Raw genomic sequence first — 144179 nt, forward strand, 5'->3', positions numbered from 1 at the left:
TAAGACTTTTCCTTTTAAAGTGACCCTGTCACCAAACTGATAATAACCATAAGACGTGCTGGTAAAGAAGACCTCTTCTGGTGCCCATGAAAAGCCATGCATTTGAAAAGAAATTGCCAGCTGAGATCTTCATCCGAAACGGACACTTTCCGGTGTGTCCATCTCCGGACCCCTCAGATGTGTCTACACTCACTCCAGCACTATATCTATGGAGTAGCAACATAGCCTCCCTTGGACAGCAGTTTTCTCAACCCATGGAGAGGGCAGTGTTACATAGACTAGTAGATTTAAGCGACCTACAAATTAAAGCCTAAATCCAACTAATACTTTTTAAGCAGTTACAGAAACCAATTTTTTGCTCTTTTTGGGATAAAGAGTTTACATAAATAAAAGCTGCTTTTGCTGCAGATCATAGTCTGTTGAAAGACGATAAAAAAATAACAGACTTACTGGCAGAATCACCAGGTGAAAATAAAGAAAAAAAGTCTAAAGAAAAAGAAAAAAAAAATGAATGCAGCCACCACATTTAAGAATTGATAAACCCCGAAATATTAAACTTTTGTTTTTAGGTTTAGATACATGTTAAGCCAGATCCTGCTTCAGGTTTATCCTCTTTATCAGACTGTTAAGGGCGGTCAGACACCCAATCTCTTAACTTTGGGCTTGCATCCTCACAGCTTCAATAACATCTCTAGGAAACTTACATACGAGAAGCTTCTCTTTTCCTGGTAGATTCAGGCCACCACCCAAGAGTAACTCTGAAATACCAAGGCCATTGAGATGTCAAACCCCAAGGCTGGCGGTACATTTCATAAGGAGAGAAACTCAATCATTCCATAGTATAGCAGAATGTACTGCCTAGCAGACCAAATATCCCTTTTCCAAAAAGAGCCAGTTCAACTCACATGATCCAGTGCCTGTCACTTTAAGGGTAAGACAGTCCCGGGTAGCAGCTAATCCAGTTTCTCACCAGAGCGCTCCTTCCCCTTACTGGCCTGGGGGTGTAGGTCTACTCAGTCCTTCTCCTATGAGCTGCTGGGTTCGTGGCTGCTCTCAGACCTTCTGCTGAGCCGCTCCTTCCCTGCTGCATAGGTGGTCCTCGCTCTGGGGGCTGATGAGGTCATTTGCCTTCCTTCTTTCCAGCTACTCTGCCTGTAGGTGGGCTCCCTCCCAGGATCCTGCTCTACATCCTCTCACTTCTCCATCTTCCACCCAAACTCCCCATGCTGAGCAGTCTTCAATCACTCTTAAGGACTGTCCTGGCCCCATGTCAAGCCTTCTGTTAGGGATTGGCCAGGATCCCTTGAGAGTGCAGACCAGCCACTCCTCACTCCCTCCCACTAGTTTAAGAATTTAATCCAAAATTCTAGAGCAGGGGGAGTCCCAGAGAGCTGGTCTGCAGAGGGTCTCAGCCCCTGACCAAAAGGTAACCCCTCTCTGACTGTTAAACCTGGGCTGCTACTCAGCCCCTATCTACAAATTAGAATCTAACTCCCCCTAGCTGCCTAGGAGGGAGCTACATATATCACTCTTGTGTCAAAAATTGGCCACCCATATCTCACAGTAGTTCCATGTCCAAATGTAACACCAACCATCCCAAAATAGAGCCCAGAGTCAGCAGGAGAGGACACATGAGTCTCTATGCTATGTTCCCCCTTCAGTATTAGAGGAGGAAGGTCCCCTATTAACAATTCCATACAATATGATGGTGCAGAAGTGAGAAATGCACAGGAATCTCACTATGGAAATATCAATGGAAGCCTAACACCCCATTACACAGACAGGCCCATGACACCCTGATTTGTGGATCCATGACATCATGCCTCCATTTGTAGCATACCTGGAAACCATTGGTCCAGGGGCGGACTGACAACTCATGGGACCCCCGGGCAATAGGGGATCATGGGGCCCCTGTGTCCTTGCCCAAACTCAAAAAAGCCTATGAAAAAGGTACCAGGGGCATCTCATGGGGCCCCCTACTGACACCAGGCCCTCGGGCAGTGCCCGAGTTTTCAAATGGTCAGTCCGCCCCTGCATTGGTCTCAGACCTTTAGCATGTGGGGCAGACAAAATACCTTGAAAACCATGCATAGAGAAATGATGCCGCATGCACTGTGGTGGGTGGGGGACGGTGGGTGTGGCCAAATTGTGGTAACAGTGGGAGGGGCCTAAGGGGAAACGGTTAAATAAATCTAAACCTACTCTGCCTCGGATCAGGAGTAGGGTCAGAGTTTAATCCAACACTGCATGTGAGTTGCACTGTGAAAAAACACATACATACTGCATTTTTACACGCAGCACACACCACCGCACATGTATGGTTTGAGCATGGCATTTACAAAAGAACTGTTGCATTGAATCAATGTGAAGGAGCCCAAACGAATCAGAAACTAACACTTCTGGGGGTTTCACATTTTCTTCTGTACCGCCCTCCCCCCACAGCACTCAGTGGTTCCTTCCATTGACTCAGCACACAGTAGTGAAGTAGTGGTGAATGGGAGTTACCATTGAAAGTAGCAGGGGAGCCGGGTGATGGTTGCTGTTGGTTTCTGAAGCTTCCTCATCAGGTGTATCACTTTAGAAGTGATTAGAGCCACAGGCAGCAGATGAGGCGACTAAGTTCTACTTCACATAGACACCTTTATTCATTAGTTTTGGCCTCACAAGTGACTGAACTCTGCCCTGTATTATGTACAAATGGATCCTGAGCCAGAAAATAGGAGTCACAGCAGGTGAAGAGTTAACGGCCCACAGTTCTTTATTATATTACAAGCAATCCCCATAGTAAACATCGCGGTTGCCCCCGGAAACCGCGCACACTTAGCAGCTGTGCTGTAAAAGCCTTTTTATTGGCTGCAAGCACGGTCACGCGCTCTTAGGCATAATAAACTGAGGGAAGGACTGCCCGCAGCGCGCGTCCGCCTATCCCAGCGCGCTCCCGAGCACGCGACCCCGCTTCCTACCCTACTTTAGCATCAGAGGCTTCAAATCAGCGCGACTCCCACGTGACTCGCCGAAGCCGCCGCCGCTCCCCTCCGCTGATTGGCTCAATGTAGGTCAGTCACTCCCCTTCACGTGAAAGAACAATCCGACGGCCGCGCTTGGTGCAACGTGAGCTAGGAGGCCGGGTAAATCTTTTGGTTGTTGCTCGGCTGAGCCGCGGAAAGAAGGATGGGGCGGGCGGATTGTAAATGCAAACCAGCAGGTGTCTTGTGTTTTTAGTATTTCATTTGCTGTCATTTAAATTAATTATTTTTACTTAATATTTTACTTTATTTTATATTTTACTTGATTTATTTTTTATGTCATTTTATGATTTTTTTTTAATGATGTGAAGTAATAAAGTGCATACAAAAAAATAAAACAAATAGTGAATACAATGGATATATGACTTGCTGTTGATATAAACTCGATTACTTTTTTGCAGGACACTACCCTCCCCCCCCACATCACAATATGATGGGGACAGGAATCTCTCTATGGCATATCAATGGGTGCCTAATGCCGGCCATAGACGGTTCGAAAATCGGCCAATTTTTCGGCTGAATAAAAAATCGGTTCATTTTTGCACTGTTAGTGGGTTAATTGGTCGGCCGTTTTTTGGGTTTTTTGCACAGTTTTTTTATTGGTCATGTTGAAAATTGGCGGGCGATTTTGCCGATCAGACGATTTTCCCGGCAATGATGGTCAAATTGGCCGATTGTTTTACCGATAAAAAATCCGCGCATGAGCCGTGACCTGCAAGGGACAGACGTTATGGGGTGAACTTTATGATTTAGTCGGCCAATTTTTTTTTTATCGCTGGTGGTAACGTCGGCCGAACGAACGACCGATTTTTCAGGGTTTTTTTTCGAAAAATTGGCCGATGTTCGACCCATCTATGGCCTGCCTAACACCCTGTTACACAGGCTGGTCTATAACACCCCGCACTCACTATGGTGTGAGGTCACCAGATTTTCAAATTGAAACCCCAGGAGACCCTACTGACCACACTGATTTTTGATCATACCCACAAATTTACACCCCGATTTTTTATTTGATATTTTGCTTTATTGTTATTTTAGCTTTTATTTTTTATTTTATTTATTTATTTATTTTTTACTGATATGAAGTAATTATTAGAATGAAAAATAACGAATAAAATTATTATTATTATTATACAGTATTTATATAGCGCCAAAAAGTTTGCTCAGCGCTGTACATTATAGAAGGGATATATACTTTGCTGTTGATAAACCTCTTCCCCCCATCACAATAGAATGGGGACAGTACTGCACAGGAATCTCGCTATGGAATGACAATGGGAGCCTAACACTCCACTACACAGGCTGGCCTATAACACCCTGCGCTCACCCTGGGGTGAGATTACCAGATTTCCAAATTGAAACCCCAGGAGAGCCTCTTGACCTCACTGATTTTTGATCATACCCACAAAATTAAACCCCGATTTTTTATTTAATATTTTACTTTATTATTATTTTAGCTATTATTTTATTTATTTTTTTATTTTTAAATTTTTTTTTTACTGATGCGAAATAATTATTAGCATGAAAAATAATGAATAAAATGGATATATACCTTTCTGTTGATAAAACCTCTCCCCCACCCCCATCACAAAAAAATGGGGACAGTACTGCACAGGAATCTCCTTATGAAATAACAATGGGAGCCTAACAGGCCTGCACATCTCTATTTCTTTTTTGAAAAAAAAAAAGTGTCCACCTGGAACGTCTCCCCAGGCAGGCGGCAAGTGAACTGTCATTACTTTTTGTTCACATGGCAGCAGGGCAGACTGACCATTTGGAAAGGGTTGGGTTGGACTGACAACAGGGTTGGACTGACAACTCATGGGGCCCCCGGGCAATAGGGGATCATGGGGCCCCTGTGTCCTTTCCCAAACTTAAAAAAACCTATAAAAAAGGTACCAGTGGCATCTCATGGGGCCCCCTACTGACCCCGGGCCCTTGGGCAGTGCCCAAGTTTCCAAATGGTCAGTCTGCCCCTGGTAGGGGGCCCCATGAGATGCCCCTGGTACCTTTTTAGTATAGTATAGTATAGTATAGTTTAGTATAGTAAGTTTCATTTGGTGGCCAAATGCTGTATTTTATTTTCCATTTTAAATAAATGAAAACATTCGACCAGCACAGGAAATGGTATAATAACATTTGTATTTCTGTCCCATTAGCCTAATAACATTCTTTTTTTTTTTTTACGCATTGAACTCTGACTCAGCACATCTACCATGAGGGTCGGAAACATACATGTCCATTGCCGCCTGCTTCTAGGTTTTCGGGCGCGTGTGAGCGCGCCCCATGCTGTCCTGTGCTGTGACCAAATGCTGCATTTTTTTTTTCCATTTTATATAAATGAAAAACATAAAAACATTTTTTGACCCATCGCACACCAATTTAAAACAGAATATACCACATATAGCTACTAGATGGCGCTAAGTATCACAGGACATTTGTATGATACTTGGCACCATCTATTGGCCAAATACGGTATTTTTTTTCTGTTTTAAATAGATGAAAAACATTCGACCAGCACAGGAAATGGTATAACATTTGTTTTTCTGTCCCATTTGCACAGAATGTATACATAAATGTTCACTGGGCAATGTTTTATTTAAAATAACCCCATGTCTGTGTGCGCACGGTCGCTTGATCTCTGCACTTCAAATTTGCCACTTTGGTATCGCCATCTAATATATAAATGTATTCACTTTAACCACCGTAAACTTCCAGTAGGTGTTAATATGTTTATTGCTAACAACTATCTGGTTTTATTTTGCAGCACAAATTGTAACTAGGCCAATAATGAGTCTGTTTCCTCTCATTTATTATACAGTGCCAGTGAATCACAAATGCTTAATGAAGACTCTCAATTATCATCCCACTTTTGTCATAATCATTTACATACAAAGGCTCAGCCTAACCACAGTCAATAAGCCACCCACAGAAGTGTTAGTCTTTGATATATGAATGCGGGGGACAATTAGGTATACCTGGGAGGACGTATTTAACTCCCATCAGCCTTTACTAGGAAAAAACAAAATCTTTTGGTGCTCAATACTTTAACCACTTGGCACCTCCCGGCCCTTTAAGGGATTTCAGATGCTGGGAAGCGGGGTGGGGTTTCTGATCATGTGAACCCCATGATTGGCTGTCACATGATTGGAAAACTCCCAAGTGGTTATCCCGCCGGGAGCGCGCAGGGCGCACACTCTCGGTGCAGGTCTGTTTATCTTCTCGGTGTCAAGGTCCACCTGCCAAAAGGCCACATATATGCATTCAGCCGGCGCCAAGGAGTTAAAGTAGACGTAACATCAGGCATATTTTTTCATATTAAAGAGAAACTTAAGTCCCCTTACTGCTGCCCCACCTTACTGGCGCAGCCATCTTCGATGGTCCAGCTCATGTAATGAAGTGCCAAAGTGCTCTGCCCATCTTTTGGGACCTAGCAGAGTCCTGCAGCAGATCTGCATACGCACGGTCACAAGATTGTCTGCTTGGTCTGTGCACGCGCCCGAAAAATAAGGGCATGCACAGGCCAAACAGAAAGTCCTGTACCTTTCTAATTGTGCTACGTGGGCACACACGGGCATGTGCAGATGTGCCCAAGGTCTCTGCTGGTTACTAAAGGCTGGGCAGAGCCTTTCAGCACATCTGTGCACGGGTGGATTGGGCTCAATATAGTTCTCATCTGGGCAAGAAAGGAGGATGTGTTGTCCTGCAGTATGAAAAAAAAATCCAATTGCGGGAGAAGAAGGAGCTAGCATGGGAAGGTGCACTCCAAATGTTGGTCCGCAGGCCAATGGGGCTCTTTGCTTGGCTATATCCAATGCTTGGGGCACCATTCCATCCTTTGACATCAATAATGGGGCACCAATTCATCTACTGACATCAATGATGGAGCCCTATTCAATCCACTGACACCAATGATAGGGCACCATTCCATCCACTGATACCAATGATGGGGCACCATTCCATCCACTGACACCAATGATGGGGCACCATTCCATCCATTGACACCAATGATAGGGCACCATTCCATCCACTGACACCAATGATGAACCACCATTCCTCCCACTGGAACCAATAATAGGGCACCAACTAATAGAATGGGTCACCTCCCATTAAAACCAATGATGGGGCATTGTTTACTTCCAATGGCGCAGAGGCATTTTCTACTCCCACTGGACAAATACACACAGGTCCATAGCTCCATTTAAGACTGGCCTTTCTTATGCATAGATAATCTGGGTGCTGGCCACTATAGTCTGTCTCCACTCTCCATTGAAAATATGAAAGAATATCAGCCGCACCTTGCTTAGCTCCTCTTACAGAATTTTTTAACAGTTGATTAATTGACTGCATACAGCAATGTCTCCACCCAAGAAACAACCTTCCTTGACACGTTTCACCACTCCTTGCTTGCTCGCAAGGATAGAGGAACTTCCCCTATCCTCCCAAGAACCAACCCTACTTCACACATTTCACCACTCCTGGCTTGCTCACAAGGATAGAGGAACTTCCTCTGTCCACTCAAGAACCAACCTTCCTTGACAACTTTCACCACTCTTGGCTTGCTTACAAGGATAGAGAAACTTCCCTTATCCACCCAAGAACCAACCTTCCTTGACAACTTTCACCACTCCTGGCTTGCTTACAAGGAAAGAGGAACTTCGTCTGTCCACTGAAGAACTAACCTTCCTTGACACCTTTCACCACTCCTGGCTTGCTCTCAGGGATAGAGGAACTTCCTCTGTCCACTCAAGAACCAACCTTCCTTGACAACTTTCACCACTCCTGGCTTGCTCTCAAGGATAGAGGAACTTCCTCTGTCCACCCAAGAACCAACCTTCCTTGACACCTTTCACCACGTCTGGTTTGCTCACAAGGATAGAGAAACTTATCCTATCCACCCAAGAACCAACCTTCTTTGACACCTTTCACAACTCTTGGCTTGCTCACAAGGATAGAGGAACTTCCTCTGTCCACTCAAGAACCAACCTTCCTTGACAACTTTCACCACTCCTGGCTTGCTCACAAGGATAGAGGAACTTCCTCTGTCCACTCAAGAACCAACCTTCCTTGACAACTTTCACCACTCCTGGCTTGCTCTCAAGGATAGAGGAACTTCCTCTGTCCACTCAAGAACCAACCTTCCTTGACACCTTTCACAATTCTTGGCTTGCTCACAAGGATAGCGGAACTTCCTCTGTCCACTCAAGAACCAATCTTCCTTGACAACTTTCACCACTCCTGGCTTGCTCACAAGGATAGAGGAACTTCCTCTGTCCACTGAAGAACTAACCTTCCTTGACACCTTTCACCACTCCTGGCTTGCTCACAAGGATAGAGGAACTTCCCATAGCCTTGTGAACAAGCCAGGAGTGGTGAAAAGTGTTGAGAAGGGTTGGTTCTTGGGTGGTGACAGTGCTGTATTCTGTCAATTCATTAACTATTAAAAAAAAATGTTAAGTGGAATGCAGCTGATATTCTTTCATATTCTCAAAGGAAATTTCCTCTATTCATAGAAAGTGCCTAAAAACGTCTATGTGCCTGCACCCTAAAACCAGAGTAAAGGGGCTCTTTCAGACAGGCAGTAAGCTTACTGCCTTAGAGGGTGGTATAACAGTGGCTGGAGTGCATTCAGGGGGTGCTACTGTTGGTTCTTGATGCCCGTGTTTTTGCTTTTTTTTTTTTTTACTTTTTTGTGGTGGCTGCGGCATGTGTACAGCCATGTCAGAATTATGGTGGGCAAAAGGGGGGGGGGGAGGGGTTGGTAAAACCATTGCTTAGTCTCCTAATTTTACTGTCCCCAAGCCACCAGTGTGAAAGAGCCCAAACAGAGGCAAATTGATGCAAATTAGAAAAAAGTCCCTAAATATGATCAAAAATCTGAATTGGTTTTAAAACAAAGAAATAGCAAACAGACTGAACCTGATATTATTTGTGTTTACCGGCAATTTTGTCAAGACCAAGCCCCCCTTTTCAACCTTTCATGTGCTTTCTCCTGTCAAATCTTTTTAACATCTTATATCAACAGGAGAACCCTCCAACAAGCGAGATCGTTTCGCCTTTTCGCCTCCCTTTGTTTGTAACCGTCTTTATTTAGTGTTTTTGCAGCGCCTCGCCTCTCGCAAATCAAGTGCAGTTGATTAGGAAGTCAAGAATCACCCCAGGTCTTTGAGCCGTACCCGTTTGATTGGCTTTTAACAAAGTCAGATTAAATAAATGGCATAATCAGTTGAGATTTGCCTACAATTTTTTGACGACGCTGTACGCTTGCATTCAGCGACTCCAATTACTGGTTAATGTGTTTCTTTCTGAACCAACGAAGCTCCTTTTCTTTTCTCTCATTGAGCAAAAGAGAACTCAGCAGCCATCAGAAATTTCAAAAGCCTAATAATGACTCGTAATTACACTCAACCTAGGAATAATTTCAGCTTTCTTTTTTTTTTCTTTTTTCCTCGCACCTGTTCCAGAGCAAAACATGATGATGTCGTTTTTGGACTTTATCGGTAACTTTGCCGGGTTTTGATGCCCCCTGCTTCTCAACAAGGGGGCTGTGAGATACCAGGCAATTCACTTCGACCAAAATATACCTTTTATTTTATATTAATGTTAGTGGATGAATTTTGCAGGTAGGTAACCAACACACAAAGACCCCTTTCACACAGGCATTCCGTATGTCCGTTTTTTATCTGTCTGTTTACGGATGAAAAACAGACACCCATGTATTTCTATGGACTAGTGGATGTAAACGGATGATGACCGCATTCATTTTTATGAACGGAAGAAAACCCTATTGGTCCTTTCACACGGGCATTCTGTTTTTTTCATCAGTTCATATTTTTCCAAGAAAAAATTGATCAGTTGACATCTGTTTTTCATCAGTTTACATCCGTTTTTCATCAGTTTACATCAATTTTTTATCAGTTTATGTCAGTTTTTCATCAGTTTGAATCCGTTTTTCATCAGTTTACATCAATTTTTCATCAGTTTACATCAGTTTTTCATCAGTTTTAATCCGTTTTTCATCAGTTTACATCAGTTTTTCATCAGTTTTAATCCGTTTTTCATCAGTTTACATCAATTTTTCATCAGTTTACGTCAGTTTTTCATCAGTTTTAATCCGTTTTTCATCAGTTTACATAAATTTTTCATCAGTTTACATCAGTTTTTCATCAGTTTTAATCCGTTTTTCATCAGTGTACATCAGTTTTTCATCAGTTTTAATCCGCTTTACATCAGTTTACATCAATTTTTCATCAGTTTACGGCAGTTTTTCATCAGTTTTAATCTGTTTTTCATCAGTTTACATCAATTTTTCATCAGTTTACATCAGTTTTCCATCAGTTCACATCATTTTTTCATCAGTTTATTATTATTATTATTATTACTACGAGTTTATATAGCGCCAAAGGGTTTGCTCAGCGCTGTACAATAGGGGGGGACAATACATGGCACAGTACAACAAAGACAGACAGCGTACAGTTTTAATCCATTTTTCATCAGTTTACATCAATTTTTCATACGTTTTAATCCGTTTTACATCAATTTTTCATCAGTTTACGTCAGTTTTTCATCAGTTTACATCAATTTTTCATCAGTTTACATCAGTTTTTTATCAGTTCACATCATTTTTTCATCCGTTTACATCAGTTTTTCATCAGTTTACATCAGTTTTTCATCAGTTTACATCTGCTTTTTACATCCTTTACCAATGCAAAAGTGGACCATATGTCCGTCCGTTTACATCAATTTTTCATCCGTTTACCACCATTTACATCCATTTTTCATCCGTTCCATTTTTTTTACAGTAGAAAAATAGATCCTTTTCACACGGATGAAAACGGATGATCATCTGTTTACATTCATTAAGGTCCACATCTGTTTATTTTAATGGAAAAAAACCCCATGGGTCCTTTCACACGGACATTCCAGTTTTTTCATCAGTTCAGTCACGTTTTTTCCAAAAAAAAACTGATCAATTGACATCAGTTTTTCATCTATTTACGTCTGTTTTTCATCAATTTACGTCAGTTTTTCATCCAGTTTACATCCGTTTTTCATCTATTTTTCATCAGGTTACACCTATTTTTTTTACATCCTTTACCAATGCAAAAATGGACCATATGTCCATTTACATCCATTTACTTCCGTTTTTCATCCATTTACATCCAGTTTCCTTCTGTTCCATTTTTTTTACAGAAGAAAAATAGGCCCCTTTCACATGGGCGTTCCATATGTCCATTTTTTATCTGTCCATTTACAGATGAAAAAACGGACATCCATGTATTTCTATGGACTAGCGGATGTAAACGGATGATCATCTGTTTACATCCGTTAATGTCTGCAACCATTAACATCCGTTTTTTTTAATGGAAGATGGTCCCTTTCACATGGGCATTCTGCATGTCCGGTTTTCATCTGTCCATTTACAGATGAAAAACAGACACCCATGTATTTCTATGGACTAGTGGAAGCAAACGGACAATCATCTGTTTACATCTGTTAATGTCCGTATCCGTTTGTAATGTCCGTTTTTTGAACGGAAGAAACCCCTATTTTTGTTTTGTAAAAAAACTGGAATGGACAAAAAACGGATGTATATTTATGTAAACGGACAAAAAACAGATTTAAAAGGACAAAACAAAGTATGTAAATGGAACTGTGTCAATTTTACACATTACAATTGCTAATACCAGTGAATTTCACTGGTATAAACAACCATTTTTACTGAATGAAACTGATTCATTCAGTATGTATTGTTGAGATTAGCTATGATTGGCCACAGCTAATCACATGGTACAGATGGCCTATGATTAGCCCTCTCTATACTATATGATCATTGTGACCAATCACAGCAAGCAACACAATTGTAAGCAATAAATGGCATAAAAGGAAGTCATTAATTGTTTACAAATTTCATGTGATCTGCTGTGATTGGTCACAGCGATTGCATGGTAGCGGCAGCGGGCCGGCACAGTGAGCTGTCATCAGACAAGGCGTGTTTCGGGAGGATGTCATATGATGTCCACCCGGAACGACCGTTATGTTACAATAGGCTAGACAGGAACTGGGTAAAGTATATTTTAACCCCCTCTTGCTTGGGAGGGGGCTAGGAAAGACCAGTCTATTTCATGACCACTCTGATTGGCTGCCACAGTGGTCACATGAACAGGAGCTGGTGCTGACAAATACCCGCTTTTTCCAATGCATTGGACCAGACCAGGGGCGGACTGACCATTTGGAAAGTTGGGCACTGCCCGAGGGCCCGGGGTCAGTAGGGGGCCCCATGAGATTCCCCTGGTACCTTTTTCATAGACTTTTTTGAGTTTGGGCAAGGACACAGGGGCCCCATGATCCCCTATTGCCCGGGGGCCCCATGAGTTGTCAGTCCGCCCCTGGACCAGACTAATTTTTATGTCCCAGTCAGCTATTGATTTGTCAATTACTTTGTCATTATTTTTTTTGTAAAAATTCTTTTTTACTGACATTTTTGACACAGAAGTGATCAATATGTTGTTACTGGCAGAACGAATAGAGCTTTGTTTGGGTGGCATTCCTCTCTATGGAATCTTTTATTCCAACAGCAAACAGAAGTAAAAAAAAAAAAATCACTTTCATTCCAGCGTGGTGAAAACTTTTACTGCCAATGCAAAGTCCATATTTTATTTTGCAGCACAAAAATATTGCTGGTAAAGTTACATACAAGAGAAATAAAAATATTATTTTACATTTTGTGTATTTTTTACAGTATAAAGAAATCAATATAAACGTAGCGCAATCTGGTGTACATAGATGTTCAGTGTAGATAGAGGCTTGCTGGAAGCCTGGGTTTAGAGGATTACAGTATATCAAAAGCCATTTATTTCAGTTTGGATGGATCAGGTGCAGGGGTGGACTGACAACTCATGGGGCCCCCGGGCAATAGGGGATCATGGGGCCCCTGTGTCCTTGCCCAAACTCAGAAAAGCCTATGAAAAAGGTACCAGGGGCATCTTATGGGGCCCCCTACTGACCCCGGGCCCTCGGGCAGTGCCCAAGTTTCCAAATGGTCAGTCCCCCCCTGATCAGGTGACCAATTGTTATGTCTGTGTCCCACTAGGAAGATATCCCTATACTTCCTCTCTTGTATACACAACAGGAAATGATAGGAAATCTCTTCAATGTGGGGAAATGACCTCCTAGGCAAATTGTCAGCAAAACTAGTGTCCCCATTGGAAGATCTCCCTTTTATTCCTGTTCTGGTGGCAACTTAAAATTTTGGATTTTCTGTGTTGTTAATCACCATTAATAGTAAAAATGTAAAAAAGAACAAAAAATTCCAGTATCTATACCGCCATTTGTAAACCTTATACATTTCACGTAAACCAATTATTTACACGTTTTGGGATTTTTTTTTATAGCAAAGACATGGAGCAGAATACATTTTGGCCTAAATTTATGAGGAAATTTGATTTTTTACATTTTTTTACTGGACATGTTTAATAGCAAAAAGTCAAAAATATTGTTTTTTTCTCAAACTTGTCTGCCTTTTTTTTTTATAGTGCAAAAAATAAAAAACAAACAGACAATCAAATACCACCGAAAGAAAGCTCAATTCATGGGAAAAAAAGGACATACATTTAATTTGGGTGCAGGGTTGCATGACCGCACAATTGTCAAAGAAATGCAGCGCCGTAACGCAAAAATTGGCCTGCTCAGGAAGGATGGGGGGGGGGCTCTGGGTGTAACTCCTCAGGAGGGCAAGGGGTTAAAGGATATAGCCATTAAGTATGTTTCTTTTTCCACACAGCTCTTCCATCCACTTTAACTGTCAGATACATTTCCCCGGCTAAGAGAGCGTTTGGAAGCAGGTGAGAGGAAAATCGTGCTGAGGAGACGACTAGAAACCAAGAGATCTCTGTACAGTAAGAGGAACAGTATGGAAACCCTCCCAGCCTTCCCTATTTAGGAGGGGGCGTGTCCCTGATGTCACACCTGTCAGCTGCTGCACATGGAGTAGGGATGATCGCAGCCTGGCAGCGCACATTTGTACTGGCAGCCAGAGAGAGAGGAGCACAAGGGTGACAACGGGCCACCGGACTGCACACCCGCATACAGATCGGCGATACCCACAGCCCGGACACACTGCTCTTTCCTGGCGTTGTCGCCTCGAAGCCTCTGCACCGAGATGGAGAAGATGACCCGGGTCTTACCGCTCAATCCAACTTTTATACCTCCAACCTATGGAGTGCTGAAATCCCTGCTGGAGAATCCCCTGAAGCTGCCGCTACATCATGATGATGGTATGACCGACTTCTCGAATGGGTTATATATATAAATTGAGATATGTGTGTGTGTATATATATATATTGTATGTACTTAGGGTTAGGGTTGAATTAAGTAACGTCATATATATATATACAATGAGTGTGTGTACTTATATGCGTTAATGTTTTATACATATATATATTTATATATTTTTTTTTTATTGATTGGTAGATAGATTTGAGACATCTGAAACTGTTGTACTTATGGATATTGGAAGGTGAATAAATAATCGAAGTGCTGAAGACATGTATACATTATATAAATATCTATATATATAAAGAGAAAGAGATAGATATATACATATTACAATTCTAAAACATTTTGTGCAAGTAATGTAAGTAATCTTTCTTTCTTTCTTTCTTTCTTTCTTTCTTTCTTTCTCTTTCTCTCTCTCTTCCTCTCTTTTTCTTTCTTGCTCTCTTTCTTTTCTTTTCTTTCTTTCTTGCTCTCTTTCTTTTCTTTTCTTTTCTTTCTTTCTTTCTTTCTTTCTTTCTTTCTTTCTTTCTTTCTTTCTTTCTTTCTTTCTTTCTTCCTCTCTTTCTTTTCTTTCTTTCTTTTCTTTCTTTCTTTTTTTCTTTCTTTCTTTCTTTCTTCCTCTCTTTCTTTTCTTTCTTTCTTTTCTTTCTTTCTTTTTTTCTTTCTTTCTTTCTTTCTTTCTTTCTTTCTTTCTTTCTTTCTTTCTTTCTTTCTTTCTTTCTTTCTTTCTTTCTTTCTTTCTTTCTCCCTTGCTCTCTTTTTTTCTTTCCTCTCTCTCTCTCCCTCCCTCTCCCCCCCTCTTTCCTCTCTCTCTCTCTCTCCCTCCCTCCCCCCCTCTTTCTTTCTTTCTTTCTTTCTTTCTTTCTTTCTTTCTTTCTTTCTTTCTTTCTCCTCCGCTCTCTATCTTTTCTTTCTTTCTTTCTTTCTTTCTTTCTTTCTTTCTTTCTTTCTTTCTTTCTTTCTTTCTTTCTTTCTTTCTTTCTTTCTTTCCCTCTCTCTCCCTTTCTCCCTCCCCCCCTCTTTCTTTCCCTCTCTCTCCCTTTCTCCCTCCCCCCCTCTTTCTTTCCCTCTCTCTCCCTTTCTTCCTATCCCCGCCTCTCTCTCTCCAGTATATACATTATTATTGCATTCTGTTATATCTCATTCAATATCACATTATATTATTGTTATATTATATGTCATTATATTATATGTATATAGTCATTTACATAAGGGTACATATATAGAGCGAGATGTGTACATTTCATGTATTATAATCTTGTTTCCCTGTAGCAACAAAAAGTCAGCATATAGTACACGGCGGAAGTTAAGCTTTTTCTTAAAATCGTCTCCTCCATTTAGATCGATGGGTCAAAGGAGGAGATGTACTAAAACTGGAGGGTGCAGAATTTGGTGCAGCTCTACATAGAAACCAATCAGCTTCCAGGTTTCATTGCCAAAGCTTAACTGAACAAGCTGAAGTTAGAAGCTGATTGGCTACCCTTGCACCAAATTATGAGTGCTTCAGGTTTAGCAAATCTCCCTCAAAGACTCCTCTGGTCAGAGCAAGGTGCAATAACCTATAGCAAGCAGTCAAATGGTAATCCGCCAATCTGGCTGCAGCAAAAGGGAGATCAGGTTGGCTGCTATGGATTACTGTAATAGCATGCAGCTCTGTGCAGCAACTTGTGCAAAACTGATTGTGTAGGAGCTGATGAGTAGATTGTATAGCAAAGGATGACAGATCCCATCCAGCAGTCACTGCAAATCCGTCACGGTATGGAAGGTGAGATAGAGAGGTCCTTCTCAAATTATAAGCAAATGAATAAACACAATATTTATTATTTATTTATTTCAGGTACTTATATATTGCCATCAATTTACACAGCGCTTTACGTATATATATTGTACATTCACATCAGTCCCTAACCCTCAAGGGGTGTACAATCTAAGGTCCCTAACTCACATTCATACATACACATACTAGGGACAATTTAGGCAGGAGCCAGCGAAACTACCAGCATGTCTTTGGAGTGTGGGAGGAAACCGGAGTACCCAGAAGAAACTCACGCAGGCACACGGAGAACAGGCAAACTCCAGGCAGGTGGTGACATGAAGGGAGTTTTACTAAAATTGGGGCAGACAGGATCTGGCGAAGCTGTGCATGGTAGGCAATCAGCTTCTAACTTTGCTAATAAAATATAGAAGCTGATTGGTTACTATGCACAGCTCCATCAGATTCTGTGTGCGCCGGTTTTAGTAAATCTCTCTCTCCATTGGTACTCCTCTGAGAAGCACCAAGTTAGGCAATGTGTGAATGTAGGGGAAAAAAAAAAATTATATATATATATATATATATATATATATATATATGCGAAAAAAAAAATATATATATGTGTGTGTGTGAGGTCTTCAAAAAGCTCTTGCACTTTTACATATACAATAGAGTTTAAAAATGTGTGGAAACTTTTTGAAGAACACACACACATACATATATATATATATATATAGCATTTCTGCCTGGCAACACTAGGACTATCAGTTCAAATCGCAACCACAGCACTACCTGCATGGAGTTTGCACGTTCTCCCTGAGCCTGTGTGGGTTTCCTCCTGGTACTCCAGTTTCCTCCCAAACTCCAAAGACATGCTGATGTGAATGTACAATATATATGTAAAGCACTGTGTAAATTGACAGCGCTACCTGTAATAAATAAATAAAATATATCTATATATATAATTTTTTATTAGACCTGAACTATGGCTGCCTACCTTTAGTGTCATCCATGCTGTTGCACCCCTAGATAGTCTCATGCAGGGGCAGACTGACCATTTGGAAACTCGGGCACTGCCTGAGGGCCCGGGGTCAGTAGGGGGCCCCATGAGATGCCACTGGTACCTTTTTCAAAGGCTTTTTTAAGTTTGGGCAAGGACACAGGGGCCCCATGATCCCCTATTGCCCGGGGGCCCAATGACTTGTCAGTCCGCCCCTGGTCTCATGTATCCCTTTTTTCATGATGTCCTCAGAGTCTCGATGTCTACAGAACCTGTGTGTGTTTTTTTTTTTTTTTTGCTTTGAAGGAAAAAAGGATTGCTGCCTAATGCAGCGTTCAAACCCACAACTTATTTCTGCTTAATAGATCACTGATAAGATTGCAGTCCCTCTCCGTTGCACAGCTGTGTAGCCGTTGCTCCTCAAACTTTGCTGCCATAACTTTGGTAGGAGGCGTTCTCTCAGGGCTGGACAAACTGCAGAATCCAGAAGGAGAAACACAGCGCCTCTAAGTGTAGACTGTATGACAGCTTTAATGGTTAAAAAGGTAAGTTTAACAGCTCACATCTTCAAAATGACAAACAGGCTCATATAGGTTGGATGTGCAGAGCGCTTCGTCGCCAGGTGGTAAACCGCAGTGTTGATAAATGGTGGCTAGACAGTGGGGAGCGAAGGAGAGGAAGAGGAGCGCCAGATGGTGAAGCCTAGCTGGTTTACTGTAGAGTCCGGAGCGGCGGCGGTGGCGTTCGACATCATAGGAATTCAACGCGTTTCTGAGCATGCGTGGGGTCCAATGTAGATGAAGGAGCGCACCTGTCTACATCGGACCCCGTGCATGCTCAGAAATGCGTCACAATCTTATGACCAGCTAGGCTTCACCATCTGGCGCTCCTCTTCTGTGGATAAATGCCGGCTGGACAGTGGGGAGCTCTGAAGAGGAAGAGGAGCGCCAGATGGTGTAGCCTAGCTGGTTCACTGTAGAGTCTGGAACGATGGCGTCTGACATCATAGGAATGCGACACGTTTCTGAGCATGCGTGGGGTCTGATGTAGACCGGCGCGCTCCTTCATCTACATCGAACCCCGCACAAGCTCAGAAACGCGTCGCATTCCTATGACATCAAACGCCTTCGCCGCCACTCCAGACTCTACAGTGAACCAGCTAGGCTTCACCATCTGGCGCTCCTCTCCTCCTTCACTCCTCACTGTCCAACCGCCATTTATCCACACTGCGGTTTACCACCTGGCGATGAGGCGCTCTGCGCATCCAACCTATATGAGCCTGTTTGTTATTTTGAAGATGTGAGTCATTAAACTTACCTTTTTAACCATTAGCCCTCATGCACACGGGACGTTTTTACAGCGGCTGTTTTGGGCGTTTTACTTTTTTTTCTACAGTCAGTAAACCCCCCAGCATGTTATCCTATGTGTCCATGCACACATAGACTGTAATCAATGTTTTTTCGGCAGGGATGTTTCTTGGCAAGAAAAAAAAACCCAAACTAGTGGGTTTCTAGAGGAATGTTTCAGCTGTAAAAACGCTCTAACACTGAAAAATCCCGCTAAAAATGCAAACGCAAAAAAACGCTGCTAAGCGCGGCAAAACGCTGCTAAACGCTAATGCAAAAACGCTAAAAGAGCTTAAAAACTTGCGTTTTTAATGTGACTTTACACAGCTAACGTTACCATCGTTATCAAAATGTCCCGTGTGTATGAGGACTAAAGCTGTCATACAGTCTACACTCAGAGGCGCTGTGTTTCTCCTTCTGTTTTTTCTACTTTAGAGTTTGCTTCACTCTACTACAGCTTGCCCTGGTATTATTATTAGGATTTAGGTATTCAGACTGTCTGCCCTTCCCTCCGGTTTTGGATTCCATATCCATTTAATTTTAAAAAGACTATGTGGACTGCATATTCCTTTCTATTCTTTTGGTATAAAATCCAGGCAGCTGTTAAAGTAAAAACTTATGTATCAATATATTATTTTATTTTTATTTATTACAGGTACTTATATAGCGCCGTCAATTTACGCAGCACTTTACATATATATTGTACATTCACATCAGTCCCTAACCCTCGAGGAGCTCACAATCCAAGGTCCCTAACTTACATTCTTACATACACATACTAGGGCCAATTTAGAAAAGAGCCAATTAAACTACCAACATGTCTTTGCAGTGTGGGAGGAAATCGGAGTACCCGGAGGAAACCCACGCAGGCACAGGGAGAACCTGTATATAACCTATATCCACAGTTTCTGTATAGTGATGCAAGCTGGGGATTTGTAAAATGTAGTAGTATGACTTTCTCTTGATTGTTGTTATGTATTACTCATGTACAGCACCTGTCATCGGTGATGCGTGCCATGTGTTTTATTTTTTTATAGGACTGTTTTAGACATTAGATTGGAAGCTCTGCTGGCACTGCATGCTCTGTAAAACTTTGATCAACTGTAAATAAAGGGATCATGTTGTAGTGTTACATTTTTGAAAATGTTCTTTATTTTGACCATATTGTCCCTGTCTTCAGGCAGATTGTAGAATGTTTTTGGTGCTCATGTTGGTCTGTATGACTTAAGTCAAAAATTTCCAATGTTAAGGTGCATATCTATAAGCAAGTTCCTACTATAGGGCTATAAGTTAGTTCCTATTATACGGCCATAAGCAGCGTTTGCAGCAGCTGTTAAGTGTAGATACAGTTGCATGTGCCGTAGCTCCCAGCTGTTATTCTTTTAGAGGAACAATCCATGTTCTGGAACCCCCGTCTGTCATTCTTCCACAAGAGTCCTAGTCTTCATCCAACACAAAGCCCCGTATACATTTTACTCTCCAGCTACCAAAATGTTTATGATGCTCCAATTTGATACCCAATCTCTTACGTTTTTATTCACATTTTTGAATGTTATTATAAAGTAAAATAGTTTTGAAAGATTGGAAACAAAAAGTCTGGAATTTGCTGCACCCCTCTCTATTTAATATCAAAATCACATGACAGGTGTAGCAGGAACAATGAAAGGTAACGCATTACGTGCTAAATACGGCTCTTACCAGGGGTGGACTGACAACTCATGGGGCCCCCGGGCAATAGGAGATCATGGGGCCCTGTGTCCTTGCCCAAACTCAAAAAAGCCTATGAAAAAGGTACCAGGGGCATCTCATGGGGCCCCCTACTTACCCCGGGCCTCGGGCAGTGCCCGAGTTTCCAAATGGTCAGTCCGCCCCTGGCTCTTACTCAAATCTAGTTGTGAAAGTGGCACCAGTATGTTTAATTGGATTTTTATTTTTTGATACATTTTTTTTTTTACCTAAATGTGCACCAAAGTGTCCCCTTTCCTTTTTTAGAACATTGGGAGTTGCGAAGGTTAGATCCTACATTTATGTTTTAAAGAGCTGCAGCTAAAAACAATCACTTTAAAACATGGATTCTGTTTTATCTGTATAATTTAGAAATGTCAGCAAATTTATATTTAAAGCAAAATAATAGGAAGGCTTTATTATTCAATAGTATGCTACTAATACTACAATAGAGTTGAATATAATTCTGAAAATATTTTTGAATGTCCTTCCAACACAAATTCAGTTTCCTTGCTCCCGTGTTTCCAAACTTTGTTGAGCAGTTTAACCCCTGGTTCACATATACACGTTCCTGCGGTCCGCTTTTGCGTGGGCACGAGAGCCCATTCATTTGAATGGACTCCCGTGCCCCAGGACACACAGGGAAGAAGTCCCTGCACTTCTTCTGAAAATGCAGCCCGCATGGGTACCTCGATTCCCAGTATGGTTGCGATTTCCAGTGCAAGTGGCAGGCCATTAGAATCAATGGCACCCGCCCGTGGGTCCGCATTCCTCTGTGCGGGTGGCTGCACAGATTTTTGCACCACCCGCACGTATGTGAACCTAGCCTTAGAACGAATGCCACTTCAAGCACTTGTCTGTGATTTTTAAGATGCCATAGTAGTTCAGGTGTTTTATACGGTAGACATAGAATCTTCCTGTAATACTCTGAAAATGTGCTGTAGTTACTACATTGATGTCCCAATGCCCTGCAGTCTTTTTTTCTCCTTCTCCTAGGATTTAGCAGAAACATTAGACTAGGGACAATGGGGTTGATTTACTAAAGACAAATGGGCATGCACTTTGCAAGGGCATTTGCTCCAGGGCTTAGTAAATGAGGTGAAGCTTCACTTTATAAGGAATAGCCAATCACAAGAAAGTAAAAAAAACCCAGCATTTTTGGTTGATGGATGTCAGCAGAGCTCCCCCTCATTTACTAAGCTCTGGAGCAAATGTACTTGCAAAGTACACAGTCTGTTTGCCTTTATTAAATGAACCCCAATGTAAATAGCATGCTTTGGAACAATGCTAGAGAACTTAGATATTGATGCAAACAAAGGTAGACTATATGAAGTCTATGTTAGACCTACCCTCAGTGGTAGTCAAACCCAATTTCAAAGGGCATGCTCTCACTATTTGGTATAGATAAGTCCCCAGTGAAGTTCACATTTATTTATTTATTTATTTCAGGTACTTATATAGCACTGTCAATTTACGCAGCACTTTACATATATAAATTGTACATTCACATCAGTCCCCAAACCTCAAGGGGTGTACAATCTTAATGATTTATAAAATCCGTACATGTCTTTATATGGAAGAGTCCATTTATAGAGAAATAAGTCATGATACTCTATGCACATAGGGTGGGATTAGGACTTGGGACCTCAACTCTCCAAAGCAACTTTGCAGAACATGTATAATTTATACTCAATTGACTTCTACCTTCCAGTAAATAGTATGGCTAAAAGCGTCAAAGTACCATATTCGTAAAATAATATGTTAATTACAAAGCAATTAGTTTAATTTTTCTATATTATAGCATTGTTTTTATTGTTACTGCATATGGAAACAAATCCTTAAGTGTAATGTTCAGCTTTAGGCAGAGAAATGGGTTGAATCAAGTTCCTAAAACCTTTAAAATAAAGTATGATGTCTAGTAGGACCAAGTAGAATGTTAGGTCTTTAAAGAGAAGTAGTACCCTTTGTTGTTAATTTAATTCAGAAACCCAAAGTTAGCCAACAATCACAATCTTCTGAAATTTTGGAAATTGAAAAAATAAATGAAAATTTAGGTTAACAGACTGAGCTACAGGTTCAATTTTGAGGGGGAAACCCATACAGACATTGGAAGAACTTACAAATTTCATAGCATCCCTGATGGGGAGTGAACCCAGGATCCCAATACTTTAAAGCAGCCTTTCTCAGCGTTTTTACTCCAGAGGATCCCTTGAAATGATTTTCAGGTCTCATGTCTCAGGGAACTCCCGCTAAAACCAATTTATTGGAAGTCATTTAGAAAAAAAGCCCCTTAGATTGGAAGCCAATCAGAAAAATACCCCCTTACAGTAGTAAGTACAGCAATGCCACCCTACCAGCTAAAAAGATCGTGGTATAAAGCAGCAGCATGCACAAGTTTTATATATTTTTCTTTGACACATATAGATTGGCGCTTTTTTCTATTTTTGTTGTTGTAAAAGGATCGTGGGAGTTAAGCCACTGGCTCTTTCAAGTGGCATTGGCTCTGGAACTATGGAGCCACCATTAATTGGGAAGTCAATCAGACACAGATCAAAGTACCTTTAGGAAACTCTGGAGAAACCCTGGCTGAGAATGGCTGATTTAAAGCATTAAAGCCAACATCTAAAATTCAATGTTATAACCAGATGTTTAGCCTCCTTGGTCTATAAGATTATAGCGTCAGGGCATTGCCAGCTATTGATTTTATAACTTCATTTGTACAAGAGATTACCATGCAGTATAAATCAGCAATAACATTATACCACACTTGTTATTTTTTCAGCCTTTTGCAAGGAAAAAGATAAAGAGAAGAAGCTAGAAGATGATAGCACAGCCACAGCTGTCCCCCAGTCGGCTTTCCTGGGGCCGACTCTTTGGGATAAGACCTTGCCGTATGATGGAGACACCTTCCAGCTTGAGTACATGGACCTGGAAGAGTTTCTCTCTGAAAACGGGATCCCACCTACCCAATCCTCACATGAACTGAATTCTCATCAGCCTAGTCTACCACCACCACCACCCCCAGTGACCGCACCTTCTGTTATCGATCTCAGCAACCGAGCATCTACCTCCGTCCTACCAGGTTTGGTGCCCCAGAACTGCATGCACAGTCCAGTGAGACCCGGTAAGGACATCTTGTTTTTATAACTATTTACTAAATTTTAATAGAGTGGAGACCTTTTCTTCAGACCTTAGGTGCCCTTAGGCATTAGATAAATGTTGGCTGGTCCTTTCTAACTTAGACAGGATTGAATGATTGTCTTTGTGACAAAGGGCAACCTGTGACCTTTATAGATACCTCCAGCTTCAAGACTTAAGGTCTTTACCAATGGCTACTGTTAGAAACCACAGGGCCCCATACAGCCGACCTGACAGGGGCCCCCTCAAAAAAGAAAAAATGTTACGATGCTTCAGTTATGAATGAACACAGTGAGTGATTGGTACCGATCACTCATTGAGTTCATTCAGGAAAGAAAGGGGCTAGTAAATGTAACATTAACCGGAACCTTTCCCCCCCCCCGCTCTTCATTCTGAAGGATCCTATTGTGTGCTTGGAGCTGCTGGTGGGAAGCAAAGGAGGAAAACCAGTACCTCTGCAGGGGTGGGGACACACAGGGGGCCTGGGCAGCAGAGGGAAACGTATTGGTGTGCAGCGGGGGCTGGGGGTAATTATTGGAACCAATTCCCTTGGATGGCTATCTCTGCAGCAGTTGGGAGGGAGAGGAGAAGAATCCAGCTTTCAGCTGCTGCAGGAAGAGCCATACAGGGGATCAGTTGCAGCCCCCCCCCACACCGTGCTGATCACCTGCCCACATCCAATTCACCTAGCTACCTGGGCCCCCATACAGGAGGACTGCTGGTACCCCCTTGTCCACGGCCCTGGATTCTGTTAGTCCAAGCCAAGGCAGTCTATGCATTATAAATGACTTGGATTTTCTGATGCAAATTTGGTCAGAAAGACAGCGGAAGAAAATTTATGATAACTCCACTTGCAATTGATAATTTGTAGGTGGCTTCTCATTTCTCTCATTTCTCTCAGTCCAGCATTGAGATCTTTGGCAGGCTTCTTGTTGGGCTTGTCTTAAAGTAAGACGAGTGACACGTGGTTTACAAGTTACTAGTTGGGAACCATCAACTGACCAGTGATCAAAAGTTAGACCTTTGCAAATGTTTTGTAAGGGGTTAGTCTTCCCAAAAGCAGAATTCATCAAATATACGGAGTCCTTCAACTGTTGTTCATAGCACTAATCCCAAGCACTTTGGTCTCTTGGTCCTCCACCTACAATAGGAGTGTTCCAAGTATTTTAAAAAGGTTGGGAACAACCATGGGAGAGTGGTACCTGCTTCAGTTTGCCATATAATATGAGTAAGACACCAAAATATAGTGATGTCACCACAGGAGGTTCCAAGAGACAAACATTTAGAAAATGATTACCAAAAATTGATATATTGCTTAGTTTCCATTTAAATTGTACATTTCCCTTTTCAGTATTATTTATTGTAGAATTATATTACTCTAATAATTATGTACAACTAGGAAATGCAAGTGCATTTAAGTATAACCTAAAAAAAACTTTACTATTTTTATTCAGACTAGTACCATTTTAAGTTATTTTGTCCATCAAAATTAAATACATAGTTGAAGAAACACATTTGAATAGAAGAATCCCCATCAAGGCTGACCCTAACTGTAGATTTCTTGCCTACACTTATCTGTAGAAACAGCTAGCTTTTGTTTATGCACCTTGTCTTTATAAAGATATGGCTTCCAACAGCTGTGTTCCTCAAGGCAATTCAAGCACAAGCTCTGCTAGCTGGCTCTTTTTTTGTTGAACAGCAGTTTGCAAGGACGAAATAATGCTGCTTATACACTAGAAACATTTCTAGCAGCTTTAACCACTGTTGGTTGGCTTTCAATTCCGAAACCAATTGCAACCTATACTTTCAAAGCAGGATCATTGGAAGGTTGCCTTGACTTGGACCCATTCAATCACTCTTGTGATAGAAATCTGTCTAAAAGGGGTTGCAATTGTTCAAAATTGCCCATGTGCATTTAAAACCTAGAATCATTCTCACATCTTAATATTTAAATCTATGGCTTGACTCAAAAATCCTGTCATGGTAAAGCCTTGCTTGGGTCCACTTTGAGGCTAGTGTACATGGACTGGAACAAAGAAAACTGAAGAAGTTGGTCTTTGGAACCATTTGAGTTTCATCATTTAGCTGAAATTTGGAATGCTCTCACAATGGTAAATGCTTATTTTTTGCTCAATTTTTGTCAACATTTTGCATTCAAAAGGTCCTTTGTAGCAGGACACTCATTTCCCCAAATATTCTGTATTGCTAAGAAAATAGTAGCTTCATTCATTAGCAACTGCAAAAGAACATGTTTCATCCATTATAATTCACAGATTTTTATGTGACAACATCATAACTTCTAGGTATTATGCAACAGATGAGTCAGGAGATGCACATAAAATGTATCACACTATTCATATAGAGTGTATAAAAAGTGTGTCACCTACAAGACTGAGCACTTCTATAGAAAGGAAAATGCATTGCTGTGCTTACTCAAAGGAAATCATCACTTTTTCAATACATTTTTGGGCACTTTACCTTGGTAACAGAGTACTAGAGGAAGAAAGGGATTTTGTTTTAGCTTTTTCAAATATAAAGGGTATATGACTTGACTTGAATTGGTGGATGTGTCTGGGAAGAGAGCCTCAGACTACCCCTGACTAATCAGAAAGTTGCAAGTTAGGAAGAAGAACTGTTGCTAGTGAAAATCCCACTAGTTCTCTGGTGGAACCTGGGGAGCACCGTGTGAGTTCTTGGTGCTCCTTTACTAAAGTGCTGCCTGTAGGGCAGGGGACATAAACCACCACCTCTAGCACAGCCCTTATAGCCCGATCTTTTTCATTAATGATGTACAGTTGATAATTAAACTAATTTAAGTTCAAGTTTTCTTGAATTCCTATCTCTAAAAAGGTACCTGGGAGAATTTAGGGTAAACAAATGAGAGAATGAAGAAATATATGAGAGATTTGGACCTGATAGCCTGTAGAAGCTGGGCTCTGGATCTAATACAAGCTGCAAATAAGCAGGTTAAGTCTGTCTTCTGAAGATAACAGTCATGAGGGAAGATGAATTTGAAGGTACCCTCAACAGTAGAAAATTCAGTAGATAGCAGTAGCAAAGGAAAAGGTTTCAGAATATTTTATTATTAGAAGATCCACAAGATAAAAAAGCTAGCATGTTTTCAGTGTTCACAAAATGCTCCTTCATCAGGGCTTGTGTGTTATGTTCTTAAAGTGGAATTCCAGGCTAACCTAACTAATTATAAAAATGCTCCCCCACCCCTCCTAAGACCAATTCTGACTAATTTGTGTAAAAAATATGTATATACTTACACATTTTGAGCCAGCTTCGGTTCGGTCATGTCCAGGTTCCCTGTGTCAGCCAGGGAAGAAGAGGGAGCACCAACAATGGATGGACCATAGGTGCCTATGAGTGACATCATTGTTCACAGGCATTCCAGCCATTGTCTCTCCTTTCCTGTGCAGTCACCACTGGCCGACACAGATGCAGACATTTATTTAATTGTTTGTAATCTGTGCATTAGTTGCTGGTGCTAATATTGGATGTGAAATCTACAAATACTTTCAAACCTTTCTGTGTCCAAGCAATCCTAAAGGACATTGGTGTGGTGGCCTTTCTGCTATCTACTGGATGTCCCTGACACCTCTTCAACTAATAGGTACGCCATACACAATATTGGACATCAACAATAGGAGATCTCAGCACCTCTTATGTAAGTTTTAATTAGACTTATTCTCATCTGAGCCTCGTATTGGACATCAGGGCAGAATTGAGCCATATATACCTCACCTCTAAATAAAAACAGAAGACTCACCGCCAACTGACAGTGACTATTTTTTAGCAGATAGGGCAAAGTTGAAAAAGAAAATGACAACATAAACCAATTAAATTGGTAGAAAATTGAATGTGCGTACAAGGCATTTTTAACTAAAAGCTTCCTCAAGTGAAACAGTTCCATTGTTCTGCTTGCCATTGGATCCCAACAAGACAACTAGACAATTGGAATTTTTTTGAACGAGAGGCCAGCAGTAGCACAGCACAGGTTTCCATTAATAAATGGTTATACTGTGTAAAGAGATGAAAGGCGGATTTCGAAGTGCGTTATCCTTGTGATAAATCAAAGTTACTCTATGTGGGTAAAGAGAAAGCACAGGCTAGAGGCTGTATTTGTTGAAGCCAGTATAATTCACAAGGTCTTTATGTATTTATTTCCATCCTAACTAGTTGATAAATACATCATGTTATATATTTTTGGGGAGAGAAGTCAACATTCAGTTCTCCAGATCTGCATGCATACAAATCTTGAGAGTTGCAAGTGGTACATTTATGGTCGGGGGTGACGCAAGCCATGTAAGCTTTCGAAATTGTGTGTGTTGTTTGGTTTTAAAATCTATCACTTTGTTCTGTCTTGTGCATGTTAATGGTGTGTGTTTTGTGAATATATGGCCTTTATTTGTAAAATGTCCCCTTTTGTTTTATGCCCAAAGCACAAAATAAAAGATTTAATATGTTGTCAGATGCAACCTTTATATGGTTTACACAGCATAATGAAAAAATGTTATACCCCAGCATAAATGGAAGTAAACAGTAGTTAGTAGGAGTGTCAGTGGGAGGAATAGTGTGCCATCATTGGTGTCAGTGGAAGGAATAGTGCCCTGCCATTAGTGTCAGTTTGAAGAATAGTGCCCCATTAGGTGTAAGTGGAAGGATCCACATATATTTATATCACGAATAATGATCTGTTAATTATAACTTATTAATAATAATAATAAGAAGAATATTTATTATTTATTTCAACGTTTTATCATTTTTCAGCTCTGCACTGTTTTCTGTTTGTATAAAGTGGAAGGATTAGTGCCTTATCATTGGTGTCAGTGAAAGGTGTAGTGAACCATCATTAGAGTCAATGGGAAGAAAGGAGCCCCATCATTGGTGCCAGTCAAATAGTGTTCCACCATTATATCAGTTGGAGTATTCCCCATTATTGGTGTCAGTAGAAGGAATAGTGCCTAAATGTTAGTATCACTGGATAGAATAATACCCCAAGGGCCGGAAAAATGCAAGTAAAGAGCCGCATCTGGCCCATGGACCACAGTGTGGAAACCACTGATGTATAACATCCTCTGCCTGCAGATCAGTCTGCTTAGGAGTACTTTTGAGTCTATTTAGCATTCTGCCATTTGCCCCAGACCTGAATAAGGGGGATTGTGTGGCCTCTGCAATGCATTGGATGTCTATTGCCTTGCTTGTTGTAACCAGATGAACAATAAAGACTTTGGACTTGTAAGGGTCTTTAATTTATCGCTCTTTTAGCTACTACTTTCCTAACCATGACATGGGTACAGGAACTGGTAGGCTTGGTGCAAGAAGTGTTACAACCCTGCAGAGCAACCCCTACACTGTACTAAACATATCCTAAAGTGGGACAGTTCTGGGTCACACGACCTAAAGTTGCATTGGCAGCGCATTTCAGGGCTGAAGACGGGGGAGTCTTCAGTCAAAGTAGATGGGTCTCTGCTGATATCAACAGCAAACCACGTTGGTTAAATTTAACATTTACACAGAGTTCCCCCGTTTTTTTCCTGTGACTAGAGAATGGGTAATTTAAACCAAAAGTTTCATAGATTTTGTCCAATCACTGATCTATCTCCTCCTTCATGCTGAGAACTTGCACAGTGAAAAAAATAAACAAAACAAAACCATAAACTCATTAGTTACTGGTCTGTAAGTTCTCACTTGCCATTAGTGCATCAGTGGCAGTGATTTTTGTAGGTATAAAAGACTAAATGCTACCAAAGAAATTAAGAAATGAATTGGGATACATTTGGCCAGGCATTGAGCGAGATCAAAGGCTGCTGCTCCTGCTGTGTAAAACTCAGTTGTACTTTGCTTATTACATTGTAGGATCTCTTACACTTTTATCCAGTTTGAAAGCAATTTTGTATGAACTGTTATTCCCCTTTAAGGAACAAAATAACTACAACTCAAGATCAATTTGTCCGTACAGTACAAGGCTGAACGCAGCTGTGAGCCAAGACTCCACCTCTACTAATCGCCACTAAGTAAAGCTCCATGCATAGCTGAGAACGCCCGGATTATAGATAAATCTCTATTGAAATAGACTTTGGTGCCTGACAAGGCCAGTCAATTATCGACAGAGAAAAAAAAAATAGCCTGCTTCTTTATTTCTCCCTATCCCCTATTTTGTATGGCGGGATAATTAACAGGTCTCTGTGCGCACACTCAACACGCCCCTCCCGTGTTTACTTTCCCAGCTTGTAATTGAGACACGTGTGAGCACACGGTGCTGGAATACTTGTGCTCACATTTCATCTCATGTGAATGTGGATTACTACTCGTACATTTGTACACATGGTTCTGCCCTGTGCGGCCACACCATTCTGTGCTTGCGATGTGGACAGCCAAACAATCAGCTGCACATTATTAGTTGACTGATTTTATACTGTATATAGTATAGATAGATAGATAGATAGATAGATAGATAGATAGATAGATAGATAGATAGATTTGTACTTGAAAAGCACTGAATTTAACAATTAGTCTCCATTTTTCACATGGCAATAACCTGTGTTGTAAGTATTCAGTCCTCACACAGGAAAAGGTAACACCGCAATGTAATAAACCTTGTTGGACCTCCAAGGAGCCAAATGCATGTACAACTTGGTCCTGTTCAAATCTGCTCTGTGGTTAGAAAATAAAAGTATATAGCTTCAGTTTGTGTTGGCTGTCGGCTCCACCCCAGGCTGAAGCCCAATTTATGAACGTTCCTATAGGGGAGTTACAGCCAGCACTATAGCCACCAACCTCTCTTTCAGTTTCCCTTTTCAAAATATATTGGTAAAATGCAGAATCAGCTGACCAATGTGGGACAATTTCTCCCAATTTTCCCGACAGGAAATGTTCATAGTGCTGAGCCCCGCAAACCCCCAGAGAGCCATTTGGTGAGAGAACTCTGTAATCCCAGAGAGCAGAATCCTGCTGCTTATTTTGGTTGTTTGCAGGTGAAAGTAGAATTTTTTCACACACCTTTCCGACAAGAGGACTGCTGAGGGACAGGGGAGATGGGCACTTCCAGGTGACTCCACAGGCTATAATAATTGGGTTTGCTGCAGGCGGCTGGACCAAAGAAGTGCCTTTTGGCTGTGTGATTGATCTGCCTGCTGATAGTTTTCACAGTCAACAGGCAGATCATACAGCCATCAGATAGATCATGCAGCCACTCTATTGTGAGTGCTTGATTTGTCAGTGGAACTGGTCAAGCCACCTGCTGTGCTGAATGACAGCTCTGGTCTCCATCATTCTCCTGCTTCCAAAGACCTGAGCGAGACCTAATTTTTTATTAGTCTGCAGACTAGCCACATGGTTGGACTGCAGTTGGGAAGGGAGGTTGAGCTTTTCCACCATGCTGCTCAGTAACCACAGGACACATTGGAATCGGACCAAGTGCTACATACCTGTCCCCATGAGGATAAAATAAACATTTTGAAGATGAAGTTATACATACATTTTTTAAATTAATAAATGAAAAACATAGTGACTAATGATTGCTAGAATCCTGTACTGTAATCTGCCAGTTTTTCAGACACCCAATGCCCTTGGCATCAGATAAGGATGAAATTGTCTGAAAGAGGATGTATCCCATTGAAAAACACTTTCCTTTACAAAGCTCAGGAGCTCATATTTCAGTTTATGAGGCCAAGATCAGACACAGTGACAAACTGTGTTGTCTCTTCATAAAATCCATGGTGCTCTTGGAATCCTTTGTCACATGTTACATTTTTATTTGTACAGACAAAGATTTTGTGTGTGTGTATGTGTGTATATACAGTGGAGATCGAATGTTTGGGCACCCCAGCTAAAAATTTGTATTAATGTGCATAAAGAAGCCAAGGAAAGATGGAAAAATCTCCAAAAGGCATCAAATTACAGATTAGACGTTCTTATAATATGTCAACAAAAGTTAGATTTTATTTCCATCATTTACACTTTTAAAATAAAAAAAAATAAAAAAATGGCGTCTGCAAAAGTTTGGGCACCCTGCAGAGTTAATATCTTGTACTGCCCCCTTTGGCAAGTATCACAGCTTGTAAACGCTTTTTGTAGCCAGCCAAGAGTCTTTCAATTCTTATTTGAGGTATCTTTGCCCATTCTTCCTTACAAAAGTCTTCCAGTTCTTTGAGATTTCTGGGCTGTCTGTCACGCACTGCTCTTTTAAGGTCTATCCATAGATTTTCAATTATGTTGAGGTCAGGAGATTGTGAAGGCCATGGCAAAACCTTCAGTTTACGCCTCTTGATGTAATCCCCCGTGGATTTCGAGGTGTGTTTAGGATCATTATCCATTTGTAGAAGCCATCCTCTCTTTAACTTCAGCTTTTTCACAGATGGCATCAAGTTACCATCCAAAATTTGCTGAAATTTTATTGAATCCATTTTTCCTTCTACTCGTGAGATGTTCCCTGTGCCACTGGCTGCAACACAACCCCAAAGCATGATTGATCCAACCCCATGCTTAACAGTTGGACAGAGGTTCTTTTCATTAAATTCTCTGCCCCTTCTTCTCCAAACGTACCTTTGCTCATTCCGGCCAAAAAGTTCAATTTTAACCTCATCGGTCCATAGAACTTGTTTCCAAAATGCATCAGGTTTGTCTACATGTTCATTTGCAAAGTTCAAACAATGATTTTTGTGGTGAGGACGTAGAAGAGGTTTTCTTCTGATGACTCTTCCATGAAGACCATTTGTACAAGTATCTCTTTATAGTGGAATAGTGTACCACAACTCCAGTGTCTGCCAGATCTTTCTGGAGGGATCGTGCAGTCAAACGTGGGTTTTGAATTGTTTTTCTCACAATCCTGCGAGCTGTTCTGTCTGATATTTTTCTTGGTCTTCCAGATCTTGCTTTAACTTCCACTGTTCCCGATGAATGCCATTTCTTAATTACATTCTGAACAGAGGATATTGATATCTGAAAACGCTTTGCTATCTTCTTATAGCCTTCTCCAGCTTTGTGAGCGTCAACTATTTTCAGTTTCAGTTTTCTAGACAACTGCTTAGAAGAACCTATGGTGCTGATTGTTGGGGCAAGGTCAGATGAGTCTGGGCATTTAAAACCTTTGAGATTGACATCACCTGGTCTTCCCAGACGATGATCGAGAACAATCCATGACACTGGCAGGTCTCAGCTTGGCAAAGGGAGCAGTGCATGCTATAAATTCTGCAGGGTGCCCAAACTTTTGCAGTTGCCATTTTTTTGTTTTCTGTTATTTTGAAAGTGTAAATGATGGAAATAAAATCTAACTTTTGTTGACATATTATAAGAATGTCTAATCTGTAATTTTATGCCTTTTGGAGATTTTTCCATCTTTCCTTGGCTTCTTTATGCACATTAATACAAATTTTTAGCTGGGGTGCCCAAACTTTCGATCCCCACTGTATATATATATATATATATATATATACATAGATATATATATATATATATATATATATACACACACACACACATTTTAGAAAAGTAACCTAAAAAATGTTATTGTTTACCACATAGTTTTTTACAATATCTATTTACCAGCTTTTGGTCCATACTTCCTACAATTGTTTTTTCCCAGGTCGTCCGGGTAGACAACATTGTTAGAGGGGCGAGAAGTAAAGGGATATCTCCTCAGCAGCTACTGTATGGAGTCTTGATAGATAATATAACCCTTGGCTCTTACTCCAAAACTAAAATATATTATACTTTAAGGAGTCTACAGACAGAAAAGAATGTTTACCCAATTAGGCAGATTGTGGTCGGACTTGGCAACAATATTTGTAGGTAATCCTCTACCCTGACATATTTTAACTGAACAATCCCAAGACACAAAATGATCAACCTTCAATCAGAATTATATCTAAATGTGTCACGCTTCACAACATGTATTAAATCAATCATACACATATAACTCAAAATGATATAAACGTGAAAAAACCACGTTCTTCAAATAGTGCAATATCCTGTGCAAAAAAACATAAATATAAAAATATATATATGATCATAAATTATTATGTGCAACAAATATTTTTCACACAGATTATGAGTATGTGTTTAGCGTTGATGCATCACAAATTTATTTGATATCTGTTAAATTTCACAGTTTTATAAGATTGTTGCACAGAGAGAATATCACATTTTAGCTCACGAGTATCACTTTTATTAAATGATCAACCTTGTTGGATTTTCCTGGTTGATTGTTTAAGCCCATTGATAGTAATGATGTTATTGCTTTTTACGTGTTTATGCTCGGGAGCCAGTCTACTCATAAAGTTGGTGTTGTTTTAGTTGTATTATAGGCAAGAGACATTCCATTTAGAGATGCTTAATTTTTTTGTTCCTCAGACACTGGAAGTCTATTTCTGGAGCTATTGATGCAAAATAACTTCATAGCCTCAAAGGAATTGTGAAGTATTTCAGAAGATACCCTGTACTCACACATCAGTGGGATTCTCCTTCTGTAAAACCTAACAAGGATTGTTCAGCTAAATTTAGCTCTATTTAAACTGGAAAATTGTGAATTTAAGCTTTTTTTATGAGCACCCAGCTGCTGAATGGCTATAACTTTCCTTCTGAAAATAATCTCCTATTTCCCTAAGTTACAACCAAGTTATTTACTGGAGGACCAAAACTGAGTGGCTTCAGAACTTCAGGACAACTGTTCCACTCAGTATATCTTAATCTGATTTTAAGGCAATGTAATGCACATAGATTTCAAAAAGCTCCCACATATATATCTGTGTGGGTCTACCTTTCAGGTCACGTGATTATGTGCTGTGCAGTTTCCTCCTTCCCTATAGCAAACAGTGGGAGGATTTGGGACTACCCGCTCTACATAATAATATGTTTCAGAAGTTGGTGTCATGGAAGTATGAGTGAAGTTCATCATCAGTCCCAATAATTTTCAGTCTGTATACTTTCATGTTTTGAACCTTCAGTCTGTTCATATGGAAGAATGTAATGATTTGAAAAACAAACCATCAGGTCTTCAAACATCCCTCTACATCCACTATTCAATGTATAGCAGTTGATCACCTTTCTACAACTTATAAAGCTTCATGCCCACTGGGCCTTTTCACAGCTGCTGTTTTGGGTTTCAGGAGTTTTTTTTCTATAGCCAGTAAACTTCCCTGCATGTTATACTATGTGTTCATGCACACATTTATCAGAATTTTTTGGCAGTGGCATTTTCAGCCTGGAACACCCCCCCGCCCAGAACTACTACGTTTGAAGAGGAGTTTTTAGCTATAAAAACGTTCCAATGCTGCAAAACATTGAAAAACGTGGCTGTCCTGCATTTATGAGCGTTTTTGAGCCTCAAGCTTTTGTGGGAGTATAGTTTTCCTAAAAACCACAAAAAAATGCAAATGCAGAAAAACGCTAATGCAAAAATGTTTAAAAAAACACGTCAAAACTCGCATTTTTAATGCAGCATTCTACAGCTAATGCTACTGGTGTTTTTATAACGTCCAGTGTGCATGAGGCCTAAAGCTGTTATGACATAGTGTGACACATCTGTAAAGTATGAGCCAGTGTCCCCATTCCCATGTAAACCACTTCCAGTCCCATGTAAACCACTTCCTATGAGCCCAGGGTATCTAGGGCCAGCCCCCTGGGGGCAAGTAAGCAGATTGCCTAGAATCACAGAAGAATGCCAAAGAGTGTGGTTCCAGATCACTACATAATTTTGCTCTCTATAGCATTCAGGACCCACTCACCTCCAGAGGAAGAAAACCTATGACATCATGCGACTTGACTTCAGAAACCTGGCATGGCAAAACTAATTTAATAAAGATTTCTCTTTTTTTTTTTTTTTTAGCAGGGTGGGAAGGGCAATAGTTGGAATTAGGATTTAACATCTCTAACCCATATAATTTTCCCTGCACCAGACCTCTCTAACTTCTATAACCTTCCCAAATTGCAAAGTATATTCTCTTCCCTTCATAAGAAGCAACTAAGCCTCAAACTTTCTCAGGTAGGCCCTTTAGCACCCAGAATCATGCGCCCTGTTGCAGCTGCAACTTCTGCTACCTCTGTTCCTATGCCACTACACATTTTAAGATTTTATCTGAAGAGAAGAATAGATTGTCAGGAGATACTTCCAATCCACCAGAAACCTTGCGATGGTAAAGGTCCACCATGCATGATCAGATTGTCTTGTGCAGTATGTCTACATCTGGCTTCTGCCAATACGGATGCATGCTTTTCAGGACATTATCAGAATTTTGTTCAGTTCAGTAGACAAAATTCTGCTGAGCCCTTTGAAGGATGAAAAAGAAACAGTCTTTTTTATTGTAGTAGTGGATCAACAAACAGACTTATTTAAAGCAATAATCCAGTCCCTCAGGGCACTGCTGGTGCGTCACAGGCGTCTGACCCTGGTCACAAGGCCTTCACAGTAGAATCAGTTCAATCATTTCTTAGGGGAGGCAAAGTGAAGCTTTCCTGAAGCAAACAGGCTCATGGCCATGTACTTAAAGGAACAATAATCCTCTTTGTGTTACAGAAAATGATGGTTATTAATGTGCTTATGAAGAACAAGCTAGCTTTTTGGATGGGTATTTGCCTTTGAGGACATGGGTGAGTCCTTATGCATTCAGTAAATGAAACTCACCTGGACACCCTTCAGTTTTTGATCACTGTTGTAAGTGTTGGAAGTTTTAAACCAAAAAGTATATATCAGTTCTGGTTTATCAAAAATGGAACCCAGTTGGAGCTGTTGGCAATGGAGACCAGTTGATGTTCATCTTTCTCTTGCTAGGAAGGAAAAACAATTATTACTAAAGAATCAATTATATGAGAAGTGGGGTGAAGACAACCCTTGGATTCTGACATGGTCTGAGGACCCCATGGTTTGATTGTTTAGATTTGCTCCCATTCACACATGGGTGTTTCCACTTTTAATTCTCCTTAATATAACATAAATTAAAACTTCAGCAACAGACATCATCACCATGTTTATGTCAGGTGTTCCAACTTTTATACTCCAGCTCAGATTTTGCCACTGATTCTAAACAAGCAAAGAAAGTTTCAGATCAGGGGTCTCCAAACTTTCTACACAAAGGGCCAGTTTACTGTCCTTCAGACTTTAAGGGGACCGGGCTGTGGCCAGTGGGGGTACTAATGCCCCATCATCGGTATTAGTGGGGAGAATATTGCTCTGTTGCTGGTATTTGGGGAAGAAATAGTGCCCCCTCATTTGTGTCAGTGTAAGGAATAGCGCTTCGTTGTTAGTATCAATGATACTGCTGTTGGTGTCAGTGGGAGAAATAGTGCCCTGTCATTTGTGTCAATGGGAAGAATAGTGTCCCATTGTTTGGGACAGTGATAGTAATAGTGTCCTATTGTTTGGGACAGTGATAGTAATAGTGTCCTATTGTTGGTATCAGTGACAGGACTTATGCCCCATTGTTGTTGTCAGTAGAAGGAATAGTGCCTTGTATCAGTGAGAAAAATAGTGCCCCAAGGGCTTGATAAAGATAAGCAAAAGGGCCACATCAGGCCCCTGGGCCACACTTTGGAGACCACTGGTTTAGATGGTTAACAACATTAGCATCTATCAAACACACTGATGTAGTCAAATGAACAGAGTTGAAATTCATGACTGTACATGTTGTTATTTTCAAGCATTGGGGTTAACATAATCTCTTAAAGGAAACCTGCCATATCCAAACACTTTCTTAGCATGCTAAATCTCTTGAATAAGCATGCAGTCAGTGAAGTCAGTGTGAAATCAAAACTACTTGTTTTGGCACAGAAATTTCAAACTGGACTTGGAGTAAGGACATTTGGAACCATCCTTAGTGGCCCTGCTGTTTCTTGTCTTAGATTATGCAGTTTATTTGCAAAGCCAAAAGCCTTGCACTACAGGGAACCATGCTGAAGTTGGACTCAAAACCTCAACAGAAAGATTTCTGACACAGTGGGGTTTATTTACTAAAGCTGGAGAGTCCAAAATCAGACTCCCTTCTGCAAAGAAACCAATCAGCTTCTAACCTCAGCTTGTTCAATGAAGCTTTGGCAATGAAACCTGGAAGCTGATTGGTCTCTATGCAGAAGTGAGTCTGATTTTGCACTCTCCAGCTTTAGTAAATAAACCCCAGTGGGACTGCACCCCCTCAAAATACTATGATCTGTATACCTATATTGGATTCAACATGTCCTGTTTAACCCAAAGATAAACTGGGATTGTGAGCTTATTGCTCTACAGTTTTTTCTGGGGATCACTGCTATGCTTCTAGTGCAGGGCATAGCACCATCTGCTGTCGCCTGTACTTCCTAGTCAACGCTGGTTTGGGGTCAGACCATGAAAAGCTTGGTACTTCTTGTACAGTGTGTATAGTTTTGTGTTTACCGCATACAGTACATGTGCCAACCCTCCTGTGCTTGCAAAGACTTTGTTCGACATCTGGATGTACTAGCAGGAGATAGCTTACAGTAGGCTGGGACACATTGTGCCCTGGGAAGGAGGAGCGAACTTGGCAATCCTTCCTCACGTGGATTGACCTGTGCCAAGAAGAAAACGCTACTACCAGCAGGCTTTCCCTTCAACCCTTAATCATGAGAAGTCTGTACAGTAGACATAAAAGTACAGTACATTACGTTCAGTGATAACTGTTGTAACAAATTGTTGTTTCCTTATTAAGTAATCCAAAGTGTTTTTCTTTGTTTTTACCAAACTGGCCATGTGATGGGAATATCAGAATTTATATATGCAGGATGGCTATTAGGGAATCTGAAATAATCACAAAATCTTACCAGTTTCAAGGACAATCTGATGCTAACATGCTTTTTATTTAGTTTTTTTTTCAATTCTGCTATTTGTGTGCTTTTCTGAAAGATAGTCAATGTTTCCATTAGGGTCCATTTGCACTAATGTGCTATTAAAGCACTCTTTGGGTGTCCACTGACCTGCATTATGATAAAGCAGTCCATTCACATTGAATGGACCCTTAACAAGTTCTTGAACTTGTTTTGAGCGCATTGCTCTACAGTTAATTCTGGAGATCACTGCTGTTTTCTAGTTGATGGCATAGGACCGGCTGCTGTTCATTCTCTACAACTCTGGATTGAGACCAGATCCAAATTCTGAAGCATATAATTGAATTACCTGTGTATCTAATGCAGCCTTTCTCAACCTTTTTAACACAGGAACCCTTGAAATAACTTTTTCTAAGGGAGCCCCTGGCAAAAATGACTATATATACAACTCATGATACATTAGTATTAGGATCCCTATTTAGTATGTAGCATGGGACCCTGGTTGATAAACCTTGATTTATTCATACCAGCAAGATCACATAAAGGCCAATGGAAGTATCATTAATTAATATCCTTATGCAAAATATATTTTAAATATTTGATACAACCCAATCAAAATATGAATGTACTTGGTTTACAGTCTTATGGTATCAGAAAGTAATAAAATTTGTTTCTCGCTTTTGGTAACCACTTTGGATGTGGAATGACCAGAAGGTGGAACACTGGGACACTAGTGTGTGAGGACCAGTGGGACACAGAAAGTGACCAATGTTCCAGTGATCACTTTTGTTGGCCACTGGGACACTAGAAATACAAAGGGTTCACCAGCAACTGATGGAAGCTACTTAGGTGACCTCCTTATGAAGAAGAGCCAGCTGGTCCGTGTTAGAATTTTGCAGGAGCCTCTGTTGGCATGCACATGAATGAGGCAACAGTGGTGGTCATCAACAGAGACCCTGAACCATTTTTCTGCATCTAAAATTTCTGCAAGCCTTGCTAATAACGTTAGCCCCTTTCATATTAAAATGTTGATTATTCCTATTATAGCATTCTGCAAAATCTGTGTGGATATCAAAATAGACAAAATCCAGCAGGTTATTAATAATTGTAATTACCATGTTCACAAGCAACACGGAGGAAAGCTTGGGACTTCCTGTACAGTGTGTACAGTTTTATGTTTACCTCGGATGAGTGCCAAGCCTCCCGTGCTTGTAAAGACTTTGTTCCACATCTGGATGTACTAGTAAGAGACAACTTGCAATAGGCTGGGACACAGTGTGCCCTGGGAAGGAGTGAACTTGGCAATCCTTCCTCACGTGGATTGACTTGTGCCAAGCAGAAAACACTACTATCCTCTTACTTTCACTTCTATGGATGAATCACGGGAAGTCTTTTTACAGTAGACATAAAAGTACAGTACATTACGTATAGTAATTACAGTTTGTAATAAATAGTTGTTTCCTTATTAAGTAATCCAAAGTGTTTTATTATGCTGTCTCTGTGCATTATTTACATGTATGCGCACATTAACCACTTGCCCTCCAGAGGATTTACCCCCCTTCCTGACCAGGCCATTTTTTCAATACGGAGTTACTTCAACTGACAATTGCGCGGTCATGCAACTCTGCACCCAAATTAAATTGATGTCCTTTTTTCCCACAAATAGAGCTTTCTTTCGGTGGTATTTGATTGCCTCTGCAGAGACATACAAAGTAGTGTGCAGGAGCTGACAGGGGAGAGATCTGTATTGTTTACATACAGGTCTCTCCCCCCGTCAGTGATGCACGGCGATTGGTGGGTGTTGGCGGGGAATCACTGGCCGTGATTGATAGGTGAGGTCGCCAACGGCGGCGCGGGTAGGGTGCGCATGCTCACCCTACCCAGAAATACAGAATCAGGTATATATACATGATTTTACGCACCCCTGCCACCCTGTAGCAGTATTTCTGCTATAGGGTGGCGGGAACGTGGTTAATGCGCTTTTTTGGGCATGTATTGAGGTGCATTGCTTTAAGGCAGTCCATTCACTTTGGATGGACCCTTAACAAGTATCTGAATTTTCTTTTAAAATACAATAGAGACTGTCCTACCCACTGCCAAATTAAAATCATTTAAGAATATTTATAGCACCTAGAGCACACTGATTGAAATGGATCATATGAACACCATGTTACAAATGGATCAGAAAGACCAAATAATGGAGGCTTCTGAATGGGTTTCCAGGTGGCATCCAGAGGAAACCTTGAGATATTGGGACCATAAAAAGTTCAGATTAACAAAATCTACGAAAGGGAACCTATTGAATTCACAGGATCATACTGACAGCCAGGCAACTATCATTCTCAACAATGGCAGCCACCATAGTTCTCTCTTTACAGGGTTTCTTCCAATAGGAATTGTTACAGTTAGATTGTGAAGTGAAGAAGGGAAGGAACTTATCTGTTTCAACCACATGCCCACTCGCATGCAGAAAGCCTATACATTTCATTTAATAAAGCAACTGTCTAAAGGTTCTGGTGTCAGAACTGACCATATCTCTAAATATAACCCAACAAGGTTCAAGTCCAGCCCAATTTTTTTTTTTTTAATTTGAATAGCGTGGAGAAGCGTTAGCAACCCTGATCAAAATGATGTTGAAAAACACAAAGTTTTCAAAGTTGTAAAAAATTAAAACTGAGCAACAACCATTATAGTTTCTCTTTAAGACTCTTCCTGTTGCGCTGAAGGATGTCAAAGAATTCTCCATCAGATCTGGTGAAGGGATCGAGAGAGGAAAGGAGGGAGGCATTCATGCAAAAAAACACAGAGCAATCTAACTTGGCTGGGAGCACACTGGGGCTCGGTCCGGACTGATTGCTGCAGAACATCTAAATGAATGAATCCCGTACACTAGAAAATCTCAGGCTTTCTACGCGCATCGCTCCTTAAATGGTCCCAAAGCAGCAAAACCTCCTTTTACTGCCAAGCTAAAATTCTCTTCTGAACCTTTCTGTAACAAATTCGGAGTTTTGGCTGCACAAAGCAGAAACCAGCTGCGTAAACTCCAGACATACAAAAACAAGCTCTGCTGGAAAGGTGGTTAGGTTTCATGTTCTTTATATCTTGGAGCCGTGATATCAGGAACCTTAAGGTTTATCTAAAGCAAGTTTTTTTTAAGCTTTGGATAGAGTAGGGAATAGTTAAAGAAGAAGTCTTGCTTTATTTTTTAATAATGGGTTATGTGCCCCAGGGGATAAAATAATTGTAGTACCAACTTCATGTGTGATATCTAAAGCTAGCTGTGAGATCAAACCGGGCACCCCTCCGACCTCCATGTCTATGTAAGGCTAGCTGTGAGATCAAACTGGGCACCCCTCCGACTTCCATGTCTATCTAAGGCTAGCTGTGAGATCAAACCGAGCACCCCTCCGACCTCCATGTCTATCTAAGGCTAGCTGTGAGATCAAACCGGGCACCCATCCAACCTCCATGTCTATGTAAGGCTAGCTGTGAGATCAAACTGGGCACCTCTCCGACCTCCATGCCTATCTAAGGCTAGCCGTGAGATCAAACCAAGCACCCCTCCGACCTCCATGTCTTTCTAAGGCTAGCTGTGAGATCAAACCGAGCACCCATCCGACCTCCATGTCTATGTAAGGCTAGCTGTGAGATCAAACCGAGCACCCATCCGACCTCCATGCCTATCTTAGGCTAGCTGTGAGATCAAACCGAGCACCCATCCGACCTCCATGCCTATCTTAGGCTAGCTGTGAGATCAAACCGAGCACCCCATATCGACCTTCATGTCTATGTAAGGCTAGCTGTAAGATCAAACCTCCATGTCTATCGAAGACTAGCTGTGAGATCAAACCTAGCACCCCTCCGACCTCCATGTCTATCTAAGACTAGCTGTAAGATCAAACCAGGCACCCCTTCGACCTCCAAGTCTTTCTAAGGCTAGCTGTGAGATCAAACCGGGCACCCCTCCGACCTCCATGTTTGACAACGCAGCTAGCAAGGAGCTGGCTGCTTTGACAGATGGTTCTTTCTCAGTCTCTGACCACTTTCTTGAGACAAGTGTCTCACAAGGAATGTAAGGGAAGGGGGTCTTTTCAGCTACAATGTTCCAGGCTAGTGGCAAATGTGTGGAGATGAAGAAAAGTGCTGTCTATCAAAGCAGATGTCTCTTTGCTAGCTGCGTTGTTGGAGAGCCATGAAGGGAGGAGGAGAGTTCTGTCCAACCTCACGGCTAGACTTAGCACTTAGGAAGATGGGACAAAGTACACATTTGCTGTCCCCTAAGGAGCAGAACACAATAAAAATGAAAGTGAGACTTGGTTCGGCTGAACAAAAACTTTCCTTGAAATATATCTTTTAAAGCGGAACTAAACCTTCTATTTGTTTCAGCCAAGGAAACTGCCATCTTATCCTCTGTTTGATCTGCAACTGCCAATGTGCTGCACGTGTGATCAGTTATGAGACCAGCCATTTGATGGTCTGACAGGTTGGTTAAGAACACCAGCAAATGTGACAGTTATCATTACCATCATGCAGGTAATGTATTTTGAAACCATTAAATTGATGGGTTCAGTTCTGCTTTAACAGCGACAAAGAATGCAAACCTACTTTATGTGCATCAATACCCAGATATTGCAAAGCCTGTGAGTTCAACTGATACCATACATACGGATGTTGGTTAAGAAGAGCATGTCCTGAGGGTCTGGTATATGTTTCATATTGTGAATGTTTACTAAGATGAAAAAAATCTATTTACCATCCCGCTAAATAGTTCCGCATTCCATTTGTTAATCTTTGTACAGCATTCATGCAAAGTACTTGAATCAAATATAAAAAATATGCTACCTATGGTTAGAATTTAATTTTGCGTGTGTACATAATCATACCATACATTTTCACGTCTTATAGATGTTTTGTGCAGGTTGTCCTCTTGCTGTTTTTGCAGTCCCTGCTAGCACTGGGTTACAGATTTGAGTTGCTCATCTTTGGTGTATATTTCTATGCAGCCGCTAATGTACACCGTGTGGGCAAGTTTTGTGGTTGTACTTTGTCCAGAAAACTTGCATCTGTGCGGCCAAGGTGCACTGCTCTATTTCTATGCACTTTTAGCTAGGTCTGGAGCCTCTTGTTACATGATCCCGTGCTTTCTGCGTTGGGATGGTGCTGGAACCAGGGAATACAATCTGACTGTTTGATCCTGTTTTCTCTGTTCCTCCCCTTCTTCCAAAGTCTCCAATCCATCTGCTGATAGTACAGTGCCAAGGAGGCACTCTGCACATGCTAAGTTTGGTGTGTATTGCTAGAGAGGTTTTTTTTTTTAATTGGGAGGGTGTATGTTATCAGCATAGTGCAAATCAGCACTGTCCAGACAGAGGGTCAGGGGTCATGCAGCCTCATAGAACAGGCAGAGGAGAATGAAAATTCCTCCTACAAGCTTCAAAAAGTGCTCTGCTGGATACTGATAGAAGTCACAAGACTGCTCTAACTGCTGATGAGAAAAGGTATTTGGCAGTTCATATTTGCTAAAATAATTGCATTTCCATGTACTGTGTACTGTGGGAGACCAGATATAGTGAATGCAGGCTCCGGGGAGACCAGATATAGTGAATGCAGGGTCCGGGGAGACCAGATATGATGAATGCAGGGTCCGGGGAGACCAGATATGGTGAATGCAGGGTCCAGGGAGACCAGATATGGTGAATGCAGGGTCCATGGAGAGCAGATATAGTGAATGCAGGTTCCGGGGAGACCAGATATGGTGAATGCAGGGTCCGGGGAGACCAGATATAGTGAATGCAGGGTCCGGGGAGACCAGATATAGTGAATGCAGGGTCCGGGGAGACCAGATATAGTGAATGTAGGGTCCGGGGAGACCAGATATAGTGAATGCAGGGTCCTGGGAGACCAGATATAGTGAATGCAGGGTCCGGGGAGAGCGGATATAGTGAATGCAGGGTCCTGGGTTTAGTAACACTTTACGTGCAACTACTTCAGTATACAAACTGTTCACATTAACCAGTAGCATATACTGTATGTTCCTAATAATAAAAATGATGTAACAATAAATAGGAAATATTAAGGTCCCATTCACACTATTGCAATGTTCAAGAACATTATAATTTTGTTACAGTTCTGTCCCATGTTGTTATGTGCTTTCTAGCCATAGTTATGAGGACTGATTTGCCTTCCATCCCTCCTGCCACGGCTGGTCCAACAACAGCTATGAAGGAGACGGCTGATTCATTATTATTATACAGGAGTTATATACCGCCAACAGTTTGCTAAGCACTTTACAATATAAAGGGAGATAATACAGCAACAATACAGTTCAATACAAGAGGGTTAGGAGGGCCCTGGTCCTTGGAGCTTACAATCTAAGATTCATAAGGGCAGCTTGTCTTGGCTGTGAGCACTTTCCACAGTCCACAGTCAAGCAGCGGCAAAAAGATTGCAGCGGGAGTAGGGACATCTCAGGCTCTGCAGTCTTCTTTCCACAACTTGATGTTCACACCCGAGACAAGATGCCCTTATGAATCAGTCGTCTCCTTTAAAGCTGTAGTGGGATTGTCCATGACAGAAAGGGAGGCATGTGGCTTCTCATAACTCTGGCTATAACACTTATCAATGTCAGAACGAGTGCTACATGTACTTTGTCTCATAGGGGACAGAACTGTAACAAAAAGTATCATGATAGATCTTCTTTAGGCTTAATGTTGAATGTTACCCCAACCTTGCCAATGGACGTGCATTGCAGTGCACCACAATACATGGTATTGGTATAAAAAACAAGCGCACCTTTTTGATGCATTGGCAATTGAATGGGCTGCCTTAATGCATCACACATGAATGTATGCTAAAATGTGCGTTAATGCACGCGGGAACACATTGCCACAGTGTGAGCCCAGCCTTAAATTGAAAAAACTTGTTCTGTGTGGTTGTTGTTAAATGGTTCAGCATTGACAGTACTTGTCTTGCCCTGCACTAAAAACAGATTCAATTGAAACATAACAGCATGACCCTATGAAAGCTTTCCGCCAAAGTTGTTTTTACATTTGTGAATGTGCAGATGGCATTGATCAGACTGGTATAAAGCATATTTTTACTTATGAAAACATTTCATGTTTTTTTCAGTAATCACATTATTAGCAGCCAAAGGTCTTTTTTTTTCATGTAAGATTTTGTAGCCTAAAGGCCTTAGCCGGCTTACAGAAAGTACCATTTTGAAATTTTTGAAGATCATTTCCTTCAAGTTTGAAATTTCTTGATGCATTTGACACAATTGTTCTCAAAATAACTTCTTGGTCTCTGCTGGGGAAAAAAAACCCTGTATTCAATAAAATGCGATGTGTTGTGCCTCTTTCACTTCCTAGAAAGAAATTCCCTGTAATATACAATAGATATATTTCTATCATTATCAACTTTGACACTGTAAAGAAGCTATGTATCTTCTTCATCATTGCCCTTTAAACACTCCCGCATGTAGCTTTGATATTCTTTCAGTGCATGCCTCGTTTTTCAAAGGTTTTGCCAGCAGTTTGCACAACTTTTTTGGGAAATTCCCAGTGGTGTCGTGCAATAAAAGGACATGCAGTGTAGAGGTCAGCGGTCTTATATGCCTCCATAAAAAGCAGGGGGTATTTGAGGATTTTGCCCCCACATGGGACTACTGGCCATGTTTGATGTCATTTCCGGTTCAGCCAGGTATGACATTGACTTCCACACTATATCCTTCCAGCACTTTAGGTTGCATTGTCATGTGGCTTCCTGTCCAATATCTTTGGGGTAATCAATTATAAAAGAATCTGCTTGACATTGACAAGGTGCCATAGTAGTAAGAGTCAACTTTTTGCTTAAGAGTAAAATCTACATCACCAGGGTCTGCAGCCAGGAAATTGAAAATTAAAATTCATTAAACAGTTCATACAGTTTGCGTTGATGGTAGTTTGCAGTGCATGCTGGGTTTTTGCACAGGAAAGCCCAGTACTAGCATTGCATATGCTGACTGCTCCTGCAGAATGCGAATCCATATTCATGTTTTTGTGGCAGCCTGCGCAGATATCCTTAAAAGTCTATGGACAGGAACCTCAATTCTTTAGAGGCAGATGTCTTTTTTTTGCTTTGGTTACTCTATTGGGCTGTTGTAGATGTTCACAGAGAAGGGGGGTGCCAGAAAGCTGGATTCATAGAAGATATAGTTTGAAAAATTCATTTCTATAAGGACTTTTTTGGGGGAATGTTAAAAAGTATTAGCTTGAAAGCATACAAAGCTACACTGATGAATTATAAAGCAAAAAACACACAGGAAGCCTCAAACACGAGTTCATTACCACCAACATGTTTATTGGATGCAAAAATCAATTATATACTTACAAAAATAGTAGGAAACAAGCATATCAGAAGTCAACTCCAGTCTTGAGGTGATGGTGTCTGACCATGTACGACACAGTTGGAAGGTAATGTGTTTTGGGGGCCGCACCCCCTTACTTAGAGCTCTGAGGAAGGGGGTGTTTTTTGCAGTGTTGGAGATTACTTGCATCAGACGAAGCATTACAGTGACACCATTGGATGCACTATTGCCTGCAGACTGGAGTGTTTGAATTTTATTTTTTTATTAATGAATTATACCTCACATATTCGCTGGGCCATAGGAATTTTCCAAAAGCTTATGTATGCTAATAGACTTTGGTTTATGTTCTGTTTAATGTCTACATCATTAAGCTTTACGTCTATCTTGTCACATAACATTTGTTGACGAGGAGGCTGGGAAAAGTCCATACGTGAGCAGAAGTCTTGATTAGGCCATGAAATTCAAGGTTGCACCAATCATTTTGTATAAATATATACTTATCATATGTTTACCCTGGGGGTACGTGGGACTGTTATAATAGGAAATTTGTTAAACAATTGCTTTGCTTGTTGTAACAGAGTCTCTAGGCCAGAAAATCCAGGTGGACATTACTAGTTTATATAACATAACCGTGGCAATGCAGGGGTATGGCTTGGGAAACATTCAGTGGATGAAACTAGATCTTCTCAGCTACCTGAGCCTACAATCTCAAACATTTTTGGATGACAATTGGGTCACCCCTAGATCCTACACCTTTAGTTTAAGCTGTGACAAGTTAGAATATCAATACATATAGAATGGGAGTCTTATTTTGAGCCTATTGTCCATGTAAGAAAAAATCATGGGAACCTTAATTCTGACATTACCAGAAAAATTGATCTGGAGGACTAGATATTTTGGGCCGATTCCCATCATGAAAAAGCTTATATCAAAGTAATTTCTCCATCTTAATGAACAATTACACAGTCTTGACTTTTTCTGTAAAATTCTCACCTTCAGAATCATCTTGTTGGTCCTTAAATGTGATAGGAGGCTTCAATGAATAATAGTTAAGTTTCGGGAGTGGAAGAGAGGAAGCTTAGCTTTTGCAGAACAAGTCAAAAGATTAGAATATAACTTTAGATTGCTGTATCTCTGAATCTGCTGATGGTTTTGATTTCTGTTTTTTTTTTTACTGAAGGTTGTCCATTTTTCCATCATATGCTCATTTGGAATTGCCCAGATTTGTGATTGCTTTATTTTAAGGCACCTAAATACATGACATACAAGGTTCTCAAATGACTTCTGGGCTTGGCCAAGACCATGGGGGACCTGGGACCTTCTACAACATGGTAAACAAAGTCCCGTCAGCCTTGTCCTTGAACATGTGCATGGCTGTGTAAGCAAAAGAAGAAACTTGGGACTTAAAATATGAAATCATATATTAAAAGTAATGCAGGTTTAGAAAAATAGCATTCATTCACCCAGTTGAGTTTATCTTTAGGACGTCCAGCCCTGTTGGAAAGCAAGCAGTTAAGCAGCCTTTGCAAAGTTGATCAGCAAACTAATTTTACAAAAGAAGCTGAACATTTGTCTGGGAAATTTCCTACTTTCACAGTTGCCATGGAAACTGGAGAGTTTTGACTAGTGGCATAATAGCTGGTTTAGCTGTGAACTATTATAAGGTTCTGTATGACAATAATCTGAAGTATATAGCATCCAAAAACAAAGGAGAGAGAATACAGTGCGATGCCATGCGGTTGTTAGGACAAATCTTTTCAACTTTTTTGGGACTTGGAGACAGGTAGAACTGAGTCATTGTGTTTGTGATATCTCTGCTTTTCCATAGCGGGGAGGGGTGTGCTGCTGTTTTCACAAACTAACAGAGATGTATATCAGTGTAAAGTTTTTATTATAGCAGTTTTTATTGTTGAAGGTTCGGTCGCAACGGATGCATCGTCATACATTTTCCAGACTGTTGCATTGTGGAACATTGATTAAAAAGAAAAAAATCTGCTCATTGCATTTTTGTTGCAAAGATTTGCTTTTTTTACAAACAAATCAGCTGAACTAGACCTTTCAGATATGCAGTGTGCAATGCCACATGCATTCACACATCATGCACTTTTGATTATAATCAGCATTCGAAGATAAATCTAGACATGTTCATTACAACAATATTGACAATTTTTGTTGTTAACACTGAACTCTAATTTTCTGTTTAAAAAAAAAAAAGCAGCTTTTGCTGCAATACTCACCTTCAATCTGTCTCTGTCCCCTGCAGTAATTTTCTTTCTGCCACTGGATGGTGCTGTTCTTTCAGATTGAATGATGTCCAGCATCATTTTGCCCACTTTCTGTGAGCTCAGATTGTCATAAACACGCTCCCTGGGGGCAAGTCCCCATTCCGGCCTGTACTTACAGCCAGTGCCCGGACAAGGTCATCCAGTGCTAAGGGCAAAGATGCCAATGGGTCATGATGTGTGAGCTCAGAGGATCTGCTTAGGGGGTGCACAACCTGCACCTCTCTCCTCGCTGCTCCCAGGCCTCTATCACTACTCCTGTCAGCCTTGTAACAGAAGAAACTCAACACCGGATGCTCCAATCCCTGCAATAAACCATTGCCCCCCTTCCTGCCCACCCCTTGTTCTGGCCCTGCTGCACAGAACACAAAACTACATGAGGGCTCTTCACATTGAAGTGAGGACTGCCTACTGCTCCTGCTGGATAGCAAGAGGAAGAACCCATGATGTCACATGACTGGCCAGAAGACATCTGGATTAAGGGTACATATAAAGTTGCTTTAAAGACTTCTGGATTAAGGGCATTTATTAATTTTCTTTTTTTATTTGGTGATCTAAAAATCTAAGTGATCTTAAAAAGTTAATGTAGTGGAAGAAAAGGGACAAGAGATTTTTTCACTTTCAAAAGGGATTAAAGCCCATCTTCGGGCAAAAAAAAAGTGTTTTTGTCTAGGGGAGAGGAGAAAAGAGATATACTTACCTAATTTTCTGATCTTCTGATCCTTCCAGCACAAGACTGGGCCAGTTCTAGCAGTTTTGAGTTTTGGACTGGAAACAGTCCACCACTGGACCGAGGGAGAGCGCCGTTTTCTTGTGGAATGAAGGATAGGGTGAGTATAAGCCTTCTCCTCACCCCTAAAAAAAACAAGCACTTTGCCCATGCAGTGATGGCACAGCCCCACTGAGAACTTTTTTCTTTATTAGCACAAGACTGGCCTGGCTCCAGTGGTCTTGCGTTTTGGACTGTTCCTGATATCATCAAGCCCAGAACAGACTTCATGGACCAGGAACAAGCAGTTGGCACATGCAGTGCTGGCGCAGCCCCACTACTTGGGAAAACTTTAAACTGGGGAGCTGGAATCCTCCCAGCACAAGACTGGTCCAGCTCCAGCAGTCTTGAGTTTTGGACTGTTCCTGAAGTCATCAAGCCCAGAGCAGGCTTCATAGACTGAAAACAGTCCACCGCTGGACTGAGGGAGCTTTCTTCTCACCCCTAGACAAAACAAGCAGTTGGCACATGCAGTGCTGGCACAGCCCCACTACTTGGGAAAACTTTAAACTGGGGACCTGGAATCCTCCCAGCACAAGACTGGTCCAGCTCCAGCAGTCTTGAGTTTTGGACTGTTCCTGACGTCATCAAGCCCAGAGCAGGCTTCATAGACTGAAAACAGTGCACCGCTGGACTGAGGGAGCTTTCTTCTCACCCCTAGACAAAACAAGCAGTTGGCACATGCAGTGCTGGAACAGCCCCACTACTTGGGAAAACTTTAAACTGGGAACCTGTCAGCTGTTTTAATTGAAGTCTCGCACCTTTTCAACACTTTATAGTCCTGTGTGTTATGACTTGATACTGGTCATTGCATGGAGCGTGTCTTAAAATACCTTTCTGTCTCAGTAAATAAGGTTGCTACCTGTTCTCCTCCAGTGCTCTGTGCTAACATAGCTGAGTAGTGGTAACACCCCACATCACAAGTGTCATCACACAAACCTGTGTTGCAGAGGAGAAGCGGGGGCGTGTCCGACCACTTAGGTGTTTAACGGGCTGCAAAATCATATTTTCACAACTGCTGTAATAGGAAGATGGGGGCAAGCCTACAAAAGTAGAGCTTGTTAATATAATGTTTATATATTTCTGAGACTTCCAAAGGCCTTTAAAGTTCAGTTGTAGCCAGGAGCGTACTGACAACTCATGGGTCCCCGGGCAATAGGGGATCATGGGGCCCCTGTGTCCTCCCCCAACTCAAACCACACCCAAAAAAAGCCTTTGAAAGGTACTAGGGGCATCTCATGGGGCCCCCTACTGACCCTGGGCCCTCGGGCAGCGCCCAAGAGCCTGAATGGTCAATCCGCCCCTGGTTGTAGCATTTACTATGTAGCATTAGCACTCCATCATCTGTTTTATGAGTTGTCTGGTGAAGCAAATTTTCATCAGGTTTTCTAGACAGCATTATTTTCCAATATTACATCTGGAGAGGCGATGCCTGCACATCCCCAGCACAACAAGGAGAGGAAATTGAAAGTTTTAATGAAATCACATTTAGCTTATCAGATTGGATACAATGGTATGATTGAGCCTCAGTCATCTGCATCTGTTTGTGTCTCATTAGGTACCTTCTCTTGGTCTTGTAAAAGTCTGTTTCATAACAAGCTGTTTTTCAGAAGACTTAGCCCAAATTTTACAGCTTAGCGGATCAGACTTCCTGAACAGCACATTGCTGGCAGTTTATTGAAGTAAATGGAGCGTACACTGACCTACATTACAGTACATTTATTAACTCTGTACGGTTGGCGTGGATAAGTGGCATGCTACCTTAGCTGCCCTCCCGCTGTCAGCATTTTTAGTGTTACAATGCCGTACAGGTCTGGGAATTTCTGGGCAGGTTGGTGTATATCTGCTGCTCTGTGATCATTCTTAAAATGGGCCTTTGGTTGGTAGACAGGGCTATGTCATCATGGAGGAGCATACAAACTTTCAGCGTCTTTCCCCACGGTGGAGGTTTTGGTGTATTTTAGAAGGGTGAGGTTAAAGGGAATTTCTTATGAAGCATTATAGCAATGCTAGAAGGCTCTGGGCATTTCCCAAAATTCTCTACATCTACGGCAGGAAGGCTGATCTTGTTCAGTATGCATCTGAAGCTTCCAACACCAGTATTTTCTTCCCTTTTAAAGCATCACGTAACCAAAACTGATATTTCTCTGTTTGGTGGATGCTGGAGAGTTCAACCACCTCTTACAGTCTCCTTTATTTCTGGTGGTAGGTGAGATCTCACTAAGTTCTCATGTCTGCACACTTGCTGTGGCCATCATAATGAGTTCCCACTCTACCAGCTGGAATATTTTATTTGATGTTATGGTATGGAGAATGTACCAAGAGGCTCTGGAACACACAAAGTAGTTGGAACATCCAAATTCCTAAGTGGTCAGGAACACAGTGTGGAATTAGAGCAAAGATCTCACTGTTGTTGGATTTAAAGCAGAATTCCAGGCAAAGTTTTTTTAAGGGGGGGGGGGGGCCCTGTGCCTACTGCATGGGTTAACTTATTGTTTTGTCTAGGGGTGATCACAGAGCCTATACTCACCCGATCCTTCTATTCACAGCACTCCCCCATGTCCAGCGGTGGACTGTTCCTACCGCCCTCATGTCCAGAGCCATTCTGTGGATGTGGTGACAACAGGAACACTCCACTGTACAAGACTGCTAGTGTGGGGAAAAACAAAATTTACCCAGGGTTCAACTTTAAGACATATAGGAAGGCAGGGAATAACTCAGTCCAGAAGGTCCAACCTATAAACAAAATAGCACTTTTAGGAACTTTGGAAAGCATCTGCTTTGAACCTGGGTCACACTCATTGTGCAAATACAATCACACTGCATTACACAGGCCTCTGCAATGTATTGTGGGGGTGGTGTTGGTGATATACTTCAGCTCTGACTTACAGGATAGTTAGTATTTGCATTTACTTTGCGATTCTGGGCGCTCCTGATGTGTGCTGGAGAATATTTAAAGGGCCCATTCACACTAGAAACTGCACCTCTACTGCATGTTTTTTTTCTTTGATGCACGTTTTTATGCACATTTGCATGCAGTTGATGCACGTTTGCATGCAGTTATTATTATTATACAGTATTTATAAAGCGCCAATGGTTCGCTCAGCGCTGTACATTACAATGGGGGACAGAACGTGTGACAGAACAATACCAATACAATGCAAAACATGAGGGGATCGAGGGCCCTGCTCTTTCGAGCTTACAGTTGATGCACATTTGCATGCAGTTGATGCGTTTTATCTGCATTTGTCCTGTGACGTCAGTTCTTTCTTTCCTTTGGCTTCCATGTGCATTGCGAAGCGTTACAGTGTCTTTTACATGTGTTTGTATTCATTTTTGCATGTTTGCAGTGTGGAAAAATGAAGTGTGCTCTAATTTTTTGTATTGCACTGCACTGTGAACTATGCCCATAGGATAGCGTGGATTTTAGACTGTCTATGCAGTTGGAGTGCAGTAAAAAATGCATCCAACTGCACCTGGTTTGAAAGGGCCCTAAACCTCAATTGAACATTCAATTTAAATTATTCCGGTGCATCAAAATAAAAAAATGTTACAATTGTTTTTCTTTAGAAAACAACCACATCCTAATATATAAAAGCCCGTCCCCTCCCAGCATGCTGCAGAAAATAAAGACCATTCTCTCCACGTGGAACCAGAGGTCTCTCTGCGGACACCCAACATGCTTAGTCAAAGCTAGTTCACTCTAGAAACCGCACCTCAAAGCTAGTTTTTTCCAATCACCTGGGAGTGTGATCTTTTGCTGGTTGCACAGCTATAAGCCCAAGGCTGGCCATACATTATACAATTTTCCTTTACATTTACATTCTACATACATTATATAATTTTCCTTTACATTCTACATACATTATATAATTTTCCTTTACATTTACCAAAATAATGTACTATGAGGTCAAATCTAAACATTTTCAATTTGTATGCAGTCAGGCAGGCCCCTACTCTACATAGTTAAAAGGTAAATCCAAAGGAAATTGGATAGGAAAATTGTATAATGTATGGCCAGCTTAGCAGGAGGCAGCAGGGAGTATGTTGGACCCCTGCAGAGAGACCACTCCTTCCACACCAAGAACAAAGGTGCTTTTTTATAGCATGCTGGCAGAATGAGTTTTTGCCCTCAGGCTGTGACTGCTTTCAGAATAAAATGAACCATATGTCATTGAAAACGTTTTGCTTTAATTCACCTGTAATTTTTTTTAGCTGAAACACCGTAAGAGTTCAGTTGGATTTTAACATGCTAAACCATACCAAAAGACGTGTACGGTTATAGATACAGCTAATGACAGGCGTGCTTTCGATATAAATCCTTCTCTGTACACCACAAATTCTGCAATGCCTTTTTTTTGGCCGGCTATATATAAAAAAAACTGGACGTTTGCGTTGCACGTGCCTTTAATCGCACGAATACGATAAGTGCCCAGGTGGCAGCTGAGAAGGGTTTGAAAATCAAAGAACTTTTTTAAACCTATGTTATGTAATTCAGTCTTCCCGCTGTGATAAAGGCTATTTCTGGCTTCCCATATATATGATGAACACGCAGACATCGCCGCAGCCACCTAAGCATGGATTGGGTTATCCTGGGTGGATCTGATTATTCAGCGCACACTTTGTTGATGGCTCGGGATCAGGAGAGCGGTGACTCTGTGTTATCAATAAAGGGATATAGTACAGAATAGGACACGTGTCCATGGGGCCAAAATAGATACAAAAGCACTGAAGCTGGAATAGGATTCGAGTGAGTCAGGACACCGCGGTAAGCAATATTCTTATCTCTCGCAAGAGATGGAACTCATATTGAGATAGACGTCAGAAAGAGCAGCTGCGTTAAATCTAACCCCCTCACATTACAAATATCCTAATGTTTTTTTCCACTTTCTAAAGCTTCATATTACATAGTTAGTCTGGCTGAAAAAAGACAAAAGTCCATCCAGTTCAACCATTAAAAAAAAAGTTATAATCCTACACCCACAGTTGATCCAGAGGAAGGCAAAAAAAACCCCAGCAAAGCACAATCCAATTTGCTCATGCTGTAAAAAAAATTCCTTCCTGATCCCCCGAGAGGCAATTTAATATTCCCTTGATCAACTTTATATCCCAGTCTTCTCTAAGTGTATCAAATCTTCTTAAACCTCTTGAGAATCAAAACATGTAAGTGTAATGTATTGCGGGATGCATGCTCTTAGGGACTATAGTAGGGGCCTTATCCATTAAGATGGCCATACACGTGACAATTTTCAATTTTAATCACTTTCAAGCCAGTGAAAATTGCAAATGCATTCACAAGTCATTGCCAGAAACGATAGCGTCTACCACCCCTGAGTTTGTTGTGTCAGAATACAGTGTCCATGTATTGTGTGCAACAACTACATCAGTGTTATTATTACAGGTACTTATATAGCACCTTCAACTTAGATATACACTCTCCGGCCACTTTATTAGGTACACCTGTTTAACTACTTGGCAATGCAGATTGCTAATCAGCCAATTAAATGGCAGCAACTCAACGCATTTAGGCATCTAGATGTGGTGAATACCACTTGCTGAAGATCAAACCGAGCATCAGAATGGGGAAGAAAGGGGATTTAAGTGACTTTGAATGTGGCATCGTTGTTGATGCCAGACGGGCTGGTCTGAGTATTACAAAAACTGTGGATCTACTGGGATTTTCACTCATAACCATCTCTAGAGTTTACAGAGAATGGTCCAAAAAAGAGAAAATATCCAGTGAGCGGCAGTTGTGTGGACTTAAATCCCTTGTTGATGTCAGAGGTGATTGGGAAGACTGGTCGCTGCAACATTCAGATAGTAGGGTCAGAATTTGGCGTAAGCAACATGAAAGCATGGATCCATACTGCCTTGTATCAACAGTTCAGGCTGGTGGTGGTGTAATGGTGTGGGGGAGATTTTCTTGGCACTAAAATAGGTGTACCTAATAAAGTGGCCAGTGAGTGAATATATTTTGTACATACACATCAGTCCCTAACCCTCAAGGAGCATACAATACAAAGGTCCCTAACTCACATTCATACTTAAACATACTAAGGCCAATTTAGACAGGAGCCAGTTAACCTACCAGCATGTCTTTGGAGTGTGGGAGGAAACCAAAGTACCCGGAGGAAACCCACGCAGCCACAGGAAGAATATGCAAACTCCAGGCAGGTGGTGCCATGGTTGCAATTTGAACTAACGAACTTAGTACTGCCAGGTAGAAGTACTAACCATTTATCCACTGTGCTGCCCAGAGATATATTCCTCAACCAGTAGATGGCAGTGTTTATAAGTTTGTAGCTGCATCTATGGTATACTCTATGTCTTTCTCTGAATAAAGTTTCCTGTTTCCTTGTTGCAATAAAGCATAAAAACACATGTGGACTGTGCACTGTCTGTTTTGGGGGGCTATATACAGAATTTCTAACAGCTTGACCACTGGAATTTGTAGTAATTGTAATGTCAAAACCAGGCAATAGATTGATGGGTTCAATACAGTTTATTTAAAGGTAAAATGGAAACTGAATTGAAATGAGAAAACAAAAACAAAACTTTGCTAAGAGTGATTGGATTATTCTACCACATACCATTGAGGACATTTGGATTTGTCCTTGTTGCAGGCAATTGAAAACAATTTGTGATTTGGACACAAAATGGAATCGAGCGTTGATTGTATTAAATTGCCAAGTGTATGGCCAGCCTAAATGCTAACAGATTTTCGGATGTTTCTGAATAGGCAGCTCAAGTAGAACAGCGTGGCTTCAAAGATTATTTTTGAGCGTTCGGTCAAGTAGCATTACTGGCAGGGGCGGACTGACCATTTGGAAACTCGGGCACTGCCGAGGGCCTGGGGTCAGTAGGGGGCCCCATGAGATGCCCCTGGTACCTTTTTCATCGGCTTTTTTGAGTTTTGGCAAGGACACAAGGGTCCCATGATCCCCTATTGCCTGGGGGCCCCATGAGTTGTCAGTCCACCCTGATTACTGGTTATGATGGACTGCGTCAATATGGCAGATGACTCTTAATAGTCCCTAGTGTGTAATTCACCCTAAATTTCCTTTCATTTGCTTAACTTAAAGGGTCATTCCACTTAAATCTAATACTCATGTTTTTGGTAGATGCTTGGAGTTATACCACCTGACAGTTTCCTCTCTTAGAGACTCCATCAATGAGATCATTGCAGTGATTTGTTGCATCTGCTCACCTGCTGTGACTATTATGAGGGTTAACACTTTTCCTGCTGGAATCTTACATAACTTATATTATGTTGAAAGTAACAGAAGGAGCTGGAACATACAACACCCACAACTTTCAGATGGACGGAGAGATTTTGGAATTATAACATGGAGCTCTCACTGTTGAAGTATCCAAGACATATAAGAAGCAAGGAAAAGAGTGAGAGTGAGGTGCTGGTCACACACTTTTGGATGGTCACAGTGGTCAGTCTTCACGTCTAGTTACTTGGGTTAGACAAATCCACACCAATCTGGGAGGTCCTTGGAAAAACCAGCATCACCCAGACTAGGAAATCCAGGTGCATTCAAACCAATGAGAACACTAAACCAACATTTTATAAAGCTCAATGTTTTTGTGTTTCAACCAGTTACAGCACAAAAGCCAACAGCTGCCAGCCCATTTCAGGACTGAACACTCCCCTTGGTCAGGGCTTAGAACATTGTACTAGAGTGTTTGATGGACTCTATGGTGCTCCTGGGTGGACAAAGCAATAGCAGGAGTTAAGCAAGACATCAATCTGCCATTGCCTTTGCCAGAAGAAGAGTAATAGAAAAAAAATCCAGGGGATGACTCAGTCCATTAAGTTTTATCCATAATACCCATTTAACACCCTTATTATAAAGTTCCTTAATTTTCAGGGGAAGTCCGTCTTTTGGAACCAAATCCCTCTATCTCTCTATCTCTCTATCTATCTATCTATCTATCTATCTATCTATCTATCTATCTATCTATCTTCAATGATTCCCTCTTTTTGCACTGATATAAACCTCTATTGAAAAAAAAAAGTACTATTTAACTAGTGAAAGTGTCATACTACATCAACCTTTTATCCAACATTTTTGACTTATTAGGAAAAGCCAGCATTAAGGAAACGTCTTGCTGGGAAAAAATGCATCAGTGGGTTCAACTAATGATTTTTCGCATATTATTTCTTAGTGGTCCCTGTAACTTGGGGTGGGGCAGGAAAGTACCTTTTGCCTAAAAAGTGCTAAACAGCTTGCTCTTCCTTATCTTCCGTATCTCATAAAATTGGGCGGTATTGAGTGGCATAGCTTTTACATTCTCTCTTGTGTTCCTCCCATTTCTCCTGTAATTGGCTTCCTATTTTTTTCAGGGAGATTGAAATTATATGAAGCCATGTGCCCAGCTGATCAATCACAGCGCAGCTAAGGTTTGCATGAAAGTGTCTTGGCGGACGAGGCTTACAGGAGCATACTCTTGATAAGCTCGGTCTAATCTGCCTTGTCTGCTTGCTGCTGTTCCCTGAACGTATGAGAAGGGTTACTTTTAGAGAGGATTACAAGGTAAAATTAGGATCATGAACTGGTTTTAACAGCTCGACCCTGAGTGACTGTACCCGTTCCAGTAGATTCGATTGGAAAAAAAACGTGTTTGTACCATAGGTGGACATTTGTAGAGCACTTCTGCTGAGGAAAAACTTTCTATAGAAACTGATAGGGTGCTAAAGTATTCTCCCTGTGTTCAAGGTTGAAGGTGTCAGTTGTTGGTCAAATGAAGTCCACACACCTAGTACCACACCCGTTATTCCCTTCCTAAATGTATGTGTTACATTGTAATACTGGAGAGCATGGTAACCTCCTGGCCACTGAGTCATGTATAGCTGACGGCAACCTCAGTAGAGTAAACGGCAGGGAAGGACTGACAACTCATGGGGCCCCCGGGCAATAAGGGATCATGGGGCCCCTGTGTCCTCGCCCACACCCAAAAAAGCCTATGAAAAAGCCAATGAAAGGTACCAGGGTCATCTCATGGCGCCCCCTACTGACCCCGGGCCCTCGGGCAGTGCCTGAGTGTACGAATGGTAGACAGTAATTCTTCTGTCACCCATCCCGATGATTGTTGGCTTGTGTTTCATCCATGACACAGATATCACAGTTAGTGAATGTGAAAGTGCGTCACACCACCAGCATGTGCACTGGCTCAGTCCTTGTTCTTAAAACATGCCATAGATTATACACAGGTAGAAGGAAAGAAAAATGCTTGATTACCCAGTCAACGCAGTGTTGATGTGGGGATTAACCAGCAGAACACAATTATCACTGCTAGCAGCTAGAGCCATTGGCAATGATTGCATGCAAAAAATCTAATAGGCTGGTTGTACTGAACATGATTGATAGATACAACCAGCCTTCCCATAGCTGGATCAAATCTTGGTGGTTCCCTTCTGAACCATCTAAGATTCGATCCATCTATGGTCAGCTTAGGGCTGCTATCCAAGGCTTGCATTTCAACTGATTGAAGATGAATCAACCAAAATTAGAGTCGGGAGTACCTGTTGGCACCATCCCGCTCAACAAAAGTTGAGTGCCCAGTTGACTCTTTGCCTGTTTCACATGGGCTTCAGCTTGTATAAGAGCAATGTAATCAGCAAGGTTTTATCAAGCTTTCAGCCAGATTTTGCAAAGCTTTCGGCAAGCTTCAAGCAGCTTTCACTAAGCCTTTAAAGTGCCCTTCAGCTTCTGTTTGGAAATGTTATCCACAGATCCTAATGGGAGTGCTAACTGCCACTTTAAACAAGCTGCTAGCAGGCTTCAGCAGGCCTTCACCAAGCTTCACGTAGTCTTGAAGCCTGCTAGCAGCTTGTTTAAGGTGGCAATCAACACTCCCATTAGGATCTGTGTTCACCATTTACAAACTGAAGGGCGCTTTAAAAGCCTCAACAAAGCTTGCTGAAAGCTCTGCAAATGCTTTGTAAAAGCTTGCTGTTCATACTGTTCTTATACAAGCAGATGCCTGTGTGAAACAGACCTTTTGAAGGAGACTGGTGGAAAATTGTTGGCTGAATGGCATCTGCATTGGCTAATCTGATGGCTGTTGGTGCCGACTGTCTGAATGCAAATGGCTGGTAGGGCAAAAACGTCCACCGACGCTGTATAGCATGGATGGAGGAATTTGTTTCTTTTATTCAGCCCGCTGCCCTGAATGAAATACATCTATGCATGTATGGCCAACTGTAGACCTATCAGTACTGACACCTAATGAGAGTCCTTTTACTTTGAGTCTGGCCTCATCCTATCCTTTTATCACCAGACTGCGAGAGAACCTCAGCTGCTGAGTGGGGGTAGCTGAGAAAAGTCTAAAATCATTTAAAAATGTAAAACCATTAATAAAATGTGCATAAATTAGTATTAAGTGTATAAATAAAACTATGAACACATGGATTTTTTTGTAACGAAGAACCCCAATGAGCACTTCAATCAACATGATGTAATGCTGGCTTTGATATAAAGAAATAAATCCTTTCAGTGGAAGAAAAATCATTTTGAAAATGTATATATTCACGCATCTATTAGGAGGATGTGGGCTGCATTTATCTTCCTGTGTCCACGTCTCTTGTTCAACATGTCATCGGTGAGTAGATTTGTTGACCCCCCCTAGTAAAGTGACACAAGAGGAAACGTTGAAAGTGTGATGGGGACTGGACTACCAATTAGCTACAACTTGTGTATGTGTAGCAACGTTTTTATTTTTACTGTGACCCTATTAAGCTTCTTTGAGCACCACTCCAGGCACCCATCCAACCTGATCCGGTGATCCATCGGCACCTGAAATGACCATCCTTGCCTTCTGTGTAAAGTATGAATCGGAGATGCCACGGTCCTGAACAGCCCAACTCAGTGATTGGAAAGCAGCCGCAGCCTAGGTGCTTCCCAGGCAACATCCTGACGCGTTTCACCCAAGAACCACATCAACTGTTGAAAGTTCAAACAGATCATTTATTTCCTCAATAAAATCCAATGCATTTTGGTGGCTTCTAAATGCTCCTTCATCAGGGCTGAGTGTTTTTCTTAAAATGGCTTGCTATGATTTTACTGAACACTGGGAGCTGATCACAGTATACATTAGAAGCAGCAGCAAGTCATTTAGAGCTAGCCTCATTTCCTGGCTGAAGCGCTTTACAAATATATATTGGACATTCACATCAGTCCCTAACCCTCAAGGGGCTTACAATCTAAAGTCCCTAACTTTTATCCATACATACACATACTAGGGCCAATTCAGACAGGATCCAATTAACCTACCAGCATGTCTTTGGAGTGTGGGAGGAAACCGAAGTACCTGGAGGAAACCCACGCAGGCACAGGGAGAACATGCAAACTTCAGGCAGGTGGTGCTGTGGTTGGGATAGAATGGGTTTACTGCCCTATGTCCATCCTCAGTCCCCAGGGCAAATGCCCCTCCTGCCCACCCCTTGTCCCGGCCCTGTTAACGGCCTGCTGAAACCTAAAGCAGCCTACAAATCACAGACCAACTGGAACATACTGGGAAATATTTGAATTTGCAGCTGTGCTGTAGAGGCCTGTAGATATCGATACACACAGCAAGCATACACCCTGCAGGCTTTTACATTTTTGGGTTGGCTGTTGGGCGGTGGCTGGAATTTTCAGAATTATGGCACAGTGACGCAGAAAAAACATTTTTTAGAATGAAATAAACTACCTGCCGTCTCTCTGAAGAGATCATGTGATTGCATGAAAAGCTATTTCTGTTACCAGCAAATTTCAGAGTCATGCCAATCAAGCACTTGGACGACTCCTTAATCAGGCTGCTTTCTCTACCCGTTCGGGTTGATTGCTGCCTCCACAATAAAAAAAAAAAGGGATTTTAATCAGGATTTTCAGCTGTTTAATGACAGTTTAGGAGTGTGATGCGTCTGGGTGGGAAGATAATTGACGTCTGCCCTCTGCTAGGAGACAGTGGTATAGCTGCTCAGCAGAAGGTGCATAGAACTTTAGAAAGATGAATTTAATAAAGCAAAAATGTGTTTTATTTAATTTCTTTATTTATTTTTTGTAATAGCGGTAATGAGAGAATCCACACCAGAAAATCTGTACCTGCGATCTGCCTCATGGATCGCATTATCCGCTGAGAATCAGTATTAAAATATCTCTCCTAGATTGTAAGCTCCAAGGAGCAGGGCCCTCGAACCCTTCGTGTATTGTATTGTTATTGTACTGTCTCGTGTATTGTCTCCCATTGTAATGAACAGCGCTGAGCAAACTTTTGGCGCTATATAAATACTGTATAATAATAATAATAATCTAAAGGCAAAACTTTTTCAATTTATTTTGGATAGAATAAGGAAGGGGTAAAACGAATGTCTCTGTCTTAATAAACAGATTTTCGTTGGAAATTTGAAAATGTTCCGGCACTACTTGGATGCAACTTTATACTCTCTGGCACTCAAGTTGCATCAAAGTCACATCAAAGTAGTGCAGAAACCTTTTCAAAGTCGCAAACCTAAAAAAAGGTTTCCTTTAACTTTAGATACAGTTTAAGGTACCAGTTTGTAAATGTTATTCTGTATCACGTACACAAAGAATTTTTGGTGACTTAAAAAAAAAAATAAAGTTTCATGAAATTACTGAATTTTTTTTTGCAGGTCAAATTTTGCCTACAAGCCGAAACACACCAAGCCCAATTGACCCGGAATCCATCCAGGTTGCTGTGGGCTATGAACCAGACCCAGCAGATCTGGCCATTTCCACCATTCCAGGGCAGGAGATGTTTGACCCACGGAAGCGCAAATTTTCAGAGGAGGAGCTTAAGCCACAGCCAATGATCAAGAAGGCTCGTAAAGTTTTCATACCTGAAGATTTGAAGGTAATTTGGAAACGGTGTGAAGGATTTATTAGATGTTATGAATTTTGGTGAAGTGGCCTCTCCTAGGGTAAACGTTGGTAATAGTGAGCCCCCTCCCTATCACGCTTGAGCATTTTGTAGCTTGTAGCTCAGTGCTCAAAAACAGCAAGCAAAAACCTATTGTTTTCAATAGCCCTTGTTCACATCTGAGTGTTCTGTCACTTTTATCAAAATGCCTGTCACCCAAAAAAGTGTACAAGCTACTTTCCAGGCAGAATTGAGTGTTTTTGTCTCCATGGAAAATCCTGAAAAGCACGACATGAACCGTTTTTCAAGTGTTTTCAACTTGCAGCTCCCTGCCCTTTTTTCAGCTTTCCATTGGTCACATAAAAATGCCTGAAAAAAGCCTAACAAAAGCTGCAAAAACGTGCAATTCTGCTCCAAAACGCTCAAAAATGCTTGAAGTGTTACCAAACTCACAACAGTAAAATCAGAATGTATATGCAGTAAAGCATGCTTTTTATGCTCTCTGTGGAGCCGAAGGGGTTAAACATCCGCATTGTGTAAAAAAACAGTTTGATCCTGTCTTTTCTGATCCTCCTCTTTTTCTACTGTCCCTAATCCATCTGCTGATAGTACAGAGCCTTAGGAGGCACTTTGCACATGCTCAGTTTGGTGTTTATTGCTAGAGAGTTTTTTTTTGGGGTGGTGTGAGGTTCATGTGATCAGCACAGAGTAAATGAGCACTGTCCAGACAGAGGATCAGGGGTCATGCAGTCTCCTAGAAAAGTCGGAGGAGAATGAATCTCCTCCTCCAAGATTAACCAGCCGGATACTGACTACTATATACTGCTGATGAGAAAAGGTATTTAGCAGTTTATATTTACTAAAATAATTTCATTTCCATGTTCTGTGTACTGAGGGAGACCAGATATAATGAATGCAGGGTCCTGGGAGACCAGATATAGTGAATGCAGGGTCCGGGGAGAGTGGATATAGTGAATGCAGGGTCCGGGGAGACCAGATATAGTGAATGCAGGGTCCTGGGAGACCAGATATAGGAATGCAGGGTCCTGGGAGACCAGATATAGTTAATGCAGGGATCGGGGAGACCAGATATAGTAAATGCAGGGTCCGGGGAGAGCGGTTATAGTGAATGCAGGGTCCGGGGAGACCAGATATAGTGAATGCAGGGTCCTGGGAGACCAGATATAGGAATGCAGGGTCCTGGGAGACCAGATATAATGAATGCAGGGTCCGGGGAGACCGGATATAGTGAAAGCAGGGTCCTGGGAGATCAGATATAGTGAATGCAGGGTCCTGGGAGATCAGATATAGTGAATGCAGGGTCCGGGGAGATCAGATATAGTGAATGCAGGGTCCGTGGAGACCAGATATAGTGAATGCAGGGTCCGGGGAGACCAGATATAGTGAATGCAGGGTCCAGGGAGACCAGATATAGTGAATGCAGGGTCCTGGGAGACCAGATATAGTAATGCAGGGTCTGGGGAGACCGGATATAGTGAATGCAGGGTCAGGGGAGACCGGATATAGTGAATGCAGGGTCCGGGGAGACCGGATATAGTGAATGCAGGGTCCAGGGAGACCAGATATAGTGAATGCAGGGTCCTGGGAGACCAGATATAGTGAATGCAGGGTCTAGGGCAGCAATGGGCAAACTACGGCCCGCGGGCCGTATACGGCCCGGCGGACCTTTTAATCCGGCCTGCGGAGAACGTGAGGGGAGCTAGGCTCCTCTCACAGTCCGCCCTGAAGACTGGTGTAGCATGAAAATCTGTCTCCTATGAGGATCTGTCCCCCTCGACGTATCTGCGCATGTGCCGGAGATCGCCGATCGGCTGCTAATGCCTGAAACTGGCACATGCGCAGATACGTCGAGGGGGACAGATCCTCATAGGAGACAGATTTTCATGCTACACCGGAACGGCGCGGGAACACGGCGAGAGGAACGCGCGGAGCAAAGGTAAGTGAATTGACACAGGGGGGACTTGGGGACTTAATATGGGGGATGAATTAATATGGGGAATGAATTACTATAGGGGGGATGAATTACTATATGGGGGATGAATTACTATGGGGGATGAATTACTATAGGGGGGATGAATTACTATATGGGGGATAAATTACTATATGGGGGATGAATTACTATATGGGGGATGAATTACTATATGGGGGATGAATTACTATGGGGATGAATTACTATATGGGGGATGAATTACTATGGGGGATGAATTACTATGGGGGATGAATTACTATATGGGGGATGAATTACTATGGGGGATGAATTACTATGGGGGATGAATTACTATGGGGGATGAATTACAATGGGGGATGAATTACTATATGGGGGATTAATTACTATGCTTACTATGGGGGAATATTACTATACTTACTATGGATGACACATACACATCATTCATCTACTCTTGGTCCGGCCCCCGGGTCCAATATATGAACCCATTGCGGCCCTCAAGTCAAAAAGTTTGCCCACCCCTGGTCTAGGGAGACCGGATATAGTGAATGCAGGGTCTGGGGAGACGGAATATAGTGAATGCGGGGTCCGGGGTTTAGTAACACTTTAAGTGTGAATGTAGCCTCAGTCCAGGCCATATTTTATGTCTATGTTAGTGTTAGTATTATAAAGGATATACTGTAGGTGGGTAGCAGACATTATACACTTTATAGCCAAAAGTGTTTTGGAAACCCCTCTTGCAATTGTTATTAACTCCTTCCCGCCAGCCGCATACATATATATGCAACCTCTTAGTGGGAGGGCCTTAACGCAGAGAGGACACATATATGCCTACCCAAAAAAGCCAGAAATGTGTTGAGAGTGTGTACCGTGCACGCTCCCGACACAGTTACTGCCGACTAACGGAAAGCTCCCAATCTCTACTTGCAGTCAGGAGCTTTCCGATCATCTGACTGCAGTGACAGCCAATCATGGTAGTCACATGATCACAAACCTCACCTTCTGGCATCCAAAATCCCTTAGAGGGCTGGGAGGCGCTGGTGCCAAGAGATTAACCAAAAATATCCAGTAGGGATGTGCTCAAGCCTCTTCAGATTCCATTCAAAATATTCCTGAGTGAGCCCTCCAGGAAGTTCTCACTGTACCGAGGCAATCAAGAGCAGGCAAGACATTCCCCTTCCAGCAGCCACAGATATACACACCCTTTCGGAGAATGCCCAGCCACTTATGATTGGCCCAGTACATGTGACAGCTTCCTGGTAGGCAGGTTTGTTCAGGTGGGTTCGGACTAGGATCTGAACACACATAAACTCATCCCTAGTATTCAGTATGGTTGAGGTCAGGGCTCTCTGCAGGCCACTCAAGTTCCTCCATGCCATACTCATCAAACCTCAACCAATCATTTGTGTTCATTGCTAAAGAAGGTGAGTGTCTCAGGCAGATGATGTTGTCACCTGATATCTCGGGGGGGGACAAAAATGACTGAATCGGGTTTTGCTGTAGCAGTAGGGTTGAGCTTTGTAATGTAGAAATGGCAGTTCCAGAATGCATGTCTCTGGTGACCCTTGGAAGATATTAGAGACCAAGATTCAGCCCACTAGAACCCAACCATAACTAGGGAATCTTCACCCTCAATTTGATGTTGCCTCCTCTCAACCCCTCCTCCTGTCCGCTGTGCAAATCAGGCTTTTTTAATTTACCTTTTGTTTTTAAATAAAAACCTCTTGCCCGCCACCCAATGCACATTACTTGCCTAGGCGAATGACATGCATTTTGCCCACTGTGCCTCCTGGGATATGTACGTCACATATCCCACGAGACATAGTCCTTCATTGGGAAAGGAGGAGGGGGGGCAGCGTGTTATCAGGAGAGCTGGTGGCTAACTCTGGAAGAGCCAACAGCTTTGTGATGACGTCACACAAGATGGTGGAGCTGGACCAGTTAGGGGGCAGAATAGGAGTGGATCTCAGGAGGACAACACTGGACTTTACAGGCATGTGAGTATTTTAAAAGTGCGGGACCTGGAACCAGCTAAGCAGGGGTTAAAAAAATGCGTGGGAAGGGTGAATATCCACTTTAAATATGAGGACTGACCCTTTAATTAAATGACTTTGCTCCTGTTTTTAGCTGTGTCATCTGCTTGTCATGTGACACGCCACTATCGCGCTTCATGTGAGCTTATTGGGAAGAGTACAAAAATAAAAACCAATTTCATTATTTTTTTTTTGTAATCCGACACACCTGAAACAGCGAATCGCTCGAGCCAACAAGGCACAGTGTCTCCATTTCTCTTTAATCACATCAGCCACACCGGTCACTTATCGGCAAACTTAATCCCCGGGGCTCACTCTTCCCGTACAGCCGGCTGATTGGCTGTTTGATTCTACAGAGGGGGTAAGGAGATTTAAGCCTGTCAATCGCCTCTGGAGGGCACGTGACCTCCGCTCTCCAACCTTGGCCAGAATACAACAGGATTAAAAGATTTGCTTTTTTTTTTTTGCAATTTGTTAAAATAAGTACGGAGGGGAACTCATGTGCCTGCAGATTTAGTTGCATCAGATTTGATTTTCAGGTAGGTGAACTAGATGAAAGACTGAGGACTGCAGATGTGTTCTTCCCGTGTATTATAGCCGGGAGCAGGTAGTCATAGGTGGTGAGCTCGGGTTTTATAATGGCATGTCCTCTTGCTGGGATTTTCAGAGCGTGGGTGTTGACATGGTTCTTGATTTGCTGTTAAAAGACCGCTAAACCCCAAATGAAAAAGTTGCATTATGCGTAAGAACTGCTAATGCCTTTAATTTGCATTCGTAGAAGGACCTACACAATGATGAATTATTTGACTTTTATATGTTGCATGTGCAGCCCCTGGTTGAATAATCCATCTTTGCATGTCTAGGAAATAATGCCTATGAAATATACCTTGATCAACAGCAAGCTATAGAGTCAGAGGGTCATAATCTATGGTTCCCAGGCTCATTTAGGCGGTAACTGGACTCTTAAAGCCTACATGATGAAAAATGTACCTTCCTACTTGATCCAGAAATCTTCACTTTGCGGCCCTGCCTGTGACCGCATACCCTATTTCAAATATCTGCCACTTCACCCTCCAGCTGGGCTACACTCAGGGGGGTTGTGCCATGCCTTAACCCTTTGAGGACTGTAAGATTTTGGAACGCCAAAAATTTTTTTTCTGTTTTTAAAGTTCGTACACTTCAGTTGCTGTAACTAAGCCATTTCATGAAATAATTGGCAAAAAGCTAGATCCATTTGTTGTTTGTTGATAAGAACTAATATTTTGACTCAAACCAAAAAAAAAAGAGTTTTAAGTTCTTAATCAGATGATACACGCAATTACAAACATGGGACAAATATGTCCCTTGGTCCTCAAAGGGTTAAAGGACAATTTGTACCAATGGTCCTTGAACCACTTGAGCTCCAAAAGGTTTTACAACCCTTCATGACCATGCCACTTTCTGCTATTCAGCACTGCACTATTTGCTCCGTCATGCAACGTTGTACCCAAATTAAATTAATATCATTTTTTTTTCACTCAAATAGAGCTTTCTTTTGATGGTATTTGATCACTACTATTTTTTTTTTTTTTTATTATATAAACGAAAAAAACTTGCAACAATAAAAAAATAAAAAAATCAAATTTTTTTTTTATAAATTTAGGCCAAAATGTATCCTGCTACGTCTTTGGTAAAAAAAAAAGTGTATATTAATTGGTTTGTGCGAATGTAAAAGCGTCTACAAATGATGGTATATATTCTGGAATTTACACAGTTATAACGCTATACTGTAATGGTGATCAGTGACTTATAAAGGGACTGTGTTAGTGTGGCGGGCAATCAGTGCACCGGCTGACACTGGCTGGGAGTTATGACTAACGGACACTGACATCAATAGTGACACTAATACAGTGATCAGTGCTAATACTGTACACTCACTGTACTAATGACACTGGCTGGGAAGGGGTTAACATCTTGGGGCAATCAAAGGGTTAACTGTGGCTAACAATGTGTTATAAGTGCTGCTTTTACTTTACTGTAAGGCTATTTATTCTCCCTGCTTTGCAAGGAGAATTAACAGCCAGAATGTGATGTATGTGATTAGACACCACTGATCAGCTGACTTCAGACAAAATCATTGGCTGAAATCAGCTGGCAAACTTATGTTGTGTCCAATCACAGCACAGGCCGGCAGGGGGTGCATGCATGCACATCCCTAACTCGGACGTTTGGTCACAATGTACCAGTACGTTGCCTAGCCTGGCCGTGCCGCTGATGGGATGTGTCCAATCACAGCACAGGCCAGCAGGGGGTGCATGCATGCACATCCCAAATTCGGACGTTTGGTCACAATGTACCAGTACGTTGCCTGGCCTGGACGTGCCGCTGATGGGATGTGTCCAGTCACAGCATAGGCCAGCAGGGGAAGCATGCATGCACATCCCAAACTCAGATGTTCGGTCACGATGTACCAGTACGTTACCTGGCCTGGCCGTGCCGCTGACGGGATGTGTCCAATCACAGCACAGGCTGGCAGGGGGTGCATGCATTCACATCCCAAACTCGGATGTTCGGTCACGATGTACCAGTACGTTGCCTGGCTCGTGCCACTGATGGGATGTGTCCAATCACAGCGCAGGTTGGAAGCGGGTGCAAACCCAGAAGTCCGACAGCTTTGTACCAGTATGTTGCCTGGCCAGGCCACCAGCAGACAGCAAGTGGTTAAAGTCAACTCATCATGGGAAAAACCCATGATGAGCTGGTTGTTTCACTGCCCTGCCTTGCGTTATGACATTTCTTTGAGAGGTGGGGAGAATATGTTAATATTGCCAAAGGTGAACTCATACAATTTGCATTACCTTGAGAAATAAGAACAAATAGCTCATTATCAAACTCTAAGGAGAAACAGCAGAGTTGCCCATAACCAAGTAAACCGTGCCTAGTATGCTCAGCCTTCTTGTCCTTCTCTGCCCAACAGGGGACGCTCTAGCTGTAATTTTGCAAATAGAGAAGGTTTAGATCTTTACTACAGCCTGTACCTTCCTGATCCAGTGATAGTTGCTCTATCCATTTCTTGTATGGGTGTGACAGGGACAGGAAGTGAGGAAAATCTTCCCAGTGGGGTCAAAGACAGAAACAAAAAAAAAACGAGAAATATTTTATGTCTTCCCCATTGTAACAAAAACTAAAAAAAAAAATGAGGTTCAGGCTTAAATGTTAATTTCAAAAGTTTTATTCAAAGAAAACAAGCACATAAAATTCAAACACGTGCCATAGTTCCCACTCAGTGCAAAAATCACAGTATAGAAAAAAGCACCACAATCAGAAAAATAAGCCCAATTTAATAATAGGAACAAATGACTTAACATTTTGTAATTTAGAAACTGAAATCAAATGTTTTCTAAATATGTCATGTGTATTCTTCCTTGAATCTTGGTGTGCTTTGTGTATTTCTTCCAAATCTGTGCAGTAATCCAGTATAGAACTTCCTGTAATAAAGACCAGTCACTGCTGCTCTTTCTGCCTGTGCAGTCTGACTGGTCTGGTCTCCTCCCCCTCCTTTAGTTTTCTACAGGCAGCATGCAGTGGGCGGACCTGTGTGGTTCCTCCCACAGCTCTGCTCTATCTCTCTCCTTGTGCAGGATGACGGTTCTTTTTTCCACCCCCTCCTGTAGTTTTCTGCAGGCAGTTTCTAGTGGGTGGAGCCTGTTTGGTCCCTCCCACAGCTCTGCTCTCTGCACAGGCTATGCAGGTAATATATGGGTTTGCAAAGGCATTTGGTGCACATATCCATTGTGACTCTTGGGGAATATATCTAAATGAAAGTATAATTTCTTGTATTTCAGCTGTGAATAATGTCTCAATAATACTTTGTTTCTCCAAGTCTAACATCTATTTCTTTTTGTCCTTGAACAAATGAGCAGGATGAAAAATACTGGGCTAGGCGCAGAAAGAACAACATGGCCGCCAAGAGGTCAAGAGATGCACGGAGACTAAAAGAGAACCAGATCGCCATCCGAGCCTCGTTCCTCGAGAAGGAGAATTCCGCCTTACGGCTGGAGGTAGCTGACCTCAGGAAAGAGCTGGGAAAATGCAAGAACATTTTGGCAAAGTATGAAGCCCGACATGGGCCAGTCTGAAAGCCTTGATGGCCATGGAGACACACGGACACCTTCATCTCTGCCGCGTAGCACTAAAACACATACCAACCTAATTCTGTCATCAGCACTTTACTGGAAGAAGAAACTGACTTGTAATTTCTCTTTTTTTACCATTACTATTTCATTATTTTTTTTTTCCCTCATGTGTGTTTTCGTCTCGGCAATTTCCAAACTATGAAGCGCTTTATGAAAATATGAAAAGGGTATCACTTACCTTGACTGTGTAAAATAATGAAAAAAATCTGCTGTAGCAAATTGCTTTTTTTCCTCAATACCCTCATCATTTTGCTCTGGAATGGAACTGGTGACACTTAAGCAAAATAGAGCAAGAAGAACTCACAGAAGAATATAATGACCTTTCTTGACTTTGCAAGTCATGTGGTCTGAGTTGTAAAAACTGTTCATCATGCATTGTCCATTGTGTCATATTTTACATTACACTGCAGTGTCTGCCTCAGTGAGGACTGAAATGTAAAAATACAAATATGTAATTTTACTAAAATGTTATTTTTTTGGGCATAGCACAGGTGTAAACATTTTCTAGAGGATAGCATTCCTGTTCCTTAATTCTGGATGTGTTTAACAGATGATGCAAAAAGGTTGGACCATTCAAGGACAATGCATCCCCTTTTGTAGATTCCTCTATTATTATTGGCTTCTGGTGACTTGTGGGGACCCGATTTGGCATAGCTGTCAGAGTCATTCCATAGGGTCTTCCTCTTCTTCTTGGACTATTCATTTCTTTGACATTAAATTTAATATTGGAGGAGATGAGCCCTGACTAATGCAGTGAACATGTTGAAACTATTAGACACAGGTGGGAGCTTCAACAGCAAAGTTCTCAAAAATTATAGGAAGCCAATATGTGATTCAGCTCACCTCTGACTGTAACTGAAGGTGACTATTTAATGGACCAATTATATGCCATGAAGATGATAGTGTTTTCCACTGTCAACTGCTAATCTAACGAGGTTAGAGAACCAAGGGAGAGAATATGAGCTCATTACTGTTGGCATATAATTTTGCATAAGAGCAGAAACTACAAAATGTCCCCAATTACCTTTATTAGATAGAAAACTCAATTCAGGTCCCTTCTCTAAATTTAGTTTTTTTTTGTTGCTGGCACCCAACTTTAAACCCAACTCACTGCCATTCTGTTGTCCATTGAGACTGCCTCCTTCAAGACCAACCAGAGACACTGCCTGCTTCAAGACCAACCATAGAGACTGCATCCTTCAAGACCAACCATAGAGACTGTCCCCTTTAAAACCAACCATAGAGACTGTCTCCTTCATGACCAACCATAGAGACCGCATTCTCAAGAACAAGACCTTGTTCAGTATACATCAAAGCACTTAGTGCAAAGCATGTTAGCCTACATCAACCAATCTGAATTTCCTTTACAGAACCCACACTAGTACCAGACGAATTCTGGTTAGCTGCTAACCCTACGGATGCTACACTTTGGAGTTGATTTGCTAAAACTGGAGAGTGCAAAATCTGGTGCAGCAGTGTGTGGTAGCCAATCAGCTTCTAACTTCAACTTGTTCAATTAAGGTTTGACAATAAAACCTAGAATATGGTTTGTTCATATGCACAGCTGCACCAGATTTTGCTTCCCTCTCCAGTTTTAATAAATCAATCCCTTTGAATGTAGCACTTTTCTTCTTGCAGATATACTTTTTTTCAATACTAATTAGAATTCTCCTTTAGGACTATTTTGGAACCTGCTGTTGGGGTGCCATGTAATAAATAACTACATGCATGCATCATTGTTCACGTCATTCTGATAACAGCGAGTAGAACTGATTTATACAATCACTGTACAGTATTACTAAGCAGGAAGCACAGCATGCCTCTGTAATGAGCAGATATGATTGCCATTATGTGAATATAATTACAAACTATTTTCCGAACCACACGAGTCAGATTATTTGCATTAAGCTGAATATGTGTCCAAAAAAACCATGTAAAATAATACAGAATCTATTAAAAGCAGTGCCCTGATTTTTTTTTTATTATTGTAGTGGCATACTACTTTAATCAGCCTGCACAGAATGCCTTTTAGTAGGTCCTCCCTATCATTTTATAGTATTCAATGAATTTTTATATTCTTTAACAAGGTCCTTTAAAACTGTTTAGGTGACCTGATTTTACATGGTTTGGCAGTTTAATTTGATAGCTACCTGATTGTTTAATAACATCTATGAGATGAAAAAGGGCAGTAAAGGGATAAGCAGATTTGTCAGAGTCTGCAAATTGAAATTGCTCGAGTTACAATCTGCTTATGTCTACATATGAACTGGTTATTCAGTTTTGTACTTCAAGGACAGTTTCAAAAACAACATGGATGAAGATAAAAACTCATTGGTACATCATAATAATTTTCCTTTCTAATTGTTCTTTATGCACAGTGTTAAAGCTTTATTGAAACTTTTTTTTTTTGCATATTGGGTTTTTTGCCAATACCTGGCCTGACAGCCCAAGCCATGCAATTACTGCTACAGGATCTGATCTTAAGTCCACAAGGCTTTAGAGGACGAGCCACCATTCTTTCCTAACGTGTATGTAAGGCACCCCAAACAAGTTCCTTGTTCACACACAATTCTTTTCAGCATATCCACCAGAACATTTGTGGCTAAATAAAAACTAGCCACTCCCATTAATGAGAGCAGTTTTGGGCTGGAGTTTGACCTCCTTATGGGTCTTTACCTATGTCAGGATCGTGACAGGGAAAACTCCAGTTGCTACACCCTATTGACCAAGCTACCGTGAGATCTCCATTTATTCCTGTTGACCATCCTGGAACAGAGAAATTATGTAAACATTTCCATGAACTCTAGTGGAATCTCTAAAAGATTAGATAGAGGAATCACCTGAATTCATCACGACAGTAGTTCCACATCAAAGCCCAGCTCAAAGTTTAAAGGTTAAATTCACCTTTTGGAAAAAAATAATAAATGCACATTTGTGCAGATGTGTATTTATTATTTTTGTCCAAAGGAACCGGGAAAGCATTGCACCGGCGATCAGTAGATCACTGATGCCTTGCAGGTCTCCTGCAAACCTGTCAGAATATCTGCTTGCCGTATGGGATGTACGGCCAGGCAGATATACTGACAGGAAGCTTTAATTAACTACCATGGTGCTCCACAGCACCTTGGTAGTTCATTGAAAACTACAAACCGACAGCTGCTAAGGCTGTCGGGATTTGTAGGCACTCATTCACAGAACTCTGTGAACGAGTGACTGGCCGGGTGGGTGGCACCCCTCACGGCTGCGCTGTTTTCAAATCTGACAGATAGTACAGAGAAACATCTCCCCGTACTAGCTGTCAGAGGGAGGGGGAGCGGCTGGCGTGGCTGCAATTATGGGAACATGTTACATGTTCCATCCTAAAAACATGTTCTAAAGGTGAACTTATCCTTTAAACTTTCTCCTGGAGGTAGAAGGCAAGGAACCAAGATAGGATTATGCCCAACTCCAAAGATTTTGTATAAAGATCTGCTTATAAATTATATTGCTGGTTCCCGAAAACTGCAGTTATAATGGATTTGAACATGGTACATTGACGACATTCATAAACTTACCTATATATAAATACCTGCCATTATGCTTTTTTCATTGTTTCTTATTTCAAATAAATAATTACATTTAATCAGTAATTACATACACATAGAACTGCTACTCATAAACTCCACCATTAGTGCAGATCCTTTATTACAACTGCCTAAATTTATTGCAGCTGCAAGCCACGATGTGCACCTACAGGCTTAACTAATGAGGTCGTAGAAAGGGCAGTGATAATGTCCAAACGCAGTCACCAATCTGCATTCATTAAGCAAGACTCTGCAATTTTCACCTTATTAGCTAAGCCAGATAGTCCACATTTACACCACTCACGAAAGCCTTTTATCTTTCTTAACTACTGCATTTTTAACAATAACTGTTTGTACAGCTTTTACTTTTGTAAAAAAAAACAAATGTGTTTTTAGTGTTTTCAAATTGAATTTGTACTTTTTGTGACGTCATTTTAAATCTGGTAGCTGTGAAACAAGTTTAATTTGCAAAAAAAAGCTATTTTTTTGTGTGTGAGCTGCAAATACAGCATCCTTATTTTCTGTGTATATTTTGATTTTGGGTTATTGATGGAACTGTAGTATTGAATGGATTTGAAGCACAAGCAAGGACTGCATATTTTGTATTATTGGAGGTCTTATGCTGGCCATGACTCATTTAAAATTTTCACTTTAAAGAATACTTGAAGGGAAACCTGTATGGAGAAATGTGTAGGCTGCCATTGCTGACCTCCTTTTGAAAATACGAGTTTCTTGGTTGGTTCTGACCAAGAACACGCATGCAGATTGGTATTGGTAGCCTCCATACTTCCTAAATATGGGTTTCTATTATAAGGACAGTAAACCTAAAAGGATTTTTTATCTATAATAAAAAAAAGAGTTGCAATATTAACATTTGATTCTCTAAAGGTGAACATTTTGGGAGATTATTAGAACTCACAATAGCTGTGTCAATCATGAGTGTGGGGGGTTTTTCCAACACACACTGAAGGGCTATTGTGTTCTCCTGACAGCAAAAGCCACTAGCAATAATTGCATGTCAAATTTGATATGCTGGTTGTACTCAAGTTGTAAAAAAATTGACGTGGGCACAATCAACCTGCCCATATATGATTTGAATCTGTGGCTGGCTTTAGTTTTAACCTATTGATGCCATTCCAAAAGTTCTATTCAATCATTTAAGTCTGTAGCTTTTACTAAAAAAATACCTGGTGAACCTGCCAGAAACCCATTGTAACCTCGTAATTTCCAGTACGTTCTAACTGTGCTGCACTAAAATCAGTATAATCAGACCTGTCCTGTTCTTTTTTATGAACTACAACCCCACCACCACTCAGGTTATGAATTTGAGGAGAGGGGTGGTGTTTTGCAGTCCAGATCAGGTGGGTGACAAGGCTGCTTTTCCATAGCTACGGTACATTAAATGAGCATCGTCACCCTAACACAGGAGGCATGTTACTGGCAGGATAACTTGGTGAAAAGAAAGGAAAAAAGTCTGAAAAGATACAACTGCATCTAAAGAAACTAGTGAGCTGCAATATATTAAATTTTGGTTTGTGGGTATGGATATGCTTTAAAGCCTATTTTTAGGCATTTTTTTTATAGAATGTCAAAGATTATTGGTACTAATAGTACTGATATTTAAATACTGTTGTCTTTTTGGGTTTACTGTTACTTTATAGTTATGAGCAGTGGTTATAATATACTTGAGTTTGTATAGCTTGTTTAGTGTTACAAACTCTGTATAAAAATGTAATAAAAAAGAAAGTGTGTGATAAATGACAAACTGGAATTACATTTCATAGCAAGCCACATAATAAGTCATTTTATACCACACTGCCCAAAAATGGTCTCATTTATCAATGTGTCTAAAACAAAACAAAAAAACAAAACCTCTATGATCTGCCATTTTACCCACTATAGCAGCCTCAGAAAGTGGTGTGTTCCAATGGTTATATTTGCACACTGGGCCTCAGGTTGACTTTGTATATGAATGTGAAAGAAATTGTAATATATAAGAAAGGTAATGGTGTTGTCTTATACCATGGTTACTCTGAATAATTTCATGTTTTTTTACTATGAAATAAACTTGTACAGTCTAAATATATTTTAAAGGTTTGGTGCAAAATTGCTTCCTATAAGTGAAGTTTTGACAAGACATTGTATAGATGGAAAATGAAAGATATTTAAATATAGAGTATGTATTATTGTATTACATTGTGTTGTTTTTTTTCTTTAACATATTCTGTTACAATAAAAAGATATTGCTTTCCCAAGGTAACATTTGAATGTTAATTATGCTATTGGACTTTTATTATTGGGGTTTACAGTTTTAAAAAGTGCCCCCTACGAATATCTGTTTCAAGAAAATCATAGAGTATATGCATTTCTATTTGTGGATAAGGTCTTAATATGATCAATCCAGTATAAAATGTCTCTTTATTTTCGACAACTTGCACTAGTGGTAAATAATGTATTGCTGGTTCTTCAATATTAATGCTTTGAAGTTTCAAAGTGAAGCACGTTTAAAGCAAGAAAAACATGGAGGTTACCATTGCTTCTGAAGGTGCTAGCAGCTTGGTTTTGCATCAATACTGTGTGTAACCCCTAACGGTGGTTATAAATCCTACAAACAATAAAATAAAGCTTTAGCCGAAATTGGGCTTTAAACTTGAGATCAAAGGGAAGTCATACCCTTAAACATCTGTATCCTCTGAATGAAAATTTTGTGAAATTTTCCTTTTTTGTCCTACTTAGCGAAGTCAAAGAATGTGGTCCACATTACATATTACATAAATATATAACTCCCTAATATCATCAGGTCCTTAGTAAGATCTCTCTATGCTTTCTATAGTCTTGAGGTTGCTGCTATTCTGGTAGGTTTGCTGCTGCTTTGCATTTCCTGGTGCCTTTTGTTGTGTTTGATAGAACCATGTGAAAATTAACTAAATCACAATTGATGAAATATTGGCAGGCCTTGGATAGACAGCTAAGGTAATTGAATCATTGGTGTCAGGGCTCATAAAGAAATTTAGAAAATGGGTCTGTATGCTCAGACTCAACAAAAAAGTACCCAATGAGCATCAGTGGAGCCCATGTGATAATTCTTTGAGAGCTTTGTCTGCATTGAGCCTTATGCTTAGGATTTTGTGAATACAGATCAGCATTAACAGAGCATACTACTTGAATGGTATGGCTCCATGCTACAGTGGGGTAAGGAAATACAGATACATGCTATTCATAAAAGTAGTCTTTCCAAGCAAAGGTTATACCTTGAAAGTGTTATGATACTCCATTGATATGACATTAAATGCAATCATGTGCACTTCCATATAGTGTGCTTCTTGGTGGGCCATGTAATTTTGGTTCCGTAAAGTCAGGTTGAGGTGCTTCTTCAAATTGGGTTTTCTACCTCTGATAGGCAATTAGCATACAACTCAACAGAGCATCTAATTATGGACAAAGAGATTGCCCAACACCTTGGTAATAGGGGATATCTTAGAGGCAATTTTAAAACTTGCAGAAAATATTATTCAGGACAGATTATTCCAATTATCAGTACGCCATAGTGCTAAATAACTGTTGAAATTATATAATGCTTTATTTAAAAGATTTTTATTTTTGAAACAAAGACAGGCTTGTTTTAAGAATTGTATAGTCTATAACAATCTTCAAGAAGCCAACTCATAACTTAAATAATAGATGCTCTATTTTTCTATGGAAGAGTTATTAGTAGCACGCTGAGAACTCATGGGGAAATAATTTAGCTGTATTTGTATATACTGATATTGACCGCGTAGGATGTACTTTCCACACGCATGAACTTGGAAATAAGTTAAAAGAGGTCAACCATTGTATAAGACAGACAACACCATCAACACTGATGATTTAAATTACAAAGATTTGTATGTTTATTTTATGGATTTGTTTGAAGTTTATTAGCATCGGTCATTCCTTTTGTTTATTTGTAATGTATAATAAACTTGTAAAAAATGTTTATGTATTGTGTTTATTATTAGTAGCAATTGCACTGTTTTTTTCTAGACTGAGTTTCTCATTAGATCAGGACATTGTGCCCACAAGGGGCACTGATTTGCAGAAGTTAATTATTAAAGAGGTCCTTTGGACCCCTTAACAGATCACTTCCTTTTTGGGTGATTCTCCTCCAACCCCCACCAACACTTCTGGAGTGCAAGTGAACCAAGGAGTGAAGAATAGGCGTTTGTCTAATAAACAAGTTGTCATGGTCAGGGTAAGGCTCAGAGACCAGTAGCTATAGCAGTAGAGAGGCTCCCACTGACCAGCAGGATAAGTGCACAAGCAGGTCACCCTGGAGGATGACATGGACTTGAGATGCAGGGTCTAAGCACTAACCGGTATTCCCCAGCGCTCCTAATGGTGGAGATGAGTTTTGCTACGTGTTAGTACCAGGTCACGGTCTTCAGTATAGCCCCACCAGGAAATGAGCATGCTAGGGTTCAGTAGCAGATATAGCAGGTAGGGATCAAGCAGAAGCACAGTCAGTAAACAAGCCAAAGGTTGGTAACAAGTGCAGGTTGGGCTCATCTGGAAGTGTAGTCGAGGAACAAGCCAAGGGTCAATAACGAATGGTTGCAGGTTGGGATAAAGTGGAAGCATAGTCAAAGAAGAAGCCAAAGGTGAATAAAAATGGTTGCAGATAGGGATCAAGTGGAAGCACAATCAGTAAACAAGCCAAAGGTTGGTAACAAGTGGTTGCAGATTGGGATCAAGCGGAAGTGTAGTCTATCAACAAGCCAAAGGTCAATAACGAATGGTTGCAGGTTGGGATCAAGCAGAAGCATAGTCAAGGAGCAAGAGATAGGTCTGTAATGAGTAGTATTGGAGATAAAGACAGCTGCAGGTACAGAAAGGAACAAGATATCAGCTGGAGAGAGCACAATGATCTGACAAACTGGAAGTGCAGAGACATGGCTTAAATGAGGACATTAATGGGAGGAGCAAAGAGTTCAAGGTTCACCAAAAACAAGAGTCAAGGCAAGATTGTCCAAAAAGCTCAGAAAGGGAACAGTCTAGGATCTCAGGTGGCACAGCGAGAAGGGCTACAACCAGACACCATGGAGGTCAGACCCTGACACGGGTACACCAATGACACGGGTACACCAATTCGTATAACACAATTTCCTTTGGATTCTAAAAGGGTATTGGCACTAGTTCACTTCAATTCCAGTAGATTTTGAAATAATTTGCCCAGTAAAACAGAATGCAAGGCTGACTTTGGTGGATCTCTAAAGAAGTGAATCTTTATAGATTTATTTTTAAAGTATGCATTACTGTTTATTTAAAGCTCATCTCCAGTCAAAACTTGTTCTAGTTTTGGAAAGAGTAGAAAATGAGCAACCCAAATCATTTTTATTGCTGTTTTTTTAGTCATCGGGGGTGATTTGTTGTTAGAAATTCTGTATATAACCCTACAGAACAGACAGTGCACAGTCCACATATGCTTTTCTACTTGCTTGCTTCACTGCAAACAGGACACTTTATTCAGAGAAAACATAGAGTTTATCATAGATGTACCAGCAAACGTATAAACACTGCCATTTACTGGTTAAAGAATATATCTTTACTGAATACTGATGTAGTTGCTGCACAAAATACATGAACACTGTATTCCAACAATTTTCCTCCACTGGGCCTGTGGCACTTGGGGCACAGATGGTAATAGAAAAAAATATGGTTTGGGTCAAGATGGGTTTTAATATATTACAGCAGTGGTTCTCAACCTGTGGGTCGCGACCCCTTTGGGGGTCGAACGACCCTTTCACAGGGGTCGCCTAAGACCATCGGAAAACACATATTTCTGATGTGTAAAGAGCAGCTACTGTGTTGAAAGCAGCTACTCTGTTAAAAGCATCTACTGTGCTGAAAGCAGCTACTGTGCTGAAAGCAGCAGTATTGGAGGTAAAACGACACTTCATGAATTATAATTACTGGGTAAATAATTTTATGGTTGGGGGTCACCACAACATGAGGAACTGTATTAAAGGGTCGCGGCATTAGGAAGCTTGAGAACCACTGTATTGAAGGATATCTCCACTTTTAACCCAGCATTCTCGAATACCCTCTTACTATTTCCAATATCATATTATAATCATTTGCAAAGTTATTATGTTTACCACTCAGGCCATGTCTCTGCCTTCCAGCATTTTATGAACATTAATCTGATGTTTTTTTTGGAAGCAGCAGAAACTCTAAGGCTTGATGTACACAAGCAGCTCCTAAACTCGAGTTTAGGAGCTTTTAACATTTTTTTGCCAAAGCTCCTAAACTCAACTCCATGAAAGCCTATGTGTCCATATACACATAGGCTTTTAGTAGAGTTTAGGAGCTGCCATGTTTAGGTGAGGTTAAACCTCCTTCTCCTGAACGTAGAAGAATCACGTTCAGGATAGGAACGTTTTGACTGTGGGAAAACGCGGCAAAACCATGGGAAAACCACAGCAAACCGTGGCAACCGTGGTACCGCGTTTTTGCAATGGTTTGCGTTTTCCCACGTCCGACAGTCAGGGTAGGCTCGTGTACATGAAGCCTAAGATGACTTTGTTTGGGGAGGAAGATCAATTGGGCAAGTTTGAAGGCTTTATCCAAGCACTGCTGGATACTTGTAATAAAGAACAAAAACAAAGCGCACCAACCTTGCGCAAGGGTGAATTTATTAAATTGAGATGTATATTCACAAAAGTAGCATTATTAAAAACATATAAAATTCAATATCAGCGCACTAGGCTAGCAGACACTTGCGGGGAGACTCTCAGGATGAAGTTGACACGTTTCGAAGGATGATCCCTTCTTCCTCAGAGCTCTGCCGGATACTTGTCTGCTCTATACACCCCCTGTCCCCCTCATCTCTTTCCATATATAAGCTGAGCATAAATGTATAAGAAGTCTTTATCCAATAGACATATCTAACAGCAGTTGGACCATACAGTCACTCTATCATGGCTATGGCATGAACAAATATTCAAAACTTCCACAATGCACTGCTGCATTAAATGTTTGGCATGTACTCAAAAAGCACACATGAAACAAATCTTGGCATACTAGAGAAGGGATCAAACAAATGTGGTCACATGTTCAATGAAAAACTTTCCTACTGGAAAAAAAAAATGTTCTTCTACAGTAAATGGAGGACACTGAGAAGTCTATGTAGAATGGAGAAAAAAGGAATAGATTACATGTTTGTTATGTGAGCATTCCTAAGAACCTGTCTATTAAGGGGACAAAATGAGTCCTTTGCTTACACGGCCATTTGCGAAAAGGAACTGTATACTTAAATTGAATCTGAAGACCAGGAGAAAGCTTTAAAGTGAATCAATCAATGATCTAATCATTGTGTGCTGCTATGAATATAATAATAAAAAAATTTAAATAAAAATACAAGCAATGTACTGTGCTTAAAACACCAAAAATCTCATACTACATATATATAGTACTAAATTTGTGCACAAGGATTGCATGTGTATACCCATAAACTAAATGTAATACTACCCCCTTAGGGATTGCTGATGAATTGGGTCCCCCTATAGTACCTGTACAGCCTGCCATTCAGCATTTTCCACGCAAACTTGCATCAGTAAGAAAATCAGTCCTCAAGCTTTGGTTTTGTTACTTATTGAGGTGATTAGAACTAGAAGGGGTGGTAAGGGGGTATAGGATGCCCAAGGGATACAATAACTGAGGACAATCTTCCTGGACCTATTCACAAGCTCCTCCTCTGTGACACAGTCACTGTTGGAGTTCTAGCCAGCATCTAATAGTTATACCACCCCAGATCCTATATTAACTTCTCTTCACCCAGCAATCTGGAGATTTTCTCCCTGAGCAGGGGATCTGGCTCCTGTTCCTTTAAATGAGGTGAATAGTCACTAGTAGGGGACTAATCTGGTTTCCCATCAGATAGCTCCTTCCCCTATCCACCCAAGGGGTGCAGGTGTACTCACTAAGATCCTCTCCTGTACCGTATGTGGGTTGGAGGCTGCTACTAGGTTCATCAGCTGGGCTGCTCCTTCCCTACCATACAAGTAGTCTTCGTTCAGGGGGCCAGTGAGCTCCAAGTTTTCCTCCTTTCCAGTTTCAGGCTTGCAGGCAGGCCCCATCCCACTAGGCCTCCTGGCAGACTTTCTCTAGCCTTACATTTTCCTCTTTCCTTCACACTCCTGCTACTGAGCAGGCTTTTACAGTTTTAAGGGAGTCCCAGCCCCTTGCCAAGCCTTCTGTTGGGGATTGGCTGAGGTCATCCAGCCACTCTTCAGATCCACACACTGCCTCCAAGGCCCTCCTCCAAAAGCCTCAGAGCAGAGGGAAACTCCAGAGTGGCTGGCCTGCAGAGTCTCTCAGCCCTGATCACAATTTGACCCCTCTGGCTATTACACCTGAGCTGCTAACCAGCTTCTGTCTAACCATTAGGATCTAGCTCCCTCTAGCTGAACAAGGAGGATGCTACATAAAAAATGTCAAAACATTAAAATAAAAATGAAATAAATGTGGACCAGCAGCAGTGGACTCTCATACCCAGTTATCAAGCCTATAGTGAATCACAAATTAGTGCTGCACTGAGAACATCAACTATGTGACAAACTACATTAAATGATAGTACACTATAATAATATAAAATATACTTAACCCCATAAACTGTTTAACAAAATATATTGTACCAAAATCCCACTATAATGGTATTACATTATACCAAACCACATGTGCATATATTACACAGCATATATAACAATCAATCTTAATTATGTATGTAAGTAAATGTTCATATAGTGACATAAACATCAGCCTTCCAGGATAACTCTATAGCCAGAATTTCCACCTCTGTGCTCCGCATGCACATATATTTTGGTGCACCACCACTACCAGATGTACTCTCACCTTAGTGATATGACCTCCCTGTAAGCGCTTTGTGTCCCCACAATGGAACCGGACTCTCCTTTCCACCCAGGACCACAGCTTCAACCTCAGTTCACCTCTTCCACCAAACTCCATTGCATGTAAAAAAGACTATAAATAGTGCCTTATCCCTAAAGGAAATATATGTGCATGCGGAGCACGGAGGTGGAAATTCTGGCTATACAACTATCCTGGAGTGTTTCACTAAAAGCTTTAAAGTGGTTCTAATGCCTTAAGGTTTTTTTTTTACCTTAACACATTCTATGCATTAAGGTAAAAAACCTTCTGTTACAGAGGATCCCTTTCAGCCCCCCCCCCTTCCTTATACTTACCTGAGCCTGACCTCGATCCAGCGATGTGCATGAAAGCAGTGGCTCTCCTGGCTCTATCCCTCCTCAATGGTCAGATTGATAGCAGTGGGAGTCATTTGTTCCCGCTCCTGTCAATCAAATCTGATGATGAGGGCAGCAGTATATTTACAGTGAGCCAAACAAGGGTTTGCCTGCGGTGGCAATTTTCACCCCTCAGAAGAAAAGGCAGAAGGGACAGGAACATGGTGAGGAGGCGTGCTGGAGGGTTCATGGATGACCAGCTACAGGTTAATTCTTTAGATCAGGCCTGGAGCGGCTGGGTGGTGATGGGTGGCAGCGGTAGAGGGTGTTGGCTGTTGGGGGGGAAGGGGTGCAAAAAGAAGTCACTTGGAATACAGGAGGCCATAGTAGAATGACATTGGATGATAAAACTACAATTTTTCAAAACAATAAATATAATACATCAGAAACTTGAATGATCCAGTAGGTAGTTCTCAAGGATTTAGATACAGAGAAAAGTCATCAGGCCCTAATTGCGGGAAGGGAAGGGGGGTAACAAAAAGGCAATCAGAAAACACTGAATAGACACAGAGGGGGCTCAGTAGGGGGACCCCATCTAGTCACTATTTAAAGTTTGGTTATGTAACATCCAAAATTGAATCTGATGCGGAGGGGATCTCCCCTCGAAATGTGTCAGCCTTTTGGAAGGTCTTCTCGCACTCAGGATTCCTTAAGGAGACAAGTCAGTTTCATGCTTATTGTGGAGTTTGATGGGCCTTATTACTGGACTTGTTTGTTAGAATACACCTGCTATTTCAACATGAATAAAATCATCCCAAAGGTAATGCGCTACGCTGGTGTGCGCTCTATTTCTTGTTTTTGCAATTTTCCTTCTCAGTTTCCCCGACCCGCTTGGGAGCAGCAAAGCCAGTGCTATTATTGGATCAGCCGAAGATTGTAGCTTGATTGCTTGCTAGTCCACTTCTCTTGAGCACAGGGGATTGGTTTTTACTACAGATCCAGTTCTGCCTGCAACTCTAGCATTTATGCCAAGCTGTGCCCTCACACTGTCCGTCAATATCTTCAGGAGAGTTGGGTAGGTCGCACATGAAGAGTGCCTTCATCTACACAGCGGTCTCTACCAGGTCCTGGTGACACTGCCCTTGCTGTAATAGTCATGTGTCTCTATTCTCCACATTTGTCAGTGGCCAGGCAGGTGACTGAAGCTGGAAATGAGTGCTTAGTTGTTGACTTTTGTCAAAAGGTCAAAAAGTGCTTATCAGGAACAGCACTAATTGGTTTGCTTATAAGGCAGGTTTTGAAGAAAGAAGGGAGGATATTTCAAGCAGATGATGGAGTCTACCTTAAAGGTCCCACAATATAATCAAACTTAGGAAATTGAAAGGTCTGGTGACTTTAAAGTAGACCTCCACCCAGAGGCGTCCCTATGGTTGGTGTCACCCGGTGTGGTAACACTTGGTGACACCCCCTCCGATGATCCCCGCAGAATGGATTGGATCTGCGGATTTAGCATAATGGATGGGACTCCGATCCATTATGCTCAAACCGCAGATCCGATCCATCCTACAGGTATCGTTGGCTTTCTTTACAACTTACCTTTTCTTAGAGCGGGTCCTGAGTCACCCCGTATAGGTTGCATGCCGATGATTCCTGCGGGGATCGTCGGCATGCAACCTATACAGGGTGACATCGGACCTGCTCCAAGAAAAGTTAAGTTGTACAGAAAGCCGACGATCCCAGCAGGATGGATCCGATCCATCCTGTGGGGATCGTCGGCTTGCTGTACAACTTACCTTTTTGCGGAGCGGGTCCGGTGTCACCCCGTGCAGTCGGTGTCACCCGGTGCGGGTCGCACTCCCCGCACTTGCCTCGGGACGCCACTGCCTCCACCGTACTCAGTCACTTTTCATAAAAATACTGATTTTACACAGGAGCTTACAATCTAAGGGCCCTGTCTCACATGCATACATACAAGGATGCATATACTAGCAGAGCCAGATTTACACCTTGGGGGTCCCAGGGCACTTCAGGTTCGGGGGGGCCTCTTATACACAGAGTTGGTTTACATTCTCAATGACAGTCAGACGTTTTTAAAATGCATGACACAACGTCATTCTGAGATCATACGTGCACATATACACATGCAGTCATAGTGCTCTATGTGTGGTTAGCTTGAGGTCCAGAGTAAAAACCTTTACAGATGATGATCCAGCAAAATATTACTTCCCAAGATACACTTAATAGAAGAAAGTATTTTTATTTTTACTATACATTTATTATATTATATATTATTTATTTTATATATATATATATACAGTCATGGCCGAAATTGTTGGCACCCTTGATATTTCTCCAGGAAATCATGTATTTCTCACGAAACGTATTGCATTAACACATGTTTTGCTATACACATGTTTATTCCCTTTGTGTGTATTGGGACAAAACAAAAAAAGGGAGGAAAGAAAGCAAATTCGACATAATGTCACACAAACCTCCAAAAATGGGCTGGACAAAAGTATTGGCACCCTTTCACAACTGCGGATAAATAAGAATGTTACAAGCATGTGATGCTCCTGTAAACTCACCTGGGGCAAGTAACAGGTGTGGGCAATATAGAAATCACACCTGAAAGCAGATAAAAAGGAGAGACGTTCACTTAACCTTTGCATTGTGTGTCTGTCTGTGCCACACTAAGCATGGACAACAGAAAGAGGAGACGAGAACTGTCTGAGGACCTGAGAACCAAAATTGTGGCAAAATATCAACAATCTCAAGGTTACAAGTCCATCTCCAGAGAACTAGATTTGCCTTTGTCCACAGTGCGCAACATTATCAAGAAGTTTGCAACCCATGGCACTGTAGCTAATCTCCCTGGTCGTGGACGGATGAGGAAAATTGATGAAAGATTGCAACGCAGAATAGTCCGGATGGTGGATAAGCAGCCCCAAACATGTTCCAAAGACATTCAAGCTGTCCTGCAGGCTCAGGGAGCATCAGTGTCAGCGCGAACTATCCGTCGACATTTAAATGAAATGAAACGCTATGGCAGGAGACCCAGGAGGACCCCACTGCTGACACAGAGACATAAAAAAGCAAGACTACAGTTTGCCAAAATGTACTTGAGTAAGCCATAAGCCTTCTGGGAAAACGTCTTGTGGACAGATGAGACCAAGATAGAGCTTTTCGGTAAAGCACATCATTCTACTGCAGCGGTTCTCAACCTGGGGGTCGCGACCCCTTTGGGGGTCGAACGACCATTTCCCAGGGGTCGCCTAAGACCATCGGAAAACACATATTACCGATGGTCTTAGGAACCGAGACACCGCTGCTGTCTCCGGCGATGTGTGGGCGGGATGACACGCTGCTCCTGTCACCTCCGGGATCGCTCAGCAGCTCCGCCTCCTCGCCGCTGATTGGCCACCGGAACTGTAGCTCAGGAGAGGCACACAGGCGGCCAATCACCGGCGAGGAGGTGGAGCTTGGAGAGGAGGAGCCGAGCGGCAGCGCGCGGAGATCGAAGAAGACCGAGGGAGCTGCCGGAGCGAGTGAAGAGGAGAGCGGCCAGAGAAGGAAGACAGCTGACAGGTAAGTGAGAGAGCGAGCCCAGGCTGGAGCAGGGGTCAGCAAGGTAAGTATCATTGGTGTCAGTGGGAGGAATAGTGCCCCATCATTGGTGTCACTAATACCAACGATGGGGCACTATTTCTCCCCCCACTGACACCAACGATGGGGCACTATTCCTCCCCCCACTGACACTAACGATGGGGCACTATTCCTCCCCCAACTGACACCAACGATGGGGCACTATTCCTCCCCCCACTGACACCAACGATGGGGCACTATTCCTCCCCCCACTGACACCAACGATGGGGCACTATTCCTCCCCCCACTGACACCAACGATGGGGCAGTATTCCTCCCCCCACTGACACCAACGATGGGGCACTATTCCTCCCCCCACTGACACCAACGATGGGGCACTATTCCTCCCCCCACTGACACCAACGATGGGGCAGTATTCCTCCCCCCACTGACACCAACGATGGGGCACTATTCCTCCCCCCACTGACACCAACGATGGGGCACTATTCCTCCCCCCACTGACACCAACGATGGGGCACTATTCCTCCCCCCACTGACACCAACGATGGGGCACTATTCCTCCCCCCACTGACACCAACGATGGGGCACTATTTCCCCCCCCCCTGACCCCAATGATGGGGCACTATTCTCCCCTCCACCACACTGACATCAATGATGGGGCACTATTCCTCCCACTGACACCAATGATGGGGCACTATTCCTCCCACTGACACCAATGATGTGGCACTATTCCTTCCACTGACACCAATGATGGGGCACTACTCCCCCCACTGACACCAATGATGGGGCACTATTCCTCCCACTGACACCAATGATGTGGCACTATTCCTCCCACTGACACCAGTGATGGAGCACTACTCCTCCCACTGACACCAGTGATGGGGCACTACTCCCCCCACTGACACCAGTGATGGGGCACTACTCCCCCCACTGACACCAATGATGGGGCACTACTCCCCCCACTGACACCAATGATGGGGCACTACTCCCCCCACTGACACCAGTGATGGGGCACTATTCCTCCCACTGACACCAATGATGTGGCACTATTCCTCCCACTGACACCAGTGATGGAGCACTACTCCTCCCACTGACACCAGTGATGGGGCACTACTCCCCCCACTGACACCAGTGATGGGGCACTACTCCCCCCACTGACACCAATGATGGGGCACTACTCCCCCCACTGACACCAATGATGGGGCACTACTCCCCCCACTGACACCAACGATGGGGCACTATTCCTCCCACTGACACCAACGATGGGGCACTATTCCTCCCACTGACACCAACGATGGGGCACTATTCCTCCCACTGACACCAACGATGGGGCACTATTCCTCCCACTGACACCAACGATGGGGCACTATTCCTCCCACTGACACCAACGATGGGGCACTATTCCTCCCACTGACACCAGTGATGGGGCACTATTCCTCCCACTGACACCAGTGATGGGGCACTACTCCCCCCACTGACACCAGTGATGGGGCACTATTCATCCCACTGACACCAGTGATGGGGCACTATTCATCCCACTGACACCAGTGATGGGGCACTATTCCTCCCACTGATACCAACGATGGGGCACTATGCATCCCACTGACATCAGTGATGGGGCACTATTCCTCCCACTGACACCAGTGATGGGGCACTATTCCTCCCACTGACACCAGTGATGGGGCACTATTCATCCCACTGACATCAGTGATGGGGCACTATTCCTCCCACTGACACCAGTGATGGGGCACTATTCATCCCACTGACATCAGTGATGGGGCACTATTCCTCCCACTGATACCAACGATGGGGCACTATTCCTCCCACTGATACCAACGATGGGGCACTATTCCTCCCACTGATACCAACGATGGGGCACTATTCCTCCCACTGACACCAATGATGGGGCACTATTCCTCCCACTGACATCAATGATGGGGCACTATTCCTCCCACTGATACCAATGATGGAGCTCTATTCCTCCCACTGATACCAACGATGGGGCACTATTCCTCCCACTGACACCAATGATGGGGCACTATTCATCCCACTGACATCAATGATGGGACACTATTCCTCCCACTGATACCAACAATGAGGCACTATTCCTTCCACTGACACCAATGACATGGCACTACTCCTCCCACTGCAAAATTACAGTTATGAAGTAGCAATGAAAATAATTTTATGGTTGGGGGTCACCACAACATGAGGAACTGTATTAAGGGGTCGCGGCATTAGAAAGGTTGAGAACCACTGTTCTACTGTTTACCGAAAACGGAATGAGGCCTACAAAGAACAAAACACAGTACCTACGGTAAAATATGGTGGAGGTTCAATGATGTTTTGGGGTTGTTTTGCTGCCTCTGGCACTGGGTGCCTTGACTGTGTGCAAGGCATCATGAAATCTGAGGATTACCAAAGGATTTTGGGTCGCACTGTAGGGCCCAGTGTCAGAAAGCTGGGTTTGCGTCCAAGATCCTGGGTCTTCCAGCAGGACAATGACCCCAAACATACGTCAAAAAGCACTCAGAAATGGATGGCAAAGAAGCGCTGGAGAGTTCTGAAGTGGCCAGCAATGAGCCCAGATCTAAATCCCATTGAACACCTGTGGAGAGATCTTAAAATTGCTGTTGGGAAAAGGTGTCCTTCCAATAAGAGAGACCTGGAGCTGTTTGCAAAGGAAGAGTGGTCCAAAATTCCGGGTGAGAGGTGTCAGAAGCTTATTGATGGTTATAGGAAGCGACTGATTTCAGTTATGTTTTCCAAAGGGTGTGCAACCAAATATTAAGTTAAGGGTGCCAATACTTTTGTCCAGCCCATTTTTGGGGTTTTGTGTGACATTATGTCATATTTGCTTTTCTGCCTCTGTTTTATATTTGTTCCAATACATACAAAGGGAATAAACATGTGTATAGCAAAACATGTGTTAATGCAATACCTTTTTTGTGTGAAATACTTGATTTTCAGGAAAAATATCAAGGGTGCCAACAATTTCGGCCATGACTGTATACAGTATATATATATATATATATTTTTATATTGTTATATATAATTTTTTTATATAGAGGGGGGTCCCTTCGGTCAGGCGGGCCTGGGGCAGTTGCCCCATTTGCCCCCTTATAAATCTGATGCTGCATATTAGGGTTAATTTTTGGAAAGATACCAACATGTCTTTGGACAGTGGAAAGAAACCCATGCAAGCATAAGGAGAACACACAAACTCCATGCAGACAGAGACATGTCCAGTGCAGGATTCAAACCACTATATGCGCATACGTACCGTGTTCACATTGTCAAAAATTACAATATGTTAAAGTACAATTGCATGTGTAATCTTGTACCTCTGCTGGGTCTGCTTGTAGTGACCATCCCAGGGGGATTGACAATTCATGGGGCCCCTGGGCAATAGGGGATCATGGGGCCCCTGTGTCCTTGTCCACACTCAAAGCACACCCAAAAAGCCTATACAAAAGGTACTAGGGTCATTTCATGGGGCCCCCTACTGACCCCGGGCCCTCGGACAGTGCCCGAGTGCTTGAATGGTCAGTCCGCCCCTGGACCATCCTGTATATGAAATATCTGTATGCAGCTACAGAATCTAAACTAGCTTTACCAGTATACTTCTCTTCTTCTGGAATGCCAATAATGCCATCTGCTGGCATGTATGTAATATTACACTCAGTGCGGGAGACGATTACTCCTATGGGGAATAAGCTGTATGACCAAGCCCCCCCCCCCCCCGGTGGCCGGGGCAAAAGATGTCAGGGGGTGTGGTTAAAGCCACATTCATCTACATACTAATGTGCTGGGTTGGTGAGCAGCACCTTTTCTTCTCTTTGATAATGCTCTTACACAGTGGTGTATCTATCCCTTGTGCTGCTGTAGGCCATGACCACCACCATTCACCACCAACACCCCCGCGACCACCATCCTCTGCCACTGACAGCCACCAACACCCCACCCCCCCGATCACCATGGTCACTCCCAGGCAGCACTCCCCCATCAAAGGAGGCTCCTTCCTCATCTGGCAGCTTGGCTCCTCTTCTCTACCGTCTCCAGCCTGTGTGTCCTGGCCTGCAGATCTGGCGGCCACTATCTGACAATCACCAGCCAGGAGGAGGAGCTTGCAAAGGGAGGGGTGGGCCACTTTAGGGTAGGGCACCCCCTCCATCCATCCTCCAGCAGCTTCTCGCGGTCATGGATCCATTCCCATTCATGTAGCGGAGATTTCTGCAAGCCTACTAATGGCTTCTGTGTTTCACTTCATGCGGCGCTGCCCCATGAAAAATGCCGCCCAAGGGAAATGCCTTGTTTGCCTTGTGGCAAATACGCTCTTGCTTTCACTCCTATGAATGGTACACTGATGCCAGCTCCCTTCACTACAACTGGCGGGGAGATCTCTGTCTCAGCTTAGAGCGGCACTGCAAGTTTTATTTGGATCAATGGTTTTCCATGTATTTACAAAGCTGCTGAGTTTCATCCCTCCCTGTTTGCCCAAAAAAATTTCAAGGCTTTGCAGCGCACCCCCTGAAGAAGCTGCTGGTGGTAGCTAATTCCTTCCTCAAGATTACCGCAGACACAGCTAGGCACACAGCATTTTCTCCATTTTTCTCCATTTTACTGCATTAGACAGAACAGTCCAGGGGTGTCTTTTTATGCTTTTATTGCATGATAAACCTGGATGGGGCCAAAGGGAGAATGGGATACCCCAGAATTTTCTATTTGACTTCTTTGACGACTCTTAACACAGATTTACACAAAAAGCTCCACACAGCTCTCTGCTGGTTGAAAGGTACCTAGGACCTCCCTTTAAAGAACTGAGAACTGCACACAGTCACTAACGCTCAGAACTTAGGTTGGTACTCACTATGTTACAGGATCATCAGCTGCCTCCTTCCAAATATCCACCGGGCACTCCTCAGTGATGGAGACACAGACTCACAATACCACAAAACAGATGGACACTCTTCCCCCAACTTCCACTGGACACTTTTCACTGAGCTCTCCAGTCCATAAAACCCCCAGACTTTGAAGCTAGACCCCGGGTTAAGTTCTAGTTGGGACCTTGATGACCTCCACATGACACTTCCAACAACCTGCCCTTAGGGGCAGAGACCCTATACAAGGGCCTCCTCCAGCAGGACTGGGTCCAGGATCCACACACTCTGCCCCAAGCTTCAGACTATTTATGGAACATGATTTATTATCCATGGAACATGATTAGGAATTCATAGAACATGATTACGCATACATGGAACATGATTTGGCATTCATGGAACATGGTTTGGCATTCATAGAACATGATTTGGCATCCATGGGACATGATTTGGCATTGCTAGAAGATTGGTCAAAGAAGAAAAAACTGCAGTTCAATGTTTCTAAATGTAAAATAACGCACCTAGGGAAAAAGAATCCCTTGAGAGAGTATAACATTGAGGGTACAGTGTTGGCCAGCACTACAGAGCAAAAGGATTTGGGGGCACTTATTTCAGATGATTGAAAAATGAGCAAACGGTGTGACCAGGCAGTAGGGAACAACAAAAAGGTTCCTGAGCCCAGGAACAGGGCATCCCATACAGAAAAAGGGAGGAGAAAAGGGAACAAACTGGGATGGGGATATGTACAAATAAATATTTGGAAAAAAAACATAAAATATAAATAATGTTCATATTTACATAAGCAATTTACATACATCCTGACTGTAGCTGTCTTTAGCTAACAGCAGGAAAATGATCAAAATAACGCCAAAAAACCTCCGTATATACAGAATACATTCAAATAGAGATGAAGCACCTCCTTCCACAAAGCCCTTCATCAGCGACAGTATGCCCTCTTGTTCTTGTGCAGGACATGACAGCCATCTGAAAACAACTGCAGAACAGTGGAAAGAAGCAAACACAATAAACCCATGTTCCTAACACTGGCTTACTAGCTACAAACCATAAGGCACTTCGCGTGTTTTTTCTTTTTTCCCCAGACAAAATCATCCTCCCATTGTTGTCTCCCAACCCTGAGTGTGGGGATCTGTGGATCCATTTCTTAATGTAGCACCCTCCTAGATAGCTAGGGGGGGGGAGCTATAGTTCTAATTGCTAGTCAGGAGGCTGAGTAGCAGTCTCTGTGTGATATCCAGGTGGGTTAAATTTAGGTCAGAGCTGAGAGGCTGTACAGACCAGCTCTCTGGGGTTTCCTCCTGCTCTAGAACTTTGGAGAAAGTTCTTGGAGGATCCTTGGCAATCCCCAACAGTAGGCTTGGCAAGGGGCCAGGATGGCCTTTAAAAGTAACTGAGCATGCTCAGCAGCAGGAGAGATGGAGGAGAGTTTGGGTGGAAGATGAGGAAGTGAGGCTGGGGAGTGAGAGCCTAGGAGGGGGCCCAAAGGGGAGAGGGGCTCATCACCAGGCAGGAATGTTCGAAGGAGGAAAGCTTGGGACTTCACCATTGCCCAAAGAGAGCACCACCTGTGTGGCAGGGAAAGGAGCAGCCCAGCTAGAAGGCCTGGTAGCAGCCACCAATGCACCAACAACACAGGAGGACTGAGTGAGTAGACCTGCACCCCCTGGGACAGATAGGGGAAGGAGCACTCTGGTGGGAAACCAGATTAGCAACTACCCAGGACTGTCTTCCCTTAGAGCGACAGGCACTGGATCCCCTGCTCAGGGATCCACCCAGATCTGCTGGATTTGGAGGCTAGCTCTCCAAGAAGAGGATTTTTGCTGTAAAAAACTTGTATATAGTTCCAGGAAGTTGTCCTCAGTTTCACAGTTCCATTGGGCATCCCGTCCACCCCTTTGGATATGTTGGCGCCAACAAGACAGCGGTGCGAGATTTTTCCTGCTCTGCTGTTAACCCCTTCTTCTCCAAGTGGGAGTATGTTGACTGGTTTGCAGACTTTAGAGGAACGGAATCCGGGCAGTAACACAGATGCAGTTTACTGACGAGTGCAGAACACTCAGCTCCATCCATAGTTGGGTGACTGTCTGTTTGTGGTAATAGTAGCAACGACAGCCCACAGACAAACACTGTTAAGCCGAAAGAGCTGTTAAGCAGAAAAAGCCAATAGGTCCAGCCATTTTGGGGCAACAGGACATTTGTAATACACTGGGTATCAGGCCATTCCAGTTGCTCCGGCAACGACAAGCAAGAATATGTGGCAAACACTCACTTTTGCAGGCATTAAAATGAGCAGTAGAACACAGGCCTCAGCCACTGGTAGGAGACAGAGTATTTGTAATCCAACAGGATACTGCAGCCCTCCATTGTTGCTACAGGTAACGATGAGCAAGGCATTACCATAGACACAAGCTTTACTGTTGCAAGCAGGCACATAACAAAGTCTCTTGTGGTAGCCACCATGGGAGCATCAAGAACAGTGGCACACTTTTCATGAACATTGGCAGATAGACCATGGTCTTTTTTCACCAGCCACCTGTAGAACAGCAGGGAGACTTCTAGATGAGCCCAACATGGTTGCCTCGAGCGACAGCACTTTAATATCCTCCAACAGTCACAATTCCAGCAGTAAAGTACTCTTCGCTTTTCCTGCCAAACTCTTTCAGCTGTAAACAACACTTTTCCTGGCATGTTAGTTGCCAGTTGCTAGGGGCAATGGCCATGCAGGTTACCATAGGAGATCCCAGACAAGTCCCCACATATAGCACTACCTCCTTAGGAGTCGCTAAGTTTTGGGTCCCCCTATAGCCCTGCAAAGCCAGGCAAAATACATTTTCTTCAGACCATGCACACTGGAGACAGTAAACAGTCCTTGAGCTTGTTAGTTTTTGTTTTATTAAGGGGTATTGAATAGGGTTGAGGGATGTATAAGATGTCCAAGGAAACTTGGGGGCTTAGCAACTAAGTACAAGTCCACAGACAAAGATTCTCTTCTTTGAGAGCTCTCTAGCCCTCCTGGTGTACCACCTCAGACGCCAGATGAATTTTTCTCTTCACCCAGCTGCCTGAGGCAATCCCTGAGCAAGGGGATCCAGAAACTACCAATTTAGCCAAGCAGCTCCAGATAATAAGCTAGTTGGGTGGGCCCGCTGACTGCCATCTCCCTTTATCTGGCCCAGGGGATGTAGGATTACTCATCCAGTTCCCTCCTGCAACTTGTGGGTTGGTGGCTGCCTTCAGGCCTTATGCTTGTCTGGCTCCTTCCCTGCTTCCCAGGCTGTCCTCTCTCAGGGGACAGTTGAGATCCTCCCCTTCAGCTTCTGCCTTCAGGTGGGCCCCTCCCTGAGCCTCCTCCCAGGCTCCAGCCTGCACTCCATCTTACACCCAACACTACTCCCTGCTGATCAGGCTCTCTCATATTTAAGGGCTGCCCTGGCCCCATGTCAAGCCTCCTGCATGGGGTTGGCCAAGATCCCCTAAGTATGCAGATTAGCCCCTCCTCACCCCCACCCACTGCCTTCTAGAAACTTCTCAAGTTCCTAGAGCAAGGGGAGGTATTGGGGAACATATCTGCAGAGCCTTCAGCCCTCACTTAAAAATGACCTGGCTGACTCACACCCAGACTGGCTCATCCCAGGCTACTATTCAGCCTTTGCCTAAAAACCTGACTAGCTCCCCCTAGCTAAACCGGAAGGGCGCTAGATGAAAAACACAAAACTTGCACTAAAAAAAAAACAGAAAATGGACAGACTAGATGGACCACTCAGTTTTGTTTCTGCCATCACTTTGTTCCTATGTTTATGGGCTCTCCAACCACCTACTGGACACAGGGATTGGCTGGATCACCACAAATATTTAAGCTGCCTCTCTCTATTCTTCCTCCCACTGTGATTCTAGAATCCTCTAGAATGTAGGGGTACTGCAGTCTGACGTGCCTGACTAGTTTCAGGCCTGGCTGTCTGCTCTGAGTCCTGGTCAGTGTAAGTAGTAGGTAGGGCAGTGTATAGAGGTCAGTAGTATGTAGGGCAGAGTACAGAGGTCAGTAGTATGTAGGGCAGAGTACAGAGGTTAGTAGGATGTAGGGCAGTGTACAGAGGTCATTAAGATGTAGGGCAGTGTACAGAGGTCATTAGGATGTAAGGCAGTGTACAGAGGTCAGTAGTAGGTAGGGCAGTGTACAGAGGTAGGTAGGTAGGATACAGGGCAGTGTACAGAGGTCAGTAGTATGTAGGGCAGTGTACAGAGGTCAGTAGGATGTAGGGCAGTGTACAGAGGTCAGTAGTATGTAGGGCAGTGTACAGAGGTCATTAAGATATAGGGCAGTGTACAGAGGTCAGTAGTATGTAGGGCAGTGTACAGAGGTCAGTAGGATGTAGGGAAATGTACAAAGATCAGTAGGATGTAGGGAAATGTACAGAGGTCAGTAGTATGTAGGGCAGAGTGCAGAGGTCAGTAGGATGTAGGAAAATGTACAAAGATCAGAAGGATGTAGGGCAGTGTACAGGGGTCAGTAGGATGTAGGGCAGTGTACAGAGGTCAGTAGGATGTAGGAAAATGTACAAAGATCAGTAGTATGTAGGGCAGTGTACAGGGGTCAGTAGTATGTAGGGCAGTGTACAGGGGTCAGTAGGATGTAGGGCAGTGTACAGGGGTCAGTAGGATGTAGGGCAGAGTACAGGAGTCAGTGGGATGTAGGGCAGTGTACAGGGGACAGTAGGATGTAGGGCAGAGTACAGGGGTCAGTGGGATGTAGGGCAGTGTACAGGGGTCAGTAGGATGTAGGGCAGAGTACAGGGGTCAGTGGGATGTAGGGCAGTGTACAGAGGTCAGTAGGATGTAGGGCAGTGTACAAAGGTCAGTAGGATGTAGGGCAGTGTACAGGGGTCAGTAGGATGTAGGGCAGTGTACAGAGGTCAGTAGGATGTAGGGCAGAGTACAGGGGTCAGTGGGATGTAGGCAGTGTACAGAGGTCAGTAGGATGTAGGGCAGTGTACAAAGGTCAGTAGGATGTAGGGCAGTGTACAGGGGTCAGTAGCATGTAGGGCAGTGTACAGGGGTCAGTGGGATGTTTAAATTTATTGAACTGTCTGCTCAGAGCATGTTTACCCCTCTCATCCCAGCATTGTGTATTGATCCCCAAGGGCCTTCCTCTCTTGTCCATGCCACATGATGTCACCCACAATTGCCTGGGATGGACTGGATAGGAGGGCCCGTGGGGATCAGTGTTCTACATTCAGGGGATGAGCTCAAGCATGTATAGAAAAGAGCCCAAACACTCTCAAGCTATTCTGCCTGAAAGATGTCAAAGCATAGAGCAAATCCTATGAGGAGGAGGCATTCTCCACCCCGCAGCCAAACATACAGTATATGTTATGATCCGCCAGGTGGTGCCTCAGGCTGCCAACTGACAGACCTACTCAGAGCGTGGGGTCTAAGCCCGGGCTGTGCTTTCACCAGAGCCCCTGATGGTGGGGATGGACTTGAAACAGTCCCGGGCCAGGTCACGACCTCCGAGCAGGCCCGCCAGTGGCTGAGGAGACCCTTGGGGACAGGTACCGGGAGAGCCAGATATGAAGAGGATGGCGGCCCCAGCAGGGTAGTAACGGATCGTGGGCCCGTGAGGGTAAGCGGGGTACAGAATCGGTAGGCGAGAGTAGTCGGGTCACACGCAGGGTCAGCAGGGAAGTCAATCCGTAGAATGGTCAGGGCAATCCGGGTCAAACGCAGGAGCAGGCAGAATAGTCAGGACAATCCGGGTCAAACGCAGGAGCAGGCAGAGTAGTCAGGACAATCCGGGTCAAACGCAGGAGCAGGCAGAATAGTCAGGGTCAATCAGGGTCACAAGATAGGTGCAGGAACTCAGGATCACAGGAAGACCTTGCGGCAATCTGTGACAGTGCAGGGCATCTTTAAATAGTGCGCCCTGCACTGTCATTGGCCGGCTAGGACGCGCCCCCGGCTGTCATTGGACGCCTGAGTCACGCCTGCGGCTCCTACTGCGCATGCGTGGCATCCTGTCAGCCGCGGCTCGCCGGGACCTAGTGCCTGTGTCCCGGCGCGATCTGCCGCCACTGCGCATGCGCGAGGGATGGAGCCGCGATCGCGGACCATGGAGCCGTGGTCCCTGACATTGCCCCCCCCCAATGGGCACCCTCCGGGAGCCCCACTGATCTCTCCACCGCGGGTGAGCACAAAAAAACTCCCGGATGAGCCTGGGCGCGTGGACGTTCTGGGCGGGTTCCCATGAGTTCTCCTCAGGGCCATACCCCTTCCACTTTATCAGGAACTGTGTCTGGCCCCCCCTCCTTCGGCAACTGAGGATAGTCTCCACTTCAAATTCCTCCTGGTCACCTATAGTGACTGCCTCGGGAGGTCTGGATTCACGGTCCGGGAAGGGATCCGGTCTGGATGGCTTCAGGAGAGATACATGGAAGACAGGATGTATCTTGAAGGTCTGCGGAAGCTCGAGCTCGTAGGCCACCTCGTTAACCACTCGCTTTACCGGAAAGGGGCCGATGAACTTGGGTCCCAGCTTCCTTGAAGGACATAGCATCTTCAAGTTGGTTGTTGCTAGCCAAACCTGATCCCCTGGTTGAAGCAGTAATTCTCCTCTTCTCTTTCTGTCGAATGCCCTCTTACTGTCCTCTTGGGCTTTAGCGATGGCTTCCTGAATTGTCTTGTTATTGACAGAAAAGAAGTTCAAGATGTCTTGAGATGCTGGTACCGGATTCTCAGGCATCAGATCAGGGAGGAATGTGGGATGATACCCATAATTGGAAAAGAACGGGGATTGACCCGTGGCTGAGTGACTCGAGTTGTTGTACGCGAATTCCGCGGAAGGCAGCAACGACAGCCAGTCGTCCTGAAGGTAGGATGTGTAGCACCGTAAGTACTGTTCCAGCGTCTGGTTTGTTCTCTCAGTTTGGCCGTTGGTCTGTGGATGGTAGGCGGATGAAAGCGACAGCTTGATTCCCAGCGATTTACATAAGGCGTTCCAGAACCTGGAGGTGAATTGGACCCCCCGATCTGATACTATATCTTCGGGAACACCATGAAGCCTAACCACTTCCTTGATGAAGATCCGTGCCGTTTCCGGTGCTGATGGGGTCTTCTCCAGGGGCACGAAATGTGCCATCTTTGAGAAGCGGTCGACGATCACCATTATTGCAGTGTAGCCCTGGGATGGTGGAAGTTCGACCACGAAATCCATGGCTATCATTTGCCAAGCCCGCTTGGGTATGGGTAATGGACGTAACAATCCCCATGCCCTGCTCCTGGAGGGCTTGTTCCTTTGACAGGTGGAACACGTTCGGACGTACTGCTCACAATCCTTGATCATGTCTGGCCACCAGAACGAGCGCCGTAGCAGATCCAGCGTCTTCGTTACCCCGAAGTGGCCCGCCATAGGATGGTCGTGGCAGTGCCCTAGGACCAGGGTTTGCACTTCTTCTGGGACCATGATCCGGTCTTCCTTCCAAATTAGCCCACCGTGGCTCTGGAGGGGTGATTCAGACGGAACTGGTAGTCCTACAGAAGCATCAAGAAGTCGGGAGCGAAGTTCCGTTTGTAGAGCGAGGAAACTCCCAGAAGGTAAGATGGTGTCAGGTAGCACAGCGTCGTCGGGGTCCTCAAACATGCGGGACAGAGCGTCTGGTTTAGTGTTCTTAGTACCGGGTCGGTACGTTATATGGAATGAGAATCGAGAGAAGAAAAGCGCCCATCTCGCTTGGCGAGGTCTCAGTCGTTTTGCCGTTCTCAAATATTCAAGGTTTTTGTGATCTGTGAATATTAGGATTGGGTGTGTGGCTCCTTCCAGTAAATACCTCCATTCTTCAAGAGCAGTTTTAATGGCCAGGAGCTCCCGATCTCCAATGTCGTAGTTGCGTTCCGCTGGAGTCAACTTCCTGGAGAAGAACGCCACAGGGTGCAGAAGTTCCTTGGTACCATTCCTTTGGGACAAAACCGCCCCTACAGCATTTTCGGAGGCGTCCACTTCCAACACATATGGGAGAGAAGCATCTGGATGGCAGAGAATGGGAGCAGAGGTGAACAATTCTTTGAGCTTTTCGAAGGCTGTCTGCGCTTCGGGAGTACACTTAAAGCGGACCCCTTGTTTCGTCAGTTGCGTGATCGGGGAGACCAGACCGGAGAAGTTCCTAATAAACTTCCTGTAAAAGTTGGAAAAACCGATGAAACGCTGTACCCCCTTTTTGTCGGCGGGTATTGGCCAATCTAAGATCGCCGTGACTTTCTGGGGATCCATCGCGACCCCCGCGGAAGAGAGAACCAGTCCCAAGAATGTGGTTTGGTGCTGTTCGAAACAGCACTTTTCTGCCTTTGCGTATAGCCCGTGTTGACGCAACCGTTCTAATACCCGTATCACGTGACCCCGATGAACCTCCAGTGAAGGGGAAAAAATTAAGATGTCATCCAAATAAACCACCACAAAAATATCAAGAAGGTCACGAAAAACATCATTGATAAAGTGCTGAAAGGTCGCCGGTGCATTACAGAGCCCGAACGGCATCACCAAGTACTCGTAGTGACCGAATCTCGTACGGAACGCCGTCTTCCACTCATCCCCCTCCCTGATACGGACAAGGCTATAGGCCCCCCGCAGGTCTAATTTAGTGAATATCGTTGCCGATCTCAATCTCTGGAGGAGCTCGGGGACTAGGGGTAAAGGATAACGATTCTTTACCGTTATTTTGTTCAGGTCACGGTAGTCTATGCAGGGCCGTAACGATTTGTCCTTCTTCTCTACGAAGAATAACCCGGCCCCGGCTGGGGATGTGGATGGACGAATAAATCCCTTCCGAAGGTTCTCATCAATGTATTCCCTCAGTACTCCTGATTCTGCTTCGGACAAGGGAAAGATACGGCCGAAAGAGATTTCAGATCCGGGTAGGAGGTCTATGGGGCAGTTGTAGGAACGGTGCGGAGGGAGAACGTCAGCTCCTCGCTTACTAAAGACGTCTAAGAAGTCATGGTAGGCCGGGGGAATAACCTGAGATAGATCGGTGTCACCATCCAAGCACAGGAGGAACCGGGGAACCACGGATCCTGTGACGTGGCAGTGACTTAAACAATAGGGTGAGCAAAATTGAACTGTTCCCTTTTCCCAGTCAATCTGGGGGTTATGGGCCCTCAGCCAAGGGAGGCCCAGAATGACTGGAAAAAGGGGGGATGCGATGGCATCCAAACGGAGGAACTCCTGGTGATGGTCTGCCATTGTGGTGAAAATGGGTGGTGTCTCCTGGTCCACCACCCCTGATTTTATACGAGACCCATCTGCCAAGAAGATGTTGAACCCCCTTTCTTTGGTCTGGAGAGGGATTTTTTGCCGGTGGACAAAAGTCAGATCGATGAAGCAACTACAGGCTCCTGAGTCAACGATTGCGGTCACCGACAATGTTCCTCCGGGGAGCTGTAAAGACACAGGAATGGCCAGGTAACTCGACTGATCATCCCTTCCTGCGGGTAGAGTAAAAGAAACGGGCGTGGACTTACTCATTTTAGCAGGACAGGAGTGCACCTGATGACCAGCTTCCCCGCAGTACAGACATAGGTTCTGTGATAGTCTCCTTTGACGTTCCTCGACCGATAAGTGAGAACGGGCCAATCCCAGCTGCATGGGTTCCGGGTTGTCCCCTGTTTCCGTGCTTCGCGGATGGTTCCCTGGGGTTGGAGCTGTATCTCTGGAAGGAATCCATGCCACCCTTTGACCCTGACTGCTCCTTTCCAGCCGACGTTCCCTTAGTCTACGGTTTGAATGGCCAACTCAATCAGTTTTTCCAGGGAGTCAGGTAGGCCTACTTGCGCTAGTTCGTCCTTGAGAGGCTCAGACAGCCCGATGCGGAACTGGTGACATAAGGCCGCATCGTTCCATCTGGTGTCGCCCATGCAACGCCTAAAATCGGACGCGTATTCTTCGGCTGTCCGGCGGCCCTGCCGCAGGGAGTATAGAGTCGCTTCAGCGGAAGCAGCTCGCTGAGGGTCGTCATACAAGACGGCCATGGCCCGAAAGAACTCGGTCACGGAGTCAAGATGGGGGTCGTGCTTCTCCATCAGACGGTGAGCCCAATCCTGGGGCTCATCCTGAAGGAGGGAGACTATAAACCCCACCTTGACGGTCTCAGTGGTGAACGTGCGGGGTTGTAAGTCAAAGTATAGGGTGCAGGCGTTCCGGAAGGCTCGGAAGCGGCTCCGATCACCACGGAATCGTTCCGGCAGAGGAACGCGGGGTTCAGGAGCTAGGGATGTGGCAACCGCTCCGGATACCGGGTTAGCAGGAGGTCCTGCAGGTGGAGGACTCTGAGCAGGGGGAGTCAGGGGGGCTATTGACTCCATGCGGTCCTCCAGTCGGGCGCAGCGACTGTGGAAGTTCTGAAAAGCCTGGGTCAAGGGGGCCAGGTGCTGACAAATATCCTCTAGGGACGCCGGTCCACTTCCTGGCTCTGTCATGGCCGCAAGGTACTGTTATGATCCGCCAGGTGGTGCCTCAGGCTGCCAACTGACAGACCTACTCAGAGCGTGGGGTCTAAGCCCGGGCTGTGCTTTCACCAGAGCCCCTGATGGTGGGGATGGACTTGAAACAGTCCCGGGCCAGGTCACGACCTCCGAGCAGGCCCGCCAGTGGCTGAGGAGACCCTTGGGGACAGGTACCGGGAGAGCCAGATATGAAGAGGATGGCGGCCCCAGCAGGGTAGTAACGGATCGTGGGCCCGTGAGGGTAAGCGGGGTACAGAATCGGTAGGCGAGAGTAGTCGGGTCACACGCAGGGTCAGCAGGGAAGTCAATCCGTAGAATGGTCAGGGCAATCCGGGTCAAACGCAGGAGCAGGCAGAATAGTCAGGACAATCCGGGTCAAACGCAGGAGCAGGCAGAGTAGTCAGGACAATCCGGGTCAAACGCAGGAGCAGGCAGAATAGTCAGGGTCAATCAGGGTCACAAGATAGGTGCAGGAACTCAGGATCACAGGAAGACCTTGCGGCAATCTGTGACAGTGCAGGGCATCTTTAAATAGTGCGCCCTGCACTGTCATTGGCCGGCTAGGACGCGCCCCCGGCTGTCATTGGACGCCTGAGGCGCGCCCGCGGCTCCTACTGCGCATGCGCGGCGTCCTGTCAGCCGCGGCTCGCCGGGACCTAGTGCCTGTGTCCCGGCGCGATCCGCCGCCACTGCGCATGCGCGAGGGACGGAGCCGCGATCGCGGACCATGGAGCCGTGGTCCCTGACAGTATACAAGGGACATACTGTGGCGGCAAGGAGTGGCTCCACTGCCTAGGATTGGTTATTGGCTTTGACAGCTTCCCAAAAGAAGAGTCCAGGTTTTACACGCCTGAGCTCATCACTTCCCTGCGCCACTCTGCAGAGATGCGATGGTATTCTACCCATCACCTGGGGTCGCAGACTAGGCGCAATAGTTTACTGTAGGGATGGGGGCTCCTTCCTTCTGTTGCACGGCTGACATGAGTAGTGACAGTGGCAATTATTTTGAAAATCCGGGTTTAGGATCTCCTAAGTTTGCACATCATGAACATCATATGATGTCCTCCCAGAATGCGCCCTCCCGTGTTCCCCCAGCGGCGTGCACCCGGCGATCTCCAGGATCGCTGTATCCTACGGACACAGCTGATCATGGGATGTGGTAAAAGGCCAATCACAGCAGCCTTTTACAACCTCATCAGCTGTGTCCAATGACACAGCAGATCACCGGGTTAATGCAGTTGCCGGTTATCAGCTGCACTTTCCTCACACTGTCACAGCATGAGGAAAGTACTGCCAATAACCAACAATTGTTAGAGAACAAATCAGCACTGATCATCAGGGCGCGTTTCGAGGCTGTACCTTAGAGCCCAATTCTTCATATACAGTTCTTTTTGGATTTCTCTGGTCCATTGAGGGCAGTAAAGCTTGCATTCCTTCTATACTCCAAGTGGAGATACAGACATTGTGGAGTCCACTGTCCAGTGCAGGAGTTTAGGCATTCAGTTGCTTTTTTTTTTTTTTTCTCCATATAGATTTTACCTTCCATAATTTATTAGTATTGCCCTACCTAATAACAAATTCCTGCAGGCAGACTAGGACCTGACATGGTCACCCTAGTGTTCTAGTGACAGCGTAGGTTTGCACTTAATCTTTGTCAAGCTGCCCCTGTTGCACAATTGATGACCCTGTATAAGCTGGTCAGGGTACATAGTGTTTACGGGGCTCAAAAATCCATTTTGTGTTGCTTTCTGTGTGTGGTTTGGGATAGAATTATTCTGTTTTGCAACCGGTGTATCATAACATTTTAGTAAACGTTTTGTATTATCCTGGCTTTATTTGACTAACGTATTTTCCAATACATTTATTGTATCAATCTACCCCGGAGTTGGTAATCTTGTTATAATTCGGTGTGGCAGAGTGGTAAAGGCTGCATAGTAAACAAGAGGAAAACCAGTTTTAGAGGACTCATCCAGACAACTGCTCCTCAGGGAGTGTGTTACACATGGAAGAGGCTGTTGCCTCTGATGCAGGACACCATGAAACTTTGCATGGTGAAGTAGAGTAATGAAGGACTGGCCCAGGGAGCGTTTTCAGTCAAGTCGGTTAAATTACAACAACTGGGAATTAGCAACATGCACTTTGCGTCTTGGGGGTTTTTTTTTTTACATTTTTCACGCACATGGTAAAATCAGCATTTTATGTTAGAAAATTACTCAGAACCTCCAAACTCAGAGGTCCTGTAGAATAAAGTGGTGGCAGTTTCAGTTATTTAATATCACACAATATTTGTACAGCTGTTTATAAAGCACAGGAAAAATGCAATAACATGAATTGCAGTGCACACAAACACAATATAATACCCAATTTTTTAAAATAAAAAAATAAATAAATATGGTGCAGACTATCAGTACAGTTTATGGATACTTTTGTTACATCTAACCATTACAAACTATTAACATGGTTCTGAATCACTTGATACAAACAGAACTATTGTTAACTTTACACATCATTTAAATATATACAATTCATATCAATTTGTGTTTTTTTGCAGGTATAGTACAGTGTTTTTTAACTCTTTGTATTTTACTGTACTGCCATATATGACCGTTAGGTGGCAATGTTACTCTATTTTATAAAAGGACATTTGTCTTGCTGTATATACTGTATATATTTTGCTGCCTTGCTGCCATGATGATGCTTTTCTTCATTATAATGAATCAATGACCTACAGCAAGTAGGAGAAAATTTTGACTTTTTATTGATCCATTTTTTCCAGTTTATTTTAGGTTCATTACTAAGTATTGAGGCCAGACATTGGTACAGAACTGCATTTTAATTAAAAAAGAAGTATGACTCTTTAAAAAAAAATCATACTTACCTAGGTGGATGCAGCATCGATCCAAACACTGCTGATCGCTCAGTTCTCCCCGCTGCTCTGAGCAGAAAGCCATGACTGTCAGTAATTCCTGTCTGCTCTGCCCCCCGCCTAGGGGCGGACTGACAATTTGGAAACTCGGGCACTGCCCGAAGGCCCGGGGTCAGTAGGGGGCCCCATGAGATGCCCCTGGTACCCTTTTTCATAGACTTTTTTGAGTTTGGGCAAGGACACATGGGCCCCATGATCCCCTATTGCCCGGGGGCCCCATGAGTTGTCAGTCTGCCCCTGCCCCCGCCCCGTTCCCCAGCACTCATTGGACTGCCGTACTGTGGAGGATCAAGAGCGGCTGGCTCAGGCTCTCAGTGGCTCGCTGAGAGGCTGAGCCAGGTGCCGGTCTAGGCTCTTGGGTGAATCCCGACCATATGGTCGCAATCCTTCCGCAGCCTGGACTGGCTCTGTGACGGGGTTACTGGAGTGCAGAATAAACTGCACTCCTGTGGTCCCCACATGAGAAGTACAGTACAGCCCAACCAGCTTTGGCTGTATTTCTCCTTTAATCAGTAGATGTTTGCTTTTACCTTACAAGGAAAGATTAAAAAAAAAATGCCAACTGCTGGTCAGGCATCTGGGTGGATCCCGACATTAAAGAGATTCCCCCTCTCTATTTGTCCTGTTTACTATTACCATCCAAAGTGAAAGTAAAAGAAACCGCACATTTTGAAATGTCCCCAGAAAAGTAATAGGGGGGAAACTTTCCAATGGGTACACTAGTTATGGGGATCTGGGAGGAATTAATTTAATTTGAGATTTTCTCAATTCCTGCTTTTGCTATTGAACAGAAATTAAAGTAAATCTCCCCAATTAAACGCAGATGGCAAAAAGTAAAGTGACAGGGGTTACAACCTTTACTTACTCTATCCGAAATGAAAAGAAAAAGTTTTGCTTTAGTTCTATTTTAGGTTTTATTGGCCAACTACTATATCTATGGTTCTCAACATTGCTCATTTCTTTGTGCTTTTTGAAAAAGAGCATGAACAGCACATCTTGAAACCCCAGTCTGCTTTGAAATCTTTGCCTGAGGGAGATTTTGCTGATGCAGTATAAAAAACTACCTTGTGTTTTGTTGCTGTGCTCAATCTTGCCATGATTTATGATCTGTGAAATGAAACTGTATTTCACAACCTCACCTTAGTAGCAGAGTTTGGCTGTTCCTCACCCAGTTTTAAGCCTCCTACACAGCTTTCTCTGGTAATGACTATGTTTTAACCTACATATGAAATTGATGATCATTAGCACCTGTCTGGTGTAACTGGTTAATCACACACCTGATGCTAATCCTACAAAATCCCTGACTTTGGGTATGTGCATGAACCGATGCAGTTTTAAAGGCAAAGAGTGGCCACACCAAGTATTGATTTGATTTAGATTTTCTTTCTGTTCGCTCACTTTGATTTTGTAAATTGATAAGAATAAAAAATGAAAATACATATTTTTTAAAGCATTCTTACTTTATAACATTTCTTCACACCTGCCTACAACTTTTGCACAGTACTGTATATAAACAGTATAATATATATTATACAGGATTTATATAGCGCCAACAGTTTGCTCAGCGCTTTACAATATAATCGGGGACAATACCGCAACAATACAGTTCAATACAAGAGGGAAAGTATGGTCCTGCTCCTTGGAGCTTACAATCTAGGAGGGAGGGTCTAGTGGTACAAAAGGTAGTAACTGTGGGGAATGGACTGGTTGAAAGAGTAGAAGATATATATATATATACAGTGCTCAGCATAAATGAGTACACCCCTTTTGAAAAGTAAGACTTTAATCAATATCTCAGTGAACATGAGAACAATTTCCAAAATTTTGACAAAGCTGTTTTATAGAACATTTGTTTAGCTCATTACTTGAAAGTAAGGTTAATAATATAACTTTGATTACAAAATCTTCAGTTTTACTCAAATTATTTGATGAAAACATTAATACACCCCAAAACAAAAACTACCGCATCTAGTATTTTGTATGACCTCCATGATTTGTAAGGACAGCACCAAGTCTTCTAGGCATGGAATGAACAAGTTGGTGACATATTGCAACATTGATCTTTTTCTATTCTTCAAGAATGACCTCTTTTTAGAGCCTGGATGCTGGTTGGAGAGCGATGCTCAACTGGTCTCTTCAGAATTCCCCATAGGTGTTCGATTAGGTTCAGATCAGGAGACATACTTGGCCACTGAATCACTTTCACCCTGTTCTTCAGAAATGCAACAATGGCCTTAGATGTGTGTTTTGGATATTTAATAAATTATTTTAATAATTAGACTCACATGTAGTTGAATTCTTGTCAATTAGGACTTTGTTGTCTAAAATTTAGCTTTGCTCCTAAGACTTTCATTGGGGTGCATTCATTTTAGCAACATGTTCTTGAATGAATTTGTTAGGAAAAATACTTTTTTTGTGTGTGCAAATTAACAAATTTTGTTTGCAATCAATGGCCCGCATTTGTGGGAGTATTTTGTTGTATCGTTTCCCATAGAAAATGCTGATTCTGAAAGGAAAATAAAACTTTTCTGACAAATCTGTTTGTGTGTACTCATTTATGCTGAGCACTTTATATTCTGTATATATATATATATATATATTTTTTATTTTTTTTATTTTTGCGGCTCAGTATTAGTGAATTTTTTTTTTTTTTCGCCGTCAGACTGAATCATAAACCCAGGCTGTACACAACCAACCACCAGTTCATGTTCCTTGCATCATACTAGTGAAAGAAGTATCAAAAAACACACAATTAAAATATTATACATTACATCCAAACCCCCCCCTTCCTTCCACCCATCCACATCCCACACCCTATCAGCCTCCTCCTTACCCAACCTCCTCCTTTCCAACGCTAACATATACCACAGCTTTGCACCACACCACCGCACACATTCCTCCTCCGTCAACACCACCTTCTTCCTGTACAGAATGCACCTCGCATCCCACACCACTTCTTTTACCACTGCCGAGACTAAATTTTTTTTTTTTTGTCGCTGTCAGACTGAATCATAAACCCGGGCTGTACACAACCAACCACCAGTTCATGTTCCTTGCATCATACTAGCGAAAGAAGTATCAAAAAACACACAATTAAAATATTATACATTACATCCAAACCCCCCCCCCCTTCCTTCCACCCATCCACGTCCCACAACCTATCAGCCTCCTCCTTCCCCAACCTCCTCCTTTCCACAGCAAGCATGTACCACATCTTAGCACCGCACCACCTCACACAATCCTCCTCCGTCAGCACCACCTTCTTCCTATACAAAATGCACCTCGCATCCCACAGCACTTCTTTTACCACTGCCGAGACTAAATACTAAAGTAAATGTATTTTTTTCCCATATGTAGCAGGAGCCCCTGAATTTGACCTGGTGTCATCCTCTTGCACTCCCCTTTACAGCAGAACTCAGTGAGTGGAGTGGAATGGAAAAGCAAAATGAGGAGCCAGTTAGGTTTAGTCCATTGATAGGAATATGCTGACAAGCAGATGATATCTGTGTGGTGCTTCTCTATTCAATGTCCTGTTACATTGTGGGAAGGAGACCTCTATGTGAAAGTTAAACCACAGCATAAACAAATCAGGTACCCTCCTTTGTCAGGTAGGACTGTATGGAAAGGCTGTGTAAATCTCAAGAATAGAGAAACCACCAAAATTGACTAGTTATGGACTCAACTGGTTGACTCCATAACTAGTCAATTTTTGGAAGTTTCTCAATAGTTTGGTGTCTAGGGACTCCTGGTATACATTTCTTTTGATCACATTTTTAGACACCATGAGGCTTCTTTTGGAGGTTTTGAAATCTCAAGAATAGATGGACAGACATACATATCCTTTGGCAGGTAAAACAACTCTCATATATGCATTTCATCTTAAGGAGCTGAGCAATGAGATGACTGGATGCATTTGTAGGAATGTAAGTAGTAAGTAGCTCATTGTTATGGAGGATTGAAATGATCCATTTCCAGCTTTGTCTGTGAAGTTTCACAGGATTCCTGGTGATAGTCTCCATGTTTAAACCTCCAGACATGTGTTTATGTAAATTCTCAACAAATTGTTTCATTTGTAATTTATGGATAGGATAGTGTTTAGACAAATGATGTGGTTTCCCATAAATTACACGTTTCTGACACAGCTACTGCTTATAAGACTAGATAGTAGAGGTAGGACGATTGTCTGCTGAAGCTCAATCTAAAGTTACACAGTAGTACTTTAAAAAACTGATTGTTACTGTCACACTTAACAGCACGGTAGCCTCGAACATTTTATAGGGGCAGCCGACATGCAAGTGATATTTTAGTTCTATATGGAACCCAGTGGGCTGAGTCAGACCCTAGTATCTTACACTGTATGTGTTAGCTCCTTCACCAGTGAGACCTCCCAGTTCTGTTTCAAGACTGTTTCCGTCCATCCTTGTGTATTCAAGCCTCTGGCTTCTTATATTGTATGTGTTGGTTACTCCACCAGTGAGACCTCCCTGTTCTATTCAAGACTGTTTCTGCCCTTCTTTGTGTGTTTAAGCCCCTGGGTTCTTATATATGTTGGTTACTCCACCAGTGGGACCTCTCCCTTTCTACTGGCATCTTCCCCAACTCTCTAAAACATGTGCTAGTCACCCCATACTTAAAAAGGCCTCAATGGACCCTGCCAATCTTAGCAATCTAATACTATGTCTTTATTCCCTTTTGCCTCCAAACTCCTTGAACTTCTAGTCTACAACTGACTGAGCTGCCACCTCATTGAGAATAATCTTCTCGATCCCCTTCAGTCTGGATTTCGCCCACAATACTCCACAGAAACTGCTCTTCTAAAACTCACAAACGACTTACTAACAGCTAAAACCAATGGTCACTATTCCGTAATCTTACTCTTGGACCTCTCTGCTGCCTTTGACACAGTTGACCACCCCCTCCTCCTCAAAAAATTCTGTTTACTTGGCCTCCGTGACTATACTCTCCATTGGTTCGAATCTTACCTATCTCACCGCACCTTCAGTGTCACTTACAACTCTACTTCCTCCTCTCCTACTCCTCTTAACATCAGGGTCCCACAAGGTTCTGTCCTTGGACCTCTCCTGTTTTTGATCTACACTTCTTCTTTGGGTCAGCTGATAGCTTCCCATAGTTTCCAATACCATTTGCATGACGATGGCACACAAATCTATCTCTCTACTCCTCAGCTCACCGCATCAGTTTCCTCCTGTATCACTGATTTACTAACAGACATATCAGACTGGATGTCACACCACTTCCTAAAACTCAATCTATCCAAAATGGAGCTCATAATATTTCCTCCCCCATGTGACTTTTTCCCTGATTTCTCGGTCAGGATCAATAGCACCACTATCAACCCATTTCCGCATGCCAGGGTGCTAGGGGTAACCCTGGATTCTGAACTATCCTTTCAGGCACACATCCAATCCCTGTCCAAATCATGCTGCCTCAACTTCTGCAACATCTCTAGAATACGCCCCTTTTTAATAAATGATACTACAAATCTCCTAATTCACCCCCTGGTTATCTCTTGCTTCGACTACTGCAACTCCCGCCTCATTGGCTTACCTTTACATAGGTTATCCCCCCTCCAGTCCATCATGAATGCTGCTGCCAGGCTCATCCACCTTACCAACCGTTCAGTGTCTGCTACCCCTCTCTGCCAATCCCTCCACTGGCTTCCACTCGCCTGATGAATAAAATTCAAAATACTAACAACAACTTACAAAGCCATCCACAACTCTGCACTCAGTTACATCCCCTACCTGGTCTCACACTATCAACCATACCACTGTCTTTGATCCTCCCAAGACCTTCTGCTCTCTAGTTCCCATGTCACCTCCTCCCATGCTCGCCTCCAGGACTTCTCCTGAGCTTCTCCCATCCTATGGAACTCCCTACCCCAATATGTCCGGTTATCTCCTAATCTATCCACCTTTAAACGATCCCTGAAAACCCTTCTATTTAAAGAAGCCTATCCTGCTTCTAACTAGTAAACAGCCTTTTATTTCCTCCATCAGCTCATCTCCCACAGCTATTACCTTTTGTATCACTCAACCCTTCCTCTTAGGTTGTAAGCTCTAACGAGCAGGGCCCTCTGTTTCCTCTTGTACCAAATTGTATTGTATCTGTAATGCCTACCTTCATTTTGTAAAGCGCTGCGCAAACTGTTGATGCTATATAGATTCTGTATAATAATATTATTAATAATAATGTTGGTTATGTCAGCAGTGAGACCACCTGGTTCTGCTTAAGACTGTTTCAACCCATCTTTGTGTGTTCCAGCCCCTGGTTTCTTATGTGTTGGTTACTCCACCAGTGAGACCTCCATTCTGCACAAGACTGTTTTTGCCCTTCTTTGTGTGTTCCAGCCCCTTGCTTCTTATGTGATGGTTACTCCACCAGTGAGACCTCCAACAGGGGTGTAGATATTGGAGATCAGCACAGTGATCTTACCAAGTTCCTTTGAGGTAGAAGAAATTACCAGGTGGTTCAACTTTCCATCATGTACTAATGAAATATCAATTGTGAATAGACTGACCCTTTAATGGGCCACTAGAACACAATCAAAAGTAATGACAGCTTTCATTATATGAATTTATTTATTTTACTCCATATTTAAATGCGGGCCAAGCTGTCCAGCTAAAGTTGCCATTACGGTGCAAACAACATAACACTGCCAGTTGTACTAATAAGGGTCAGCTTTTGTTGATACAAAGACTACTGTTTTAATGCTTATAAAAGAATGCAACACATGCAATTTTTTAAAATTTTACCCATTGTTCTGCTTCAAGTGAACTTGACAGCTTTTGAAAAGAGGCTGAATGAATCCTGTGATGCCTGGAAATACTTGTGATAAACTTCTAAAGAATGTCCTTGAAGCCTCTGGATTCCTGGTACAAGCTGTATGCAGGGCCTTAAAGTATAACTCCATGTCCCCTCTGGATGATCTATGTACAATGCAGGGACTTTAACACATTTTGTTGCAGAGATCTACTGGTTTCTGCTCCGAAGGAATAGTTCTTTGTTAGCTCACGTCTTGTGCAGAATTGACTCTGAATGGTAGTGACGGTTTCATTTTTGATCAGCTGATGAACTTACATGGCTCTAATGAAGAGAGTGGCTTGCATCCCTTTAGGAGCATCACATCAAAACTGAAATGTTTGTTGCAGAAGATGCCTACAATCTGATTTGTATCTTAGTGCAGACTTCTGGGAAACCTGTAAGCCAATCACACAAGCAGGAATGGTATTTCTGAGGGTGTTTTGTATACCGACTGTGTACAGAACACTTCCAGGTTGCCATATAGCATTTAATTTTGCAGAAATGTAAAGCAGCTGCATATTGATAGGGTAAGGTCATTTTTAATTACATTAAATTCTACACTCACTGACCACTTTATTAAGTACACCTTGCTAGTGCCAAGAAAATCTCCTCCACACCATTACAACACCACCACCAGCCTGAACCTTTGATACAAGGCAGGATGGATCCATACTTTCATGTTGTTTACGGCAAATTCTGACTCTACCATCTGAATGTTGCAGCAACCAGTCTGCCCATTCTCCACTGACCCTACTCACTGGATATTTTCTCTTTTTCAGACTATTTTCTGTAAACCCTAGATATGGTTATGCATGAAAATCCCAGTAGATCAGCAGTTTTTGTAATACTCAGACCAGCTTGCCTGGCACCAACAACCATGCTATGCTCAAAGTCACTTAAAGCCCCTTTTTTCCCCATTCTGATGCTTGGTTTGAACTTCAGCAAGTTGTCTTCACCATGTCTAGATGCCTAAATGCGTTGAGTTGCTGCCAAGGGCGGACTGACAACTCATAGGGCCCCTGGGCAATAGGGGGTCATGGGGCCCGTGTCCTTGCCCAAACTCAAAAAAGCCTATGAATAAGGTACCAGGGGCATCTCATGGTGCCCCTCACTGACCCCGGGCCCTCGGGCAATGCCCGAGTTTCCAAATGGTCAGTCCGTCCCTGGTTGCTGCCATGTGATTGGCTGATTAGCAATTTGTGTTACCAATCAATTGAACGGGTGTACCTAATACAGTGGCCAGTGAATGTACTATTGCTTTTGTTGCAATTGTGTATGCTATATTTGTTTTTTCATTCGCAATATTTTTTTTCCCACAAAAGTGGAGTTACCATTTATGTTATCTAGGTCAACACTAAGCCCCACCATACTACAATCCAATGCCAGAGCATCACTTAAGTAGTTTGTGTGCATTTGCACTTGTGACTATAGCAAGAGGTAGAATTAATAGCCAAGAGGATGTAAAATCCCACTCCTATATTTTAAAAAATCAATAAAACCATTTGGATAATAGGATTTATTTACCTGCAGCAAAATCAGTTTGTTGGAGTCCACTGAGGGACAAATAAGTCTTAAACCTTTGGGTTATACTGTGGCCTACAGGAGGACTGTACTCTGGCAAATAAACTGTGGGCCATCCAGGGATAACCCTCCTCCTATCAGTAAGCCTCAGTTTTCTACCAAAGCAGTACAGAAAGCATGGTCATATACATAGAGGGGTGGGACCTGTGCCCCTCAATGGATTCCTAGAAAAAGAATTTACAACGTGTACCACATCCTAATTTTCTTTCTCGTTCAATGTGGGATGAGACCCAGTACAGACTGCTTTGGTCCAAGGGCCAAACAACAAGCACCAACAGGCCACAGGTTCTGCAGAGATTATAGTCCCCTTTACAATGTTACATCACCTTTTCATTTTAATACCAAAAAACAGAATCCTATATTTGGTTTAAAAGAGAAACCAACAATCTGTTATAGTAAGATAATCGTTTATTTTTACACTCAAATGTATGAAGATGACAGATTAAAAAATGTATACAGAAAAAAAAAGAAAAAGTTTCATTTCAGAACATGTTAATACTTTCGGAGAGAAAAAAGAAGGAGGAGCTACAACAGTTACAAACACAGTGAGCAGTTACACGCGGTTTAGTGGTTAGAACAGTATTTGAATCATATATGGATTTGTAAAAGTGGAATCACATTGGGAAAAAATAAATGTACAAACATAAGCAGCAAAATACTCAATTGTTTAAAAGCCATCACAAAAGTACAAAAAACACTGTTGTAGAACGGAGGTATAATTGGTTTTAAAGGGTTAGTCCACCTAAAACTGATGTCTCCATTTTTAGCTCACTTACAGACTTCTTATACCTCTCAGGGACCCCAGTGGCAATGTCTCTGCTGGTGTTCTCAGCTTTGGCCACCATCAACAACCATCAAGTATTGGATTCTTCATTGACGTTTACTACGGAGACTAGAGCAAGACAGTGTAAGGTCGGAGTGAAGGTGGGTCCCACCACTACAGTCACTGAAAGATACAAGGAGCCAAGCTTTATGTTCACAGCATTCTCCATAACTCAAGAGGGAATGGTGTAAACCTTTAGGGAAATGACATTTAGGTGTTTTTATAATGCTGGTCATAGAGCAGGAGTCTCCAAGCTTTCTACTTTCCTTTAGACATTAGGGGGATGGACAATAGGCCAATAGGAGTAAAGAATGCCCAATTGCTGGTGTCAGTGGAAGGCATAGTACCCCATCATTGGTTTTAGTAGGAAGAATAGTGCCCCATCAATGGTGTCAGTGGGATGAAGAGCTTCCTATTGTTGGCATCAATGGGAGGAATTATGCCCCACTGTTGTGTCAGTGGGAGGAATAGCATCCCAAGGGCCGAATAAAGGCAAGCAAAGGGCCACATCCGGTCTCCAGGCCATAGTTTGGAGATCACTGTTATAGAGGGATGATGGTTCTGGTCGATGCAGTAAAAATTCGAGCCTCTTGCGTTAGTGTTATTGTGCGTAATAAAAGGGCATGTCCTCAATTTGTGAATCCCCCATGAGGTAGCATGAAAGCATCTCTTTTAGTAGATCTTTGGGTTTTCCTGAGAGTGGGAGCTGCAAATATAGTTTTATAGCAGTACAAACACAGTGGTTTTCTAGAACTGCATTTCTCAACAGCCTGGGGTGATGTCTGAGTCTATCAGGGTTGCATGCACTGCAACCTGTATTTTGTACAGCAATGTGCGTCTCCATGACACAGGCAAACCTGCCACCTCCTTGTGTCTCCTACTTGACCTGCTTCACCTTTGGCCCATGCTGCCGTATAACAGTAGGATTTTTATGTGAAAGGGGAGACTGAAGATTGTGATGTGAAAGGGGGGGCTGATGACTCCGGTGTGGGGTGCTTGTAATACGACATATGGATTCTGATGTGAAGGGGAACTTCTGACTGGGGTGCCTTGAGATTTATCATACTTTCATAGGGTGCCTTGACTGAAAAAAAGGTTGAGAAACTATTTTAGAAGAAATTGTGCAATTGCTCAGACTTCTATCAGCAAAGGATGAGGAAAAGGGGGTCATGCTGTTGTTACTACATGAAGTCAAGGCTGGATTCCCATTTTTCTTTCTGAATATCCCCTTTAAAGTCTAGGTCTATCAAATATAGATATTTTAGTCTTGTATGGAGGTCACTGGATTGAGTAACCTACTAGCTCCATCGTGACATCAGCAATTACATTTTTTCCTCAACTCCCCCTTGATAACTGTCACCATGAACGTTAGGCTATGGTAATTGGGTGTACTCTGTTGATACTCAATAGTGGAAGGCGGAGTCTGACTACTTTTACTACTACAGCTAAGTAACAGAAAGTACCAAGTGAAGGATCACTAAAGAATATGGTTGGTGATCCAGCCCAATGCCTTCAAATCCAAAAGAAGAAAAAATTGTACTGAGAGGACAAAGACTTCCAATGATGACCTCTCCTTCTGAATCCCAGTTGCCTTGGCCATGGCAGTCATTCTGATCCAGTGGGTTCAGTACTTTCTGGGGCTCTGGCCTGGAACTAGTATGCAGATCAAGAGAGAAATAACCAGCCAACTAGTATTAGGAGGAGGCCAGCAATGGCAGCTCCCATATTACTCTCAGCCTGGAATCTTTGAATTATAGACAAAACAAGATCAGAATGGCTAGTTCTGTGATCAAATGCCAAACTGGTAACACGTATAACTTTATAACCAGTGATTATCAAAAGCTCTAAATAAAGCACCTCTCCGCCATAACGGGGGGAAATTTCAATACTGCAGTCCCCAAAAGGTATACAAACATTGTGAATAAATCAGCTCACCACAGACTGAAATACGAGTTCTGGGTAGATCTACCCCTTTGCTCTGCGATATTGTGCGTTACCACAATGCATACTAATGTGCTGTATATGTGCCTAGCATGTGTATGTATGAATGTGAGTTAGGGACCTTAGATTGTACGTTCCTTAAGGATTAGGGACTGATGTAAATGTACAATATGAGGTGATATCAAAAGGTTTCGAGACTAGTTTTGTAAGACGCCAACAGGTGGCAACACAGGGATACACACAGAGTCACAGGGAGCACCGACCATCATAAGTCAGTGTGCCAAAAGACATTGTCCTGTGTATATCGGGAGATGTATAACTGGTGCTATTTTGACCACGTGCATTACCGTGCCTGCCATTTCATCCTGGACAGCAAGTTAGAACAAATGTAAAATTCTGCATGAAACCCGTACACCCATGTTTCGTAACCAGTAATGATCCTCAACACGAAGAACGGGTCTCAAATGGCACGCTGACGGAGTTTTTGGCAGACTACGACTCGGTGTTCCTTCTGCTCCTGGGTCAGCAGACTGGGGATCTGGCCACCCAAAACACCTCGAATGACTCATTGCAGCAACGCCATAAACTTGATGAATCATGTCAAACGTCTTCGAGGCATATTTGCCCAGTTTCATGTAGAATTTCACATTTGCTCTTTGTTCTAATTTGCTGGTCATGATAAAACAGCTGACATGGTAGTGCACATAGTACACAGGACAATGTCTTTTGGCACACTGACTTATCAAGGTTGGTACTCCATGTGACTGTGTGTGCAGTCTTGCGCTGCCATCTGTTGGCATGTTGCAAAGTTAGTCTTGAAATTTTTTTATACCACCTTGTATATATGTAAAGCTCTGCATGAATTGACAGCGCTATATACTGTAAGTAACTGTAATAAATAGGTAAATGTCATCAACTCTGAATGACCCCCCAATGCACATATAAATTATACACAACTGCACCTGGGCTACTGTGAACCACAACATATAGATGTGTATGCTCTGTGCACCACCTTGGTTATAATAGTGCAGGTGCATAATATTGTGAATTGAGGTTCTATTCAAGTCAATTGGCTGTCTTACTGCCACACATGAAAATGTGTGTGCTAATGCACCCTAAAGCTGGCCATACACAATTAGATCTTTTTCATTCAACCAAAAAAAAAAATCCAAGAGATGCCTCCCTACACGCTATAAAGTGTGGGTGCACAATCATCCAGCTGTTGTTACTGTATTCGACAGCTGGCACCCACGACAGTTGGAATACCCAAGCAGCGTCTGTATTGGATCGGATTCAGCTGCTGTTTGGTCAAAAATTTCCATCCTTCTTATATTTTTCAATTGAAGGATGTTGGGTGGGAGAGTGATGACAGGGCAATCCATGGAGCATATTTTTTGCTGCTTAATCACGGACTGGACAAGCTTAATATAATGTATGGCCAGCTTTAGGTCTGAAGGGGCCTTCAAGAAAAACTGTGAAGCCTGGTGAGAGATCCCAATTGAAGAGAGGTTTCAACCTTATTTGTCCCATGTTGACTGTATTTTCATATAGTCAACATGGACCGTAAAAGTTTGGTTTTGTACTGGCTGCATAAATGGGAAGGAGATGTTGATTCTGCCAGAGAGATCTCATGACTGGATTGTGTTAATGAAATGTAGTTTTAGAAGAGTTGTTTTTAACCTATTGTCTGTGTGCAGCCTGTGTGAAAAAAATCTTACAAGATGAGATAATCTGATTGGTTCTTATAAGCAATGTAGATCATTATTTCTGCAGATACAGTAATGCATGAGGCACAATGAGTTAATCGCTAAATGATCCTTTTTCAATGTGTTTGAGTCTGTAGAACATTTGCAACTCCCACATTTACAGGAATTGAGCTGTCATGCCATCTGTGAATGTAGGTAGGATGGCTGTGAATAAAGTCGCCAATTAAAGAAAAAAACATAGAAAACGCTTTAGTGTGGGTTTATTTTTGCCACTGGAACATAAAAGGAATTGGTCTCGGAAATGTAAAATATGGGACAATTCTAGCTCCTTGAAAGCAGTCACCACATGGTTCTGTCAAGTTCCTTTAGCTCTCATGAAAGCAAACCTCGACACAGGATGATTTATTTACTAATGCTGGAGAGTGCAAAATTAGGTTCACTTCTGCATAGAAACCAATAGGCTTCTCACTTCAGCTTGTTTAATTAAGCTTTGGCAATAAAACCTGGAAACTGATTGGGTTCCTTGCAGAAGTGAGCCTGATTTTGCACTCTCCAGCTTTAGTAAATAAAACCCCAGGTGGTCTTCAACTTCAGCTATGAGTAGAAATTCTGGTAAATCAATCGGCTTCTCATGATGCAATGCACGTGCATCAGTGGTGTGCATCGAAGGCGTGCGCACAACTTAAGGACGGCGCGCATGTTACACCCAGGTTTGGTGGGATTGAGGTGGAAGGGAAGTCTCTGAAAACATTGCAGTTTTCCAGAGAACTAAAAAGTGCTCTTGACATTCTATTCATTGACGTTATAGGTTCACTTTAATTGAAGAGTTACATTACTAAATATTTCTCCTGTTTGCATACTGTTACAAGTTGAGTACTTCCTTGAAGTAGACTCATGGCTTTCTGGCCCACCCAAACCTGGGTACACCTTGCATGTCATCCTCAAATGACCTCATCCTAACACCTGTGCCACACCTCAGAGACTCACGCATTGCATTGCTGGTTGCCAAATGGTTTGTAAGAGCATGACGGAGCAGGTTAAAAATTATTAACATTTACCTATTGTTCATGCATTAAGATGGGGGAAGCCATTTTCATACTTCCCTGTATCTTTAGACTGGAAACTGAAAATATTAATTTCTCCCTGATTTTTAGGCAATCATGACCGCAAAGATAAACCAGCGCCTTATTGTTTCAAACTTCACTATTATCTGTGATTAACAGTGAATGATCCCTAACAAAAGGTTCAAATCGGAACTAACCTGCCAAAACAAATAACGATACAATATTTTGTAGGCTACATAAAGCTACACTATTAGGAAGCAGTGAAATAATTGAGGGGCTAAACACGGTTTGTGAATGTATAAGTCCTGAAGAACCTGCCCAAAGGCATGTCCACAAAATAGGCCTGCTTCTCCTGGGAAACTAATATACAGTTCTCTCTGAAATAGTGGACAACCCAATATTCAGGATGACATCTTTGGAAATTTTTTTTTGTTTACAAGAAGCATACAAAGAACAAAATCTGGGATGATTCTCTTGAATGATGGCAGAGTTTTTTTCCCTGGCCCATATTTTATAAAAATGATCCTACTAGAAGCAAGGAGATACCACATACAATGGGTTTGTTGCCAGTGTGGATGCAGAGTTATGCCAATAGTACTTATTTAAGAAAGCTACTTCTGCAAATGACTCAACCCTTCAGCACAAATTTAATGTTTACAGTGTAAGTGCCATAAAATCTGCCAACAAAACAACAAATCAAGCCTATAACAAAACACAAAGACAAACAAGCTATGGCTACAGGAATATGAATTGAACAAGGCAACGTGTTTTCAGACAGTACAATTGTGCGAAAAAGAACAAAACATGTCAGGTGTTTATCTTAATATAAGACACTTGAAAGCCGTGTTAAGATCCTTAAAAAATGTAGGAATCTCAAATTGTTAGCAGGTTTAATGCTGATGAGTCAACACAACTGGTGGGAAAAGGTACAGTTCATTAATGAAAAGGATTCTTAACCGCACTTATTCGGGACCCAAGTTTTATCAGTGGTTTGCAACTTGATGCATTTTAAGAAATGACTAAAACGGAAAGGGTTCTTTGCAACTGCAGATCTCCTAGCTTTTCAGTTAAGTTGCCTCTTGAAACAGGTGGAAATCCACTGTTTTCTGGGTAACCCAAAATTCTGGTCACAATAACCCATGGCTGTCATTTCTCTAATACTTTACAGTAGTACCGGTGCCAGTGCTTCTGTTTATTGTGGTGGTGCTAAGTGAATCTCATGTTTAGGCTGTATGCACACAGGTGTTAAAATATTCCCATCTACTCTGGATCTTTCCAGCAAAAAAAAATTCTTGCTTTGGTGCATAATTATGGGTGCTTATGGCTGCATGACGTTCAGAAACATATACACGTAAATGCATTCTATTGGCCAGAATATTCACTTATTCCAGCCAGTAGAATTAATTTATAAGCCTTTATACAGGTAGGCATGCAAATTATGCCAGTAAGCTCCTTTCCAAATCCAGGTTTGGGGCATTTTTTACACACCTGAACACTGTTCTAAAATACAAACCCAAGCCCTACAATGTGAAAGGACACATTGACTGAAATACAGCTGTATTCAGAATAAAAGCTATATTTTGTATGTGCTTGTGCATGAGGCCTCACTGTACAAGGCCAGTCTTATGCCATTGTGCATGAGGACTTACTGTACAAGGCCAGTCTTATGCCATTGTGCATGAGGCCTTACTGTGCAAGGCCAGGCTTATGCCGTTATACACGAGACTTCACTGTACAAGGCCAGTCTTATGCCCTTATGCATGAGGCCTCACTGTACAAGGCCAGAATTATACCGTTGTGCACAATGGCTCACTGTACAAAGCCAGAATTATACCGTTGTGCACGAGGGCTCACTGTACAAAGCCAGTCTTATGCCCTTATGCACGAGGGTTTACTGTACAAAGCCAGTCTTATGCCCTTATGCACGAGGGTTTACTGTACAAAGCCAGTCTTATGCCCTTATGAACGAGGGCTCACTGTACAAAGCCAGTCTTATGCCCTTATGCACAAGGGCTCACTGTACAAGGCCAGTCTTATGCCCTTATGAACGAGGGTTCACTGTACAAAGCCAGGCTTTTGCCCTTATGAACGAGGGCTCACTGTACACAGCCAGTCTTATGGCCTTATGAACGAGGGCTCACTGTACACAGCCAGTCTTATGGCCTTATGCACGAGGGCTCACTGTACAAGGCCAGTCTTATGCCCTTATGAACGAGGGCTCACTGTACAAAGCCAGGCTTTTGCCCTTATGCACGAGGGCTCACTGTACAAAGCCAGGCTTTTGCCCTTATGCACGAGGGCTCACTGTACAAAGCCAGTCTTATGCCCTTATGCACGAGGGCTCACTGTACAAGGCCAGACTTATGCCCTTATGCACGAGGGCTCACTGTGCAAGGCCAGTCTTATGCCTTTGTACACAAGGCCTTACTGTACAAGGCCGGTCTTTTGTTGTGTATATTTACTTTCAGACAACTCATTTAGCATTGCAAGCTATTAAAGTAAAAGTTCAACCAAAGTGTACGCTTTTTAACCGAAAACCTCTTTTTTGGTGCCACCCCAATACTGGTTTCAGTTTATAACCAATGTCTTGACTTCCATTAGTATAGATAAAGCGAACATTGGACCGCAGTCCATGGAGAGTGTTTCTGTGTACAGTACTTGCTATATTTGCACTATTATCTTTGTTCCGTGTCTTATCCTTTAGGTAGCAGTCCAATCTATGCACCTTCTTCTCCTGAAGAAGCAAAAAAACACGAAACATGTTGAGCTTTATGTGAATGGACAGTGGCAATCTTAGGATGATCATACTGGACCACTAATTTGAATATCGTGAACTTTTTATATAGTGTGGGGCCACCACCATAAGTGCAGGATGCTGCTATGTTTTATTTTAATGTATTTTAATTGTGCATTAATAAAGATAGTATACTTTTTAAGATAATTTGGTGTGGTGCCTGAAAAAATGCATGGACTGTGATTCAATGTCCGCTTTGTCTATATTCATTGAATTGATTTAGGAACGGGGCACTTTGTGTCCGTTAGGGAAACAAGCTATTGTCTTTCAACTCAGCGTTGTCTCATTCCCATTAATAATTTGTTTCCATTAGTATAAGGTCTAAGCCCCAGACAACTAACGCCACCGCTCTGCCTTCTGCAATGGCCTCTGTCCATTAAGAACACTGCTATTGGATAGGGGGACATGGGCATGGCTAAGCTCCACAAACTGGAAAGATAAGCTTTATAAAGTGAAACCAGATCACGGGGCACGCAGAAGAGTCTTTTTTGGCTAGCATAGGGAACAGCAGGCACCATGCTTTAACTGCTCTTAGACAAAGCAATTACTTCTAAAATTTCAAAACAGTTGACATATTCACTTTAAAGAAAAGGGGAAATGAGGAATACAAAAGGTGCTAGCAGCACAATTTTGGACGAATTGCTAGCTTTACAGCTAACATGCAGATCCTACTGCTTCTGTGCATTGTGAGTCACATACAACTATGCTGTTTGGGAGTTCAGATGCTTTGCATGTACTCCTTTTCTATAGGAGTGCCTCACTAGGTATTGAAGCTGAAAGATCAGTATGAACGCCAATGAGTTCCACCTGGACTCTTGGATTTCCTAACTTTTAACAAATGAAGTGATGGTAGATATTTGTGACATACAAATATACATTACAGAATATGATTAGGCATCAGCGTACCAACTGTTAAATCAAGGAGAGGGTCTAAGTTTGTGGGTCCCAATTTATAGGGCAAGAACCTCTTGGTTGATGAGTTTGATAGCTAACGATGTACATGATACTTATTTACACAACACCAAAACATTAAGTACATTTTAAAAACAAGGTCTCCTAATGTCATTCTGTCTTAATCACTTGCAGAGCTTTCTAGATTTAATACTGGTTATAAGTAGCAGAGGTTCCTATATCAGTTTTCTGGCAATTGAGAAGGAACTAAACAATACTGTTAGTGTTAAAGAGAACCTTGTATTATGATCACATTAATAACTGAAATTAGTATGATATACAATTTGTGGACACCCGACCATCACTCCTATATGAGCAAATTGGACATCCACTACAAGAACCATGGGTGTTAATATGGAATTGCCCCCATCCCAGCTTCTTGTGTCTATAACAGGGTTTCCCAGCTAGGGTTCCTCTAGAGGTTGCTAGAGGTTCCTTGAGCAATCAGCAATTTTTGCCTCTCAGATAAGCTTCCACTGACACCACTGATCCTTTTTGCTATTTGTAAGAAGACAATTATTCCCAATGACCACAAGTGTAAGGAGCATGCTTCTCACTGACCTTCACACAAATGTATTCTAAGTTGTAGATATAGTAATTTTTAGCAGGGGTTCCCTGAGACCGGAAAGTTATTTCAATGGTTCTTCTGTTTAGAAAAAGGTTGAGAAAGGCTGGTCTAGAACAACATCCACTCTTCTGTGAAGGTTTTCCACAAGATTTTCACAAGAGTGTGTCTGTGGGAATTTGTGCCCATTTAGTCAAAGGATTATATTTGTGAGGTCGGGAACTGATGTAGGGTAAGAAGAAGACCTGCTTAACAATTCATCCCAAAAGGTGTTCAATAGGGTTGGGGTCAGGGCTCTGTGTAGGCCACTTGAGTTCCTAAACACCAAACTCATCAAATGAGGTCTATATGGAGGTGTCTTTGCGCACAGGGGCACAGCCATGCCGGAACAGAAATAGCCTTTCCCAAACTGTTCACACAGGGCTGGGAACACACAATTGTCTAAAATGACTTTGTGTGCACCAACAATAACAGTACCCTTCAATGGAAACACCTGAACAATCTAATAGTTTGGAGGAGTGCAGGGGTGTGGAAATTTTTTGAAAAAACTGCTTGTCCAGGGACTAAATCTGGGTCCAAATCTACTTGTCCAGATAAAAAAAAAGAATACATTTTAACAAAAACCGTATTTAAATCTGAGGTGCTGTTAGGAATGTCTGGGACTTTTAAAATCAAAAGGGGCTCTCACCCGGGGACTAGCAGGAAGGAGAGAGACCTTGCCGTGTAATGAGCACTGATTGGGTGCTTGTCAGGTAAGGGAGTTTCAGGCTTATCACTTATCCCTTTTGCTGCCAGAGCATTTTTTGCGTTTTTTAAAAACTCGTTTTAGACTTGAAGATTACACAAAACCCCCAAACATGGTATGTTTTCGGAATTTAAAGACTATAGAGAACAAAGTAGCGGTAGTTCCAATTTTTTAGGTCGCCCGATATTACCACAATGGTCTAGGAAACGCAAAATTTCAGTAAAAGTACACTTAAGTTAATTTTAGGACACAAAATGCAATAAATTACCCTATTTTTTGGTAAAATATAAAAGATGAGGTTGCACCGACCACCGATATCCAACATGTCAACCCTTAAATTTGAAATGCTGACAAATTTCAGTACCCTATATTTTCTATAGGCGACGTTTTTAAAGCCCACTATAGGTCATCAGTATAGTGTTACGGAAGAGGTCTTAGTAGGTGCTAGAATTATTACTGTCATTCTGGTGTGCATGGCGCGTGCTTTCTCTTTTGTACATGCGTATATGTGTGTGTGTGGGGGGGCTCAATTTTCTTTTTGAGGGAATGTTATGTGCTTGGGTGCAACTTTGATTTTTTTTTTTACTATTAAAAAAAATAGTTTTACTTAACTTTTTTTTTTCATCAGACAGGGTACAAAAAGTCCCATATGTGATGATTTTTTGGTGACAGTCTAAAAGACCTGCATGTCTCCTCTGTATGTAATGCAATGCACATTGCACCGCATTACATTCTTTCCCGGTCTCAATGGAGAGCCCTGCTGCTTGCCCACAGCAGGGCTAAAGGTTGAAAGAAGCTACCTGCCAAGACACTCGTAACTACTTGTCCTGAGCGTCGGACAATACAAATTCAACATCCCTGGGAGTGCCCACACTATTGGGCACATGATGGAGGGTTTGATGGTCAGATGTCCACAAAACCAGCCTGCTGCACTGTCTTGTCCATACATGGACAGAATCCTCACTACAGACAGCACATATTTATATACTGTACATGAAGATCTCTGCTGCAGTTTGGCTGGGGAGGGAAGAGACTACTAACATTAAATCAATTGACCAGCGGATCAGGAAGTCCGAGTGGTCCTATCACTTTGGCACTTGTATCAGTGTTGAATTACAGTCATGAGCATGAAGAGAGTCATGCTCTTTACACTAGAACATCATTTGAGTAATATTTTACGTATTCCACTTACTATATAAACATGAGCGATCAAGATTTTAGACAAGTTCGATTTGACACAAGTTCCAAAATAAAAAAAGATTTTGAAGGTTGTGATTTTAAATGGGTTTACATGTTTAAATAATAAATATCTTTTAGTATTTTAATTAAGCAAGCCATAATTTTTCGGGGGCATATAGGTCCATCTTGCTCCATCCTTGCAATCTACAATGAACATGTAAGTTGAGCACAGGTCCTGCATTTTTCTTAGAACATTTTGCAGTCAAGCTAAGACTGTTTTTATAAATAGTGAATACTTGTGAGCTATTATGAATGAGGCATTCAGTGGGTAATATATAATTGTCTACTGATAAAATGTGCTTGGTGCGCTGGCACTTACACAGACTCACTTGCTAGTGTATATACAATATTATAAATAAATTTATAGTGCCGCGCTCCTATTTACTTATATATATATAACTTAATCCTTGGGGTACATGAATTGATATCTGAAACAATACATAAATCACTGTGACTAGTGAAGAAAATAATCAATAATAAATAATGATAGATCAATTGTGAATCACTATGACTGGTAAATCAATTAAAAATAGATAAATTTAAATATGAATAGATCAACAACCTTCATTAATGTGACTGATATCAATCAATCAAAAAATCCTTAATTAAATGTGACTGTAAAAGGATGAAACTAAGATAAATAAAATCCTAAATATGTGCCACTCTGATCTGATGTGATCACTCCATCTATATTGTGCAAAAGCATACATAAATGTGCAAGTGCAAACAATAAAATTCATAAAATAAAGTAAAAAGTCTTTCAAATAAGTGGAATGTGCAGGTGAATTCCTTATTCCCTCTCGCCGGGTGCTTAGTGGTCTCCCTATGCGCTCACCTTAGTATTTGCCTAAATAAATTCAGGCAAATAAGCTTTTAATCCTTCCAGGATTGATGGGATGATACTCTTATGTAAGATGTTCCAGAAGATGGGTGTGGATCTATAAGGATCCTCCTGAGGAGAGTACAGGAGGATCCCTATAGATCCACACCCATCTTCTGGAACATCTTACATAAGAGTATCATCCCATCAATCCTGGAAGGATTAAAAGCTTATTTGCCTAAATTTATTTAGGCAAATACTAAGGTGAGCGCATAGGGAGACCACTAAGCACCCGGCGAGAGGGAATAAGGAATTCACCGGCACATTGCACTTATTTGAAAGACTTTTTACTTTATTTTATGAATTTTATTGTTTGCACTTGCACATTTATGTATGCTTTTGCACAATATAGATGGAGTGATCACATCAGATCAGAATGGCACAGATTTAGGATTTTATTTATCTTAGTTTCATCCTTTTACAGTCACATTTAATTAAGGATTTTTTGATTGATTGATATCAGTCACATTAATGAAGGTTGTTGATCTATTCATATTTAAATTTATCTATTTTTAATTGATTTACCAGTCATAGTGATTCACAATTGATCTATCATTATTTATTATTTATTATTGATTATTTTATTCACTAGTCACAGTGATTTATGTATTGTTTCAGATATCAATTCATGTACCCCAAGGATTAAGTTATATATATAAGTAAATAGGAGCGCGGCACTATAAATTTATTTATAAGACTGTTTTTACTTTTCTTTTCAGATTTTTAGGTAAGCATGGCACTTAGCAAAACTAGCACAGAGACTACATGGGGTTTTATTGGCATCTGAATTGCTTTTTTCTCCATACAAGTCAATAAGCATGCAAACACTGCTTAAAAGGTGGTCAAATGAAGGTCAGAAGAGATGCACCTGTAAGGGAACTGAAAGAAAAGTGAAAAAATGGAAAAATACTTATTGGTCAATCAAATCCATTTTCTTATTGTCTTGCTTGAGGGAAGACCTATGCTTATCCCAAGCATGCTTAAATTCATTTATTGTCAATTGGTTGACTAACTCTAGAAGACTGTTCAGGCATCCACTACTCTTTTGGTAAAATAATGCTGTTCAACTTTACTTTAGAACTTTTCCTGTTAGTTTGAGGTCATACCTTGTGTTCCTAAGCTTGGCTTACAGAAAAAAATACTACCCACTTGAACCCTTATCCTGCTGTATGCCGTACACTGTTGTATTCATGTTCAAGATGTCTGCCTTTAAGAAACTCAAAGTGGCCTGATGTATCTTAACCTCGACTGCTCACTGGGAAAAAAAGCATATTTGTAGGTACATGATCCTCTCTGGATTAAAATCTTGCCCCAAAAAATTCCAGTTACTGCTGACACATTTTGAACCAATCACAGTCCAGAGGGCCTAGTTAAAGGTCCAAAGAGCTTAAGACTTTAACTAAGGCACTTTAATATTTTACAGTAATAATGCAGTTTTAATCCAGGGGATACTGGTTACATCCAACGTACTAGATACTTTTTGTAGAATTTTTTTGTGGAAGAACTGTTCAAGGCCTGTACTACACAAAGGGATCCAAATCACAACACATGTGGTTTTACAGAACCCCATTGATGCTCTAGTATGTTAGTCCATATATTCTAAGCAGGAACCGGTCTATGAGAGTTTTTCAAAATGGATACTCCAGGACCTTTGTCTTGACACCTGATTTGCACATTTGTTACGGGTCATTGATGTGTTATATATACCAAACCCAAGGTCAGGATCATTTCCTGAAGCTTGTACCTCCAAAAAAAAAAAAAAAGTTGTCAACAGCTGCCTAGCATGACAGGTCCTCTTTAAAATTCCAGGAAGTACTGATATAAGAACCTCTGCCATTTACCAAACTTTTCTAACATTAGTTCATTGGTGTAAATACTCAGCTGCTGCAGCACCAACACTCAATACATTTTTACAGTATTTATACAGCCTTCAAGGTTTCCATGATTGGCGTGAACACCCCCGAGTTGGTCGGTATTCATAACAACTTCCTTCGTCTTACCAATGTGCAAGAAAGCCTCCCTTTTTTTTTTTTTTCAAGCATACGCAACTTAGCGTTTGGAATGTATGTATTTGATATAATATATAGTTTTTACTTTCTAAATGCTTGTACAAACCGAGGAAAGAAAATACCCTCATTTTATTTTAAATCTTGGCATTTTAAACGTTGAAATGCTCGAATTTGCCTTTGTAAAGAAATACATCTGTGTTTAAAAAGTATACTCAAACGGCTGATAAAAAAGAATCTCCTGCATTGTAAACATTAGGTAAGCCAGTTGTAGAACTCAGCTGGACCGTCTCTTCGTGGGTGTGTTCTGTAAAGCAAAAGGTGTGGCCCACAGCAACCAATCGGGGTCCACTAGGACCAAGCAGCCCTGGTATTACTGTCTGGGCAGGTACGAGTTATAGAATTCACCCGCCAGCTTCTTCATCTCCCAAGGGTTCCAGTGGGGAGACAACTGCACCTAAGTTCCCAGCCCCGTCCAGCTTAGATTTATTCACATATTACATTACAGAGGGGCAGCAGCAGGAGGAGCGAGACCCCTCTTAACAAGCCTTTGTAATGACGAAAGCAAGGAGGCAGACTTAGTAATATTTTGCGAAGAAACTCATTAAACTCTTGAGCCCTCAAATGGCAATCGCCAATGTGTCACTGGACTTACCAGCCTCTACCAAAAATGGATATATCCATTTTGGTTGGAATTACTTTTAACTGCAGATAAAAAAAAGAAAAAAAAAAAAAGACAGCTGGAAGCTGACTGGTAGCTATGGCCAACACTTCTATCCCATTATATGTTACAGAACACCCTTCTAATTGGTAGCTGAGTACTTAACGGCCGATACCAAGCTTTAGGGCCTTAGAACAGGCCAGCTAGGGGCACAATATTGGCTGAGGAATGGGTCTCAATTCTAACTGCTATTCAGATTCACATCTTTTTCACAGTATGTTGTAGAGAACCAGATACGTCAGTGCATTATTTCCTGTTATAACACAATACCTCCCATGCCTTATCATACATTCTTTTTCATGTCAAGTAATACTGATAGTGTTTCTTCTCTACACCATTTCGTCATAGGTGTCGGATCAAATCTGAAGACGGACTTTTGTACAGGTATTTCCAGATGGCGTAATAATGCACGGCAGCTGCAAGGGCAACAAAGAGGTGCCAGATGGCATGCGCAAAGGGGATGATTCCGTCACTCTTGAAGAAGACAACGCCCAAGCAGTAGATCAGGCCTCCCCAAGCCAATTCTTGTAAGCCCTCTGTGTTGTTCTGTGTAAGGAAAGAATATCAAAGTTGACTTTCAGAAAGTAATAAACACATTAATAAAATAGTTTTTTTTATTAACCACAACAAGCCTTGTTCATTCAATTAATTGTACAAAATAATGGTGGAGCGCTACCCTCTCAATACCTAAAAATAATATCCATTATTATTGTGAAATAAAAAAAAACATAAATAAACTCCTATGTGAAATCATAATTACTCTCTGTATAACATAAATATCACATAACTCATATTTAACAAACATTCCATAAAGCGCATTCAACAGCGGTGAGTCCACAATCTCAGTGCTGCAAACTATCAGTGATCAAGAAGATGCATTCAACAAAATGTATTCAAACATGAATAATAAGTTATACACATTTTTTTGACCCCTACCCCCACTACCTCTCCGGGCTCTTCAATGCGACCGGGGCACCCAGTATCTGATCTGGCAGTTCCACTGGCAGATCATAGAGTAGGCCAGGAACTGGAAAGTCCCCGGCCATCTTTATGGTCTAAGACAGTGGTCTCCAAACTGCAGCCCTTTGCTTTCTTTTATCTGGCCCTTGGGACACGCTTTAATTCACTGACATCAATGAAAGGCATAATTCCTGCTAATGACACCAATGATGGGGCAAAATTCCTACCAATTTCATAAATGATGGGGCATAGTTCCTCCCAATGCCACAAACAATGGGGCCCAATGATACGAATGATGGGGCAAAATACCTCCCAATTACACCAATGATAAGGCAGAATTTCTCCCACTGTCACACAATGATAGGGGATGGTAAACTCCCACTGATACTGGGACATTTTGTATTCCTGTTGACAACAGTCCGCCCCCCCCCCCCCCTAAAGACTGAAGGACAGTAAACTGGCCTTTTGTTTAGAGACCCCTGGTCTAAGTGACTAGAAGCGATGGCATTTCATCACTTCCAGTCAGGGCAGATGTAAACACTGCATTTTTATTTTCTGGAAAGCATGAAATCATTGTTTTTTTCTATTTCCTGCTTTCCAGAAAAGATTAGATATCTGGGGTCTTATAGACCCCAGATGTCTCCATAAAGAGGATATGTCATACTTTATTTCTATCACAAGGGATGTTTACATTTCTTGTGATAGGAATAAAAGTGATCACAAAAATTAAAAGGGACAGTGTAAAAATAAAATCATAATTAAAAAAAAAAATTAAAGCTCACCCATAGTGCACACAGAGGCAAACGCATATGTGGGTCATGCACATATGTATGTGTTCGCACCACATGTGGTCATCATGAGGGCAAAAAATTCCAGCACTAGATCTCCTTTGTAACTCTAACCTGTACAAATGCTTAAAAACACAGCCTACTGAGATTAAGTATCGTAGTTTGTTGCAATTCCACGAGCGTGCGCAATTTTTAAGCGTTACGAGTTAGCTATTTGCTAGGCATAACATCTTTTATATTTTACTAAAAAAAAAATTGTGTTTTTTGCATTAAAATCCATTAAATTGTATTATTTCCCAAAAACTTGAAAAACCGCTGAACAAATACCATGTGACATAGAAAAAATGGTAACAACCATTTATTCTGCAGGGCCTCTACTACAAAATATATAATGTTTGGGGGTTCAAATAATTTTCTAGCAAAAAAAGACTGATTTTTACATGTAGAAGAGAAGGGTCAGAATAGGCCTGTTTTTTTAAGTGGTAAAGGTCAACAACAGGCTAAATACACAATTGAAATACATATATAAGAGTTGTGTGACTTGCTAAAAATTTTTTATTTTTGCTCATCAATTACCGCATTTTACAGACACCAAGCTGGGTGATTTGATCTTATTCTTTTGCAGATAAGCAGTACAGTTAGGTCACCTCTCTTCTCCCATTTTGTGCCCTTTCCTCCAGTCAGCTGTCCATTATCAGCATATGTGTTGCACTTCCACCTGGCAGTACTAGGGTCGCTGGTTCGAATCCCAACCCCGGCACCACCTGCATGGAATTTGCATGTTCTCCCTGTGACTGCGTGGGTTTCCTCCGGGAACTCCTATTTCCTCCCACACTCCAAAAACATGCTGGTAGGTTAATTGGCTCCTGTTTAAATTGGCCCTAGTATGTGTATGTATGAATGTAAGTTAGGGACTTTAAATTGTATGCTCCTTGAGGGTTAGGGACTGATGTGAATGTACAATACATATGTAAAGAGCTGCGTAAATTGACAGCACTATTAAAGTACCTGAAATAAATAAATAATATGTGAATGCAAGAACCTGAATGGCCCCAAGGGCTGCCCCTCCTTTTTCCCAGTCTGCATGCTGAACAATAGTTAACAGGAGACTGATATTAAGTCAAAAACAAATATTGTGTGACATTTTTAATATAAACATAACTACACTCGTTTTTTTTTCTTTACATCTGAATGGAGTTGAACACCATAAAGGAAACACATAAAAAAATGTAGGAGTGGCAATACCAATTCAATTTTAGTTATGGTGGATTCTTACCATTGATGTCACTACTAGAGCAGGAGAAAATCCCATTGCTAGATAGAAGAGCAATTCAATTACTTTATACCTGAAAAAATAAAATATGTGGTTACTGACTCATGTACAAACAGTCAATGCCATCATACTTTTGATACATCATGTCCAAAGTCATAGGCAGCACTGTTCATAAGAAGAACATTCTGCATTTCTTTTGTCAATAAGACCCTACCACCCTACAGCCGGGCATACACATGGGCAACTTTCCGTCAGTTTCAACAACTTTTGATTACCCAAGAATGGAACATACAAATGAAAGTGATTGCCTAAAAGGAAGCACCCATAAATTCGATTAACCACCAGAATTTGATGGATCAAACTGGTGACACCTTCAGTACAAGTCCAGAAGAAATGAATTGAAATCAGACAAAACTACATCAATTTCATCGAGAGGCAACTGGATTTTTATTTGCTGGGCTTGATCAAGGCAATCTGAATTCTATCTCCTTGTTGGAAACAACTATTTTCCACATTCAAACCCTTAGGATTTCGGTGCTAGCGAACTGACTAGGTCAAATGTGGTTGAAATTGAAATTTGCCACATGTATGGTCAGCATAATTCTAAGATGAAACAGAAACTTGATTTCAATAATCTGATTGGTTGTTAGCAGGGGTGGACTGACAACTCGTGGGGCCCCCGGGTAATAGGGGATCATGGGTCTGTGTCCTTGCCCAAACTCAAAAAAGCCTATGAAAAAGGTACCAGGGGCATCTCATGGGGCCCCCTACTGACTCCGGGCAGTGCCCGAGTTTCCAAATGGTCAGTCCGCCCCTGGTTGTTAGTACTTAATTTATATAACTTCATGCACAAGGTCTAAAGAAAGTCAAACTTTATGACTAGTAAAGTGTGTCAATTTATACAACTCTTATAAAGTGGGTAAAATGAACAAAGGACTTCCTGCATCTATCACAACAAACATTTTGTTTTTCTTTGTACTAAATGAAGAATTTGCTACCCTACCAAATTTGTCAGACATTGGGAATGAATCTTCCCTTATTTCAAAAATGTTAGTGAGAGGTCAGTTCAGCTTTCTTGTTCTCCATAGATACGCACTGAGTTTCCACCAGAGGGCACAGAACACAACAACATGGGGTCACCTGCCCTATTGTAGGATATTGCTCGAAATCCATAAATTCATGTGAGCCAGTGTACAGCAAACTACACTACATGGCCAGGATTTTCATACAAATAACTATCACTAAATAAGCTTGTTGGACATCCATTCCAAAACCATGGGCATCTCTTTGGAGCTGGAAACCCCTTAGCTGTTAAACAGCCTCCACTGTTCTGGAAGGACTTTCCAAGAGATTATGGAGTGTGCCTGTGGGAGTTTGTGTGCATTCATCCCAAAATACATTTGTGAGGTCAGGTACTGATGTTAGATGAAAGGACCTGGCTTTCAATTGGTGTTCAAATTTATCCCAAAGGTGTTCATAGGGTTGAGGCCAGGGCTCTCTGCAGGACCTTCTTCCACACCAAACTCATCCAACCATGTCTTTATGGAGCTGACTTTGTGCACAGGGGAACCGCCGTGTCTGAACAAAAAAGGGCCATCTTCAAATTGTAGCGACAAGGTTGGGGGCACATATACAATGTCTTTGTATTTCTGTAGCATTAACATTATCCTTCACTTGAAACACTCAATAATTTGGAGGGGTGTCAACATACACTTGGACATAAAGCATAGAGGTCAGATGTCCACAAACCTTTGTCTATATAGTTTTCTTTTAGCCATAACCATACAAGAAAGTTCATAACACATAACAATCGTATCTGTGTGTTGTGGTGCAGCACACTGTATAGGAACGTTGGGATGAAATTAATTAATGGTAACGGTCCACAACACACATAAATAAGACGTGTTACTGTTCAGTACTAAAATGAGCATTATACCGTGTATGGTGTTGTGAAAAAACTTTGGAAGATCTAAATAGCTTTAGATTTAGGAATCACAAGAATGTTTATTGGTTAAACAAAAATTTGGATTTAAAGTCACAGTCCACTCATAATAGATGGTACACTGACTGTTTACATATCTGTGGCCCCAACTGCTAGCAAAGTAAGGTAGTTCTGTTTCACCATTTACACCTATGGAGAATTCAGCAAGTAGAGCCAGAACAAGTTTGGTTGGGTAGAGAACAGTTGTGATGAAGTTGGGGAAGGATTCACTTGTTTTTTATTTTATTCATATTAAACATTGTTAACATGGTAATTATGTATGAATACATGAAGTAAAACAAAAGTAGTCTTACCTTTCATGGTACAAAAACACATAAATAGTTCCACCTGCTGCCATTAACCAGATAAACCACCTCATATGAGAAGCCAAAGGACCAAGTTCACGTAGATTTAACCTATAATGAAAGAACATCAGCCATTTTCAGCACACCTATCACTTACATTATTGGGGGTTGTAGAGAGCCTCCCCCTCATACCAAGCTTTGCCCATAATATTATGAAACTCTTCCGTGGATCATCTAAAGCAACCTTTTTCAACATTTTTGTCTCTGAAAAACCCCTAAAATAATTACACTTCTCGAAGAACCCTTACTAGAACCAATTCATTGGGCATCAGAGGGAAAAATACTCCCTTACATTGGTGGTCAGTGGGAAGAAAGCTCCCTGAAACTATAAAGGCATCAACAAATGAGAGGTCAATCAGTCACAGCTCAAGGAACCTCTGGCAACCTCTAGAGGATTCCTAGTTGAGAACGGCTGATCTAAAGTTTTCCAAGGTCAACTGAGAGATGTAATCCCATGAGTATGTTCAGACTTTTCTATTAGGCATCTTTCCAATTTAAAGCAGATCTAAACCTTTATTGGATGAGGTCTAGTTTGTTAAAGTACAATGTGCCATAAACTGCCATGGGATATCTTTTCATAAAAAGAAAAAAAATGGCAATACTCCCTTACATTGGTGGTCAGTGGGATGAATGCCCCTTACATCGGTGACCAGTGGGAAGAATGTCCCTTACATTAATGATCAGTGAGAAGAATGTCCCTTACATTGGTGGTCAGTGGAATAAATGCCCCTTACATTGGTGGTCAGTGGGGAAGCATGCCCATTACATTGGTGACCAGTGGGAAGAATGTCCCTTACAATGATGACCAGTGGGAAGAATGTCCCTTACATTAATGATCAGTGAGAAGAATGTCCCTTACATTGGTGATCAGTGGGGAAGAATGCCCCTTACATTGGTGGTCAGCGGGAAGAATGTCCCTTACATTGGTGACCAGTGGGGAAGAATGCCCCTTACATTAATGATCAGTGAGAAGAATGCCCCTTACATTGGTGATCAGTGAGAAGAATGTCCCTTACATTGGTGATCAGTGAGAAAAATGCCCCTTACATTATTGGTCAGTGGGGAAGAATGCCCCTTACACTGGTGATCAATAAAACTGACATCAGTTTTTTACATCTCTGAAAAACTATAGTTATAAGAGTCCCCATAATTCTCAGTTCCATAATAACAAAAGAAAATAATGGGGCCACATTCCCATAATGGAACACAAAATAAAGACAACTGTGTAATCAAGGGGAGTGGCAAATTCATTATATTTTGCTAAATGTGGTGGAAACAAACTATTCAGGATACTCTCACTAACCTTACCTCCTAGATGGACATTCAGTATTAAAGTCTATCTCTAACACATTTTAAGCAACTTTTTTTCCTTTTGTTAAAATTATATATATATATATATATATATATATATATATATACATACATGCACACACTAAGGATGGCCATAGACGGAGCTTAGCAATAATCGGCACGTAAAATATGGCAGGCTGGTTGTACCCAAGTTGATTGATTGTTTACCTTGGGTACATTCAGCCTGCCTATATATGGTTCGAATCTCGCCCAGCTATTGCTGAACCGGCCCAGATTCAGACCGTCAATGGACAGTTTTACTTCTGTAAGCTCCTCAGTCTGTTTTACATGATTTATTCCAACCCCCGTGCTTGCTACTTTTTCTGGATAGCTTGCCTGTTAAAGGAATCGGGAAAGGCAAAATCAATAGATCCTGAAAATGTTTCAACTACATCAGTTCTATGTGGAGTGACCCTTTAATGGAAATTGTGTTCCAAAGCCCCTTATGTACATTAAAACACACCTAATTGAGCTTCGTAAGGACAATAAACATACAGACTATAATTTCACATACAATTTATTATATCTCAAATACCCACCATGGTGCATAGGAGGCGGCAATGAAAAAGTAGATGACCATTCTGTCACACATGTGGAAACAATGCTCTATAGTCCTGGAAACAACAAAAGAAAAAAATGCTTATCTAGAGAGTTCTGTAACCGGTCTACCACCAGATAAATAATGCACTATTGTCAGGGAAAGTTGCCAATTATTTTTTTTGCTTGGTGGCCATGCCCCAGGGGGTTCATTCACAATATCGAGTGATAACAAAGAAGAAAATAGTGAGAGGCAACGTGTGTTTCTGCTGAACTTGCTTTCTTGTGTGTGCACTGGATATCTGAGCTTTGGAGAAACTACACAGTGTCCAGAATGTAGCAAAAGTATACAGTGGATTCAAAAAGTATTCAGACCCACTTCACTTTTTTCAATGTTGTTATGTTCTCATGTCTCTTTTTTTCTCATTAATCTATACTCAGTACCCTATAATGACAAAGTGAAAACAGAATTTTGGTAATGTTAGCAAATGTATGAAAAAAGGAGAAATTGAAATATCTGTCTTGCTTGTAAAAAAAAAAAAAGCCAGTTCCATAAAGACATACAGTAGTTTGAAGGCGTTTGTGTGGAGGAACTCAAGTGTCTTGTGCAGATTCCTTTTAGATTCCGATTAAAACTTTATACAGGGTTGAATGAAACGGCAAGTGGAGGGGGTAGGAAATGGTGATGATTTATACTCTGACTCAGCTTGAGCTACTGAGCATTGTAAACAAATGGGCTTTTGTAAACAGAATAGCTAAAGAGAGACTGGCAAACCAATGTACAATAGACTAGAGCTTTAATTTCCACTTGTAGTTAAATATATAAAAGATTAATGTGTGATGTTACAAACCAAAATAAAACAAAAGAAAGAAATATATTTTAGTCATCCTCTATAAAAATGGAAAAAATATATGTATGGGTGGTATCAAAAAGTTTCAAGACTAGTTTGTAACACACCAACAGATGGAAGCACAAGGCTGCACACACAGCCACAGGGAGCACCGACCTTCATAAGTCAGTGTGCCAAAAGACATTGTCCTGCATTCTTCAGGAGCTGTGCAACTGGTGCTATTCTGACCATGTGCATTACCACATCTGAGATTTCATCATGGACAACGTTAGGACAAAGAGCAAACATTAAATTGTGTGTGTGTGAAACCTGTACACCCAACTTTCGACATGAAGGATGGGTCATCGACGGCGTGCTGATGGAGTTCCTGGCAGACTTTGACACAGTGTTCCTTCTGCTCCTGGGTCAGCAGCCTGGGGGCAAACTTGGCTGTAACATGGTAGAATGTCACCAGCACACCAAGGATTATCAATATGGGTCCAAAAGTTTTAATGAGTGATCACATAGTTACAGCAAGGCAATGTTTCGAAGTCTCGCAGGACCCCTTCATCAGGCATGTGACATGCATGTGATCACTCAATAAAACTTTTGGACTCATATTGGTGATCCTCGGTGTGCTGGTGACATTTTCCCTTGCTGATTCTGTTCAGTTCCAGCCAACGGTCGCTGCAGCACCCACTTACATACACAGCCATTTTTAACACACGAACATGTGCGTTTGGATTGTACACTTGCATTCTTGGCAGTAACACGACGCACATTCAAATCACATGTGAGGATTGGCTGGACTGTTACGTATGACATACCGACAATGGCAGCCGTGTTGTGGATTGTTCTCCAAGGATCATCATGCACAAACAAGAAACAAAAATAATTTCAACATTTTTGGGGGTTGAGCTCATTGAAGGTCTTCCTAATCTCTTGTCATCTTCCAGTGATGTTCTTCCACTCTTGAAGCGCACTAAAAACACCTTGAACAACTCATTGTCAAACATCTCTGTGGTAAATTTGTCCAGTTTCATGCAGCATTTCATGTCTGCTCTTTGTTCTAACTTGCCATCCATGATGGAATAGCAGATATGGTACCGTACATGGTCAGAATAGCACCAGTTACACAGCTCTCGATGTACACAGGACAATGTATTTTGGCACACTAACCTATAAAGGGCGTTTTTCCCTGTGACTGTGCGTGCAGCCTTGTGCTGCCATCTGTTGGCGTGTTACAAAAGTAGTCTCAAAACTTTTTGATACCACCTCAAATATTTACACATACACAAAGCCACCATACATTCTATTTATCAGGGCAATCTACAGAAGCCATGTTCCAAAGGTTTAAAGAACAAATGCACTTGTATCCCACATTTGCTCATTTAACATAGCCAAGCAATGAAAGCAAGTTTGCAAGTATAACCTTTCACCTTATTCCTTCTGTCCCCTGAGAACTCTACTGGAATCCTCAACGATCTGCCAGATCAACTTTTTCTGCCTGTTGGCTGATAAAGATTCTTGCAGAAGACTTCAAAACAGGTACGAGAGAGAGCATCCTCAAATTCCTTTAGATGTACATGCCCCTGCCATGGTCTCTCTAAAGCACTACACTAAATGAAGGTCTGTCCACATCTTAATGCTCTAAGATAGGTCTTCAAGGTCCACCTTACCTCTTGGAAACCACCTCAAATGTATTAATCCCAGATTACACAGAAAGATGACAGCTAAAACATAAAATCCAAAAAGGGATTTAATGAAATCTATTAACATTCAAAAATAAACACATTTTTGGGGATTTTTTTTTAGTCTAGGAAGCCTAGGCAAGCCCCTGGAAATCAGATACATTTGGCAACTATTATCTATGGGCTGCAAAGATAAACAAGGAATATGCACATCTAAAGGAATGCTGGGAATGCCTTCTTTATAACAGAAAGTGCAAGTAGTCTTGTCTCTGCTCCCTCTGCCCTCATCAATTTCTTGATATTTTCTGGTATATTTGACCTATAATGAAGGAGAAATGCATTTTCAGGACTATAGCCTGCTGGCATTGGGTCAAACAATTATGGGCAGCAAAATGGGCAGTCAAGATTTTACTGCTGTCTGTTCTGTTTTGGAGCTTTAAAGTCAACGTTTCCCCAGTTTAGGGGGAAGGAATGTCCCTTTGCATCTCCCTTTACCATTCCCTTGAAATGGTTCTTTTTACACCAAGGTACGTACCGTAGGTGACTCTTCTTCCAAGTGACTATATGAAACACAGTGGACACTATAAAAAGGGCACACAGGCCCATGCCATAAATCCAGGCCGTTATCTTTTCCCATCGGTCGTCTGACATACGATGTAGAAAAGCACTTCCAATTATAGAAGGGACAATGAGGAACTATAAAAAAAAAAAAAAAAAAAAAACATATATGAATGTTTACTCATCAAACATTTTAAAAAGAGGACCTATCATCACCGGGCTTTTTACAAAAAAAGAGTTTTAAAGTGATCGGTGAGAAAAATCACTAAGTACACCAATTAAATACATATACAGTTAGGTCCATATATATTTGGACGCAGGCACAATTTTTAGTTTTTTTCAGGTATGTACTAAGACATATTCAGGTTATAGTTATATAATGGGTACGGGCTGAAAGTGGACACTCTCACGTTTAATTTGAGGGTATGCTCATCCAAATTGTAGGAAGGGTTTAGGATTTACAGCTCTTAAGAGTAGCCACCCCTCCCCCCTTTTTCACGGGACCAAAAGTAATTGGACAATTGCATAAAAAGCTGTTTCATGGCCAGGTGTGGGCTACTCCAATGTTATTTCTTCATCAGTTAAGCAGGTAAAAGGTCTAAAGTTGATTCTAAGTGTGGTATTTGCATTTCAAATCTATTGCTGTGAACCTACATCATGCGTTCAAAGGAACTGTTCATGCAAGTGAAACAGGCCATTGTAAGGCTGCACAAATGGAACAAATCCATAATAAATATAGGACAAAATGTATTCTGCTACATTTCATTGGTGAAAACCCAAATCAAAGCATATTATTTAGTCTGTGTAAAAGTTACGGCGTCTACAATCTATGGCATATATGCTTGAATTTATATATATCTATATATATAGATATATATATATATATCTTTTATTAATTCTTTCATTACAAAATATACCAAAACACACGCATGCACAGATTTCCATGTAAATTAACCCATTCCCTTCCCCTCCTTCCATCCTCCCCCCTCCCCCCATTCAATTACCCCTGTCCATATACCATATTCTTTACTTCAAGTTCCTCCTATATTTTTCTGTCTATATTTCTGTACCTTTCTTCATACCTCTACTCTCTTTTTCCTTCATATAACTCCCAACAGCTACTCAATCATACATACTTGAAAATGTACTAATCCTCACGTACTGATGGCTGATTCCATGTCTTGAGGCCCTAAAATGCCAGGACAGTATAAATATCCTCCTCAAATGACCCCTTTTTGGAAAGTAGCCAGGCCAAGGTATTTAGTAGGAGGCATGGCAAATTTTTTGAAGTAATTTTTTTTCACAATTTTTTTGAAAATTAGGAAATGTATATATATTTTTATCCATACTGTCACCAGTGCAGTACAGCGTCATCATATGACTGTGTGTGTTGTTGATCAGGGATACTGACTGGTGTCAGTACAAAAAAACAATAATTTTTGATTCCATTTTTTTTTTATTTCTTTCTTAACTTTTCTTTTTTAACTTTTTGTTTTACATACTTTCACCATATTAACACTGCTACTCTTGGGGGGGTTATCAGGGATTTTATAGACACTGTTATTGCTTAGAACAGCGATGATCACTGCTATAAGCAATAGTTTTAGATGTTATGGATGTCTTTCAATTCATGACAGCTTGCTTACTGTTGACATGCTGTGATTGGCTACAGCTAGCCAGGTACTATGTGATAGCTGTGGGCCAATCACAGCATGTCAACAATACGCAAGTTGTCATGAATGGAAATCAATTGACAGTTTGTTTACACAACATCATGTGATCGATATGATTCATCATAGTGATCACATGATGCCCTGGGCAGTCATAGCAGCTGGGTACCAATCGCGGTGATCCACTGTGTTCACCGGGCACAGTAGTCACAGGATCATGCTGCTGCGTGATCAAGGGAATGCGCTAGTGCACATGTGCCAGGTGATGTACCAGTACGTCGGCTGGCCTGCCTGTGCCACCTGCTCACATTATAACTACTGTGGGCAGGTGGAAAGTGGTTAATAGGGTTTAATTGCTATCACCATCTAGTGGTCATAATATGGTATTTTCCTGATTCACTGTATTCTTATGAATTAGGAATATCCAACCCAGAGGAGAAAATAGCTTGGTAAAATTTGATTTTGCCAACATTGCTACATAATTAATATACATGCAACTTTGCAGGACAAATAGTTTTAAGCTTTTTAATAAATACACCCTCTACAGTTTTAACTACCAAAGAATTTAGTAATTTAGTCCAGTCAGTCTTGTGATCCAGAGTCATCAGCCAGACAGCTCTTGGACCCCCCATGGGCTGATGTGCATTAATGGGAAAGGATATGCTTGTGACATGATTGACCTAATATGGGTACATGACCATGTTAGGTCCATGTTAGTCACCTAGTGGCCATATTATGTCTATGATATCAAAAGCATTCCTGATCTTTTGTGTATGTGCAAGTGTAGGGCAGGAAATTTCCCACCATTGGCTCAGCGATGACAGCTATGTTTGTCTGAATGGGCCTAAATTCTAACCGTGGGTGGTGGTCCGCTGAACACCTGGACAGATTCCTTCCTTCACGCTGGAAGGAGTCCAGTGAATCTAAGTGTGTATGACCAGCTTTAGCCATGGCCCAGGGCAAAGATGAGCAAAGGGCTCTGAGGTCAACATGCTGGAGACCACACTGGTTTGTGCTGGAGACAATGCTGGACTGACTGGATTAGTCACTGGTCATTGGAGAGCGACTGTATAGGCAAAGAGGAAGCAATCCCTTCCAGCAGGTCATGCCCAAGGGTGGATAGTGGTGGTGGACCGTCTTAGGGGCTTGGGCTGCTACCTTTGTGATATGACCTGAAGGTCGTTTTTTGTGCTTACTCATTAGCCCTGAAGAAGGTCGAGTCCATTCCCTGAAATACGTTGGCTGGATGTACATGCAACTTTTGATGTATGGTACATAAGACATTTATTAAAAGTGTAGTTTTCTGGACACTAGGCTCTCCTCCTTTCCTGCAAAGTCTTGTTAATATGTGTGTAATTCAAACAATCCTTTAAATATAAAATTGACGGAGCGTTATTGCATCTGTTTGATAATACCTGTTGATTCTGCTAGAAATCCAGTGAGCTGTTGTATGTTCCTCTGATCTCTATCGTTTTACCTGATATGGTGATACCAAACCTGCCCAATTCTCTTGGTGAACTACAGAATACCCCCATGTTTTGGAGATGAGAAGAGCAGGAGATGTTCTGTAGTCCTAACACCCTATCCTGGGGGAGCAATACTGCTCCTTCACAGAGGGAGTGAGCACCACTCACCCTTCCATACCTGCAAAAAATGTACTTGTAAAAAAAGAAAACGAATGCATTTGAGACCATCGAAGCTGCAATATATTAGATTTTTGTTCTTGGGTCCAAGTATGCTTCAACTACTGTGGTTCCAAACCACCAGCCCACAAAGGACAGAGCGATAGCGTACGGATTAGCAGATACAACTATAGCGTGAGATAGGGGAAACACGCATACGACGTTCTCGGAAGTACTCTAGAGAGTTTCTGGCAGGATCAACATGTAATAAACTGAAAAAAAGCCTGCAAAAAAGAAAACTACTGCATCCACCACATCTGAGGACCGGTCGGACTATATTACATTTTTGGACTTGAGTTTAGATACACTTAAGGTAGCTGAGGAAAGTTTGCTACTTTTGATATTTATTTATACGATCGCTGGCGTACCTCCTCCTACTAACTTAGTGCAAGAGAGACAATAAAATGGAGACTCTGATTGGATGCTATGGATAACGCATGAATAACATATCCCATAACCTTTTCTGCCCATTAACCATGATAAATATTTTCTATCCACGTTTCAAAACATTTGTCAACTATTCCGAGAATTTAATTATTTCAACAGTTCCTCTGGCCTGCCGGCAGAATTCGAGGAAAAAGCTGATACATTTTGCTCCAGGCAATTAGCTAATCGACTTTGTAGCATTATGGTGATTTTATTCTGCGAAGCAATAAACCGGCCAAACAACCTGAACACAAAATGACAGCAATTTACCGTTGGGGGTGGAGTTATAAAAACTTTGAAAAGGTATATTTTAAATTCTGTAATACTGCATGTACATACGTTGTATGCAAATGTGAATGCTATATTTGGCTATGGTCTCTCCAGGTCGAATGTTATTCTTCATACAGTATCAGAAAAATACCATATTACGGATGGAGCTGATGATCGTAGTAAATAACGATTCGTTTCCTATGATCACCAGCTACCTCTAGTGGCCATAAAGATAAGCCCCAAGCAAAAAAAAAAAAAAAAAGGCGAAGGGCCCCCAGGGGGACAGGGGACACAAGGCAGGATGGGGTTAAGACACAGTTTGACAGAAGGGCGGCCACTTACCGTTATTGGCTAGTTTACAGAGCGTAGGTGGCGCTTCTGGGGGTATATGGGAAGGAGATCCAAAGAGCGGCAAATCCCGTGAAGGAATCTTCCCGCCCCGCATTTGTTTCATTTGGCCCTAGGGTCTTTGGCGGATCGGGTCTTTGGAGGCGTTAACATTTTCAGAACAGTTCATAGTAGTGACCCATCTAAGGTATGGACTAAATGCAATTTCTCCTGCTCTCCGGGACCCAGGCCGGTGGTGAGTAGATCAAATCCCAACAAAACAACCACCGGGGCATACAGGGCTACACTCTTAGTCCAGTCAGCTCTGAGGAAGAAGGCATGACCTTCGAAATGCGTCAGCTGTACTGAGTGTCCACCCCCATGATGGGATTCGCGCTGGCCTCTTGCCTTTGAAGTCCCTGGGAGGACTTACAT

General features: G+C 42.3%; 2 protein-coding genes across 4 annotated transcripts in view; one reads left to right on the forward strand and one right to left on the reverse strand.

Annotated features, from left to right (window-relative positions):
- Positions 1-14011: 14011 nt before the first annotated feature.
- Positions 14012-78016, forward strand: HLF (HLF transcription factor, PAR bZIP family member). 2 transcript variants are annotated; one of them, XM_089673289.1, is made up of 4 exons: positions 14012-14302; positions 22910-23251; positions 62079-62299; positions 70204-78016. In XM_089673289.1, exons 1-4 carry the CDS (start codon positions 14188-14190, stop codon positions 70420-70422), a joined length of 897 nt encoding a protein of 298 aa, XP_089529415.1. In that variant the 5' UTR covers positions 14012-14187; the 3' UTR covers positions 70423-78016. The 2 variants fall into 2 exon arrangements, with proteins under 2 accessions (XP_089529415.1, XP_089529416.1); XM_089673290.1 differs by having other exon boundaries at positions 14013-14302; positions 70207-78016.
- A 50412-nt stretch (positions 78017-128428) lies between these two features.
- MMD (monocyte to macrophage differentiation associated) overlaps positions 128429-144179 on the reverse strand; it is an 82170-nt gene continuing 66419 nt past the window's right edge. For both annotated transcript variants that reach the window (XM_089673291.1, XM_089673292.1), the window contains exons 3-7: positions 139347-139507; positions 136293-136367; positions 134353-134454; positions 132061-132130; positions 128429-129582 (exon numbers count right to left, since the gene is read on the reverse strand). In XM_089673291.1, the coding sequence (XP_089529417.1) occupies positions 129379-129582; positions 132061-132130; positions 134353-134454; positions 136293-136367; positions 139347-139507 (612 nt within the window). In that variant the 3' untranslated portion in view covers positions 128429-129378. The remainder of the gene's footprint in view (positions 129583-132060; positions 132131-134352; positions 134455-136292; positions 136368-139346; positions 139508-144179) is intronic.

The sequence above is a fragment of the Staurois parvus genome, unplaced genomic scaffold (genome assembly GCF_062004578.1).
Source record: "Staurois parvus isolate SC_StPar_1 unplaced genomic scaffold, SC_StPar_1.0 ptg000137l, whole genome shotgun sequence".
NCBI classification, from domain to species: Eukaryota; Metazoa; Chordata; class Amphibia; order Anura; family Ranidae; genus Staurois; species Staurois parvus.

Coding starts and splice junctions, on each gene's coding strand:
- HLF (XM_089673289.1), top strand. CDS start 14,188: ATGGAGAAGATGACCCGGGTCTTACCGCTCAATCCAACTTTTATACCT. Junction 23,252..62,078: donor GCACAGTCCAGTGAGACCCG/GTAAGGACATCT, acceptor TTTTTTTTGCAG/GTCAAATTTTGCCTACAAGC. Junction 62,300..70,203: donor TCATACCTGAAGATTTGAAG/GTAATTTGGAAA, acceptor TGAACAAATGAG/CAGGATGAAAAATACTGGGC.